We start from the raw sequence: 144,179 nt of genomic DNA, 5'->3' as shown, positions 1-144,179 counted from the left end.
ATGTCTCTAATATGGTGAGTGCTGATTGCCCCATCCTCGCTGTCAAAATCGACCTGGGCTTTCAATCCAAGTCTGTTGAAGTCTGGGCTTTGCTGGACTCTGGTTGTTCCAGATGCTTGATCCATCCTGATGTGGTCAGGGAACTGGATTTGCCATGCTTTCCCCTCCCTAAGCCGCTGGTTTTCCAGCAGCTCGATGGCTCCACTGCGGGGGGAGGGCCGGCTACCCATTTTACGGGTGAAGTGGCTTTGCGAATGGGATCCCATTATGAACTCATTCAGTTCGTTGTTTCCCCAGTTGGTAACCCTTTGGTGGTTTTGGGTGTTCCCTGGTTTGCCGCTCATAATCCCTATATCAACTGGCACTCCTGCTCCGTTACTTTCGAGGATGGCTTCTATCAAGCGCCTCTTCTGAGTCGTGCAGGGCCTCCAACCGCTGGAAGGGCTGAGCTTGTGCCCGCTTTGACGCCCTCACCCATCTTGGAGGGTCTTCCGGCTGTATATTCTGAGTTTGTGGATGTGTTTGGGGAGGAGGAGGCCGACCAGTTACCCCCCCATCGTAAGACTGATTGTTCCATTGAACTCCTCCCAGACGTCCCCTTACCCAAACCAAAGATTTATCCCATGACTAAGAGTGAACTTTCTACCTTACGAGACTTCATTGACAAAAACTTGGCTCGGGGCTTCATTGAGCCGGCTAATTCACCGGTTGGGGCTCCCATGCTGTTTCGTGAAAAGAAGGATGGCACCCTGAGACTTTGTACGGATTACCGCGGGTTGAATTCCGCGTCCCTTTCCAACAAATACCCTCTGCCCCTCGTCAAGGACATGCTTGCTCATCTGTCCACAGGCAGAGTATTTTCCAAATTGGATCTTCGCGAAGCCTACTACCGGATTCGTATTAGGGAGGGGGATGAGTGGAAAACGGCTTTTAATTGCCCTTTGGGTTCTTTCCAATATAAGGTTCTCCCATTTGGTCTGGCAGGGGCTCCGGGTGTTTTCATGCAACTGATTAGTGAGGTTTTACATGAACATTTATTTAAGGGGGTCTTGGTTTATTTGGATGACGTTCTCATTTATACTGACTCCTTGGAGCAACATGAGCACCTTCTTAAGCAGGTTCTCACAAAGCTTCGGCACGCCAAACTGTATGCAAAGCTTTCTAAGTGTGAGTTCCACAGATCTTCCTTGGATTATCTCGGCTATCGGATCTCCGATAAAGGTGTTGAGATGGATCCTGTTAAGGTTCAGGCAGTGCGTAATTGGGAGCGCCCCAGGACCAGGCGGCAACTTCAGAGTTTCCTCGGTTTCGGCAATTTTTACCGCTCCTTTGTCTGGGGGTTCACGGAGATTGCCCTCCCCCTCACTGATTTGTTGAAAACTAGAGGCTCAGGGGAGACCTGTAAAGTAAAAAACCCAGGGGCTGTGCTCAACTGGACTCCTGATTGTCAGGCTGCCTTTGATCGGCTCAAGGCTCTTTTTACTGAGGAGCCGGTCCTTGCTCACCCTGACCCGGACCTTCCGTTCGTGGTGCAGGTGGATGCTTCGGATTTTTCAATTGGAGCTATTTTGTTTCAAAAGGATCCCTCTGGGATTCTCAAGCCTTGTGCCTATCTCTCTCGCAAGTTCTCTGAATCGGAGAGACACTGGCACGTTTGGGAGAAGGAGGCTTTTGCTGTCAAAGCAGCCTTAGAGGCTTGGAGGCATTTATTGGAGGGGGCTTCTTCCCCTTTTGAAGTTTGGACTGATCACCGCAACCTCGAAGCGCTCCGTACTCCTAGGCGCCTCACTCCAAAGCAAATTCGCTGGGCTCAGTTTTTCAGTCGCTTTAATTTCCAGCTTAAATTCATCCCGGGAAAAAAGAATTTTTTGGCTGATGCCCTGTCTAGATTGCCACAAGACGAGGGTCCGGTGCCTGACGTGGTTGGCACCGTCTTGTCCAGACCTCAATTAGGACAGGTGGCTGTTACGCGTAGCCGCGCTCGGAGCCGCCAATCACCTCCCTCCCCGCCAGTTCACAAACAGCCGCCGCTGCCGTCAGCGCTCCGCTCAGCTTTTGTGGCTTTGCTTGAGTCCGATCCCTGGCTTCTGGCTAATCCCGACAAAGTGTCCCTTGAGCATGGTCTTGCTTGGGTCAAGGGCCATCTTTATGTCCCAGACTCTCAACATTCTGCTATACTGGCACGTTCCCATGACAGTAAGCAGGCGGGGCATTTTGGGTTCCTGAAGTCCCTCCATTTGGTTCGTCGACAATTCTGGTGGCCCACCCTCCGTAAGGATGTCAAAGCATATGTAGCTTCTTGTCCTGTTTGTGCTATGTCTAAGAGGGTGGTGGGTAAGCCGCAAGGGCTCCTACAACCAGTGGCTGACCCTGCACACCCATGGGATGTGATTTCCATGGATTTCATTGTTGACCTGCCTCCGAGTCAGAATAAAACTGTCATTTGGGTGGTCAAGGACTACTTCTCTAAACAAGCTCACTTTGTGCCTTGTACTTCCATACCTTCGGCGCAGCAGCTGGCCAAACTTTTCCTGGTACACGTGTACAGACCCCATGGATGCCCCTCTCGTTTGGTGACCGATAGGGGCACACAATTTACCTCTAAGTTTTGGCGGGCTTTTTTAAAGCTCATTGGCATGGAGCAAGCGCTGTCTACTGCTTGGCATCCCCAGACTGACGGATCCACGGAGGTCCTTAATGCCACTTTGGAGCAGTTTCTTCAATCTTACATAAATTATCATCAAGATGACTGGGTTGACTTGCTGCCATTCGCTGAGGTGGCTTACAATAATGCGGTTCACCAAAGCACTGGCCAGACCCCATTTCGGATTGTTTCTGGTCGAGATTTTGTTCCTATTCCAGAATTCCCTCAACCACCCACACCCGCTGTCGATGCCTCCGATTGGGGCTCTAGGCTTTCTGCTTCATGGCCAGTTATTCGAACCGCTCTTCATGACGCTCAAACTGCCTATAAAAAACACGCTGACCGCCACCGGCGTCAGCAGCCGGCTTTTCAAGTTGGAGATCTAGTCTACCTCTCCACAAAGTTTCTGAAGTCACCCCAGCCTTCAAAAAAGTTGGCTTCTAAGTTTATTGGACCCTTTCCTGTCACTGCCGTAATTAATCCTGTGACTGTTTGCTTGGATTTGCCTCATAATTTGAAGCGTTTACACCCTGTCTTTCACTGCAGCTTATTGAAACCTGCCCAGGATTCATCCCGTTGGCATCCTTGCGCACTGCCCCCGCCACCGATCATGCTTGATGGGCAACAGCATTTCGAGGTTAAAGAAGTGCTCGACTCCCGACGGCTGCGGGGGTCTCTTCAATACCTCGTCTGGTGGAAGCATTTTCCTCATCTGGAATGGGTTGCTGCTCGCGATGTTCTTGCTCCCGATTTGCTTAGAGCTTTTCATCATGCTTATCCTTCCAAGCCCGCTGCTTAAAATTTGTTTTTGGGGGGGCGGTATGTCATGTTCACCGTTCAGATGAGGTTACATCGTAACGGTTCGCTTGCCATGGTGCTGACACGTGTACTGGCTGGGAGGGTGCTGCTGGGAACCTTGTACAATAAACAGGCTGGATGGTGCCAGGCAGGAATGTGTTTCGGCTAGCTCTTAAATGTCAAGGTCGTTTAGCCCGTTGATCAGCGGTGCTCATTAGGAGCACCTGGGAATGTGGGGAGGGCTGCTTGTGAGGGAGGGGGCGGGGTGATGTTTGCAAAGATGCTATTTAGTTTGAGTTTGGGCGTGCTTTCCTCATTCTCAGCTTTTTACATGTTTGCACTCTTTTCTAAATAAATCAAGAACCTGAATCAAGATTCTGAGTCTGCAAGTTTTATTTAGATTAAGGCATTCGTCACACTAGTCTTCTATAAAGGGTAATAAATATTAAATTGCAGGGCATAAATCCACTCAGTCAAGCATTTAAATAGTCATATTCTGGATCCTCAAAATATCCAATACATATGGAATAGCTATTAAGTCCTACAAAACCTCATTATGTATAAACCAAGTGCCTTAAATATAAGTAGGTTATAGATGTGATCCTACTCATAAAATACGCAATATTCATAAGAAACATATATTTATCGTTTTTATTGTTGTAAGCCATCCAGAGTCACTTGCTGAGATGGGTGGCTATAGAAATTGAATGAATGAATGAATAAATAAATAAATTTATAACATATTTTGATGAAGGTGTGTTTAGTATGGTACCTTGTTCAACTTCATTTTCAACTGAAGCAAGTGATGCATCATAGTAGCTGCAGATTTTTTGAGCAGAATACCAACTTTTCAAATGGTCTGGATCCTTTGGAATCTGCACCAGGAAACACTGTTTAGAAAAATAGATTAAATTGGAAATTTTAGGATAGCCATGAGTCACCCAGACAAATTTTTATTTGCAAGACTGGATAGGGGTAAGATTGGAAAGAATGAAGAAGTTAAGTTAAAAGAAGCAATGGATCACACAGTTTTGCACATTAACTGGAAAAGAGAAAAGGAGAACTTAAAACAAACTACAATTTATAAATATAATAGACAATTGAGAACACTCAGGAAAAGTACACAGTAACATTACATTGTCACTTTAGAATGAAGCAGATATGTATTTTTTAAAGAGGTAGTTTTTTGGACTGGTAGTCAACTTTGGCTCACAGACTGCAGTTGGGTTAGAAGATCTAGAAGGTTTTTCTTTAAATCAGCAAGTACCTTAAATCCAAAGTATAGCCATCCCTTAGGACAAGTTCCTTGATGTTCTTCTTTCAGGATTTCTCTCTCAGTAATCTGTATATTTTTACGTTTGCAGATACAAGGTAGAGAAATGGTACAATTTGCAAAGCCCCATTGTCCTAAGGGATGCAACAACATAATTAATAAAACTAAAATTACCCTGTAAATATGGACATAACACTGACCAATTAAGTATATTTCCTATATAATTAAATATGTTATAATTTATGGGCAACAATTTTTGAGAAGTATATTCCTCTCAGGACAACCTCCAATGTAATAACCCATACTCCCGTAAGTGTCATGGCCAGCTCAGACTTGAAGTTGAACAGGAGTTACAGGAGGGTCATCAGCCTGAGGTGATTCAGTTGGAAGAGTCACAGGCAGGGAAAGCAGCATTGCCTACCAACCAGGAGAGGCAGCTATCACTGGCCTTAGAAGACGAAGAGGCAGAACTAACACCTCCCCCCAACGCAAGGGCCCTCCGTGAAGAGAGGAGGGCCGAACAAAGGCATTCAGCAAGACTATTGGCCAGAAAGACCCCTGCCCTGCCAAAGGAACAAATCCAAGTCATGTCGCCCCTACATAAGGGGAGTCGCGGACCTCACAAATCTTGGCAACAATTCTTCGTTAGGCTAAGGAGTTTCTTGGCACAGGCCACAAAACTCCTTAGCCTGCCTTCTCAAGTAGTGACCCTGGACCCCCATACCATGCATGTTTGACCCTCTAGTATCTTGTTTACGAATTGAATTTTCTCTTGCCTCTAATTTAAGCTGGTTTTCTGTGGTCTGAGTATTTTGGGCATGAGGGACTACGATTGTTTGTTCAAGCCTTTTTGCCATTAGAGTTCTGTTTGAAAACCATTTTAGTAAAGATATAAGATTTACCTGTGTGTCTGTGATTTCCGTGGGCCAGGACAGGACAATAACAGTCAGTGAAAATGTAAGACAACTCTTTTATTACATATATATATATATATATATATATATATATATATATATATATATATATATATATTAATTCATTAATTCATTCTTCAAATTTAGGCACCACCCATCTCACTCAAGGAGCAACTCTGGGCACTTTACAATTAAAAAAAATGTTTTAATTTAAATTAACATACAGGTATTCCTCAGATTATGATGGTAATTGGGACCGGGATTGCTGTCGCTAAGCAATGTGCTTGTAAAGCAGGATATCATGTGACTGCATTGCTAAGTGATGGCAATCCCAGGTAGTCTTGATTGCTGCCATAACCCCAAGATGCGTGGGTTGTTAAGCAGGAAGCAGAGGGAGTCCCAGGTAAAGAGCAGGGGGTGCTGCAGGGGGGTGAAGGAGGCCCTGGGAGGCTTGGCGCAGGCCATGTGCAAGTTGGAGGAGGTGCTATGGCTCGGCATGAGCACAGGGAGGCTGGGGGAAGGAGAATGTGGGTGGCATGAGTGCAGGGAGGCGGGGGGGACTTACCACAGCAACTTGTGATCTTCCCTGCTGGCTTCCCCACTGATTTTGCTTGTGGGAAGCCAGCAGGGAAGGTTGCAAATGGCAATCACATGACTGCGGAGGTGCTGCAATGGCTGGAACTTCGAGGACCAGTTGTAAGTACCACTTGTTCAGCACTGTCACAACTTCGAACAGTCGCAGAACGAGTGGTCAGTAAGCAAGGACTACCTGTATTGCATTTCCTGACCATCTTTCAAGATGCACACTTCCTAGTGTCTGAGTGTTTTGTATCTGCTAACCTTCAGCATATTTGAATTTATTCCAGGATGCACTTTCTTACAGCCAATTCATTACAACGGTATAAACATAACTCCTCCAAGTGTGAGGATGGCACTATAAGAATTGGAGTTTCATAAAATGACTTGCCAATAACTAATTGTGCTCTCACATCAGAAAAGTAGAGAAGAACAAAGTAAAGACAATGCATGTCACATAAAACTTTTTGCAACATTATACCATAGAAAGTCCTAACTTAAAAAAAAAGATTATATTGCACAAAAAGAGCTGAACATGAGGACGGCACACTACGCAGCAAAGCGGAAGCCTCCAGCATCACATCTATTTTAAGTAATGTCCTTGGGCCACCCAAAGCTTCCACAGGGATGTTAGAGAGAGCATCTGGAGGACTAGTTGGCTGACAGCCATTGGATGATGCACCCACAATATATTCTTAAAAGTTCAAACATGCTTCCAGCAAACAACGGTTTGTTCCATATGGACAATGCTACTTGTATTACTCCTGGGTTCCTCCTGCTGTACAGTATGAAATAAAGATAATCAATGTTTTAATCAAATCATTTCCAATATAATCTGTGGAAACTGAGTGCTGAGCTCCCTTTACCCCTTGGCTAATAGGATTGGAATGTCCTTAAAGTTACTTTGCAGGGATCTTCCAAGGCAGATTTGGATGAAGCACAAGAAAAGCACAAGAGAAAGGGGATGTGTACTATTCCATGTGCAGACAATATTATTGCAGGAAAATAATTTCTCATGCCATACTCAGTACTATAAAAGGCAGTAAGACATTCTTGTTGGAATTAAGTATTTGGAGCACAATATTTGCATAGTATTTAAAGACTCCAAGCAGCCATTATGCAAGTATTTACTGTAGTACAAACACACACACACACACAAACATGATACACAAGCTAATAAGTTTTGTTAACAGATGGAGATCTGGATGATAAATGAAGTTCTTGTGTTAAGAACAACCAAATAAAAAACTCCCCAATATAGAAGAACAGGCCACTGATCAAAATGCATATATTATAACGCTATTTCTGTATATTAGAAAAAAAAATCCACTAATAAATGTTCTTCATAAAAAAAATTGCACGATCTAGAAATACTTTAAATGATAATTTCAATTACATTTTTATTTAAACCAACAGTCAAAAGGAACAATTTAAATTTTTTAAAATAGCATACCAATCTTGGAGTAACTCAAAAACATGCAATACAACACCATGACTGGCTCATTCAACAGCCTGGGCCAACGTCTGGTGGAAAAACCAGGTTTTCAGTGCCTTTTAAACACTGCAATATTGTTAGAAGATTCTTATCTAGGCCAACAGGCAAAGATGATTCAGAATAAAATAACATAATAAATTTATGGGACTTTACCAAATGTTTCATTAAAAAATTTGAAATAATAAGGACCACATACAACATGTACCTGTCTGGGAAGAAATAAAAGCACATTTTGGCCCTTGAGCTGGTTTTGATCTCTCTTTATCTCCTGCCCAGTTCTGGTACAATAATGGTGATCCATCTGTCCATCTGTAAACAAAATTTAGTATTTAGTTATTACAAATGGGTTTTGGAATTGTTTAATGGAGGCACCTTAGCTAAAGCTAAACAAATATCTCTCTGGTAGTGATAGAAATGTGGTTCTCATTTTATTTATTTATTTGTCTAATTTATTTGTCTAATTTATGTGGCTGCCCATCTCACACTAAGTGATTCTGGGTGGTGTACAATAAAACCTACTGTTAAAACCTACCACAAAACCAATTAAAACCAATTAAAACAGTAAACAGAGATAACACAAAACCACAAGTGGGAGAATATCACACATAATACAGCCAACACACAGGCTCCCTATTACCAGGAGCTCCCCAGGCATGTTGAAAAAAACACATTTTAAGGGCTTTCCAGAGGGCAATAATGGTTGGGACTAACCTTACCTTGGGAGGGATGATGTTCCAGAGGACGGGTGCCTCCTAGGTCCCGTCACATTTGCAGACGGGACCCGCAGCATGCCTCTCCTGCTGGACATGATGGGATGGGTAGATGTAATTGGGAAGAGGTGGTCCCTCAGATAACCTGGCCCCATGCCATGTAGGGCTTTAAAGGTCAAAATCAGCACCTTGATTGGACCTGGAAGCAAACTGGCAACCAATGCAGTTCACAAAGCAGAGAAGTAATGTGTTTCCTCTTGGGGGCATACATAACTGCCCATGCCGCTGAATTTTGCACCAGTTGAAGCTTCAGGATACTCTTCAAGGGCAGTCCCATGTAAAGAGCATTACAACAGTCCATACAGGCGGTGTCTAGGGCATGAGTAACTGTGAACAGAGCCTCATGATCCAGGAACGGGCACAACTGGCATACAACACAAAGTTGTGCAAAGGCCCTCCTAGCCATGACTGCCAGAAGGACCACCAGATTGCAAGCCAGGTCTGTCTGGGGTAGTGCTACCCCATCCAGTACTAAAGATGGTAAAGTGCCAAATCCAGAAGGCCCCAAAACCCAAAGCCACTCAGTCTTGCTAGGGTTCAGTTGAAGCCTGTTGTTCCCCATCCAGACCCCTACAGCCTCCAAGCACCAGGACAGGACATCCACAGCATCGCTTAATTTGCCTGGGGCACAAACTTAATTTGCCTGGGGCACAGACTCTGGGTGGCATATCATCAGCATACTGATGATACCTCACCCCATGGTGACGGATTATCTCCCCCAGAGGTTTTATGTAAAACAGGAGAGGAGAGAGCACCAAACCCTGTGGCACCCCACATAGTAGAGGCCGAGGGCAAGATCTTTCCCTCCTGATCAACACTGATTGGTATCGTCCCCTGAGGAAGGAAGAGAACCAGCACAACACAGTGCCACCCACTCCCAATCCTTGGAGCCAATCCGGAAGGATACCATAGTTGATGATATCGCAAGCCACTGAGAGGCCAAGTAGAGCCAGGATGGATGCACTACCCTCATCCCACTCCCACCAGAGATCATTCAAAAGCATGACCAATGCCACTTCTGTCCCATGTTCCAGGCCTGAATCCTGACTGAAAGGGGTCCAGATAATCTGATTCATCCATGGTCCACTGAAGCTACTGCATGACCACCATTCTCCACAACCTTCCCCCCAAAAGGGAGGTTGGACACTGGACGAAAACTGTCCAGTAAGGTGGAACCCAGCGATGGCTTTTTAAAAATTAAAGCTTTATTAATTGTTTTTTCAACAAACATATAAAAACTAAAAGAAATGAAATAAACTACAAGAAAAAAAAGAACTAAAAAGTGTGAAAATACAAAAAAACCTACTACATACTACATACATACTGACTTCCAACTTTCTACAACAAAGATATAGATAACTCAATATCAGTCTCTTACTCTAATTTAAACTGGAATAAACATTACTTCTATAAAACATTTCCATTCTCAATATAACATTTCCTCTAAAACAAACTATTTTTCCTTTGAGATGGGTATATAAAAGAAACATTTTTATAGCATAATTTCTCCCCCAAAAGACAGATAATCAAATATTATCCTTCATTACAATTTTACTCTTAACCGAAGCGTTTTTATAGCTAAACATTGTATCTCCACCATTACATATTTGAACAATAACCTTATTAATATCCTTTTACCCAAAATAAATTCATTGTCCCCAGAACAAAAACATCTGTCTAAATCTTTAAAAGACTGTCCTAATAAACACAATAAAACAGTTAACCCACTTCTAAATAAACTAAGGAATTTACGTATCTCAATGTTACACCTTCTCCTTGCAAACCTCAACCTGCCTTTAAAGTCCAACTCAACTTCAAGGGCCTTCCATCCCTTGAGACTTAAACCTTGTCTTCGGTCTCGATATTCCAAAAGGGCAGCCATTTCTGTTCCCTTTACGCCCAAAGCTTTCCCTTCTCCAAAATTGACATTCCAGAGGTGAATCTTCTTCCCTTCACCTTTTTTCTGGTTTTGGGATGTTACTGCTCATTTCCTTTGAAACAGTAACATTTTCCTTGAAATAACTTTCACCGCTGATCCAGCAATGGCTTCTTGAGAAGGGGGCGAACAAACGCCTCCTTAAGAGACGAAGGAATCACCCCATCTCCCAAGGATGAATTAACCACCTCCAGAACCCGACCACATGTCCCCTCCCTGGCAGCCTTAGCCAGCCAGGAGGGGCACGGATCTAAGGAGCAGGTGGCCGAGCTCAAAGTCATAAGGACCCTGTCTACTTCCTCAGGCCCCACAGGTTCAAACCGTTCCCAGGTAATAGGGAAAGACTGCCCTAGGCATCTGCACTGGACCTGTACCATAGCTGGCGTCTAATGGGAACGAATTTGAGCAATTTTGTCCAACAGATGCTGTGAAAATTTTTCTCCTCAGCCTTGCAGATGAATCCTTTCACCAAAAGGAAATCTGTTTTACAACCCTTACTTTTGCCAGGAAGAAAAGGTAAGAGAAACATGCTATCTTCTATATTATAAATACAACTGTATAGGAAATAGTTTCAGTTGAGTTCAGGTCTCGTTGTTTTTATATTAAAATGAAAGGTACTTTCTAAGATTGAGTTAGAGAAAACAAAATGTATATGACAATCTTACCGAAACTCTTCACTGGGTAATTCTGAACGCAATGAAATCCACCAATTGCTACTTTTTTTCGAAATCTGTAAAATATATACAGTTTAAAAGTATTATGTGGATTTCCTACTTGGCATGCATCTGTAATTGGCTTATGTGTTATGTATGCCAACTAATGTGTTTAGACAAGAATGATAAAAAATAATTGAAATACATCCCACTGAGTTCAGTGTGGCTTATTCCCACGTAAATCTGAATAACTGAAGTCTAAATGTGAAGTTAGGTCATAAAATATATGAAATCATAATATCTCATATATTTGTATGTTATTCATCATTCATTTCATATTATATTAAACAATTACATATTGATATGACATCTGTGGATGGTAATTCAGGAATATTATGGCTTGTGTGGGTATTGGTTTTTTTATTGATGTTTATGGATAATTCCTATTAACTTGGTTTTAACTTTTTGTTAGCTGCACAGAGTCCTTGAGGAATGGGATGGATTATAAATACCATTAAATAAATAAACAGAAGAAATAAAATATTCAATAGTTCTTATTGCTTAATGATTACATAAAGGTAATTTATAAGTACACAATAGTACCCCAAATTGCAAAAATTTCTACATGTTGCTGAGCAAAAACACAGAAAATTGAAACTAAGGTGAAATCCTTCCTAAAAACACAATGGGGCAGTTATCTTCAGATAAACATGGCCTATTGCAAGAAATAGTATTTAATACATTATTCAATTCATTTTGAAAGGTATATCCTGCCAAACATTCTTTGAAAGGCATTATTGCCATAATGATTTGCTGATCTGAATAAAAACAAAATACAAAATACAACACAATAGTAAAATGATGGATAAACAGAACAACAACCTCATTTAACAATTAAGGAATCATCCTCCTTTCCTAAAGCTCTGATGAAACAAAAGAATATCACTAACTTTCAGGAGGTTAAAATATAAAAATAGATGAACATACAATATTAGAAGGGAAGAAGGCTTCTACACCTTTAATACTTTTGCAAAAGACAAAAATTGGACCAGGTGTACTTAATTTCCACACATAAAAATGCTACAACCGCTGAAATTCCCTTTTCTGCAGATTTATTCAAGATGTAGGAGGTCCTGCCTTCGTCTACATTTGCCACTCCAACTAAAAGGAGGGACATTTTCACGGTCACAATAGTGCAGTGGCAGAAAAGGTTCAGATTCTTACCGATAGTTGTCTCATCTCTGATAAGGATAGAAATCAATGTTTTAAAAGGATGCTTAAAATAGTAAAGTCAAAAAGAACTATCAAAGTAGCCTAAGCTGATGATTCAAAAGCTATAAATAGCAATATCTAGATAAGTGCAAGAATGAAAATGCTGCAACATTCACATGAATGGCCAGGCTTAAGGTATTTTTAACTGCAGTGGCAATTTAACTTTTTAAAAAATAGGGTGTAATCCAGAAACACCACAGATACGTTATGTCTGTATAGAAAAAGAAGAACATGTTGCATGTACAAAATGCCAAAAACTGACATCATTTCTCCATGGCCATCATCTCTGCTTTTGCTTTATCTAGATTGTACTGAGGGCTTTAACTTGGCTCAGTCTGAAGGAGCCACAAAACAGTATTTCACTGATCTGATGCTACTGTTAAATAGAAAAGATATTTGAAATGGTGTCTTTAAATTTCTTGTATAATTATCTATCTATCTATCTATCTATCTATCTATCTATCTATCTATCTATTTCTATCTATCAAAAGGAAAAAAAACCTGATGTATTGTGAAAACCTAGGAAATAATTGTATAGGTATTACCTTTTTTATTCTGTTTTGAATAAATTCTTGTTCTTGAGAGGAGTGTATGGTTGCTATATCCCCATGGAGCCAACCACACACAAACTGAAAACTGTCCCAGTTTGAGGGGCTGTCATATAAAAGGTATTCTGCTCCTTGATAATAAAACCATGGTAACTCTAAAAATTAAGTTAGATATAATAAATTTGAATATGAGAAAATTTCTATGGGTTACATATTTTTATTGCTACTGAACTGAACATCGCAGACCTAATGCTCTACATGATCTAACACTATGAAATCTAATACTGTAGATGGATGGATACTAAACTACATTTGACATCCTTGAAATTTAAAGATTTAAATTTTAGAGAACTAGACATGTTCAATAGATCATTATCATTCCATTAATGCCTTATACACTATATGTTTTCCTTAGAATAGAAGGGAAACTGGCTCTCCAGATAAAACTAAGATTCAATTCCCATAATTTCTAATCCATGATAAACAGGGCTGATGGATATTGAAGCCCAACAACATGTGGAGTGCCATACATTTCCCATTCCTTTCTTATAACTATTACCCATAACTGACTCCAACAGATTCATTTTTTTTTATTATAAAGAGCAATAAGAATCACAATGACATGCTAACTGTGCTTGTATTCCATAAATACGAATATGGACGTTATTCACATGCTTAATTTTTTCCCACTGAAATCTATGGGATTTAAATATGGTTGGTTTAGCCCTAACTATATTTTACAATGAAATCAGAGTAATTATGTCTTTGAGTGGAGCCTAACATGCAGAAACAATTGCAGATTCTCCGTTACATGTCCAGATTATGACACTGACAAATTACTTAGCTAGCTACTTTTAGATGAATTGCTCAATGATGCATTGTGAAAATATATACAATTAAATATTATCTTTCTCACAGTGAAAGATTTCAGTGGGAAAAAAAATTAAACATATGAACAACTTCCGCTTTAATACCAATGGAATACAAGCACAGTTAATATGTCACTGTGATTCTTCTTGCTCTTTATAATGAAATATATTGAGCTACAATTTCTCGTATTAATCTTGTGATGGCCTGTCTCCCGTTCTTTGCCCTCATTTGTTTCCTTTTTCCATGACTTACTGCAAGTTTTGTTCGTATGTGTTGCCCTGTAAAGTACCAGGCACATAAACAAGTTCATCATGCCCTCTGTGCTAAAATACATCAAGGATTATCATGTTCTCAACCATTTATTATACTTTCCTTGACATTGCCAATCAAACATAGGAACCCAAAGGAGAGTATCTTCGGTGACTAGAAGAGACAGTAGGTGAAAGGAAATTACTTTCAGACGCTAGCTTGGCACCACACACACCAACAGTGCACATTTGGGCTTGATAAAGAGAAACAACCTGTGACCCAAGCACTACAAGATCACACTGCAGAAATTTAGCAACCAAATGGCCAAATATTCAACAGTGCTATTTTTGCATCTTTTTGGGGGTTGTGGTAGTAGGGTGGAGAGGGGTTAAGGAATTTTAATGAGAGTAGGAAGCTTCTGGCAGGCAGAGTTCTCATTCTTATTCTTAAAATCCAGCAAAAGCACCTAAAACAACAGAAAAGTTAGGAGAATCACCTCTGTCCATTTGGGTCATAGAACTGATTTACTAGAAAGCTTCCAATCATGCTATAGCATCAGAGGAAGCTGCCCCCTAATTAGGGTGAAATGGCCATTATCATTTTGAAATCATGGTTTATAGTTTAGCTACTAGACCTACTTAACGCACCCTTCCTTCTTCCCTCTCTCCTTTCCTTTTCATTTTTATATAATTTGACCAAAACAATTGCAATTTACTGAAAACATGATACAAATCAATCCAGGCACTGTTTACTGCTTTTTTCAACAAACTTTGGAGGATATACAGGTAAGAAGGGAAGAAGAATAGCCAAAAGTCACTTCTTCCCTTCCCCTATAAGTAAAACTATTATCATTGGAAATCTGAATCAATTGCATAATTTAATGGTAAGATGCAGGTAAAAAAGCTAAGAACAAAAACAAACTACCACGAAAGAAAAAGTAGTTAAAAGAAGCCTTTAATATGTTTCTGTTCAATGCATTTTTCCTAGCATTACTGCTTGCCCAGAAGATCTGTCTGTAAGTGCACCTGTATGCCACCAACGGTATTTTGGGTTGAATCAAGTTTCACGTGCAGTTAAGGATGCACTTCTGGTAGAAATGCTGTTCTGTTTGCTGGGATTACTAGGTCCTTTCTATAAAATATGAATATATTTTTTTTGGTTTTGAAATGAAATCTAATGAGTAATCTACAGGAAATCTTCCTGTCTGATGAAAAAAACAGAAGATACTTATTGTACATAATTATATATGCATTTAATAATACTATTTCAGTAGGTGAAAAAAACAAGTGTTTTCCCCCATACCATCAATATACCATTGTGGAGTCTTGGGTTTCACACCTGAAACAGAAATAATGTTTTGGTTTGAAGAATATCATGCAGTTTTTTGTTTTTCTTTTTGCCACTATAAAAGTAGATTTCACTATATTCTGGTTTGGGGTCTTTTTTTCCCACTACTGAATTTTCATTAGCACAGGACATTCTAAAGTAATAAATAAAATATATAGACACTAATTTCATAAAAGCTAATAGTCTATGGTTATTAAGAGTTGATAGCTTTCCTTCAACCTGGATTACCTGTGAACAGATGGAACTGTCCTATACTGGATCAAGCCATGGGCCCTGTAGCAGGTTCCTTCTAGATATGCTGGACTACAATACTCCTTTTGCCCAACCCAGAGGGCTGGTAAGATAAGACTGGTCTATTCTGACCACAGCTTTCAAAGGAATCCAAGATTAGTCTCAACCTCCAGTTCCTAAATCTTTTTTTTAACTTGAGATACAGGTAGTCCTTGCTTATCCACCACTTGTTCAAGTTCAGGTTTGAAGTTATAACAGTGCTGAAAAAGGAGATTTGCAACGGGTCCTTAAAAGTTGCAGCCATCACAGTGTCCCTGCAGTCATGTGATTGCGATTTGGGCCCTTTGGGTGGGTGTTTACGACCACTGCGGTGTCCTGCAGTCACATGTTTGCCATTTGCAACTTTCACAGCTGGCTTCTGATAAGCACAGTCAATGGGGAAGCTGGCAGGAAGTTGCAAGTCAGGGTCATGTGATGCTGCACTTAATGATTCTGCATTCGCTTAACAACTGCAGCTGGAACTGACGTCAGAAGTTGGTGGTCATGTGACATCACGCTTAATGACCACGCCGCTTAGCGATGGAGTTGCCAGTCCCAATTGCAGTTGGTAAGTGAGGACTACCTGTATTGATAACTGAATCTGAGACTTTCTTCATGCAAGGACTGACCTCTGCTACTGAGTGCTGCTTTTCATCTTAAAGAAACAGTAACTATCAGTTTAGGAACCACACGTTGCAAAATATTGTTCAAATGCTTCCTTACCTTTTGGTATTTTGCATATCCACTCATGTTCGGTATTGCAGTGCAGTGGCAAAATGGTTCCATTAGCTTTATATGCTGCACAGTTTCTCACATTATCTTCAGTAGAAGCTTTCTCTAAAAAGGCAGATGAAACCTGCCACAGAAGTACACATTAAACCTGAAGCATGATTCAGAGACTAACTTTAATATATTAGAAAAGGCTTTGATTTAATGTATGTTTCCCCTTTAGGGAGTTGATTATTTATGGCAAAGGAAGTTCCTATTTTTTTTATCAGCTTCATTCTGACTAGGACAATTCCACATCATTTGGTTTATTCTAAATAAATAAGAAAGATATTGTCATGCACTGCCTACCGCTGAGTAAAACACAGACGCTGATTCAGAGGAGAGCAGGTTCTGGTTTATTCATACGTAGTGCCAGTTGCGAAAAAAGCTGAGAGTGAGGGGAGCGCGCCGGTGCGGGGTTTAAATACCCCGCGCCGGTCAGCGCCCCCTCACCCTGGGTTACGTCATCCCCCCTTTGTCCTGCATACTGTCGTGCCGGTAGGTGAAGGGTTGCGGGGCCCCAGCTGGTGCCCCGGGATCGCCCATCATCGGTTTCCTCCTTCAGCCGGTGATTGCTGTCAGCTGGGCAATCTCTGTTGCGCTTTTGCTAACAGCTTGGGTGTGCCTCGTGATCCGCCTAGTCTTTGTCTTTCCTTCTTTCTCTTTTGTGTCCTGATGGCTGAATCATCCGGCCGGGGTCTGTGTCTGTTGTTGTGCGTGCTATGCTTATCTTGAGTCCCTTCCTCTGCTTCCTCGTTATTGTCATGTGTGCCGTTGTGCTGATGTCTTCAGCTCAACGGCACTCATGACAGATATGCTGAGGAAAGTATTTGTCAACATTTAAAACATCTTTGAAGATGCTGACCAGGAACATCTATTAGACATAATATATCTGTTTCATTGTGGCTTGGTAAGTTATGTGAACCCTGAGAAATGTGAGTGTATGTGTCTGGGGGGGGAGGGGTGTTCATGCATTCAGGAGAGATCAACACAAGTTCCTCTATTCTGTTGTAACAAAGGAAGTGACACTTGAGCAGTTTAATTTGAGGGAAAAGTTTAGTGATCTACCAATCAATTAAATATAGAAAATCTCCATGGAAAAGTACACAGGCCAATGAAATAACTTCTGAAACTCATAAGCTAATCTGATAGAGAGCAATTTATCCTAATTCTGACCCTGATATCTGATGCCATCTTATTAGTGGAACTCAGAGAAAGACAACTATAAAATAAGAATTGTTACAGTCAGAAATTTCTTGTTTGATTCTTAGACAGGAAGACCTCTGGAAGTGACTGAAAAAATTTAAAAAGGACCTGTTCCAGATAGTGGGAGTGTTATCTACCTTATGTAACTTTGCTTTAGGAACGTATCATCCTGAGGTGAATTTACATAGGTAAAATAAAACTGTTTGACACCATTATATTTTACAAGTTGGGAGAGATTATTGCCCATAAATATCTGTCAAACCTGAAAAAGAACTATTAAACAAACATTAGATTAGGTAGGGAATAAAAGGGGCAGCCATACTGAAGTCATTTAAGCTATCTGAAATGGACAATTCAGTTCCTTTTTATTTATCATTCAGGTAGACCCATTAAGCAATTGCTTTATAAGCCTTGAAGCAGAAACGTGTTAATGCATTAGGAATCTGATCGTGTGAATGCTGTGTCATGCTAAAACTTTGGTATCTTTTGCACTATTTTTTTTTCCTGTTAAAACTGTAATAGATTTTGCAGGGTCTTTTTTAAAAAAGGGATAGACACTTTTTCAGGGAGTTATTTCAAGATAAAATACTGCACATTTAAGATTCCCAAAACACATTATGTCTATAAGGAAGTTTGACAATATACTTCAAAAACACTATGTTTTTCTGTAGTTCTTAAACTAGTAAGTTAACTGAAACAAGACACGCAAAGGCATTTTTACAGATTATAGAGCAATCATCACACTAGTTACAATGAGAGAAAGCCACTAAGACAAATTGGACACAACCCAGTTTCTTGTGTACATTGCTAACTGTAAGATAATGAGTTAAAAAAAAAAAAGAATATTTACAGGAGTTCCATCAGACCATTCCCAAGATTCTCCAGATAATGAATGCCTTTTGTTAAATCCAATCCAGAATTGTCTTTCATCATCCCTGTGGTTAAAAAGAGACAAAATCCATTACATTAATGCAAACTATATTTTAACTTGATTTATCTTCCACCCTTCCAGTACTTATGCACACATTTTAATCTTTGCTTAAACTGGGACTGGTTGTATGCTAGGAGCTGTGCTGAAATATTTGAATCACCTCTTTCTGGGTTTTTGAAAAAAATATGGCGAATACTGTAAGCAGCAAACCAGGATATGCATAAATGTGTGCAAGAAAACACACCTAGTGTTAGGAAAGCAAGCTTCAGAAGGCTACAGTTGAGACAGAAATCTTGAACATCTTACTCTCCAGATATTTTTACACACCAAATCTTTCTTGCATATTCAAGTTGCTTTTGCAGACTTGTCTTTTCAAAGTAAGAATGCATGCAGCTTATATCTTAAAAGTTTCATATGTGAATAAAATGAATTCTAAAAGAATCCTAACACAACAAAATTCTTGAGGATCATAAAGGTGTAAGAAATACATTGTGGCATAATTATGTCAATTTTCTCACATGAGTAAAGGAAAAAGAGAAAAACCAACATCCTCTTTATAAAGACTATAAAGCCAAGACATGCTTTATGCAGAAAGCACCGACAGTTTGATGCAAGTGCTAAGTACACATTTACAGTGGAAATATCCTATTTGTGTTAAATACTAAGGTATATAAAGAAACTATAATTTATTTTTATGTTATTTATTTTCTATCCTGCCTTTATTATTTTTATGGATAACTCAAGACAGCGAACATACCTCATACTCCTTCCTCCTCCTCTTTTCCCCACAACAACCACCCTGTGAGGTGGGTTGGGCTGAGAGAGGGTGACCGGCCCAAGGTCACCCGGCCGGCCTTCATGCCTAAGGCGGGACTAGAACTCTCAGGCGCCTGGTTTCTAGCCTGTTGCCTTAACCCATCCTTTTATTTTCTCAGTTGTGAAAAAACCCCACATCCAATACTAAACACAATGACTTACGTATGAAACATTGTGTTCAAAAGTTTGTTTAAAAAATCCTCTTCAAGGACTTGTGTAAAACTGACAAGATGTGCTCCAAAATCTTGACACAGGGTTTCTGCTTCCTCCCAAGTTCTTTTCATTAATACTTTTTCACTATGAAATATCTGTGAAATAAGTTGAGCACTGTAAGTATCAGTCTGAAAACACATTGCCATGGCAAAATAATATTGGCGCGTAACACATCAGATTTAACTGTGGTTGAAAAGAAGAAAGTGTGGCTAATTGATGTGGCAATAGCAGGGGATAGTAGAATAGAAGACAAAGAATTGGAGAAGGTCACAAAATATCAAGATCTGACAATCCAAGTTGAAAGATTATGGCATAAACCGGCAGTGGTGGTCCCAGTGGTTATCAGCACACTGTGTGCCATTCCAAAAAACCTTGGACGGCACTTAGAAAATCTGCACATTGACAAAACTTCCATCTGTCAATTACAAAAGGCCACTCTGCACATATACTACATCAATACATTATGACATCCTAGGTTCTTGGGAAGAACTTGAGGCGAATGAAGGCTAACACCAGCTAAAGAACTGGCAGCTGTGATTTCATGCTGTTGTGAATAACAACAATAACAATAATAATAATAATCTCTTTCTCCCTCTCAAAAAGGACAAGTTTCCCTCTATGAGAAATATATTTTTCTATTTTTGTTTGCTGTATCTATTGCAATCCAAGATTTAACAGCTGAAAATATAAAACCCTATAGCAAAGGTACATGCAGCCAGTTATGTTAAGTTACCCAAATCTGTCCTCCACTTTTGACCATATAATATTCTTATGTTTTCTCTGCATTAGTTTTATTCAAAGGCCTAGATGTTTATACTTCAGATTAAATATACATTATAATTAAATATTTTTTTTTCATCACTTGAAATATATTTCAACATCTAAAGTGGGTGAAATGGCAGATGGTGCACTACATGGTACCTTATTTATTCATATATATAGTGAATATTCACAAAACTGGACTTTGAAGTAACAGTATAGAAAAGAACGTGGACACTTTTGAACTTTGGTGTTGGAAAAAAATCGACAGCTGAGAAAAAAAACAAATGGGTCATCTAGCAAATAAACACAGGGTTCTCACTTGAGGCATAAATAACTAGGGTCAAATTATCTTACTTTGGACACATGTGAAGACCTAGCTCTCTGGAGAAGACATTGCTGGAAGACCTGAAGGACCAGGTTAGGGACAGATGTTTATGGAGAAAATCTATCTACTGTATGTCGTTACTAAGAGTTGATACCGACTTGCGGCACATAATCAATAAATTCGCAATACACAAGGAGCATCTACCATCAACGAAGAAATCAGACTTTCTAGGAAGGCAGCTTAATCCTGAAGAATCACTATACCGTAATAAAAATTTAATACTGTATCCCCTAAATTAAAAAATAGAAACAAATTAGGGACATCAATCAGAACTGTTTCTAATAAATAAGATCAGTGGCACATTTATCTTTTATTATTACCCCATGTTTCAATATTTTTATTTATTATTTTATTTTCTATCCCGCCTTTATTATTTTTATAAATAACTCAAGGCAGCGAACATACCTAATACTCCTTCCTCCTCCTATTTTCCCCACAACAACAATATAGTGGCAATGGATCTCTAGATTAATTTCAATTGGGTTTTCCATGAAATTGTTCTGTTTTTCACCTTGTAGCAGTTCAGCAGATTGTGGTCTGATTCCCATCCATGCATGCAAGAATTAAAATGTTTGTCATAAATTGGTTGTTTATTGGTATCACTTTTTTCATGGAAATTAGCATCTTGTTTACACAGTGACTTAGCCATGAAGGTTGTACAATTTTTCACCTCCCACATGCTGATGGGTTCTTCCTGTCGCATAACAACACATCCTCCAGGATGTCCTAAAATGGGGTAGAAGAGAAGATATTTATCAACAAGTACCATTATTACTTTTCCCAGTATAAAACATGCATAAAATGTACCAAATCTTTAATGCTAAAAATTGTTTATATTATAGACTAGAATTATGTTTTGTTGTCTAGTAACTAAAATTGGAAAGGAAAAAGATTTTAGCTTCTTACTTTAAATAGCATGGTTTTACAAATGAAACATAGCTCTTTTTTGGCTCATTGGGGATTTTTTTCTCATTTGGCTGAGAAAATAATTTTAGCCATTGTTTTAGGGGTGAGTGGATGAAACTAAATCTGATCTGTGACAGTATTGTATGCCTTTAAGTATAATCCATTCTGTTAAACTTTCAACAAGTTAAGTTGCCTCATTTTTTTTGCAGTTCATTGTTTAAGTTGTTTAAGTTATAAATAACACCTTATAGAATACAGATATTAGCTGGTACAGTGGTATTTGTGCAATATAAACTAAAAATTGCTGACAATATAATAATTTAGATAACTTAAACCTTTAAAGATAAGAAGAAAAAAGTTTATATCAGTCTTAACTGTAATTCTGAAATGTTAATGAACATAAAATTGCTTAAATTGTACAATTAAAGCTAACTATGGTATTGACAGACTATTGCAAAATACATTGAATTATTTATTTATTTATTCATTCATTCAATTTGTATGGCTACCCATCTCAGCAAATGACTCTGGGTGGTGAACGATCTCAAAATAAATTGTACTCCATCTTGAGTACAAAAATTAAACTACACAGCAGCCGAAGAGAATGTTACAATCCATGGTTGTTAACACAACCAGGAGATGGGACTCTTCACATGCCCCAGGCCTGGGCACATAACGAGGTCTTTAAGGCCTTATGAAAAGCCAGCAGGGTCAGGGCCATCCTAATCTGTAGAGGGAGGATGTTCCATAGGCAGATGCTATGGCAGAAAAGGCATGCCTCCTGGGCCCAACCAACTGGCTTTCCCTATCCAATAGGACCTGAAGCATGTTCCTGCTGGACTGGTAGAAACAACTGGGAAAAGATAACCCAGTTCCAAGCCATGAAGGGCTTTAAAGATGACAACCAGCACCTTGAATTGCACCTGGAAGCACACTGGCAACCAATGCAGCTCACGGAGTAGTGGTGTTACACGTGCTGAGAAACCAATACCATTTAGTACCCCCACGTAGCAGCATTCTGCACCAGCTCCTGCTCTTTAAGGGCAGCCCCATATTGCAGTAATCCAGATGGGACGTCACAATAGGCTGACCATACGTCCCGTTTTGAACGGGACAGTCCTGTTTTTTTAACATTTCTAGACCATCCTGTCATTCTAATATAAATGTCCATTTTGTCCCATTTTCTTAAAAACCTTACTTAAAAATTTGAAAGTTCCCGCGAACCTGTCAGAATGCAGTCTGACTTTGAATGGAAGGAGGGAGAGCTCAGCAGAAATGGCAGGAAAAAAGTCACAGAGCTCTACCCGGCTGGAAACCTAAAAAGAAAAAAACAGGATCAGCTGATAGGCGGTAATCAAAGGGCGAGCCGATTGGCTCCTGCCTTGAAACGGGAAGAATGTAAAAGCACAGCCAGAGGAGGAACGGCTTGTCGGGGACAACTGTTCACTAGACTCTCCAGCCCAGCCTTGCCTCTCACAAATGAAGGAATCTGAAGATTCCCAACCCGAGAAAACTGGAGAAGTTCCTGCCTGCCTATCCAGCCCGTTGCCCAGCCCTGCCCTGTTTTGCCATCCCAATGTCCCGTTTTTGTCTCAAGGAAATATGGTCAGCCTACGTCACAAGGGCATGAGTGATAGTGAGCAGGGCCTCCCAGTCCAGGAATTGGCACAACTGGCATACAACCCAAAGGTGTGCAAAGGTCCTCCTAGCCATGGCTGCCACCTTCTCTTCCAGCAGAAGTCATGAGTCCAAGAGGATCCCCAGGTCTTGCACACCATGTCTGTCTGAGGCAGTGCCACCCCATCCAAGATCAAAGATGGAAAATCTTTGGTACCAGAAGGTCCAAAGCTACTCAGTCTTCCCTTGGGTTGAGCCAAAGCCTGTTGAGCCCCATCCAGGCCCTCAGAGCCCCCAGACACTGGGACAGGACTTCCATGGCATAACTCAGGTGCCCTGGGGTAGAGATGTAAAGCTGGGTATCATCAGCATACTGGTGATACCTCACCCCAAACCATTGGATCACCTTACCCAGCAGCCTCATGTAAATGTTAAACAGGAGGGGAGACAGAACGAAGTAGGGGCCACGGGCTGGACCTCTCCCCTCCTATCAACACTGAATGGAATTGGCCCTGGAGGAAGGAGGAGAACCAGCACAACACAGTGCCGCCCATCCCCAAGTATTCTGTAATATAATGAGGATTTCTGACCCAAGCTTGATACTTAATACTGAGATCTCCACTGTATTATTTATTGTCGTTTGCCAAATTTCTTAACTATGATATTACATTACTTTCAAAATGTATGCCACTTTTTCTAATGTATATGTTGTACATATAATCTTTCAACTTAGAAATATTTCAATATATATGGTAGCTATTTGTACTGCCGTGGGTTAGGTTTTAGCTGAATATGCCATTTCACTTTTAAAAAATCTTTTACATTCTTAATGAAGATGTATTTCATTACACTTATATTCTAAGGCTGAAATACTATACAAGCATAATTAGAAGTGAGTCCTACTGAATTCCATGGCCTTAACTTCTGTATAAAGAATTGCACTGTTCCATGAGATGTGAATACTGATTAACTCTTCCTTGGAGATTCATTCCCAGTGTCAGCACTGAAAAATATCTGGGAACTGTTGCAATCATCATTGGAAATGTACATTTTTAAGGTTTACAGTGCTCCAAAATAATTCTATATTTGGCCATTACCAAACTGACAAACTCTTGAAACTACCTTGCCATTCTCTCTGTCGTTTCTTTTGCTACAACTTGATCGTAGTTGCCACTACTTCAGTTGAGTGTCTGAATCTGTACTATAAAAATATTGTTTATAGTACTGCCAAGAAACATGGAATTTTGCCATGAAACAACTTACTGAAACATTCTGCAATTTTTTTTAAAAAATGTCTCCTCTCAGTTCACCTTAACTCCTGGAGACTACCTGAACACATCTGGATTGTTTTCTTGGCAACAATATGGAAATGGTTTGCTACGCATTTGTTTGTTGTTTGTTTGTTTGTTTATTTATTACTTTTCAACTCCCCAGTTTAGCTTAATTTCATGGTCTCCTCATCAAAGTACTAATCAGGTTTGATTCTGCATAGGTTTTGAGATCAGTCAAATTTGGCTAGGACCCTAAGACCTTAATTATCTAGGATAAAAATATAATCCCACATAACAATGCCTCTGAAAGCAATTTATATTTTCACTTTACTTAACCAGTAGAGGTCACTCTTGAAAGACAAGAATCATTCTCTTCATAAACTAGGAATGCTGTCTGAAGTACTGTATACATGAAATTAACAAGTGCCTTACGTTACCAAGCAATATAACTTTAAAATTATTTTTTATTATTATGGAGATAGTCACAGTGTTATCCTAAGGTATTAGCGTTCAGGGTCAAAGTTTGATATGTGTTGTGTTGTGTTGACCATGCAATGTCCAGCTAATCTTCATAGTTGTTCTCCTGTTTGCCCACTTCCTTTATTTCAGGATCCAATTGGAAACATTTTTTTTTAAAAAAGAACCTCCACTGACACCAATAGAGATTGTTTTTCTTTTTAAAATGAATATGGGGAAAGGCAACAGTGAGAGCTGAAGAGACTAGAGAGGTGTTAAACCCTCAAATGCGTGCATGACACTTCCTCTGGTAAAAATAAAATTAGCAGGATCAGTTTCATGTTATACAGATAGTGCTACATATGCTCTGATTGTCAAACAAGTGGCCCCTATGCTCAACACAACACCACTGAATGCTCTAGGTAAACACTCATACAACTGAACTGTAAAAAATACAGTGCTGTGTAACTGTATTGATAAAATACAGACGTTTCTACTCAAAATTTAGCACATGTTGTTGTTACTCAGTTGTTCAGTTGCTTCCAATTCTTTGGAACCTAATGGACATTCTGATATTAGGATTGTGTCTCTCTGAGTTCTTAAAAGTTCACACTTGTGTCACCACTGATTGTATCTTGTCCTCTTTTCTTCTCTCAGCCTCTTTTTCTATTGCCTTCAATTTTTTCAAGCATCATGGTCTTCTCCAATGTCTCCTGCTTTCACATTATGAATTCCAAATATTTAAGCTTTATTGTGAATACTTGCAGTAAGTAGTCTAGTTTACTTCATCTACTTAATAATTTGTTATTCTCACCAATTTCTCCAGCACCACAATTCAATTTTTTTCTTCAGCATTTTGGATGATCCAGCTTTCAGTCATATGTTACAACTGGGAAAACTAGCCTTGATAATACATAACTTTGTTGCCAATGTGATGTTTCTGCACTTTAATATTTTGTCTAGATATGTTGGCCTTCCTTCCAAGTAGCAGAGGTCTCTTTCTATCATGACTACAATCACCATGCCTGTGAATTTTTGAGCCTAGTAGGAAGATTGTCCGTTACTACCTTCAACTTATTTTCTATTTGCATTGGGTTGACACTGTGTATTGACATAATCCTAGGGGTGTTGGTAATAATGCAGATAGCTCTTTATACTTCCTTCTTCCATCTTCCCTAAAATTCCCTAAGTGGTCCTTGCTTCCAGGCATCAAAATGATGTCAATAAATTACTGAGGTTCTTGATTTTAATTTCAATTTCTTCTAGTTCAACATTTCTCATGACATATTCTGCATGTAAGGTAAATACATAAGAAAGGTGACAGGATACAACACTCTCACACTCTTTTCCTGTCATGTTCACTGATTCAATGTAGTTTATACATCATAACGTTTCACATGCCATGGCGCTGACGCGTGTTTCTGTTTGGGAGGGAGCTGCTGCGAGACCTTGTACCAAGCTCTGTATATGAAATCAATACAATGGAATGTGTTTGGGTTATATTATCTGTTCAAGGACTTTTCCCGCAGACCATCAGAAACCATTAGGAGCACCTGGGATTGTGAACTTGAGAAGATTCTACGGGGGGAGGGATTTCATTTGCACTGAGGGTTTTTAGTTTGAATTTGGCGCACTTTCATCATTCTCAGCTTTCTCTGTGATCCTGCATACTATTCTTTAATAAATCAGATATCTTTGAATTCACACTCATGAGTCTGACGGTGTTTTAGAATAGGCAACCATTACATAAAGCTGAGAATCCCCAAAGTTGTACTGTTAGCTCCTACCAAGATCAGTCTCTTGTGAGGGAAAATAGTTAACGATGGCTGAGTCAAAATCCACGACCAGGGGATTCGAGGAGATGGCTAGCTTGATGCCCGAGTCAATGGTCAAGAGCGGAGAACTGAATCTCACCCCAGAACCTTCAGAATCCTGAGACCTGTCAAGGGAGGAATCGAGTTCCAATTCTGATGCAGAGGAATCTGACAATGGGGAAGAGCCAAAGCAACCGGCACCCAGCGAATTGCTCACAGAGTTGATCACCTTGGATGAAGTGGGGGAACCCCAACCAGGGATGTCGGGGACGTCCTGGAAGTATCAGTTCCCGCTAACCCCAGACAAAGAATCTACTACGGTGTCAACCGAGAGGAAACCGGGCACACGAAGGAGAGGGGACTCTCGAACCCCTGAGAGACTTAGAGTGGTGGAAGCCAAAATAGAATCGATGGAGTACATGTTGAAAAACCTGTCTTTGTCACTGGAGGGGCAGGGGAGGCGTGGAGGAGATCCCAGCTTCCCACAACCACCCCCCATCCTCCCATCCAGACTGCCGGCGGAGCGGGGCTGGAGATGGCTCCAGGATGAATCTCCACCCCGCAGAGCCCAGCCATCAGTATCCCCACCCCGAAAAGGGAAAGCTACTGTAACCTGGGGCCCAACCACTGAAGCGCCGGCTGGTTCCACTCCAACCGGAGGCAGAGTGAGAGACTTTTCTGTCAAATTCGATGGGGATCCAACAAAGTTATCTTAATTTTTAACTAATGCTAAGAGTTACATGAGGCAGTTTGGGGCATGCTTCCCTTCCAAAGAGGCTAAAGTAACTGCCATTGCCACCAAGTTGAAGGGTCGAGCGGCTGACTGGTATGTTCAATTAAGTGATGCTGACTCCCCTGCACTTGATTATTTCGATGATTTCATGTGGGCGTTAAAGCTGCATTTTGAAGATCCTCTGGCCAAGACAAGAGCTAAGAAGGCACTGAAGGATCTTACACAGGGCCAAATGTCAGTAGTTGATTACGCCCTGGAGTTTAAAGCTCTGGCTGGGAAAATCACTGACTGGTCTGACTCAACTCTAATAGAGCGTTTTAAAGAGGGATTCAACTGGGACGTCCTGCGTTGGGCGTTGTGTAGAGACAACCCCGAGTCATTGTATGACTGGATCTGTCTGGCAGGAAAGGCTGAGCACCCTCAGCATACCTTCATGCAACTAGAAAACCTGAAAAACCACCCGCCACCATGAGAGGACCCCGAAGTGCTGCAACTGCTGCCCGGCCAAGCTATAGAGCCTGGGATGAGGAGAGAGATCGGCGCTACGCGAGGGGTCAGTGTCTCTGATGCAGAAAGGAGAGCCATCAAGCAGCTGATTGCCCGAAAGCCAAGGCTGGAGGTCGAGCAGGGAAGCCGCCGGCCAAATCGCCCCCTCCCTCGTGGCGGATGACAGCAGCCAAAGGGACAGCTGACGCTGAAGAAGTAATCTACTTCTCAGGAGAGGCTGAAGACGACTCTAAGGAGCCGGCGGGAAACGCCAGCCACCTGCCATGAAGGGCGCCAGTGGGCAGGTGGAAGAGGATGGGTGTGAAGATGCTATGGTGAGTGCTGACTGTCCCACTTTAGCAGTAAAAGTGAAATAGGGTTCCTGCACAAAAACTACAGAGGTATGGGCTTTAGTTGACTCTGGGTGTTCCAGGTGTTTAATTCACCCTGATCTGGTTGCTGCTTTGGAACTGCCTAGTTTCCCCCTCTAGCATCCTTTGATCTTCACACAGTTGGATGGTTCAACAGCGGGGGGGGGGGGCTGGCAACCCATTTCACTGGAACTGTGGCAATGCAAATGGGCAGCCACCATGAGACTTTGAAATTCGTTGTAGCACCTGTTGGCAATCCCTTGGTAATCCTGGGGATCCCCTGGTTGACCTATCAAAGCCCCTATATAAACTGGGAGAACAGAACTGTGACTTTTAAAGATGGGTTTTACCAAGCTCCTACAGCGGAGAGAGTTGCACGTGCAGGGGTTGGAAGGGCAGCGATTGCCACGCCACACCCTGACTTGCCACATTTAGAAGGCTTGCCTGCTCAATACCAAGAATTTGCAGATGTATTTGGGGAGATGGAAGCAGATCAGTTACCCCCCCCCCCCACCGGAAAACTGACTGTGCAATAGAGTTGGTCCCCAATGCTCAATTGCCCAAGCCAAAAATTTATCCGATGACTCAGAAGGAGCTCGAGGTATTACGGGACTTCATTGACAAAAATCTGTCAAGGGGGTTTATCAAACCTAATTCCCCAGTTGGGGTTCCTGTGTTATTCTGGGAAAAGAAAGATGGCACGCTTCGACTCTGTATGGACTATTGAGGGTTAAATTCCATCTCTATTGTCAACAAGTACCCTCTGCCCCTCATGAAGGACATGTTAGCTCATTTGTCAAAGGGCAAGATTTTCTCCAAGCTCGATCTTCGCGAAGCCTATTTCTGCATTCGCATAAAAGCTGGGGATGAGTGGAAAACTGCTTTTAATTGCCCATTAGGATCGTTTCAGTACAAAGTCCTCCCTTTTGGGTTAGTAGGGGCACCCGGGGTCTTCATGCAGTTGATTAATGAAGTATTACAAGATCATTTGTTTAAAGGGGTCCTGGTTTATTTAGATGATGTTCTCATTTACACTGAAACTGAGGAGGAACACAAACGCCTCCTCAGACAGGTGTTACGCAAACTTAGAGATGCCAACCTCTATGCCAAACTTTCCAAATGTGAGTTTCACAAAACCCAACTTGACTATCTGGGCTATCGAGTGTCTGACCGGGGTATAGAAATGGACCCTGCAAAAATTCAGGCGATTCTAAGTTGGGAACGTCCCCGCGCCTGGAGGCAATTACAAAGTTTCCTAGGGTTCAGTAATTACTATCGGCAATTTATCCAGGGGTTTGCTGAGATTGCTCTGCCCCTCACTGATTTACTCCATACCAAGGGCTTGGGGGAGACACGCAAAGTAAAAAACCACGCGTTCAGGCAGTGCTGAATTGGACGCCTGAATGCCAGGCAGCATTTGAGAAATTAAAAACCCTTTTCACTGCTGAGCCTATTCTATTCTACAGCACCCTGATCCTGAACGCCCCTTTGTGGTCCAAGTTGATGCTTCTGACTCCTCTGTTGGGGCTATTTTGTTACAAAGGGATTCAGAAAATCGCTTAAAACCCTGCGCTTATCTATCCAGGAAATTTTCTGAAACAGAACGCCGTTGGCATGTTTGGGAAAAGGAGCCGTTTGCTGTAAAAGCAGTTTTAGAAACCTGGCGCCATCTCCTTGAAAGCGCTAAATGCCCTTTCGAGGTTTGGACCAATCACAGGAATTTGGAAGCCCTCCACACCCCACGATGTCTCAGCCCTAAACAGATTTGCTGGGCTCAGTTTTTCAGTTGCTTTAACTTCCAGTTAAAATTTATTCCAGGAAAGAAAAACTTTCTGGCCAATGATTTGTCATGGTTGCCTCAGGACCTTGACCAGGTGGCAGATGCGGTTGGGACTGTTCTCACTGAACCACAACTGGGCTTGGTTGCTGTCACTCAGAGCCAGACCCGTGCACAGGCAACCCCGCCCCCTGCCCAGTCTGGGAAGCGGAAAGTGCAAGTTCCTTGTCAGTTACAGAAGGACTTTCTCCAGGCACTGAAATCTGACACTTGGTTGCTAGCTAATAGAGACAATGTTTCTTTTGAAAACGGTCTGGCGTGGGTGGAACACCGCCTTTATGTGCCTGAAACTTTAAGAGCAGATGTTTTACAGCGTTCCCATGATGATAAACTTGCTGGACACTTTGGTTTTGTCAAAACCTTGCATTTGGTTCACCATCAATTTTGGTGGCCAACCTTAAGACGTGATGTAAAAGACTATGTTGCTTCCTGTCCTGTCTGTGCCATGTCAAAACGAAAAGGGGGGAAACCACAGGGGCTTCTACAGCCAGTGGCCAGCCCATCCCACCCCTGGGACGAGATTTCTATGGATTTCATTGTGGACCTACCTCCCAGTCAGAAGAAAACTGTCATTTGGGTTGTAAAGGATTTTTTCTCTAAACAAGCTCATTTCATTCCATGTGCATCCATCCCGTCAGCCCCACAATTAGCGCACCTATTTCTCCACCACATCTACCGCCTCCACAGTAGCCCCTCCCATTTAATTTCTGACCGCGGCACAGAGTTTACTTCCCAATTTTGGAAATCATTTCTTAAATTGATTGGCACTAAACAAGCACTGTCCACATCATCCCATCCCCAGACTGACGGTTCTACTGAGATTTTAAATGCCACTCTTGAACAGTTTCTTAGAGCATACATTAACTACCATCAGGACGATTGGGTGGACTTGTTGCCTTTGGCTGAAGTTGCTTACAACAATGCTGTGCATCAAAGTACCGGACAAACCCCATTTCGCGTGGTTTCTGGTCACGACTTTGTTCCTATCCCTGAACTGCCACAGCCCCCTTCCCAAACATGTTCGGCGTCTGACTGGGCTGTTAAATTGTCTGATTCCTGGCCAGTCATTCAACAAGCTTTGGCTGATGCCCAGGCTGCTTACAAGTCTCAAGCTGATAAGCATCGTTCTTTACAACATGACTTCAAAGTTGGGGATCATGTGTATCTATCTACTAAATTTATCAAATCACCTCAACCCTCTAAAAAACTTGCTCCCAAATTCATTGGCCCTTTTCCTGTTGTTCATCGTGTCAATCCAGTTACTATTAAATTAGAACTGCCTCACAATTTGAAATGCTTGCACTGTTTTCCATTGCAGCTTGCTTAAGCCTGTGCACCACTCACCGCGTTGGCACCCTCAACCTCCTCCTCCTGCTCCAATTATGATTGACGGCCAGCAACACTTTGAAGTCAAGGACATCGTTGATTCTCGCAAGCTTCGAGGCACCCTGCAGTATCTGGTCCGATGGAAACACTTTCCTCATCCTGAATGGGTGTCTGCCCTCCATGTTTCCGCTCCTGATTTAATTAACTGTTTCCACCTTGCTTATCCTTTGAAGCCTGCTGCTTAATGTATTCTTCATTTTGGGGGGGCAGTATGTCATGTTCACTGATTCAATGTAGTTTATACATCGTAACATTTCACATGCCATGGCGCTGATGCACGTTTCTGTTTGAGAGGGAGCTGCTGTGAGACCTTGTACCAAGCTCTGTATGTGAAATCAATACAATGGAATGTGTTTGGGTTATTTTCTCTGTTCAAGGACTTTTCCCGCAGACCATCAGAAGCCGTTAGGAGCACCTGGGATTGTGAACTTGAGAAGATTCTACGGGGGGAGGGATTTCATTTGCACTGAGGGTTTTTAGTTTGAATTTGGCGCGCTTTCATTATTCTCAGCTTTCTCTGTGATCCTCCATACTATTCTTTAATAAATCAGATATCTTTGAATTCACACTCATGAGTCTGATGGTGTTTTAGAATAGGCAACCATTACATTTCCCAATTTTGAGCAATTTAGTTGTTCCATATTCTGTTCTCACTGTTGCTTCCTTATCTTTATACAATTTCTTGAATAGACAGAAAAGGTGGCCAAGTACATCCATGTTTTTAAGTGCTTTTCATAAATAAAATAGTGGTGGGAAGGTAAAGTACCACCCTTCTGACTAATTTGGTTAGAAAACAGTTGCTGATTCTCTTAGCTAATGTTTTTCTTAAGTCACAGCTGGGTTGCAAACCTCTCACTGTCCAGTTATTGCTAGACTAAAACTCCTCTCAGCCATCACTAGTAAGGGTAATAATCAGTAATGACAGGCACTTTATTTTCCACCTCTGAAGTAAAATATAAAATAAGGCTGTCAAATACTTAAATCTGTTGTATATACACAATGCCATTTTCTTTTAACACTAGGATTGAAACACTAGGATGTTTTTCTGAACACTTGAATACACATTTGAATGTTATTTAAAAAAAACCTTCAAGTCTTGTTTAAATGAAGACAAACCAGTTAAAAATATGGAAAATTAGAAAGGGCAGAAAATTGGTAAGTATATTCCTAAAACAAAATATTAACAATATTTGTCAATGGATAAAAGTTTGGTTCAACTCACTGGGTTGATACTTTCTCCAGTTTGTATAGATCTCAAGATGATGTTTTCCATCTTCAGTGAGCCAAGTATATTCCCCTGTATTGTTTAGATCTTGAAGTGCTATCCAAAAATAAGGGCTATCAGTTTTCCCTTGGTTGTGAATCATACTGTTCAGGAAACCTTGTTCAAACCTTAAAGGATTCAATATTTATGAAAAGTTATTAAATCCCCTGTATCATAATTTAAGAAGTAGCTCTTGTTCATCGTTTTCAGCAATAGAAAAGAACAGCACTTGTGTAATAGTCTACTGAAAAGGACTGAATTCCATAGCACAAAACATCTGGCATGCAAAAATGGCATTAAGTACTCAATAGGCTATGCTGCTGAAATAAAACATGTTTCTAGTTACGCCAAGCAAGATACAAAAAGACCTATCCAGTCTGCTGCTACAGGGAAAGTCAGTTACCACACGACACAGGCTTTTAAATGTATTTTGGAATATAACCTCAAATGGCAACTAGCCTACTATGGCTTCTCTTGCTTATTCTAATTGATACTATGTAATATGATGCTTTGAGTCTTAAAGCCCTAAATGACATACTTATTACTCACTAAGAGACTATTTATTTCTATATATCCAGTAGTAATCTCTGACAGCTCTAAATAGCCTGATTAGAATAAGTTTTATTCTTTCACTTTAAAAGATGCAGCTAGCAATTATGTCTTTGCACCCAGTTCTACTCCTGATAAATGCAAAGGAATTGGAGGGTAGCATTGGGGGCATTGGGGTGTATAGCAGCTTTAACACTTTGTCCAGCCCTACAATTCTGATCCAGATTAAGCCTCTAATGCCTGCCACTCACAAAAGCAAAAAATGACTAAAGTCACAAAAAGATGACTGATCCTTAAGATTTCACTTAAATAATATCTGCTGATAGACATGCTATCTGTAACATTATGTAATCCCAAAATTGCTAACCACAGATAAAGGCAAGCAACTCAATTTTCAGTACAATACAAAATTAATCCAGTTAGGAGACTCCTTTTTAGTTCAGATGTTTAACTGATCAAATGGATTCTTTCCTGGATAAATGAATAAATAATTTTGTTCCCCCCACCCCAAGAGAAGTCATATAACTGAATTACATCTACAGTAAGAGATTTTCTCCTGTTAAACACATTAAAACAAAGATGAATATTTATTCTTTCTTACCACTTGAAACTAGTTGCTAATGCAAAATTTAACAGTGTTAACTACTTGCATGAAATAGCTGCAACTGGAGAGAATAAGGATATATTTGTCAGGATTGTTAGCAAACGCTGAGCTATTTCATGTAATGGAGATTTTGAAAATCAGCACTCCAAGAAGTAAAATGTCAGAATTCTTTCATGGATGAATAGTTGCATGTCACTGAACATTCCAATCCAGGTGGTAGGTGACTTGTGAATTCTAGCCAATTCCATCTTGATTCAAATAATAGCAAATTGAATATTTGTCTTCAGTTACACTTAGCCTGTAAGATAAGTAACTATTTCACCTCTGTTTCAATGCCACAGGAGTTAAAATAGCTTTCTATTGTCCAGTAGTTTTAGCTACCTGCTCATTACTGTTGCAAGTGAAGGACAATAATAGCCACTAGATGCATGTCCAAAGCTTCGAGGGATTGTATCAATTTTGTAGCAATATCCACCATGTCTTTCCCATCCCTTCAAAAATAAACATGAATTACTGTTATGTATAGTGTATTACTTCTCCATCTCTCTCCATCTGTAAATAAGACTTAGATATCATGTAGAGATGAAATCAGGGAGCTTCTGCCAGAGAGAATGTGAAGGGAAGGAGCATAGCTCAGTTCTAGTGCCTATGCTCAGCATGCAGTAGGTCCCTAGTTGCCAGCCCTTTGAGGTAGGCCTGGTCAGGAAACAGACACCGTAAGAAATACTACAAGTACACTTCACTGATATGCTCTAATAACAGTCTTGAAAGCCTGGCACCATTTCCCCTTCCCTCCTCTTATACTAAAGAGTGTCAAGGCAGGAAATGTTAAGCTTATTTCTCACACTTTCTTGTTTTCCTGGCCTGAGCTCATGTTTTGCTAATGGTCCCTGCGTATCTTCTCCAAGGTCATCTCTATACCAGTTCAGTTGCTGGTGGAACAGGCAACAGCAGGACAATTGGACAAACACTTTGGTCTGATGTAAGCAGCTTTTGTTTACATTATGCGCATCCACTTAATCACTGCTCATGCAACTGTAATTCATATATCCAAAGAGAACATGCGTACATATTTACAGCAACTATATTGTATTCTCTCCGGATAAGAATTATAGTTGCAGGACCATGTTTAGGTTGCAAAAATTTCAAAGTGAGAACAGTACAACAAACTGCAGCGCAGTACACGGGGGGAACAACTTCTGATGAGCTAGAAGGTGCAACTCAACCTCCTGATCATATGAAGAACCATAGCAGGCCATCTAGTGATACAGTGACATCAGTGGAAGAGAGACAGCCAAAACATTTTGGCTTATTTTATGGATAGCTTAGTGGGTAGGAATGGGAGGCCTCTATAATTCCTACCCTTAAATTTAAATCTGAAAACAGCCTATGTTCAGCTTGGTTTTTGTATCATTCTCAAACCTAAGCCCCACAATCCAAAGATTAGTTCCAAATTGGGCTACCAGTATTTGGTCATTTTACTGTTGAATTGCAATGGTACAGTATCAGGCTCCAGATTGCCACACGTGCTATAAATGTTCACTCAGAAGATTAGGCAGTTTTAAAGCTTCCATGCACTTTCATCAGTGAGGCACATTTTCAATGCTCTGCTCACACCTATAAAATAATAAATCAATACATATGATCAGAGTGTTCAGACCCACTGAACTGTACATATTTTATTCTACTATCTGACTGATTTAATTTGTATGCTGCCAAACCCTTTCAGAGATTCCATACAATGAAAAAATTAAACCATCCATGATAAATTTTAATTCCAAAAGAAAACAATTACCCCCAAATAGAATAATGCAGAAATATTACAAAATAATAATAAATTAATGCAAATAGCACTTATATAGAAGTAGCTGATCTGATCATGGTTGGAGGATCCTGTGAAAAACAAAATTCATGACAATTCATTAACCATGAAAATTTGGTCTCTATTTTTTGCTTTGGTAATATGGTTTCTTTCTCAACTCAGCTATTTTTTCTCAATAAAGCTTATTTATTGAACATCCAGGGAAATGTTTGGATGAATCTAAAATTTAATCTGTAAATTTACTGAATCAATCCACCACAATCATGGTTTTTAAAGTTTCTTTAATTAAGTATGGAGATACATGCTAGCTTAACACTCTGGAAAGTATATCGATCTTTACACACGTCAGTCAAAATATTGTTATAAGGCATAGATGGCAACTGAAAGCAGATGCTGGCCACTGCCCCTGCTCTAAGGGGTCACTCCTGGCTTTGACCCTCCTTCAGCCTGTTAACTGGGGTTCTGGAGGGAGATTTCTGAGGGTCTCCAGCTCCTGTATCTGATGGGCCGGTAGTGGACGGAGCCCCCCCAGACGGAGCAGCAGAGTGTGGTGGGTTTGGGCAGGCCCCTGTGGTGCAGCAAGCTCTGAGGGTTTGGCGCCGCAGCGAGCCCTGTGGCTTTGGCGGCATACCAGTAGTGCAGCAGATCCCAGGGGACCTCGATGGTGCAGGAAGCTTTGGCGGCACAACCCCCAGAGCAGTGGGCCTGGAGCAATGTGGCTGCTTGGTGGTTTGGAGGCCTGGAAGTATGGCTGCTTGGCAGCATGGAGGTGCTTGGAGGCTCAGTGGTTTGGTGACGCAGCAGGCCAATGGCGGGGTAAGCCAGTGGACTGGCCTCAGAGGGCCAGCCAGGTAGAACAGCTTGGCAGTGCAGCAGACCAGCAGAGCGGCAGACTGGCTTCGAAGGACCAGCCTGGAAGTGCGGGGAGCAGTTTGGCAGTGCTGTGGACCAGTGGTGCGGTGGGCTGGCAGACTGGCCTTGGAAGGCTGGCCTAGTAGAGCGGTTTGGTGGGGCAGTGGATCAGTGGCTGTGGCGAACCGGCGGACTGGCCTGGGAGGGCCAGCCAGGTGAACGCAACAGACCCGGGGTTGCCCAGTGTGACGGTCTTGGGTGGAGAGGTGATGAGCCAGAGCCCTTGGGCAAAGTGGTGGGGACAAGTAATTTTAGCAGTGCCATGGACTGCAACAACACAGGGAACCTAGGTGGTACAGTGGACCTCAGTGTGACAGGCCTTGGTGGTGAGGAGCGGTGGGCCGGGAATTGAGAACTTGGTCATCCCCTCCCAACCTGCCTAGAGATGGTGGAGAGCTGTTGGGGCCCCTTCAGTGTGAATGAGGGACTTGCTGTCCTGTTCAGATTATGAGGTGGCCAGGCAGAATTATCATCAAAAGCTCTTTATTTAAAACAACTATTTACAGTAATAGAGTCCTGAAGAAATAAAGCAAGGTAGTTCTAATCAGGACCACCAGGCAATGATGGATGATCAGGCACAGCTGTGGGGTCAGACTGTGGCAGAACAACAAGGCAGAACTCAGCTAACTCTGAAGCTGTCATACTTGGTGAAGCTAGAGTGCGTGGCAAGGCAGAAGCTGGAGGCGAGGATCTGTGAGCTGGCACACAGGTAAGGCTGAACTAACATGTGGAGGCTAGGCAAGATGGAACTGGAACCACTGGACAAAGCTCGACTCTGGAGACTAGGCTGGGCTTGGCAGGATCTTCTAGGCAAGGCTGAGAACTGGAAGCAAGGCAACACTGGGCTGAAGATCCCAGGCAAGGCTGATAGCTGGAACCCAGGTTGGACCGGACTGGAGACTCGAGGCAAGGCTGTGGGCTTGAAGCAAGACTGGACTGGACTGGAATTCCTAGGCAAGGCTGAGAGCTTGAAGCAAGACTGGGTGGACTGGAGACCCTAGGCAAGGCTGAGGACTTGAAGCACAACTGGGCTGGACTGGAGATTCGAGACGAGGCTGTGGGCTTGAAGTGAGACTGGCCTGGACTGGAGATCCTAGGCAAGGCTGGGGCTTGGAAACAAGGCTGGACTGGAATGGAGATTCTAGGCAAGACTGAGAGCTAGGAGCAAGGCTGGATGCAAACCTGGATTGCGCTGGAATGTGGCGACAAGGTCCGGAGCTAGACGCAAGACTGTGCTCAGCAGGGACGGCAAGAGGAGTTGGGGGAGGGCAGCACAGTTTTGTGCTGGTTCACCTCCTTCCTCCAGGGCCAGTCCCAATCAGTGGTGATAGGAAGCAAGAGGTCCAACCCACAGCCCCTCCATTGTGGGGTGCTGCAGGGTTCAGTTCTCTCTCTGCTCCTTTTTAATATCTAGATGAAACCACTGGGTGAGATGATCTGTCACCAAGGGATGAGGTATCATCAATATGCTGATGATACTCCATTGTATATCTCCATCCCGGTTAAGTGATGCTGTGACTGCCCTCTCTCAGTGCCTGGGGGCTGTAGGGGTCTGGATGGGGAACAAAAGGCTTCAGCTGAACCCGGGTAAGACGGAGTGGCTGAGAGTTAATGGCTCTTCCGTATCCAGGACTTTGTCATCTTTGGTTCTGGATAGGGTTGCACTGCCCCAGACAGACCTGGCGCATAATCTGGGGGTCCTCCTGGACTCATGGCTCCTGCTCAAAGAGCAGGTGGCAGCAGTGGCCAGGAGGGCCTTTGCGCAACGTGTTGCGCACCAGTTACGCCCCTTCCTGGATTGGGAAGCCCTTCAGTCACTCGTGCCCTTGTTATCTCCCATATAGACTACTGCAATGTGCTCTTCATGGGGCCACCCTTGAAGAGTATCGGGAAGCTACAGCTGGTCCAAAATGCAGCTGCATGGGCTATCTTTGGTGCCCCCAGAAGGGCACATGTAACACCTTTGCTGCACAAGCTGCATTGGGTACCAGTTTGCTTCCGGGTCCAATTCAAGGTGATGGTTATCACCTTTAAAGCCCTATATGGCATGGGGCCAGGCTACCTGAGGGACTGCCTCTTCCCAGTTACATCAACTCGTCCCACCTGATCATGCAGAGAGGGCATGTTGTGGACCCGTCGGTAAGAGAATTCCATCTGGTGGGGTCCGGGAGGCGGACCTTCTCTGCTGTAGTTCCTGCCCTCTGGCAAATCTTGCTCCCAGAGATGAGGCTAGCCCCATCACTCCTGGCCTTCCGGAATAATCTGAAGACCTGGCTCTGCCACCTGGCTTGGGGCAGGGAGGGGAGTCATCATGTTTGGGGATGGCTAGTGCCTTAGAGTGCTCATCACATACAAGGACTGAGTTATTATCTGCCATTTGGATTCTATTTTTATCTATAATGTTTACTTGTAATTGTATTTTTAGATACTGTATTTTTACATATTGTCATTTCATTGTATATTTATTGTTTTATTATTGTTGTAAACCGCCCAGAGTCCTTCTGGTGGGAGGAGATGGGCAGTGACAAATCTGATAAATAAATAAAAAATAAAATAAATGATTAGTAAATATGTTACTAAAAAGCAATTTAACCATATTGATCTATGAAAAAATATTCATAGTTGCATAATATTTGGGACTAACAAAGGAGTATGCAAATTTTTAAGCTCTCCAGAATTCTTCACCAGGGAATATATAATTAGTACCCATGGGTTTTATATTTTCAACACAGTATTTGGACAAGAAAAAATAAACATATATTTTTGTTATGTTAAAGTTATAACAACATCTGGATATTGTAAAGCAGGCAGTTTGACCTGCTTCTGGAGTGAATCCAATTCTGTTCCTGCCCCCACACTGGTAGATTGATGCTTTGGCCTCTCTGATATTTCAAATTCTTTCAGTGTCTTTAATGCCATATACACGATACGGTGTAAAAGTTTCTAGGCATCTGAAGAGTGAGAATTGGGGGCACTTTCTTATAGTTTAAGATTTGGAAAGACTCATTCAGCTGAGCCAGCAAAAATGCTCTATGATTACTTCCTCATTCACTTTGAGCTGAGTTTAGAAAAGTGTATGTCTGTTTATACTGGCAGCTGTATAAACCTTAATTCTAAATATAAACATTAAACATGATGCAGCATTCTATTGTAAATTCCTGTCCAGAAGTATTTTATGTTCACCTGAGTTTGCATATGCTCATTCATCATGAGTTAACAACATTTATATTCATGATACTACACTGTTACAAAATGAACTATACTTAGTCATGCCTTTCTTGGATACTTTATTCAACTGATGTTTTAGTATTTTGAATTAAAATATTTGTGCAAAAATAAATCTAATAAATGGAAAGGCAGCCCCAAAACTTCAGCAAAGGATCGTTAACTTGTCATGGTGCTGGAGCTTGAGCACCTCAATGACGCCATGAGCTAAACCATGAAGGGTCACCCAAGACAGGAAGGTCATGACAGAGAGGTCAGACTAAATGTGATCCCTGGAAAAGGTAATGGCAACCCACCTCAGTATTCTTGCCATGAAAACTAAATGGATCAGTACAACCAGATATATGTCGGTATACCATCGGAAGATGAGACCCCCAGGTCGGAAGATGGTCAAAATGCTACTGGGGAGGAACAGAGGATGAGTTCAACTAGCCCCAGACGTGATGACGCAGCTAGCTCAAAGCCGAAAGGACGGCTAGCGGCCGACGGTGCTGGTGGTGAATGGCGAATCCGATGTTCTAAGGATCAACACACCATTGGAACCGGAATGTAAGATCTATGAGCCAGGGCAAATTGGATGTGGTTATTGGTGAGATGTCAAGATTAAAGATAGACATTTTGGGCATCAGTGAACTGAAATGGACTGGAACGGGCCACTTCACATCAGATGACCACCAGATCTACTACTGTGGACAAGGGAACCACAGAAGAAATGGAGTAGCCTTCATAATTAATAGTAAAGTGGCGAAAGCAGTGCTTGGATACAATCCAAAAAAATGATAGAATGATCTCAGTTTGAATACAGGGCAAGCCATCTAACATCACAGTGATCCAAATATATGCCCCAACCACAGATGCTGAAGAAGCTTTAGTAGATCAGTTCTATGAGGATCTGCAGCACCTATCGGACAATACACCTAAAAGAGATGTTATTTTCATCACTGGAGACTGGAATGCTAAGGTGGGCAGTCAAATGACACCTGGAATTACAGGTAAGCATGGCCTGGGAGAACAAAACAAAGCAGGACATAGGCTGATAGAATTTTGCCAAGACAACTCACTCTGCATAACAAACACTCTCTTCCAACAACCTAAGAGATGACTTTATACATGTACTTCACCAGATGGACAACACCGAAATCAGATTGACTACATCCTTTGCAGCCAAAGGTGGCGGACATCCATACAGTCAGTAAAAACAAGACCTGGAGCTGACTGTAGTTCAGATCACAAACTTCTTATTGCACAATTTAGGATCAGACTAAAGAGATTAGGGAAGACCCACAGATCAGCTAGATATGAGCTCACTAATATTCCTAAGGAATACGCAGTGGAAGTGAAGAATAGATTTAAGGGACTGGATTTATTAGATAGGGTCCCGGAAGAACTATGGACAGAAGTTCGCAACATTGTTCAGGAGGCGGGAACAAAATACATCCCAAAGAAAGAAAAAACCAAGAAGGCAAAATGGCTGTCTGCTCTGACACTAGAAGTAGCCCAAGAAAGAAGGAAAGCAAAAGGCAACAGTGATAGGGGGAGATATGCCCAATTAAACGCAAAATTCCAGAGATTAGCCAGAAGAGATAAGGAATTATTTTTAAACAAGCAATGAGCGGAAGTGGAAGAAGACAATAGAATAGGATGGACAAGAGACCTCCTCCAGAAAATTAGAAACATCGGAGGTAAATTCCAGGCAAAAATGGGTATGATTAAACACAAAGATGGCAAGGATCTAACAGAAGAAAAAGAGATCAAGAAAAGGTGGCATATGGAAGACCTGTATAGGAAGGATAATAATATTGGGGATAGCTTTGACGGTGTGGTCAGTGAGCTAGAGCCAGACATCCTGAAGAGTGAGGTTGAATGGGTCTTAAGAAGCATTGCTAATAACAAGGCAGCAGGAGACAACAGTATCCCAGCTGAACTGTTTAAAATCTTGCAAGATGATGCTGTCAAGGTAATGCATGCCATATGCCAGCAAATTTGGAAAACACAAGAATGGCCATCAGATTGGAAAAAATCAACTTATATCCCCATACCAAAAAAGGGGAACACTAAAGAATGTTCAAACTATCGAACAGTGGCACTCATTTCACATGCCAGTAAGGTAATGCTCAAGATCCTGCAAGGTAGACTTCAGCAATTCATGGAGCGAGAATTGCCAGATGTACAAGCTGGGTTTAGAAAAGGCAGAGGAACTAGGGACCAAATTGCCAATATCCGATGGAAAAGGCCAGGGAGTTTCAGAAAAACATCTATTTCTGTTTTATTGACTATTCTAAAGCCTTTGACTGTGTGGACCACAACAAACTGTGGCAAGTTCTTAGCGGTATGGGGATACCAAGTCATCTTGTCTGCCTCCTGAGGAATCTGTATAACGACCAAGTAGCAACAGTAAGAACAGACCACGGAACAACGGACTGGTTTAAGATTGGGAAAGGAGTACGGCAGGGTTGTATACTCTCACCCTACCTATTCAACTTTTACGCAGAACACATCATGCGATGTGCTGGGCTTGAGGAATCCAAGGCTGCGGTCAAAATCGCTGGAAGAAACATTAACAATCTCAGATATGCAGATGATACCACTTTGATGGTTGAAAGCGAAGAGGAACTGAGGAGCCTTATGATGAAGGTGAAAGAAGAAAGTGCAAAAGCCGGCTTGCAGCTAAACCTCAAAAAAACCAAGATTATGGCAACCAGCTTGATTGATAACTGGCAAATAGAGGGAGAAAACGTAGAGGCAGTGAAAGACTTTGTATTTCTAGGTGCAAAGATTACTGCAGATGCTGAATGCAGTCAGGAAATCAGAAGACGTTTAGTCCTTGGGAGAAGAGCAATGACAAATCTCAATAAAATAGTTAAGAGCAGAGACATCACACAGACAACAAAGGTCCGCATAGTTAAAGCAATGGTGTTCCCAGTAGTAACATATGGCTGTGAGAGCTGGACCATAAGGAAGGCTGAGAGAAGGAAGATAGATGCTTTTGAACTGTGGTGTTGGAGGAGAATTCTGAGAGTGCCTTGGACTGCAAGAAGATCAAACCAGTCCATCCTCCAGGAAATAAAGCCAGACTGCTCACTTGAGGGAATGATATTAAAGACAAAACTGAAATACTTTGGCCACATAATGAGAAGACAGGACACCCTGGAGAAGATGATGCTAGGGAGAGTGGAAGGCAAAAGGAAGAGGGGCTGACCAAGGGCAAGATGGATGGATGATATTGTAGAGGTGACAGACTCGTCCCTGGGGGAGCTGGGGGTGTTGACGACCGACAGGAAGCTCCAGTGTGGGCTGGTCCATGAAGTCACGAAGAGTCAGAAGTGACTGAACAACAACAAGCCCCAGAAAAATATCTACTTAAAAGTTTTAGTTTTGTTTTTAAAAATTACATGGGATTAGTTGCTGGTAGGCCATCAAAAAAAGATTAAGCTTGTTCACCCCTTTCTCTGAAAGTTGAATATGGTTTTCTATTACCCATCTAGTATCTTATTATCCAAACCTGAATTTTATGTTGCATCCAGTATCACATTGGAAGGCTGGGATTCATATACTGTTTAGGAACAGAAGGGTTTTTTAATGTTACATTTAACTTTGGAAAAAAAAGACAAATAATTTTATGCTTGTAATATTGACATCCTAAATTGTAATTAATATTGATGGAATTTTTTCTTTCCTTTCTCTATTTTCAATACTTTAAGCTATCTAAATAATAGGATGTTATCTCTAATTGTATCAGGGTATTGAAATACAATGTATTAAGATTTATAACAATATAATAAAAATGAAAATAAAATTTAAAACAAGGAATAGAAGGTTGTGGTTTTTTTTGTAGCTTTGAGGATACAGTGTTTCTGGGTTATACTGTGCCAGAATCTGCATTGTTGGTTTGTATGTTCACATGTGTTGGCTATTGGCTTTTCTATGTTTTAAGTAATGTTTTTGTTAGGCTATTTCTATAAACCAGCTAAACAATTTCTTAATTGGTACTGATGATCAAGAATGAATCTTCTGTTGCCCAAAATATCAGGCCAGATGTGGTCAGCAGAAGAAAAGCTTTAGTGGAGACATAAAGACAGTATCAATAAAGAACAGAAAGAAGACACTAGGATGGAGGACATGTACTTGACTAATGAAGTTTAAATTAGCATTTAACTTCTAATAAAACAGTTATGTCGCTTTGGGGATCAACAACATGTTAAAATAAGATTTGGAATGATTTAAATGGAACATGCCATATTGAAGGATGATTTTTAAAGAGGTTGAGCATATGTCTTTCCTAACAGATACAATGTCCACAGCAGCCCTCAAAGTGACAGTTTTAAAAAAAGCAGGACTTTTAAAAGCATCACTGAGTGGGAAACTGTTGAATTCACATACTTCAAAAGGTCTTAGGCACTCTCAAAAGGTCTCAACGAACACAATATATAATACACTAGAGTATATAACACATAATTGTTGCTTGATCAGGCATTTGTAATCTGTCTCATACAGTATGTAACGTGCATCTGCATAACCATCCTGTTTTCCCTTTCCTTCCCCCCACTCCAAGCCCCCGCTACCAGATTCCTGATTTTTGCCAGCAGAGATTAACACAGCTCTCTTCCAATGATACCCCATTCAGGGGATGGCTGACCAGCCAGCTTTGCACACAGTTAAGGTGATCTTGAGGTGATCTTTGGCATACTGATAGCCACTTGCCACATCCAAAGATGAATGAACTTCTGAATATAGGAGGAGGTCTCACTTATCCAAAATTGTTTTTCAGTCTTCTCCCATTTGTTTCTGCTTGCCTCACCAGATCCAGCAGAGAGGGCATGCCCTGGGTCCCCCTCTATTAAACGAAGTCATCTTGTTGGATTCAGGAATCATGCTCTCTCTGTGCCAGCAACTTCCTCCCAGAGATCCAGATGGCCCCAACTCTGTCAGCCTTTGTAGGGCTCTAAAGGCCTGGCTGACTCCCCAGGTGCTCAGGCCAGGAGACTAGGCAAGCTCTGTTGTTGATGTGATTTTATGCTTGGATAGTATTATTTACTTCAGGAGTTATGAGTCATTACATTGTTTGTAACTGTTGGGTTTTTAATCTTTTGTGTATCACCGAGTCACTGATGCAACATGGGTGTCCTTATACATTTTTTTTATATGTATGTATGTATGTATGTATATAAATAAATGGATGGATGGATATGTGGCAGGACAGACTGTACTAAAATTGTAGGTACCCTTTAAGTGCTTTCCTTCCCCTTTAAGCCTAACACACCTTAACGTAAGGAAGGCTGGGAGATGGTTAAAAGCTCTGGGTTTTGAACAGCTGGGTGTGGTGTGGGTGTGTAGGAGAAGCAGAAGACAGAAGGAAGCAAGGGTGAGAGCAGCAGTCAAGGCTTGTAGAAAAGGTAGAGAAGGAGCAAGTGAGACTTTGTCCACTTAAAGGAGAACTGGGTTCTAAAGATAGTAGTAGAATTGTTAGTAGTGTCAGAAATAGAAACAGTATAGTGATAGAATAGCTTAGTGACCTACATGTATTAGTTAGAATAGACATAGTTTAGAGTAGTGATAGAAATATAGGCTAGTTGGTGTCATGAGTACTGATGGCGAGCAGGAGGGGGCCTCTATCCAGGGGGGAAAACGCATGATGTCCTAACAGTCAGAAATCACGCTGAGATGAGGAGTAGGTCTCTAGAGTTTATTACTGCTACATAAGACAGAAAATCCTAACAAACTGAAGAAGTGTGGGAAAAGCCCAGACAGATAAACCCCGAAAGTTAAGGCGGGTCTGATCTGTGTCTCTTTGAATGGCTGCTTAATTCCTCAGTACTACGCATGCGTTTTCCCCCATGGATAGAGGCCTCCTCCTGCTCGCCATCAGTACTCATGACAGTTGGGAAGAATTGTATTAGTTGGTCACCTAGGTAGAGAAAAAGCCCTTTTATACTGTAACTAGTGATTTTATAAGTAAAAGAACCCCCCCCCCTACATAAAAGGGGTGAACAAAAGGTCTTCGTGTGCAGTGTCTCATTTGGGAACGTCTTAGTGAGTCTGAGTAAACAACCTTGCGTATCAAATGAACCTGTGATAGGATGTCAGCCCTGAACAACTAACATTTAAGGACAAATTGTAACTTCTAAGGACAGGTGTTAACCCTCAGCCAGGCTTCTGAGCTTACAGTTGAGACATGCTGATATTAGTTTGTGGAGATAAAAAGCCAGATCTTGCTTTGTGAGACAGTAAGCCCTTTTGAGAATATGGTATGAATAAGAGATGGAAAGGTGAGAATAGGTGTTCAAAACTACAATTCCATTTAATATAAAACAAAAGTAAATGAGGAAAAATAACAATAAACAATTAATAGAAATGTTTCCTCACTGTTATAGGTGTAATCTACCATGTGGCCATAATGCTTGTGTAGAAACTTTTGTTCAAGTTGCTTTACATTTCAGATTACATGGCAGCAACACATATATCCTTCAAACAATGAAGCATGTAAATCATAACTAAGTTGTTTCATTATTAGTTCAGTTTAATTAACTAAGTTCTTTGGATGTTGGTGGACTTAGCTGCCTAGAGGCTGCACCACTTGCATGAAATACTAGCGTTTCAAATGATATATAAATACTGTGACCCCCCATTTAACCCAATTTTGTTAGCTTTGTAAGCAACATTTCTTCCTTTCTTCTTTGTCAGGCAAATGACAGCTTCATGATATAATTCCAAGATAAGGCTTGAGGAAATGGGTTGATCATCACTGCTGTAGTGTTTAGACAGCTAGCTTAAGGAATTTGACCTCAGTAACAAAACATTTGCTCTCTGTTAGCAGTTTATAGATTAGAAGGGCCAAAAAAAAAAGGAGTTGTTGAATTAGTAATAAAATCACATGGCACATGGCCAGCTGAGCAATGAGCACTTTGCTGCAATATCAAAGAAAGATATGGCATCATCAATTCATCAGAAATGTTGTAAAGACAAATAAAACAGGACAATTCTCTGAATCCAAGAGCAAATGAAAACCACCACATATTATGAAGGAGGGATTGACCTCTCATGATCAGCAATGAATGTAAGGAGTATCTAAACCTGAAATCAAAATTAAACTAACTTTCAGCCAGTTTGTTGACATTAAAGTAGAAGGAACCCTTGCAATTTGGTACAGGAATATCCATCTCATTTTATGAACTAGAAATGACATAGCCCATTCTGCCTCTTTTATAATACAACTTTGGTTGACATGCAGTTCACCCTTTCTGTACAATCCAGACCTATCCCAAAATCACCCAGGAAAAGCTAAAAGGAATTAGGAGTAGTTGGTTTGAAAATCCTCCTCCATACATGAGTATCAAAACACACCATTGTGCTGCAAAACAACACAAAATTGGCATATTTTGGAGCAGGTAATATAAAAGAGCTGCTTTTGGAATGTTCAGTAGGGCCCACTCTGGTATGCTGGTTACAGATTTTTCTCTGGTAGAGCATAACATTTAATAAGGGTTTTGAGCTAATAAGACAATGTTGGTCAGGCAGTATTGACTGAAAATATGGTGAGAAATATCTGTGGTGATATAATTATTGTCAATTGTCATAGATATTATTTAAATTTATTCTACAGTGGCTGCTTGGACTGTTAGGTATTGTACCAGGCACTCTGAAGGACATTATTGCTCATGATTTTAGCAGAATGTGCATGACTAAAACCAAGATGTAGGAGAAGGCATAAGGTTTGCAGAAAAGAAAATTCCTTGATGGAATCCTTTGTGAAATCAAAGAGCATTCCATCAATGGGGAGAGAGAGGGAAAGAGACCAACCTTATTACTGTCCATGACCAGAAAAATTGACTGAAGTATTGCCCTGCTGCTGTATGCAGACGATGCGGTCATACTCTCTAGGACTCCTATAGGTCTCAAGAGAGCTTTGACATCCTTGGCCCAATATTGTATTAATAATCAGTTAGAAATAAATTATCAGAAAACAAAGATAATGACCTTCGCTAAAAGGCCAAAACTTCGCTCCTGGCATCTAAATGGGCACAGAATAGAGCAAGTGATGAGCTTCAAATACCTAGGGGTAGTTGTGCATGCCACTGGATCTAGGAAACCTCACTTTGAGTATGCAGCTGATTCTGGACAAAAATCAGCCAATGCCATTCTAAAGTTTTTCCGAAGCAAAGGCAGGCACTATATTCCAGCAGCTCTTAAACTCTTCCAGGCGAAGTCATTAGCCCAGCTCCTTTACGGGTCCTGCGTTGGTGCTCCAATTTCAAGCATTACACCTCTGGAAACAGCACCGTCCAAATTTATTAGAGCAGTACTCCAAATGCCCAAATGTGTGACAAATGCTCAACTTCGATTGGAAGTCAGCATGATAAAAGTCGAGGCAAGAGTGCGTCTAGCCTCCCTGAACCTTTGGCTAAAACTCAAGCATTATCCCCAAGGTTTAGCACCACTCATTTTTCAAGATTACTTCCAATCCTCTTGGTTAAAGGACATCGAATTTAGCCTCGCAAAGCTAAAATTTTCTACAGATTCAATTCTTAGGATGGATTACGAACAGGCAAAATTGACCCTGAAGCAAAGGATAAAGGATATAGAGAGACAAATGGACTTACAGAAGGCTCCTCATTTCCTATCTTCAGAGCATAATAAATATATTGTCAATACTGCTAACTACCTTTCTCAACTTGAAATTCCTAGCCAGCGGAAAGCTTTCTCCCTAGCTCCAAGCCATGCACTCCCTTCTGCAGTCTTGGAAGGCAGATACAAAAAAATCCCAATAGCTGCAAGGCAGTGCCCTTGTAACAATGGAGAGATAGAAACTACAGACCACGTGCTTCTCCGTTGTCCTTTTTATAAAGAGCTCAGGAGTAAACTAACATTACCTTTGATTAGTAAATGCCCTAGATGGAAAGATACAGATTGTATGCAAATGTTACTTATAGATGAATACCCAACTGTCATGGTGCAAGTAGCCAGATTCTGTGCAGCTGCTATGAAGATACATCAGATTATGATTGGAAAAATGTAGTAATGTATCCCTTGTAATAACTTTGTGGTCTATATAACACATTTTACATATGATATTTTACTCTTTTTATCACTTCTTTCAATATTTTACATATATTTTTATAGACACTTATACCTGATAGAATATTAGTCATGATAATGCAAATTAATAAGATCGTTTTTAAACTTGATTAAGGGGCTCACTTACATTGTGATCCAAATGTATTTTAACACTTAATTGGAACTCATAAACTCAAATTTAAAATTATTTTAATTTAGATGGCTCATATTTTACGGCTAATGGCTAATGTGCATATTTTTATAGAATTGTATCTTGTACTGATCAGTGACCGTAATAAAATCAATTGATTGATTGATTGACCAGAAAAATAAAAGTAACCAACAAATAACTGAATAAACTAAAAATATTTGTATAATCTTATGATACCAATGAACATCTCTTGTGGGTAAGTTGCAGAATAAAATAAAATAGTTACCAGTTTCATCATTCGTTTTCTAGTAGCACAAGTTCTAAAGAAGAAATTCTCAATTATAAAAGGAACATCGTTAGAATTAGTGAGAACTGAGATATACAATATACTTAATGTACAAAGGAACATTCTTAGAATCAGGGCTATATAAAAGTGGTGAATATAAAATTGACAGTGTAACTGGATATGACCAAAAGTTTCAATCATTCCCAAATGACCTTTCTTCAAAGGGAATTTGTCAGTACCTTCTTTCCAATGAGGCTAAAGTTAGAGCATTGAAATGAGCTAAGGTGAAAGCACTAAAGAGATATTTAGGTGGGTTAAAAGCTTTGGTTAGATTTTCTTTCTCAAAGCAAGGTGAGGTTTAACACTGTCTGCCTGTACATCCAATATCCATTATTTGCTCTCTTATAACCTCTTTATTTTGGGGAAAATCCAAGGATTGCAAGACTAAGGCAGACAGACTACTTGCGTAGTTTTGTCTGCAAAGTCATTTTCCAACTTGGATAAAAGTTATCCAATAGAATCAAAGAGGCCAAGTCCACAGGGCAGACATTTTAAGCCAGCAACTGATTTTGTTGATCCGCATTTGTGCTTCTGCTGCAATAGATCCTGCCTCCAAATGTCAGACAGCACTGGGTACATAATAAGGGACCACAAAGATAGCTTTGCTTCCAGGATGGAGAAATCCTTGTAAGGCAAGTCTGTCTTCCATAAAGCAGCTTTATGACTGCCTTACCCTGGAAGACTCAAATTGTAGAAGTAATATGTAAATCCCCATCTGAGAAAAAACCACCACCTAAAAATCGCAGCCACACATCTCTGAGCAGAATCTCTAATATATGCAATCAGGGCTAAACTCCTGGAAAACAACACCAACACAGCTGTACCTTTAACTTGCTCTGTCTTGTATCTATCAATCTGCCAGCTACGTTTTGTCAAGCATTTAAAGAATACTATGACTTTTGATCTTAGAATAGCTGATGGTAAGTTTTTCTTCAAAGTAGTCAGAGGCAAAGGCCTGAAGGACTCTTCTCAGACCTACAGCTCTACAGTAAATGAACATATAGACCCACCATCAGCAAATAACAAAGACGTAACCTTTTTGTAAGCCACAGTTGGAGGACAAAAACTGGGGTCAGAGACTGCTTCGATCAACAAATTAATAGAAATTAAAGAGGAGGAGCCCTGCTTCAGCCTTGTTTCGGGAAAAACTATGTATTTAAGATGGCCCTGAAGGTACAGTGATCCCTCTTAGGGTCATTTTCATAGATTCAGAATGAGCACAAGAAGCCAGCAATCTATTGTGGAAGTTTCAAAGTTCCGACATAATACATTCCTTGGAATTGAGTTGAACACTAATATAAAATTAATTAATCCACTTCTCAGTGGAGGTTGTGACATTAGACAATGGTTAACCATAGATCAGCCCACCCTAAAAGCTGGCCTGCACTTCCACTAAGATGGTTTCATTGTATAGCTAAGCCCACAACTTCCAATTAAGATGCCTTGCACAAAGATTGCTGATTATATTAAGCAGGCTAATTCATGCCAACGGATAGACATTCTTAGTTCGGTATAATTTTTACCTTGGGAATACATCCTATTGATCCCAGTACAATTTACTTCTGAAAGTAATATGCGTACATTATAAATGCAAAGGAAGCATGACATTTTCAAAAGGTGCTTTAACTCTTACCAAACTATAGTTGAATACTTCCCATATTTAAATGTTACCTCTGGACAGCCTGATTCCACTTCAGAAATGTGATTCCCCACATTTCCTCTTCTTTTACAAATATAAAAATATCTGCTTTTACAAGCTTTGACTTTCCAGCGTCCCTCCTGGTTAAAAAAAGTAACAGAATAGAATTACAACAGAAAAACAATTGAAGTAGCTCAAGTATCTCATTTTTTCAGAAAGGCCTACTTATTTCAGTGGCCAATACATTTCAATAAATAAATAAATTTCAGGTGCTTTACTCATATGCATTAGGCTACGGAAAGTACTACTATTTTTTGATCATCTGCAGTCTCATTTAGTGCACGAATAGCCCTGTTTCACAGCTAGATAGACCTTTTAGACATATTTTAAATATATTAAAAGTTTGTGTAATAAAAACCCTAAATACTAAAATATAAATATATCATCCTTCTGTATTTTATCTAATATTGTTGACTGCTCTGCACATCTGGTTTGAAACTATCTCAATAATTCAAAGAGCTATTGTGTGGTATCATAGAATATTTATCAACATTTCTTCCAGGTCAGGAAAAACTACTTTGGAAAAATTCAAATGTGTGAGCAAATGAAAGGCTGTGAAGCAAACTTCCCTGAAATAATGAATCTGAAAAATAATAAATCTGAAAAAGAACAGATAAGAGAAACATGCAAAGACCTTAGATAATATTGTATGGAAGAAGCAGAGAAATGAGAAATTGATGGCCGTGCATGGAAAAAAAATGACAATACTAATAGTTATGGATCAGATAGGCAAGATGCCTCTGCGGGGATATAGTTATGTCATTAATTGCTGTATGCACAAGAGTAATCATTTTATATTGAATACCATCAAATATGGAAGGCTCACAATATTCTGTAATATTCATAACACACAAACATACATGTAATACATAGATAACATACAAACTCATTCACCAACTTAATTATTTTAAAAAGGAAAAAAATCATACATGTTGCTGAGCTGAAACACAAATTTGTCCTTTCTGCTGAAGAATATTTGGTTCTTGTTTATTCCAGTAGGTAAAGATTATGGCAGATCCATCAGACCATTCAAACTCAACAGGGGTCTTATTACTGCTTAGTCCAATCCATGTGTCTGTCACATTTTCTATAGAAGATAATTAACTGCATCTTAAGATGACTTGAAAAACTAGGTAATGTTTGACTAACAGCACATTTTAAAAAAAGGTCTGCAAATTTTAATTAGCCTTGCCGTTGCAGGCAATAGCACCTAGCTGACCTTGGCTGATCCTGAAAAAACTAAAACTGCAAAAAGAATTTGAGATTGACTCTGAGGACACATTTGCCCATTCCTCCTGTCCTATACATCCATAATATTGTACTATTCCTTTTCTTGACTGCTCAGCATAACATGAGCTCTCCTGTATCTTATCAAGGCCTATCTAATATAGTATTATGTTGGTCAAAGTGGTCAAACAGATGCCCCAAAAGCCTACTGCAAGACATGTACTTTATTGCATATTCTGTTGTTTTCTAGTAACAGCTATTCACAGAAAGAAATATTCTGAATAGCATAAAAGCACCGTGGCTTGTAATTATTTTATAAACTACCATGCACACCATGTTTTTGAGTCTATCAAGACTGTTGAGACATTAAACTCACCAGAGGTAACCTCAAATTATTTTCTCTTACTCTTGCTTCAAAAGATGACTGTGCAATTAAAACTCAGGGCTGGAGAAACTGTGATTCACCAGATGTTGATCTACAGCTTCCAGTATCCCTCATCACTGGTCATGTCAGCTGGTCCTTATGAAAGCTATGATTCTGCAACATCTGGGGGGCCACAGTCTCCTCACCCACAAAAATGATTCAAGCCGAGATATAAATGTGATACATAAAAAGCAAACAAATATCCGAGATGCTGGTTGTAATAATATGTAAACTAAAAATAAATGAAATGTTAAAAATAATTATGCATCAATTTTCCTAGGGTTTTTCAATGACAGCTCTAATTTCTGGCACTAACATTGGATAAGACTTTACACAACCCTGTTACTCCAAGTTAACAGCATCATGTTCTCAAGTGGTTATCATCCCAATGTATCCCTAAATTCTCCATTCTGACCATTTTCCATGCTGGCTGGGAATCTGGGGAATTCATAACAGCTTGGCAAATACTAGTTTAGTTTTACACATGAACTCAGCCAATAAGTTTATATAAACAGGAATCAGAGTAATTGGGTCTTCACTGAAAGTTCTTATACAAATCATATAAGATGGTGCAGAGCAGCTGGGAATTTCCCAGTGTGACTCCATCAACTTGCAAGACTGCTGTTCCTGAACTTTACAAAGCTGTCTAATAATACTAACCTCTGAGCCTTGAGGAAAGGTTCCAAAAGAGCTTGGGCTAGATTCTAGTACTGTACTTCAAGTAAAAAAAACAACACCCTTAACAGCTGCTTTAAAAATGGAAACTTCCTATATCTTAAGACAATGTTCAATATCAACTAATTATAAAAATTTACCGTATTCAAGGAGGTTAATAAGCATCTCTGTATCAGCCAAAGAGGTTATGCTAATGAGTGTGCTATTATCATCCTGGCAGGAGAAAAATGCTTCGTTCCAGGTCTTTTCTTCTTTATGAAGTTTATAGCAGTAATTATTATATGGATACCAATTACTGTCACAGTCAGTAGGATAAAATTTCCATGAATCTTTTAATTAAAATATATAAAAAATAGCTATATTAACAAATTGAATAGTCTCCCACTTTTATATAATTGCATTCCACATGTAGTGTGTGAGAACATTAGCTTTTTCACATTATTTTCTATTTTTTTACAAGAATAAAAACGCATTAATCTATAAAAGTACAAGTACAAAACATTATAAAAACAGATTAAGAATGTACGATTACACAAATAAAAACTGCTCTAGTGATACTTCAGCAATTTGATCTTTATGAAGTTTCATCAAACTGATTTGATCCACATATCGTACGTAATGAACAGATTGAAACTTGGCTATCGACTGACTCCCAGACCTTCCAAATCTTCTAGTGTAGTTCTCACCCAGTCACAATTTTAAAAACATATTTTTAGTGAAAATTTGTTTAGATATGTGCATTATAAGCGATAGTGAAAAAATTCACATTTAAATGCAAATTAAAAGCCAAAACAAACAATAGTCTTGTGGCATTTGAGGAATAATTTACTATGGCATTAGCCTGCCTGATAATATGAAGTTCACAAAGGGATACACCACAGTAAATTTATCTAGTCTTTAAGATGCTTTTGCTGAGAGAGATATAGTTAAACCTATGGGCTTTTTTTAAAAGAATAAGTCATACTCTGGTCTGTGACTGGAAAAGTAAGTCCAAATCCCATGTTTGGGCAATACTTTTGTTAGAGTTAAGTGGTTATTATAATAATCATATATTAAAATGGACATATATATTTCACTTCATATGAAACCAGGATGGACTGTAAATTTTATTTATTTTATTTTATTTTTATGCTGCCTTTATTATTTTTATAATATACAGTATGCCAAAAAGACAGGACCAAATACAGCTCTAAATTTATTTTAGGGCAATTATCTACATATCTATTTATATATGTAAAAACCAACTTCCACGACTCTCACTGAGAAAACAATAGAACAAAATCTGGTATGATCGTGAAGAGGCGATGATATTTCTTAATTTAAATCTTATTTTTGGAATGGTTGTCATTAACTGCTATAGACCCAGGGAAGACAGACTCAGGAGTCTACTTTAAAAACCAAAACTAATGTCTGCCAAAGAGTCTAATGCAAAACAATGGTTTAAGGATAGAACTAATTGTATAACCTGCACACAACAAACATAAATGTGCATCAGACCTAGCCATTTAAGCAGTTTTTTTTAGAGGTAAACAACAACAAAGACCATAACAATGAACTGGAGATCATTTTTGCAGTGTTTGGTGATGCAATACCATTTAGCTCCTCAAAAACAAAATAATTTACTCAACAAAAATACTCAACGTTTTTGAGATTAAGCTTCACAAGATTTGACAATCTTACATCAGATCTTACGAGAGTCTGATGATCTTCGCTTGTAAGTGTTCAGCTTTTTTTCCCCCTGGATACTAGTTCATCACAAGAAATTGTGCATTGATACCCAAAATTTAAAAAAAGGTTGCCAAACCCAACATTATGGCCTATTTTTTCATGGGCTCCACTGTAGTATTAGGCAATATCTAAATTACAATCACTTGGTTAAAAAAATTGAGGGCATTCAATATCAAACTGTCTAAAGCCCATCATGCACTGAGATGCATAATAGGTATGTCCTTTTATTGCAAACTGAATCAGAGAGTAAAATACAGTACATTGGTGATGGTGACTTACCAATTCCTTCATGGTCAGTAGCATTTAAATATTTTTTGCATACATATGGTAGTCCAGATTCACATGAATAACTCTGCCAATCATTTTGTATTTTTAAGTTAAATGCTTTACAACGAGGTGGCCCAAGAGAACTTTCAATGGGATCTGCAAACACAGTGTTATAATAATTTATATCCTTATGAAAAGAAGCAAAATACTCAGAGAAAATATTGCAGTAGGAAAAAATCTGTAACTTTTAGCCTCCACTGACAGGGATCTATCAAGCAGCAACCTGCCTTACTGTGCAGAGAGTACACAGTCATCATACCATCCCTCAGGTGTCCTTACAATATACCACTAGATTTGTGTGATGACATATGGATGGGTGATTCAAGAGTTCTGGCATTACTAGTTATTACCAAATCATATTGCCTGCAAGAAAAAATTATGCCTGAAGTACCTGGAACAACTTCCAAGTCACTTATGGGTTCAAATCTTGGCAACAGATTGATATCAAAACTGAATTACTGATTTCAAAGTAGTCAATTCTTAGCTTATTTCTCTTCTGTAGTCTATGGATGCTGAGGGTTAAATGCACAACACCTATGGTATGAGCTTGTTTGTCTAGAAAATGTGTGAACCCATCTTCTGCATATTAGCATGCATTTTAAAATCATGCTCATGGAATAATCATGCAAGTTTGCTGTAAAGATAGAGAAAATGACAAAAGTTTCAGATAGAAATGGGAGTATGAATTTCATGAAATCTACTGTCCAGCCCTCTCACAGCTCATGTTTATTTTGTAGAATGTAATTCAAAGACTGCATATGGCCTTAATTATTCAATAATACTGAATAATTCATAACATATAATTTTACTGAATATATATACCACATCTAATTTTTCAAGACCAGCAAACAAGTCCCCTTTTAGCATGTTAATATATGCAAATATTCTAACATGCCATTTCACATGTTCAAAGAATGTCCAGTATGGAAAGAAGTTTTCAAACTTAAGACTATGCAGTGCACAAATCATGCATTGCTCTCATTGGCACTTTATGCCATAAAATGTGGCAGGGAGGCACTGGCAAGATATTTTGAGATAGATCTTCAAAAAAAGAGAAAGAAAAAATTATTAGACACATTGTCTAAACTAAAGAATATCAACCTATCCCATGGAATTTCTGAGAAATTTTCCTATCTTCAGAAAGCAGCCAATTTTTTTCCCCTACAATGGACAGAACTAATTGGTTCTGTGTTGATTTGCTCAATTCACAGGACTGAAATTATGGTTTTCTTATGCCCACTCTAGCTAGTTCATTGCCAGCTGATTACTGTTTTTGCTGCAAAAGTCATAAACAACAGTGCTGTAATAAATCCAAGTGGTACCCATTTGCCAGTTCACCAAAGCTAGAGGTGCACCATCTGACCACTGCCAGCCAGCAGTTTCATCCAGTTGATTTAAGCCTGTCCATAGCATGGCTTCTTTTGTGTTCAGTTGCTCTGTAAAATATATCAAACACTCATAAACAGGTTGCCATTCAGATACCATTAGATTTCACTCCCAATAATGCAAGCCTTGGATGCTTAAACCAATGAAATGCATGTATCTTTCTGCCCTCTTTAAGCAGAGTGAGATTTCTGCAGCAGATGCAATTGCAATTTACTGTTTTCAGGAAACAGTTGGATTGCTTCTTCTTTTCTCCTACTCTCTTTACCATGTCAATTTTGCAATAAGGACATAGGAATGAGCCAATGCAGGGGACTTTAGATATAGAATTCAAAGGAACTGTTTATTTCATGCCCTTCAAGAGCTGACAAACAGTCATTCAAACAGAGCTTCTCCAGCCTACCAAAAAAGGGCAAGCCTTTTTCTTCAGTTGAGTATGCACAACTAACCCATCCCAGCCAACTGTACCTAACCTTTTCTTCTAAATCAGTGTTTTTCAAACTTGGATACTTTAAGCATGCTGTCTGGGGAATTCTGGGAGTTGAAGTCCATACATCTTAAATTTGCCAAGTTTGAAAAACACTGTTCTAAATTGTTTCCAAGATGGAATCCATGTGTCAGTATAGTAACAAAGGAATCACAGAAGGCCAAAAGAGTGGAGCTGACAAAGTAAAGGGAAATGGGTAAATTCCTAATAAAAATCCACTGTCTTTACCTCCAAATAAGCTGCTGTTGAGGAAGATGTCTGGACAATGGAAAAAGGATGGGGAATCAGTTGAGAAAATTAAGAAAATACAATGTGTCCTTTTGAATCAACTAGCAATTAAGAGTACTGCCCCTAGTGGACCACAGAAACTAGCTAGCTAAATATATGTGCCTCCTCTACCACAAAGTTCCTTGCCCCTAATTTAGCACTAAATATATAAATAAATAACAAATAAACACAGTAAATAACAACATGGGGCGGCTTGAGTATTTCTCACTGCTTCTCTGGTATGGCTAGAGGATTGATTATGTGCCATCAAGTCATTTTTGACACCTAGCAGCCACATAGAAGCTTCTGCTTTATGTTTAACTTAACTGTACCATTGCTTCCAAAAGGGACCAACTGAAAGTTTAAATCATGATAATTAAAAGAAACTAAGAGATGGTTTATGTTCATAATGTTACACCTGGTCTGTTTGAACAAATCATAGTTCTAGCTAATTAGAATTCCCAGTTTGGACATATTGATAAAATTTATTTATCTTAAAATAGGAAATGGATATTTCTAATCTGTTTTTCATTGCCACACCAAAGGATTGCAGGAAAAAAGAACCTGCAAATCTAAAAGTCTCTGTTGCTCATTCATGTAGCGTTAAATTTCGTTTTTTTTCCAACCTGATGCCAATCCCGTCTCTTGGGACAATGTATCCCTAAATTCTCCATTCGGACCATTTTCCATGCTGGCTGGGAATCTGGGGAATCCATAACAGGTTGGCAAATACTAGTTTAGTTTTACACATGAACTCAGCCAATTAAGTTTATATAAACAGGAATCAGTAATTGGGGCTTCACTGAAAGTTCTTACACAAATTGTTCTTCAACAAATCAAGGTTTCACTTAACAACATGTCTTTTAAACTTACCAATCAGACCACCAATATACTTCTGTTCTCTCATATCTGTGATACTTAGCAAATCTCCTCCTTGTCCCTGACATGCAACACGTGCCTCATTCCAGGAGAGAACAGAAAGGAGGTTGATCTGGTAACAAATCTTAGTACCTGCATTTATCTTCCAAAAAATGTCACAGCCAGTCCCTGTGTAGAAAAAAACAGCATGATATTACAAAGTAATTAAGAAACATAACACTCCTAATGTAACAATCTAGATTAACACCTAGTGAAAAAGTGGAAATGCTAAGATATTACTATGAGTGTACCTTCCATATTCTGTCAAAACTAAGTAGGATGTACTCTGAAATTTAAAATTACCTTCATACTAAATAACTCTTGATAATATAAGTGAATAATACAATTCAACAATTAACAAACAGCAAACAGTAATCAGGATCCACCCATATACTATCTCTCCACCCCATGACTATCATTCCAGTTATTAGTCTAATGTCCACAGGCCAATGTATGTGTCATTGCTATAAATAGATAAAGGAGTGTATTGATTACTACATACCAGAATTTGGGCACAATCCCCATTTTTCATCTTGTTCATAATGGCTTGTTGTGGCACACCAAGGATATCCATCTTCTCTGAAATCTCTGATACATTCATAGTGCCATTTATTGTTGTATTTAAATGGAAAAACACAAGGCAAACCAAGGGAATTTCCCAACAGGGTATACATTTCTGAATGGAATAAAATACTGCTGATACATCTTTTGGAAAAAAAACTGAAAGAGTATAAAAACCTTTAATGGATATTTCCCTCCCTCCAAAAATAAATCTGGTATCATAATAGTTTTGTGATTTGCAACAGTAAATGTACTTTCACTAGAAGGGAGTGCTCTCCTACCACCAATGTTTAATACAGCTTACGTCATGATAGGAACAACTTGATTTGCAGTTGATAATTTTTATAATATAATAATTTCCCATCAATCACTTAATAAAGCTGTCCAAAAGAGTATCCATACAAGCCTGCTGCAGTAGTAACACCTTAAACTCTAACAAATGTATTACAGTACAAGCCCACTGACATGTGATTCAAATATTTGCTGTTCGTATTTTTGCAAGATCAGGACATGTGATGTTCATGGATTTGTAAGTACCAGTTGCCTTTACTTAGTTCTCAGAGTCAAGCACCAGAATCTGAATATTTCTGTGAAGTCAAAAATTGAGCAAGAGTGGTTTATTATTTTCAAGCCAGATATAAAGTTTAAAAATCATTCCTGTGTTATCATTTTCATACCTTGGAATTTTCCTACACCTACGTCTTGAGAACATGCAAAATATTTGTAAATGTGTCTTCTGGTACCATTATGCTGAACTAGTCCTAAGATGGCTCTTTATTTTGTAACTCATTAGGTTTGTTGACAACTTAACGAAGGTGAAAGATTAAGCTGATCCATAAAGGCATGTGAACTTGTAGAATTGATCCAAAAAAAGCCCCACATTACACCAACATGACTTGTTCCTCCTCCCCATACACGTCAACACTGCATAACTGCAGAAAACCCAAGCAGCTAGGTAATGTTGCTGTGGGCTAACTACTGCCCCTTCCATATTACTAATTATGGAAGTTATAAATCCAACCAATTCCCATGTTAACTCTACACCCCATTATACATCCCTGTATGAAATGAGCCTACCTAAACCACTGGGTTCACAGTGTAACCGAGAGGAATAAGCCAGAATTCATGTCTGCTTTATCCCATGGCTTGTTTGTGGCCTCTTGAGCAACTAAATAGACTTCATTTTAAACCATGGATGCTGGTTCACATGGAAGAAATTTCACAAAATTTCTAAAGATAAAGTGTGTCAGGCCCTGGATATCTATATGGATGATCATCATGTAAAGGAGAAGTATTATGCCAGCAATGTGCATACCATTTGAAGTTTTTACATGTTCATATGCTATGCAGTATAAATTGCTGACAGATCTATACATGTCCAGCTGATAGCAAGTAGATGCAATTATCTTAATCATATTGGAAGATGCTTTTCTTATAACCCTTATGAGTAACAAGAACCACCTGTATTATTAATATTTAATTTATTTTACCTTCAAATGCATGTTCACAAAGGTCATCATGTGACATGAACTGTTTCCATCCATAGCTGGAAGTTCTTTTAACTACAATAAATTTGCTATTTTCAACTGCTAATTTGTATTGTGATGCCCCAATAAGTGCCTTTCCATGACACTGCCACCACAGTAAATACTGATGGGAGTCACATTCTGTCATTACTAGTGATGGCTCTGGGTTACTGAAGTTAAGTCCTAGGCAAGCGCTTCTGCCTATGTTGAAAAGCTGCTGTTTAGAACCCCATTTCCATAACATGTATTTGGAAACTTGATTGCAGTTTTCAAGGATGAGGTTGGACGTTTCAGCTGTAATACATGTGTTGAAATTCTCACTTTGGATAATAAAGATTCCTTTTCCTAGAACAAAAAAAAAGTTTTGTTTCATGTTATACATATAGTAGGGCAGGGGTGTTATCTAGCTGGTCTGGTCTGTTTTGCGAGAAACAACTTTTAAATTTTTGCCCACATTATAGCTGACCAAAATCTTATATTTTTTCCTGCTGTCTCAGTTATGTTGGCTTATCTAGAAGGAAAACCCAAAGTACATCTAACAGGAATTGGGGTTGCAAAGCTAGAACATTGACAGGATTGTTTTCTGGGCTCTCTAGACAACCAGCTGCTCTGGGGGGGGGGAATATTAACTTTGTGCTTAGCTCCAATTACATTGAAAATTCTGGGACTCAAGCACACAATGAACTTCTATGAGTTCTTTTCTTAATAGGACTAGATGTATATTCTATGTATACATATACCTATAGCACTCTGAACTTCAATCCAGTTTGAAGCAAAAGTGAGTTTAGGATTGCAACTGATAAAGCCTTTATATTTGTTTTAATTATTAAACTGAATACAGTATCTGCAATATTAAAAAGAGGTTAAATAATTTTTAAAAATCTGAGCACTCATATATTAATCATTCACACTTAAGAGAGATATCAAGATATTTCCCTCTACATCTCTAGTTGTCTGAGTAAAGCAAATTGTATAACCTATTATGAAGAAATGCTATCCAGCTCAAACGCTTTATATGGAAGATTTTTTTTTCTGTCAAGTCTTCCCAAACTTTTGCATTTCTTAAGGTTTCAATTTAGCTGTATTTGAACTATACTGTTTAGAACCGATATATCTGTGCCAGCAAGATGATGAGCATCTGAAATGTTAGGAGGTCACAGCACTACAAAGTTTGAAAAACCCTTTCTAACTGGCATTGTTGTGACTCATGGTGTTTTTTAACTTCACTGAAACAATACATCTTTTTAAAAGATGCACAGGTACTTCCCGATTATAACTAAAACGAGAAATATGAAATTATTGCCAGAATCAGTTGTTGCCCAATTTAGAAAACACCCCTGAAACAAGGGTAGTCAAGTTGTTAGGCCTTGGACACATTTGGAATTTTGAGAATATGTTGTGGGTACACTCACAAAAAGATTGCTATGGCTATTCATGAAATTCTCATTTATCTGAAGGAAAATTGGGGAGATTGCTTCTTACTCCCTTTCTAACCCGCAAACTAGATCCTACTACCACCCAGTAAAGCCACTTTTTTTTCTGGAAATTTGAACAAGATATTGGGCTTTAGTCTCTCACCGTTTTATTTTCTAAGCCTATGTGAGTCTCACAGGCACTCTTGGAAATAGAGATCATGCTAGAAGCTAGTACCTTGCTTTGCAGCATGCAGCTTCCAATTAAAAATAACAATTAATAGTATCTTAAACACAATTAAAATCAGGTTGGTGACAAGGGAGATGTCAACAGGCATGCTGTCTACCCCAAACAAGCAACCTGATCTCATTCAAAATCACAACAAAGGTGTTTTGTGCACCATGGCTTTTCCACAGCCATCCATACTTAGCTTTCAACTGGAACTACCTACACGCAGTCAGACTTTGGATTATTTATTTATTTATTAAATTTATATCACCGCCCATCTCCCCCAATGGGGGACTCTGGGCGGTTTACAATAAAATGGCTCTAAAAACGTAACCACCCAAATTACCATTAAAATATAAATAAAAATGAATGTAAAATCCAAGTGGAGATGGAACACAATCACTAAGAGGTGCTATCCCCAGGTGGAGCTATTGCTCTCCCCCTCCCAAGCAAGGCGGCAGAACCAGGTCTTCAGTTTCTTCTGGAAGTCCGAGAGCGAGGAAACCTGTCTCAACTCCGGGGGCAAGATATTCCAAAGGGCGGGCGGGCGCTACTGCAGAGAAGGCTTGCCTCCTGGACCCCGCTAGATGAAATTCCTTTACTGATGGGGTCCGTAGCATGCCCTCCCTGCCTGACTGGATTACACTTCTTCAGGCATCAAAAAATTTCAGGTAGGAAGGAAGATGGGGATACATGCTCCACCTTCAACCCTTCTATCTCCAAAGTACCCACATTGTCAGGGAAGTACTGAAAATGGTCTAAAAATCATTTCAGCAATATGGGTGGACTATGCATAATCAGAAACCCAATGTAATCACTCTCACTGTCTGAAGACAGCTGCAGCCTACAGCTTCCCTTCTCCAAAGTATGCCTGCCTCCCCTCCATATTTGGAATTTCATAGCACGTAGAAAAAAGTTGAGAATCAGCTGACTGGTCCTCATCCAGTTTAATACATGCCCAGATATTGTTTCAGCTAAGAAGTAAAAGAGTCAAATGTCATTTGTTCATGGCTATGGATGCCCTTTCTCTGAGGAAAAACTCACCAGCTTCATCTTTTGATACTATCAAAATAAGAACTGAACGATTCCTACATGCCTACCTATTCAACTTGTACACAGAATACATCATGCAACATGCTGGGCTTGAGGAATCCAAGGCTGGGGTTAAAATCGCTGGAAGAAACATTAATAATCTCAGATATGCAGATGATACCACTTTGATGGATGAAAGTGAGGAGGAACTGAGGAGTCTTATGACGAAGGTGAAAAAAGAAAGTGCAAAAGCTGGCTTGCAGCTAAACCTCAAAAAAACCAAGATTATGGTAACCAGCTTGATTGATAACTGGCAAATAGAGGGAGAAAATGTAGAGGCAGTGAAAGACTTTGTATTTCTAGGCGCAAAGACGCTGACTGCAGCCAGGAAATCAGAAGATGTTTAATTCTTGGAAGGAGAGCAATGACAAATCTAGATAAAATAGTTAAGAGCAGAGACATCACACTGACAACAAAGGTCCGCATAGTTAAAGCAATGGTGTTCCCCGTAGTAACATATGACTGCGAGAGCTGGACCATAAGGAAGGCTGAGCGAAGGAAGATCGATGCTTTTGAACTGTGGTGTTGGAGGAAAATTCTGAGTGCGCCTTGGACTGCAAGAAGATCAAACCAGTCCATCCTCTAGGAAATAAAGCCAGACTGCTCACTTGAGGGAATGATATTAAAGGCAAAACGGAAATACTTTGGCCACATAATGAGAAGACAGGACACCCTGGAGAAGATGCTGATGCTGGGGAGAGTGGAGGGCAAAAGGAAGAGGGGCCGACCAAGGGCAAGATGGATAGATGATATTCTAGAGGTGATGGATTTGTCCCTGGGGGAGCTGGGGGTGTTGACGACCGACAGGAAGCTCTGGCGTGGGCTGGTCCATGAAGTCACGAAGAGTCGGAAGCGACTGAACGAATAAACAACAAACACATGCCTGCAGCATTACATGGTTTGCTTTTTCTATTCTAGCAGACATAAATGAATGGATGGCAGGAGTCACTGGAGGAGGGAAGCAAATCTTATTACATAGGCAGTCAGAAATTCAGAAACTAAAGTATTCAAGGCTTTATACCTCAGTACTGGAAGTAGTAAGGCCCTGACACAAATACTCATAGAACATTCAACAACAAGAAAAATACATTTTAAAAGATTTGAAAAGCATTTATATTAATAATATGTTCTGGAGCAATGATACTTATCACAAATAATACAGTTAAGTGCATAGTAAACACAAGTGACGGCTCTTTCAGTGTAAAAACACTGCAGCTTAATGCAAACAAAATGATATTCCCCCACAACAGACTCAATTTGGAAAATGTCAGGATGCCCAGCTGCACATACCGGCTACATGCATAAAACAGACTTCCGCTGGGAATTGAAAACTCATTTTGTGGGTTTAGACAACAGACTGAAGCACGAACAAACTGAAAGAGCTGCGCAGCACATTGACTGCTGAAAAAAACTAACTGAAGCTTAAAATGGGTGTTACTAGTCAACCCTAGCATAGGGCAAGGACTGACTGATTAGGTCTCTGATCAACGTTCCAATCCGGAGCAGCAGGAAATAAATTCCTCTGGCTTTAGTGGGCTTTATTTCCTAACGAACTATTCCGTTCAAGCTTTTTTTCCTCTCCCTAGAGTGAGAGTTCTAATAAGATAAAGCATCACTCCGACCGGGGAAACTCTAACAGCGGTATAATCAGTTAATAACAGGAAGGGAATGAAATAGGGAAAGAGAACTGCCCAGCGAGAGAGCGCGAGCGGATGAGCGCGGGAGAAAGCGAGCAGCGACGGCGCCCCCAAGGCAGCCGCCCAAACGACTTACTCAAGAAGTAGGGCAATTGGTCCTGCATCAATGCTGCAAGTTCCCTTTCGGCCAAGCAGGAGCAAACTATCAGCATGGAGCAAGCGAGGAGGAACTCCACCCCAAACATTTCCATGCGACTTAAAGGCTGTCGACCAGCGAGCCTTCGTAGCGCAGTGGCAGGGGAATTACAGCAGCAGTCCTGAGCCGCGGAGACCCAGGGGAGAGAGAGAGGGACGGCGGAGGGAGCCGCAGCAGCTCCTATTGCTCTGGGGCCGAGCCGAGAAGGAAATAGGCTGGCCGACCTTCCCCCGTCGCCGCCTGAGGAAGGAGAGAGGCGTTTCCCAACCCCCCGTCCCTGTGGTGGGTGGCGAGAAAAGGCAGACCAGCTCTGCTCTCATGAGGGGGAGGCAGAGAATGGCGGAATAGGAGGGCCCGCCAGGTACCGGTTGGTACTCAGCTCAAAAGTAGGCTCCCCACGTACGCTCCAGGCTGGCTTTGTTAATTCTGTGCAAGCCATAAAGAAAAGCGCCCCTCGGGCTAATGTTCCGTTTTGCTTACACGGACCCTTCGTTTTCAGGATCGGGACGGTAGAGTGCCACTTAAGGTGAACAGCAGACGCGGAGCTTCTAAGGAGGGCCGACAGTATTAGGCCAGAGCCCTGCGGGGTCGTAGTCATGATTGGTAAGACACACAGAAGCCACGATGTTTGTCGTATTACAGAGCCACGCAGTTCTAGGACAGGTAGCAAGTGGTTGAACGATGGCTTATCGTTTTTCATTTCACTTCAGGAGGGATATTCTCATGCTGTTGCAAGCCCCACACCTAATGCAATTCTAGAAGTTTACACAGGCCATTTTCATTTTTTAAAAGTTCCTGTAAATATATGTCTACAGAACTACCTTTACCAATAGATAAATAAATAGGAATGCTGCAGGTGTGACTTAAGGCAGGTTTTATACTAAAAAGCGTTACATGAAAACCTTGATTGACCTAATCCATGATCAGTGGCAGAGATTAGTATCTACAGGCCCATCTGGTGACAATCTCAGGATACGGAAGATCAGATACGAAATGTTTGAGTAGTGAATGGTAAACAGCATGAATTAATAAATAGGATGGAAGAAAAGTTGATGGAGTTTTTAAAGGTTAATAAAAGAACTCCAAGCAGCTAATAGCAATCTTGCAAAGTAGAAGTGTGAACCAAAACTTGCACATTATGCTTAATTATATTCAGAAATAAAATTCAGTCTTCACACAGTAGTTAGATGAAGAGGGGAAAAAAATGGGTAGCTTACATTTATTCAGTAGATCTGGATACAAGTAGCTTCATAATAGCACTTATTCATCACTGGTTCTTTGTAGACACATTTAAACGTGGAATAGAAATGTCTGCGTGCAAGCAAGGTGAAAGGGACCAGAGCTGCATTCTGCAGCACCTCCTGCTTGCAGGTGTGCCCAAGAGGTAATAGAGATTGTTAATCCCCAAACCCAAGGAGGAGGAGGACGTGGAAATCAGGTGACCCATGTGACACCCCACAAACATAATAGAGATGCGTTTACTAGAAAGACCCCCTTATGCTTATGAGTCAGTGCTGAGTTGACCCCTGATCATTCCAACAGGTGTGTCTGTGAGACTAAGAGAAATGACTAATAAATAGGTCGTAATGAAAATGGTCTGATCTTATGGAGTTGGCATGCAAGGAAGTGGAAGGTCTAGGTTTAATTACGAGCAAAAGGGCTAAAGTGTTGTTAAAAAGAAGAAATTGGTGTCATCTATGGCTGATCTATAGGAAAGTAGGACTCTATAGGCTGGTGATAGGTGCATGTTATGCTCCAGGGAGTAGTGATGATGGAAGAACCAGAGATTACTTGGAGGAAAATGGTGCAGGATTTGAATGAATACAAATTATTTTGTAGTGGTTAAAGGCATCAATCTAAAAACTGGGAGACCGTGAGTTTCAGTCCTGCCTTAGGCATGAAACCAGCTTGGTAACTTTGGGCCAGCCACTCTCTTTCAACCCTAGGAAGAAGGCAATGGCAAACCACTTTTGAAAAGCCTTGACAAGAAAATTGAGGGACATGTCCAGGAAGTTGCCAGGAGTCAACACTGACTCAAAGACAGAAAAACAAAACAACCCCCCCCCCAAAAAAAAACATGAATGTGTGGATGGAGCAAGACAAGTGAATACAGAAAATGTGATTGGGCCATTCAGAGAAACAAGAATGATTTAATGGTGACTGGTGAGAATCTTAGAAAAGGCATGTTGGGTTTGAATGCTGTATGTGATTTAAGCATGCATATGTTCATACATACACACAGAAAAGGAATGAATCAAAAGGGATCTTTGATTTGGCTGTTTTTGATGAAAGATTGAGAGAATTAGTGAAGTATACGACGGTGATGAGATGTTCTGAAAAGGGGAGTTGATCCCAACCCATCTTTAGAATAGCAGTTGGTAAAAGTCATCCTGGAGCTGAGGTGACTTCCGCAATTCTTCAAAGTGCTGGTATACCAATTCTGAAATCCAGGAGAAAGTGATGGACAGCATCAAGTAGGATAAAATTATGAGATTGGGGTCTTTGCCTGATTTGTTATTTAAGCTGGCCAAAAAGCACAAATAATAATATGGGTAGTTCCTTTTTCTGCTAAGTTACTGTAATGCTGCATTTTTAAAATTCTGCTTCGTGATATAATTAAATGTAGGCTTTTGATCAACTTGCTTTTCTGGGTTATTACGCAATTATGTTTCATTCTTGGAGAAGAATGGACTATTATTACCTTTTCTATAGTATAAAATATTGCAGAAATTATGGCTTTTCTATGTTGTTTTTCATTTTTCTTCTGTAATTTATATATATTACCTTGCTTGCTAATATCTTGTTGCGGTGAACAGCTTGTTCCTTCTCTGTCTTTGACAGCGGCTATATTGCCACTCGATCATACTTTTCAAACATACCATGAGGATCTCTGCTTATATTTCACAATGAGATGTGAATTCAGACTGAAATTGATTTGGCTCTATAGAGGATATCTGTGGTGTGTAATTTATAGCAGATCTTGCCTACAATCCACCTGTCTGTAAATCTTCATTTGCTCCTTTTCCAGAAGAAGGTCCATATTTCAGAAACATTTTGCTTTCTGTATTTTGTCAACATTTGGCAAAGATGGATAGATATCTACAGAAGAACTATGATTATTCATGTCACTATGATAATAGAGTATTACATTTGCCAGAGCGTTTCACAAAAATTTGAATTTCTAAGTTCCCAAGCATTCCCCAATACAAATCTTTATCTGTATATATAAAATATAACCCACATGTACTCTGCATTGCATAGAGAAGAATGTTCTATACTATACTGTATGTTGTCTTGCTTTTACAGTAATCACAATTTTAACAAGACTGAACACTAAGAGTAGAAGACCTTAGGATCAAAGTGCACCTGAGAAACAAATGCATGTAAATTCTTTTAAAATGGAAAGTGTCTTAGAAAGCTGTGAAGGGCCAGAACGATGAATACCTCCATCAGAGATGGTGAGGTTCCTGCAGTTTTGGGGAAAAAAAGCAGTAGCAGTGAGGCCTCTGCTGAAGAAAATGTTGAGATGCTGTGATTTCAGATAACTACTCAAATTTGCCATTTGGAAGCAGATAGTTGGAATATGTGACAGCCTCTCAGCTCCAGGCATTTCTTGATGATATAATTTAGTTAATTCCAGTAGGCTTCTGGATGGGTTATAATAGGATGGAAACAGCTCTGATAGATGACTTTCACCGGGGAATGGATGAGGTAGGAGCAGCAACTCTGTTCTGTTCTTCTCAGCATCTTTTAGTATAATCAGGAATAATACTCTTCTGGACTACCTGTCTGGACCAGGTTTAGATCCTCCCAATTTTACAGTCCCCAGGAATGGTCTGAGAAGATATTGCTGGGGAGATTTTTGTTCCATATCATAGTTATAAGTTTGCTTTTTAACATCCTAGTAAAATAATTGGGAAAAATTACCATGCTATTTGTTCTGAAGTGTCATCAATATTCAGATAATATTCTGCTCTACCATTTCTCATGTCTGTCTGTCTACTCAACAGAAACTGCAGAACTTGTTTCTATATATGGTTTATGATGAATGAGAGAGAACAAGCTGAAACTTATTCCAGATGACAGAAATACTCTTAAGATGAAGACTTAAGATTTATAAACAGGTAAAGCAGCATGTGATCAATACTATTAAAATATATAGTTATTAATATGGGAAATTATGAGGAATTGCCCAGCACTTCTTTGGACTTCACTGTTAACAATGAAATGAAACTGCAGTTTGTTGTGTCTAGCAACCTTATGTTCAATGCTTTATGGTAAATGAGCAAGGAAAATACTAGATATTGATTAGATATCAGGTTGAAAATATGAAGAAATATGTTTCTGTCTAAATCATTAATAAAACTAGTTCTTCTCTGATGCTCTTAAGTAGATATAATCTACTAAAAATCAACGTAATAGGATTTGTTGAGAAATGCAGATAAGGGTGAGGAAGAGAAAAGCATAAAATACATCTTTTGAGAGACTGCCCCCACCCCAAATCAAAACATTTCAAATAGGAAATGACTGTATAACTATATAATAAAGAATATATTTGGAAATACAGATTGTAGAAAGTTTATATGTAATTATATCAACCTATAAAATAAAATAAAATCAGGTTGAATCTCATACTAGAAGTCTCCATTTACATTAGCATACAGGTAGTCCTCAAGTTACGACCACTCATTTAGCAACTGTTCAAAAATTACAACGGTACTGAATGAGGGGGACTTACGACTGGTCTGCGAAGTTGCAGCCATCACTGTCCCCTTGGTCATGTGATCACGATCTGGGCGCTCGGGTGCCTGGCTTGCAGTTACGACATTGCAGCAAGCTGCGGTCATGTGATCGCCATTCGCAACCTTCCATGCTGGCTTCCCACAAGCAAAGTCAATGGGGAAGCTGGCCAGGAAGGTCACAAGTCGCTCCTGTAAGTCACTCCCACTGCTTTTCTTCTGAGGAGCCCCACTATGGAGTATGAGATCTCAGGGATTTCATACTCTGAACCCCGCCCCCAGCCTGCCCGCACTCCATAGCATGCGCCCACCCACAGCACCCTCCGCCTGCACTCCTTAGCACCTGCCTGTGGCATCCCTCCACTCCCTGCAGCACCTCTGCACAAACCCATGGTCTGCTCCCATGTAATGACCCATGCGGCCCTGGGGCTATGACAGCAACTGGGACTGCTGGGATTGCCGTTGCTAAGCAATGCTTTATGACCACATCACTTTCTGACGGCAGTTCTGGTCCCAATTGCTATTGTATGTTGAATGATCACTCATTCAGCAACCATTTGAAGTTACAGTGGCGCTGAATGTTGTGGCCTTCGCAGCCTCCCTGCAATCATGTGATATTTGGCCCTCTTCACCCACTTCGAAAACATTTTTAAAATTTCTGGCAAAACTTTTGTTTACTTTGTCCTCAACATACGCACTGCAGTTTACAGGGGTTTGTGTTCATCCCATCTATAAAGGTGACTTAAATAGCACAATTTTTTTGGGGGGGGAGCATTTCATTAACAATTTTTAAAAGTAAAGTTTCCTTTGAGTCAAGCTTGACTGCTGGTGGCTTTATGGACTTGTCTACGCTTTGGCAACCTCATGAAACTGCTTGGCCATTGCTTTTTTCTAGGATATTCAGTTACTTCCCAATCTAGCCTATGATCCTGGTATTTCTTAGGGGTCTCCCATCCATCCAAGTACTAGCTGTTATGACTGCCTATTCAAATCAATAACCAGACTCACATAGAGCTCTATGGAAATCTAATTTAATGATGAATAGTATGCAGAAACACAGGCAAAGCTGAGAATACCAAAAGCACTGGATTTCTCCCAATTAAACCACAAGTGATCCCAGACCCCTCTCCCCATTGTCAGTGCAACTCCATTCCTCTGCAGGTGTTGAAACGGTTCCTGGCAATCTCCAGGTAACAACCTTGGCCAGGCAAGATAGCCCAAACATGAATTCCTTTGCACTCGCATCATCTATCTCTCTGCCTGGTATGAACTAATAGCAGCCCCTTCCTGTTCAGCAACATGTGTCAGGACCAACATGGCCTGGAGACTTGTTACAATGTTTCAGGAACATTGAAACAGGAACCATGATACTAGCCAGGTCAAACCCTGCTTAGGTTTTTCAGAGCAGCCAAGGACTCACCCAGGTTCATTCTGTTTGGACATTTTGTTCATACATAGAAATAATTATGCAGAACAGCATTTCTCAGAACTGGGAATTTGAGCACATCTGGAGGGCCCAGACTGGGGAGGCTGACATAGTACTAAATCCTTGCATATTTGATGTATGTCACCTTGAGCTTCATTCTTTGATGGAAGATGTAGCACAGGAAATGGTGGAAGGAAGCTGAGGGGGACCTATCATCAACATCCACACCAGCCAGCTAAAATCCCCTGGCATCTCCACCCTCATACTCTCTGAGTGCTGGGATGTTTAATTGTAACTATTCCCCAGGTGAAGGAGTTCTACCCTGGGTAAGTTATGCTGCTACTACTTGTTCTTGAATGGGGAAATGTCCCTTGCACCTAGATTCTAGATAGGGCAGGACAGGAAATCTCCCTTCTCCAGGAATAAACTTTTAAGTAGATGGCTCCAGTTTTACTGAAGTTACCAGGTCCAAGGGCATTGGGGGAACATGATGGTAGATTAGAAACCCAACACTGAAGTAAAGGGAAAGGAAGGATTTTTGGTTGAATAAAAGCTGCAGACTATAGATTTCAGCTAATAGTTTAACTGCAACAAAATACATGAGAGCAGACTGAGATCTGCTTTCCAAAACCAGCACTTAATAATCTGTAAACAATCTGAACAATCAAGGTAGGAAAGAAAGGAATTGAACAGGTACATTATCATCCAAATTTAACCATGCGGTATGAAGATATTTTTAAAGCCCTCGTGCAATTGAATTAAATGTTTCCTTCCAACTTTACTCATACATTTTTATTTCTACAGAGCGTTCTAGGCTTTGGACCTGCATCCTTGGGCCCAGTCACATAAAATTGCTTTTCTTTGTGTTCCAGCTTCCATAGGGACCCTAAGCCAAATATCTGACAGCAAAGAAACTTCTAGTTTCCTTTTCCCCAAATTCTGACTCCTCCTTGTCATTAGAGAAGACAGTAGCTATGATTTGAGAATATTTAAGAGTCTATGGCCTCTCAGAATTTGCTGGGTGTCAGCATATAAATTTAATAAATAATTTAAATTAAGAATCCCTTTCATCCACTACAGAACTACAAAAAACAAATCTAAAATTTTTAGATTTTTAAAAGTGTTGAAGACCCTCTTCCAACTTTCCAGAAGTATAAAATAAGTGCGTAATCTGGAGTCACAGGTCCATATGTAGCCTGCCAAAGTGTTGTATATAGTTCCCAGGGTCATTCCAAAAGTTACAGTTAAACTGTAATTTTTAATACAATGGACTGGGAAATTATTAAACGTATAAGAATAATATTTTATTGTATCTAATTGCATGTTAATTACAATTAAATACCCATAATATGTTCAGATTTTTAGAATATGGTCTTTGGCATGCAACTTGGTATTTATTTGAAAGTAGAGCCCTTTGTTAAAAAATGGTTTCATACTTATAAAACATAAAAAGACCCTTGCTGGATCTATGAATATAACACAGGTTTCTTTTTCACATTAACTGGCTCACACAACATACTAACTAGTGAACCACAATGGGTTGACATAAAGTCAAAATTGAACTACATTGTGGCTTAGCAAAACATACAAAATAGCCATAGTTGAACATCAATTGCCTTCAAAAAAAATCCTTGAAGGTAATGGGATGTTTCTGTCATTATGGTCTTATTGGAGCTTCTGGCATACTATTTTATATAATTTGGCATTCCATATAAGAATCATGAATAACATCCATAGATAATTTGCTGTGAGTTGTCTAATCATCCTGTTGAATCATCCAAACAAATAGAAATCTTGAACTTCCAACCCAAGAGTACATTTGTGGGAGATATGATGATTTTCCACCCTCGCTGTTTCTTCAATTCTAGATTTGGGTGTTGGTGGTACCAACTCTTCATATGCATATGCATATGCATATGCAAATGTGCCTGTGTACACCTGTTCAGAGACGTGTTAGAACTGTAGAAATATGGACTCCTGGTGGAGGCATGGCAAACTAACCATGTCTCCATGGACAGTGGAGATGACGAGTGTGGCAAAGACTGAAGAACCAGTGACTAGACTGGTTCTTTGGAACCTTTCCAGACAAGGAGAGAACAGGAGATCACCCACATCTGCTCAGGATAGCTGCTCCTTGTGAGGAAAGTGTAGGATAGTTGTCTCCCATGGGTTTGAGTGCTGGAGATGAAGGGATTAATCATCAAGCTCACAACTGCAGCAGAGCCTTTTAAAGGATGTTCACCAACCTCACTTCTAATCACTTTTGGAATTTGCTTGTCTAACCATTTTAAAGCTATTAGAGATCTTCAGCATGACAAGTTTGAAAAGCCACCTGGTGAGTATATCTTCACTTCTGAACAAAAGAAAAATTATAAGTTTAAAAACCTAAGAATTCAAAATAAACAGCAAAAGCTAAATAAGATTTTGAACCATTTGAAATATTAAGGGAGATCTTTGAAGAATGGGGCCAGAAATTGGTAGCCACAATATCAACAATATTAGTAACAATGTCTACTTCTATGGATAGACTATGTCTAAAGGATGTTGATGAAGGAATGACAGATGAGAAAAAAATCGATCATATCTGGATAATGTCTTTTTATTAAACAAGCCTCTTTTGTAAATCCAATAAAAAGACATTATCCAGGTCATTCTTTGCCTATGCAATGGGACAAAGAAGAATTGGAGATAAAATCCTATGACAATATTTGAATGAATTAAAGATTAAGATTTTCATAAGTAAAAGGAAGGAATATAAAGTTAGTTTATTTGATCAAGGTTAAAATAAGACATTTTAAAATGAAGTTCAGGCAATTCTTTACAGGTTTTTTGTTGATACCAGGATTGAAAAGTTGATGCCTTGTGGATTTGCTTATACTGTAGATAAGGGGTGGGTTATGGGAAGAAGAGATACCTGTTTGTAACCTTATAGGGGGTGAGGAGCTACCAAACTTGTTTATACTTGTTGTGATGAAGATCTTTATATATTTATTTTTCTTTATTTTCACTATTTCCTTTTTCTTTTCTTTTACTTTTTCTTACACTTTTTACTCTCTTTTTACTTTCCTTTCTCTCTCTGAGTTTAGTTTGTATTGGGTTTTATTACTGTACTGTAATTAAAATCTTCAATAAAAATTATATAAGATTACATACATACATACATACATAAAATTAGAAATATGGTGTAAACACCAGGTATATTACATGTTTCACAAAAGTGGGGAATAATTAGCTCATACAGTAGTAAGTTTTTAAACATATGGGTTTATTTTTTATCATATGCACACATAATAGTCCTGTTACAGAAAACAACTTGGGTACTGTATCCCTCTCATAGCATGAGGAAAGGCAGTCTGATATACAACCCTGCTTTCTTCTTCCTCATCATTGTTACTCATCTGCTTTATTTCACAAAATGTCTCTGAGTCAGTAAATTTGAAAGAGAGCTCTGGGCTGCTAAGAAAAGTAACGAAGGTACCAACTCTGGGAAGTTTAGAATGACCCACTGAAGTGGGAGCAAGTAAATAGATTAGATCTTAGGTTACCAGTGGGTTCATCTATGTAGGAACAGTAAGTTGCCCAGAGGAGGATTTGAAAATCACTGTCAAGGTGGCCAAATAGTTGTAGTCGACATTTACCCTTTGTGAACTAAACCATGGTTTAGTAAATTAGCCCTGTGTTACCCAACACATTGAACTATAATTTAATCACACAGGCTGGTTCATATAATATGCAAGGTTAAAATGTAGATTAGTCTTTAGATAGTAGGGTTTGTAAAAATTGAACTCAGTCAAGATATTTGACTGTTTCTTTTACCCTTCGATTTTATATCTGAGAATCTATGTGAAAACAATTAAAGCAATTCAGTTTACACATCAATGTATTAAAAACGCAAAATACTTAACATTCCATTAATAAAAGTGTGCCATTTGCAAACTAGAAAAAAATGCCCAAGGGGCTCCAATGAGTAATAATACATATACTGTACTGATAACGTTTTGGCCTTATTTTAGGTCTGGCCTTATTTTAGGTCCAGCCTTGGGTCAAAACTATCTCAATAAAAATAACAAAGAAGCTTCCAGTGTCTTAAATGCACAGTACATTCATAGTAAAAACTCCCATCACCATTACCAAAAATATTCTTCAGAATACAACACACTCTTTTAAAAATATCTTAGAAAATTTGCATTACTGAGAACCATTTGTGCAGCGTAGCATGTTTAAAGTCCCACTGTATTAAATGTATTTATATACTTGGAAAAAAGCTATCATAGGCCCCGTTAGATACGCTGGAACTTTGAAAGTAAATAGTATGCGTTCTGGCCACCCTGAAGCGGGATGGCTGTTCACAAAAGAGACGTCGTTGGGCTATAGTCGGGCACAATACAAAAAACATGGATGAGGAATCTGGAAGGCGCCAAGGAAAAGGTCTGGTGGCCATGCATATCATACTGAGGATCTTAGTCAGCAACATAGTCCCCCCACCCCCCAGCTCATCTGTAGTCAGCATGGCCAACTTCAGTCCAGCAACTTCTGGAGGGCTACACATTTCATAGGAAATTGTCTCGGCTTACTTCATGGGACTTCTAAACAAAATACCTAATATTGCGCCATGGTTAAGAATACAGCTTTAGTTGCTGGATATTGTATTAATGAGTCATGAATGCTTTTCTCTCCCAAGTTTTCTTTCTTTTAAAAATGAAATCTGTTTCTTTCTCTGGGTGATATTTAAGGTGCAAATGCTATGGGGGCATATCTTAGCCTTGCAGTAAAATGCTGAGCTGGGACTGGCAAGGCTGGCTGAACCATGTTCCTTAGCAGAGATTGAAAAGGTGGTTTGCTCTAACGTCTTGAATCACTGTGAGATCAGAAGGGAACGCTTGAAAGGGGCTCTCTGAAAGGTCACTCAGCCCAATTCCCAAAACTCAGTGCAGCAGAATTGCGCCAGATACTATTTTCATGTCGTCCTCAATTGGTGCATCCCTGAACGCCCAGACGGTTCTTTGTTGTTTAATCTCCAATGCTGCTCAGCTCCATCCATGGTTCCAAAGCATCCCAACTTTTAAAAGCACATATGCTCTCACTGTAAAACTTGCATGCCACCATAGTAGTTTGACAAAGTCCATCCAAAGAAATAGAGAACAAAACAGAGTAAACTTCCTTTATTTATATTTCCAGGACCGTTTTCTTCGTAATTTTGAAATATTAGTATGTATCGGCAGCATTACCAGGTTGCCTCTCCTTTTGTTTGTATGTTATGTTCCTAAAAGTTGTTGTGGAGCCTCTGTAGAGGGGGTTTGTTCCCTGGAAAAGAAGAAAAAGACTGTATGTAGCACAACATGTCACATCTGATTTTGTGGCCTAATTAAACCTAACCTACGGACTTCAATACTTCTGATTTTTGTGGTATGATTCATTTATAATCTGCTGAATAAGTGTAGCTATAAGAAAAACAGTCTTTCACAGTCTTCACAAACACACAGTATTGATTTTAAAATTATTAAAAGCAAACAATAATATGGATACAGCTAGACCTTAACTTTTCAAGCGATCCTGTGAATCAGCCACAATAATTAAACAGCAACATCTAAATCTGAGCCCTGAAAGCTGTTCCCAGTGAAGAGCAAAACCAGTGCTGATCTTCCTTCTCACTCCCACGGTTGCAGCTTGCAGACCACTGCCTGGGAAGCAACGTGCATGGGGTGGGGGGAATCAGCCAGTCAGGCTACCAATAAAAAAGCAAAGAAGAGGAAGATATACTGGTGCAGGCTTTTATGGCCGGCAATCTATTAGGCAGTGTTCAACTTCAGAGTTCAGTGACCATGGTCTAGACAACAGATTTCCTGACGTTTTGCCTGGAATCAGCTCTCACCAACCTGCACTAATTGGAAACCAGCTCAGCTGAAGACCAATCAGAAGTCAGGTCACCTGACTACAAAGACAGGAGCCCAGGCAATCCCTGCTCAGTTGCCTGTGGTCTGCCTGCCTGTGCATAGCAGGCCACCTTGCCTCTGAAGATGCCAGGCACAGTTGTGGGCAAAATGTCAGGAAACCTGTTTCCTAGACCACAGTCACTAAACTGTGAAGCCCAGCACTGCCCCAAAGAACAGGAAACATAGGCTGCAGTTGGAGCAGCTTCCAATGGAGCAGCACATAAAGAGGGGGGAAAATGGTGTTGGGGGCTCTTTAATCTGAGCCCCTTCAGCTTTGCAGCTGGAGGTGTGGGAAATGGCTCATACTGGTAGTATTCTTGTGTGTGGTTGGAGCCTTTGTGGGCAAAGACAACATAAATTTACACTAAAACCAAAATAAACTTTTAAAAATTGTATATCCAAAATAAATAGAATCTACTTCATGCTTGGGTTCCTGTAATGTTACCAACTTTTGCCATGTGTGGGACAGTTTTATCACTCACAATATTGCAAGCCATCTTGCATGGTTGTGAAGCATGAGGCAGACATAACAGAGATGTATTGGGAGTTCAGTTTGGGGGGAATTCAGTTTCCTGGGAATGATTACAGTGCATTCTCACATTTGTCCAGCTGGAGGCAGCTGGTGAAAACATTGATTCACCTGTGACTCCCAGACTTGGAAAAAAGGTGACTGAGCGAGGGAGAAAAGGTGACTGAGTGAGGGAGATCAGGATCAAGGTGTATAAAATCATGCATGGTGTAGAGAAAGTGGACAGGGATGTTTTTCTCCCTTTGTCATAACAATAGGACCAGCAGCCAATGATTACAGTGGATAGGGAAGAGATTTAAACTAGACAAAGGAAGTCTTTGCACAGTACAGAATCAAACTTTCAAACTTAATACCAAAAAACATGGTGATGGCCATTATCTTGGATGACTTTAAAAGAAGATTATATAAATTCTTGGAGGACAGGTCCTATCAATGGCTACTGGCTACTAAGGGCTTTTCTTCATGGCAGCATTAAAATGCTGCTGTTCAGCAAGGGAGCTGGCAAAAGACTCTGCTGGCTTAAAGAAGAGTGAATTGTGCTTCCAACCCCTGGTCACCCCTTGTCAGCCACAAAGCACAGCAGAGGTTCTGCCACACAAAGAACCCAGGGGGAAGAGGGCGGTGGGGCAGGAAACGCTTCCTTTGGTGCCAGCCCCATTGCAACAAAGGAGCCATTCTCCCCTGCTTCTCTTCCCCCTTTCTCTTATCCTGCTCTTTTGGCAAGAGAGGTGGGCAGAGAAAAGAGATCCGTTCCCCCTTCTCACTGAGAGGAGAGGAAGTGGGGTGAAAGTGCCAGCAGCCCCACAATGAATCTCCCCAAGGCTTCCTGGCAGTGTTGAACCCCTCAGACGAAGCTTCAACCAATCTGTGCAGGGGAGGAGGAGGAGGAGGACCCAATCTCCCTGCTGGACAAGCCCCCTCCTAGGGGAAATTGAAATGGCTCTCTCTCTCTGAGGTTTTGGGGAGCAGAGAGACAGGTTGAACAGTTCACTGGTAAACTGGTTAAAAATACACACCTATTCAGAGGGCTGCTTTTTCCCCCTCCCAGGCATTTTTAATAAAAGAACTTTGAATTCCTTAAGATGAAACCTCCCTCAAGTTGAGCTTGACTCTTGGTGGTTACACAGAGACACCCATGCAGTTTTCTTGGCATTGGTTTGGAAGTGGTTTGCCATTTCCTTTTTTCATGATGTTTTCTGAGTTTCCCAGTCTAGCCTATAGGCCTGAGATTACTTGGTAATCTCCCATTCAAGTACTAACTAGGTCAACTCTGCTTAAGGGTTTTTTTTCTTTCTGAGATCCACATGTTCAACAGTAACTTCTTTCTCTTAAATTGTAATCATAAAGCTCAACCATGGCTTAATAAATATGTCACTTACTGTGGAGAATATTCAACATTTTTGGCACTATTATTATTAGATTTTTATCCTTCCTTTCATACATTTTTGGTCAACTCAAGGCAGTGAACATACTGTACTTTATTTAATTTTTATCCCACCTTTATTATTTTTATAAATAACTCAAGATGGTGAGCATACCTAATACACCTTCCTCCTCCTACTGTATTTTCCCCACAGCAACAACCCTGTGAGGTGGGTTGGGTTGAAAGGGAGTCACCCAGCCTTCACCACTACACCAAACTGGCTCTACTATGGTAGCAGTTTCCATCTTGCAGCTGTTTACAATAATGTTCCCCTATTTTTTTTTCTTCATACCATTTGCCATTTGGCCTTTGATCTCTCTGCTTCAAATTTAGCAACTTCTTTACGGTCTTCAAATGAAATAAACAATTTCCACATGCAAAGTAAGACAATCCCAGTGAGGACTGTTGCAATAGAAACACCCAACACAATCATTGTAATATTTGGAGGTTGTGGACAATCTGTAGAAATAAAGGATAAACAGTGAAATTAATATTTTAGTCAAATTAATATTTCTGTACCTTATTTCTGTAAGGTACAGAAATATTAATCTGGAAAAACAGAAAGGAACATGTAGTACTATATAGGCTACTGTTATTTTCACCTATAATTATTAGAATTCTGGAAATATTGGAAGGCAAAATTTGGAAGGCATCAGATTAGAAAAGTTCATTGCTGTGAACTATTCAGTTTTGTACAGGTTTTATTTAAAGATGGCTCAAATACCAATGTGTTCTTTTGTACACACTCAGCGTTGGCATGTATGATAGCTGCCTCATTCATGGAGGGATGAGTTACATGTGAACCACTCACACATATAAAATAAGTGGGTCAGCCTTTGGGAGATCTAGAATAAATGAAAGATTGAATGAGCAATAGTTCAGCATTGGCTACCATGTTCATAATCTTCACTTTTTCCATATTCATGAATGGCCACATGGAAATAATGCTTTAGGAGGCAAGCTGCCTCTTGCACTTCATTTCATTAAAATATTTAGCTTAGAACTTGGGAGCCATAAGCAGAAAAATGCTTGTAGAAAGGAATTTGCTGATCATTCTTGAACTTTATGCACCAAAACCCTCTTAACAGTATGAAATGAAACATTGGGACAGACTTGCAATGGAAAGGGGAGGCTGCCCACTGCACTCTTGCCTGATTGGGGCCAGTTCCTTCTCCCTCAGGCATTCCTCCATGTCAATTCCTCTCATGCTTCCCAGGAGAGTCCCTTAATTTTCTGTAGAAAAACTTTCAGGAAACAAGTAGGTGGGAAAATCCTTTTCTATAAGTGCCATTTTACTGGCATTTCTGATACTCTTAAAGCAGTACTTCCAGACAGCCCTCTTTAGACATGGATGTACGTTAGCAGATATAGATTCATGTACACCAAAAGTCCTTAGCTTACCATGACCAAATGTCTTACCTTTCTGCTTTATGTTGTGAATGATGGCTTTTCCCTGTTCATCAGCTGCCATCAGAAATGTGACAACACATTCATTTTTCCCTTGTAGCATGCAGGGAACCCATTTATCTTCCATAATATCTGAGGATGGGGAAAAACCCATTTTACAGGTCAGAGACAAATGCATCAAGCAGTTATTATGAAGATTAAATGATTTCTAACATCAGGCTATTTTTAACAGGCACTAAGGAACAAAGCTGGAAATACACCAAAGGACTTACAAATAATTGTTCTACTACAGAAAGGGGCTTCCTTGTTTTTTGTTACTCTTTGCACTGAGGTTTCAGATGAGAAGGTCCAGGTGTTGTCAATCTGTGTTGACCACCAACTGCACCCATCAGGTTTGCCAGAATGGGAAATTCACTGAATTAGAAATACTTCTAAGACAGCTGCAATAGCTATCAGGAAAATATAGCAGTCTTGATTAGAGTTAACATGTTCTCTTTGTCTTTTTGCTACTAGTAGAATGTCTAGATGGTGTTTCAATGTGTAGGATAATTCCATATCATAAAGATTCTAATCTTTTTCAAGAGGACTGCCATTTATTGCTGACAGAATGCTGCTATAAAAAAAATAGTATCATCTACACATGCCTAATAACTAAACAGAAAACATGATAGGATACAAGAATGCAGTTCAAGGTAATACAGATAAAAGAACTGTAAGGTATTCCCAGTTCAGCAAACAATGCTTTCACCTAAATTTCCTCAGGCAGAGTCCTTTTGATGTTTATTCAAAAGGCTTAAAAGAGGTGGAATATACATGAGGGAACAGACAATATGAAGAAATAAGAATGGAATCTGAAAATGTAGACCCCTAAGCCAGTAATACCAGAGGCTCCATGTCTTATCAACAAATAGTAATTGTTACCAAAGTTCCTCTGAAATCTATAGCTACCGTAGAAAAAGGATTCTATTGGGAGCCATTCTAAATAAGGTGGTTTGTAAGTTGCACATTATACAATAGCTTATCTGTATTTTTATGACATATAGCATTGTTTCCATTGTCTGTCTGCATTATACGTTTTGTCTGAATAACCTTTATCAACCCTACAGACATTTTCTCAAAGTTTAAAAGCAGCAGGATGTGCTTTTGGAGAAGTGAATAGGAAATATATGCTTGCCCAATATTCTTTTTCTTGAAAATAGTATTTCTCTAGGGAAAAGTGACTTCTTCTAACCCATTCTAAAAGCCCTCCCCCCCGCCCGGCTTTCTAGAGAGGTAGCTATGTTAGTCTTGTGAAACAAAAAGCCCACAGATGTTTTCTAACATCAGAAGGAAAACGAGAGCCAGTTTGGTCTAGTGGTTAACGTTTTGGGCTAGAAACCAGGAGTCTGTGAGTTCTAGTCCAGCCTTAGGCATGAAAGCCAGCTGGGTGACCTTGGGCCAGTCACTCTCCCTCACCCCAACTCCGTGCAATGTAGACTAGCCTCCTCATGGTGCACCCTGGGCAACGTGACTTGGTCATGGCTAAATAGTCTACACATCTGGCTGCTGGACCTCACAAGGATTTCCCAGCAAGAAAAAGCAGCATGAACACTGAACTGCTATGCCATATGATTTAAAAAAAAAGGGGGAAACCATTTTTAAAAAAGGATACTTTTCAAAAAAACCACGAGACTTTCCGTCATTGCTTTAGCAACGTCATACTATCTTGTATCTGTTTATTTTTTTTAATTTATTTTCTATCCTGCCTTTATTATTTTTATAAATAACTCAAGGTGGCAAACATACCTCATACTCCTTCCTCCTCCTCTTTTCTCCACAACAACAACCCTGTGAGGTGAGCTGGGCTGAGAGAGAGGGACTGGCCCAAGGTCACCCAGCCGGCTTTCCTGCCTCAGGTGGGACTGGAACTCTCGGTCTCCTGGTTTCTAGCCTGTTGCCTTAACCACTAGACCAAACTGGTTCTCTTTCTACTAGTTCTTTTTGTTTATAAATTAGGCTGATCCAATTAAATTGTTTTGTATAATATCCTTTAAAAGGTATATAAGAAGAAATGCAGGTCATGTAAACACAAGTACAGGGTTATTTTACACCGAGCAGTTTTCCTTTCCCCAAATATTCTCAGGCATTAAAAATAGTATTTTTTGTCACATCCAACATACTTACACATCTACATACCAGCACATTCACTTATACATAATGGTTTAAACAGAATGTACAGATTTCTCAGTTGTTTCCATTTGTGAAATTATATTTTCCTATGGTTTTAGCAATTTGTGGCAATCAGTTTCAAGGTGCAGGTAGTCTAATAGCTGATTTGGGTGTTTCACAGTATTATATCCATTGGACTTAAAAGTGAGCTCATGTCTGTAGAGTGTTGATAGCAACTTTGATTGCCTTGCTTGAGCTCAACTAGTACAGCTACCTCTAGTATTCATTCTGGTTACAGATGACCTTATGCAGCAGATTAAAAGTTCTCCTTTTTTCTCACGATTTAGATAATTTAGAGAACTAAATTTCTTGATCAGCAGCTTAAGGTCATATTTCTCAGTGGGAATCTCTACTGACATCATTGATACTAGTACACTGGTAAATTTAGCTTGCATAATTTGAAATGGCCCCTAAATTGTGAGAGATTAATTCTCAAGAGAGTAGACAAACATCTAATTTGGAGGTCACATATTATAAAACACATCTTTGAATATCCAACTATTTCAGGTGCCATGCAACATTATTTTTAAGGCTATCACTGGATAACTTAAGCGAAACCAGTGCTGAACAGAATACTGGAATCTTTTTTCACACAATAAAACACTTCAGGATATTAAAGCAGATCAGTGTGTTTGGATTAAAATTTACCAAACGGCTGACTGCTATGGCTACTGGTACCAGAGTAGATTGCATTTTTTAAAAAAAGCATCTGTCATGTAGATTGAACCAGAAGATATTTCAATCTGTGTGGTCAGAGATATAGCGTGCCTTACCTGTTCCTATACAAGGCCTCAATGTCCAGCTCCCCAAAGAGGGAGACAGACTTTATCTATCTATCTATCTATCTATCTATCTATCTATCTATCTATCTATCTATCTATATCTATCTATCTATCTATCTATCTATCTATCTATCTATCTATCTATCTATCTATCTATGTCATGAGTAAGGATGGCGAGCAGGGGGCTCCCATCCAGACTGTCAAGCGCATGCGTAGCACTGATGAATTGTTCAGCCATTCAAAGAGACACAGATCGGGACCGCCTTAACCCTTGGGGGTTATATGTCTGGGTTTTTCCCACGCTTCTTCAGTTTGTTAGGATTCCTGTTAAGTACTAGCAATAAATATTAGAGACCAGTTCATTGTCTCAGTGTGTTTCCTGGTTGTTAGGACTAACTATCTATCTATCTATCTATCTATCTATCTATCTATCAAACTTATATTACCACCCATCTCCTCCAAGAAAGGGGGACTCTGGGCAGTTTACAATAAAACCAGAATTAAAATAATAAAATATAAATTACAATAAATAAACTAATAAATAAGAATAAGATAAATACCAAACCAATACCAAATACCACATGGCTGGACTGGATCTTTTATTTTCACCCAAGAATGGTAGCAAGTGGAAGCAGCTGACAGTCTCAGACTCTTAAGGCTGATACCCATACTTATATCTTCCCTGAATTCAGAATCTATGCCCTCTCTTCCCACATTTTTCCCTGTGTAACAACAAGCTGACTTTTCTTTTCCCATGCTCACTAGTAAATGTCCATTTCCGGTTTACATCCTCTGCATTCCTGCCTGGAACGTCTTGCTACAAATATAACACTGATACCAAAGATAACATCTAAGACCTCCTCTTGGTGCCTCCTATTAAATAATCCAAGTGGGGTAGCTAGCCCTGAGAGGTTGACTTGGTATTCTGTTTTTTGGGCATCAGATGCAGATTCCTTTATTCCTCTAAGTTCTTAAAATCTTTTAAAAAGACAAGTACTGCTTCGTAAAATCTTTCAACTGCTGTTGTCCTGTATTCTGATTTCATTCTGTGGATCTTTTAATTTGTATTACTTATTTTCTTATTCTTACATTTAGCAGTCTTCACTTTTATTTTGTGGGTAAGTTTCAGCTATTTGGATGGTTTAAAAATATACTTCAATAAACAAACCCACAAAAGAACAAATAATGAAAATTTGCTGTGTTCCCTTTTTCTTTCTCACTAATACCCAGCTGAGCTCTGGTTGGTCTGAGACACTGAGAGGAAATATTTAGTGTTTGAAATGTGAAAATAAAATCCTGAAGATTTGCAGGTCAAGAGGGAGTGAGACTGAAACAAGACAAGTAAGAGTAGATGTAAAAGCTTCTTTAACATCTTCCATGATGAACTGAGTTTTCTGTGTACTTCTGCCTTTAATAGTAGTCCAGCTTCACAGCCAAGGGTGTTTATGGCACAGAGATAGGACAGAAACAGGACCAGACTGATCATTGGGAAGAGTGAGGCAACTACTTCATGCAGCTGTGTTCTGGAAGACTGTGGCTGATTCTTATTACCTTTTCAGCTATTCAGCTGAACTTGGTATGCAGTCCATCCTGGAATACCTGTTCCTACCCTGTTGCCTGAGGTGTGGAGGACACTATCTTACCCTATCAACACAGTTAATTAAAAAAAAAACTCAACTGTCAGGCCTGTCAGCTTCTGTACACAGACTGAAGAGAAGATGGCATTATGGCCATCACATCCTTGCTTTCATTGTGACAAATTGCAGTTAAATCACAAAAGAACATCAGCAAACAAACAAGCAAATGCAAAATTGAAGCCCTGAACCTGAGTAGCTTTAGCTTAATTCTAAAAAAAAAAGTGCCAAGAGGGACAATTAAAAACATGATTCTACACACACACACACACAGACCATGCAAGCAGCCAGGCCTAGTAAACCTATTGCCACAACTAATAATGGCCAAGCAATGCATTTTTAAAAAGTACAGACCTTTCTCATGACTGATCACCGCATCGACCAATTTACATGTTTCAGTGCAGTCTTCCTGATGCAGCTGACCAGCAGAAGCCAGATAACATTCCACACAGCTCCTGAGAAAGATGGTGCAATGGTTTATCAATCTCTATGGCATGAAGAATCAAAAGAGAATACACATGCAGTCATCATTTTTTAAGTACCTTACAAAAGATCTGTGGTAATCAATATGTAATTCTCAGTAATTTCGAATGTAGCGCACAGAAAAGGAAAGAAGGAAAAAATCTGGTGGTAAGAATACCCCCTGCCCCTTTTCTCTCTTTGGATTCTCACCAGATAGAAAACTAAACAGGCAGTACAATTCAGTTAAAACACACATCTTAATTTCTATTATCTATTTTGTGATAGATGATTCCTTATAGATAAAGGCTGCAGCTGTCATTGGGCCAGCAGAAACGTATGCCAGTATGAATTGTGCTGCCCCCATTGCTGATCCCTATTTTGCCACTGGAAAGAGGCTGGTGAACGCTTACACATTTATTGTGGGGCAAGTTAAGGAAAGCTGATGGATTCCCACAGCTTCATTTCCCCTCCCACCATACATTACCTGCTTCTGGGAAACATAGCCACCATTCACTTTCCTTAATGCAGGGTGGGGAGGGTTGTACAAGTCCAACTGCCTGACTAGTAGAGGACAGATGCTAAGGGAAGCATGGGCTGAAGCAGGAGGAAGCTCTCTTGATGCTCCTCACAACCCTATCTGTGTACCTATAACCTTCCAGTTGGGCTATTTCTGAATACAGCTATCATGTTCACAAATAGCAGCTAACAGATAAAAAGCATCGAGGGAAGAGCAGGGTAAAATAGGAAAGAGTGATCCAGTAATCCATCCTTTACTAGTGCTGCCATGGAACTGCAATGCTGGCAAGAAGAGACCAAGAAATCCACTCCAATCCTTGTTGCCAGTGGCATCTGGAGATAGCTGGTTGACAGCCATAGAGAACATACCAATAGGATTGGCCCATGCATAATAACAACATCACCGCAGTGCCTAGTGTTCCCGAAGCCCGAAAGGAGTAGGCAAATAGTGTCCCTATTTTGGGTCATCTTTTTCAGGCTGCAAAACCTGCTAGTTCAATCAGTCAATCAATCAATCTATCAATCTCAGAACCTCTGATCAAGAGACAAAGCTCTAACAACAGAAAATTGGCTTCCTTCAAGTGACCTTTTGTTGTTGTTTTGCCTTTAGTCTCTTACAGAACACTGTCAAATTCTAGAGGATACCTAGGATTCAACAGAATGCAGTCTGAGAAGGCCCTGACATAAGTAACCATGATTCACTGCCTAAATAGCCACAGGAATGCAGCTGCAGGATCCTGCCTCTGGGAGCACTGACAGTTGTAGCACTTCTAGACAAATCTTCAGAAAAAATACAATGAATAAAAACAGTCAAAAATACCACCACACAAAACCCCTTGTTGTCAAAAGCAGGGGAAAACATAAAATGATTATTCTAGAGCTTTTGGGAACAGGTGGCATATAAATAAAGTAAATTCATATATACACTCCTCTAAGAACATGCAGCTGACAGAACTGAGCTCTCTTTCCCTGTTTAAATCAATATTTTGTAAAGCAAGGATTAGTGTTTTTAGAAAGGAGAACTAAATCCATGTTTAATAAATGATCTAGCACTCTTTAAAAATCATGCTAAACTCATCTTTAAAAACAGGTCTTGTACTCTTCCTGTAGAACCTATAAACCTGTATTTATAAGATCTGGCAGGTATTATGGAAAGATCAGACATTATGCAGGAAGATGCCCTTTGGAAGCCACAGATCTGATCTCTCTTGCAGCTGCAGTGAGTAGACCAGTTCTTCAGAACCTCTCCAGATAAGGAGAGGACAGGAAATCGCTCACATGTGCTCTGGACAAGGAGACCACAGGACAGTGATCTTCCGCAGGTTTGAGCACTGGGAGATGAAGGGATCAGCCTTCTCGCTCACAACCGCGGCAGAGTCTTTTAAAGGACACTAAGTTCTCAGGCCTCACTTTCTAATCACTTTAGAAAATTGCCTATTAACGATCTTAAAGCTATTAGAAACCTTTAGAACAAGTTGGAAAAGTTGCCGGGTGAGTTTAGCTTCAACTCTGAACAAAAGAAAAATTAATTACAAGCTTAAGAACTTAAAGAATTTGAAATAAACAGCAAAAAGGTAAATAAGATTTTGATCTAAGAAAGTTACAAATGGATTAAGGGTCAGTTAAATTTGGAATATTGACTTTTACTATAAGATTTTGGATTTATAACCATAAAAATAAATAGCTTCTCATGGGAACCAGAATTATTTTGGCTATCTTGGCTCATAACAAAGATAAGTGATTTTATGATTTTAGAAACTGGACACTAGAGGGGACTAAAGATTCTAAGCAGAAGGGAAAAAAAAATACAAGCTTACTTTTGGTGTTGGCTAACTGGGATTTACAAAATGACACAAAACGTCATAACATTGGAAATATTATAGGAGATCTTGGATGAATGGAGCCAGAAATTAGTAGCTACAATATCAACAGTGTCAGTAATGATGTCTGATTCTATGGATAGATTATGTCCAAAAGATATCAAGGAGGGAATAACAGATGTGAAGCAAATTTTGTCTGACAAGACAAAGAAAGTACTGAAAGTGGAAATGACAGACCAAGGGAATGATTTGGAAAAGGTCACTTTATTGGATATACAAAAGAAACTGGCTGAAGTTTTAAAAATCAAAGGGGAAATACAAATGACAAACCAAAAGAATGACCTGGAAAATGTTTTCTTATTGGATCTACAAAAGAGGCTTTTTAAACCCTTGAAGAAGTTTGTGTGATGGGATAAAAAATAATTGAAGAGAAATCTAATCTTATGACAATATTTGAATGAACTAAAGATTAAGACTGTTAGAAGTAAAAGGAAGGAATATAACTGTGGTTTATTTGATCAAGGTTAAAATAAGACCTTTTTTTTCCTGCAAAGTTCTGGCAACCCTTTACAGACTTTTTACTGACACCAGGACTGAAAAGTTGATGCTTATGGATTTGCTTATAGATGCTGCCTCTTATCTATTTACCAACAGATAAGAGGTGGCATATGAGATGAAGAGATATCTATTGGTAACCTTATAGGGGGTGAAGAGTTACTAAATGTGTCTCTATTTGTTATAATGAAGGTTGGAAGTCACTTCTTTATATATTTTTCTTTTTCTTCATCATATTCTTTTTCTTTTTTCTTGCACTTTTTATTCTCTCTTACTATTCTTTTTCTCTTTAAGTTTATTAGTTTTTACTATTGAAATCAAAATCCTTACTAAAAAAATTATATGCAAAAGCCAAGTCACAGCTGTGTCAAGAAGTTACTGGTCAAGGAAGCATGCCAGATTGTATTCAGATTCAGGAGAAGAGGAAAAACACTATTTTAAGCATGGAACAGCTTAGGATGATTTAACCTTCTTCAGTAGGAGTAGGGAATGAGAAGAAGGCAATCTCATGAGAACATGGCAGAAAAAAAGCAGTGATCGTGGCATGTTTGTGCTATGGTGCAGAGTAAACGAGGAAGCTTGATATCTTAGGAGTTAAAATTAATACATTCATTTTTAAAAATGGATTTATACACTACATGATTTTCAAATATGTAAGTCAGCTGAATTATTTGAGCAGCATTTGAAATCCCTGAATTGATCCAACACCCAAGTTTAGTTTAGTTAATGAGCTAACTGGGGTTGGAGCCAGGCCTGAGCTTCCTGGTTGGGAAAAAAAATTAAGAACATAAAGTGGGACAAAGTTATTCTCCCACAGCCAACCACAAAAATGACTAACAGTAATGTCAGCTGGAGGTCAAAGGAGCCAGCGCAATCCTATCAGCAGCCTCACCAGCAAATGTGCATCACAAACAGGGCTCACTGTAACATGCCTGGAAAACATCCTGATTTCTGGCATTACCATGATTTTGCAAATCAAGCCACCACACTGCAGCAGCACTGGCTGATTTTGAGCAATTAGGTTAAGAGGTAAAATGAGTAATTTATATTTGCCTGCGTTTTTTATTTAACAACTGCATTTATTTATAAACAGCTGCCAGCCAACTTCCTCTCAGCTTGAATGGAAATAAATATCTGTAATTATATCAGGAAATTTTCCCAATGCTTCAGGATGTTTGGGGGGAAAAACAGTTTAGATATACAGGGAGAAGGTAAAGTTCAGACAGGTTTAAGAGGGCCAGGTTTTTTATTATTTCGATTTTGGCAAACTGCAAATACACACTTTCCTAGGAATGTACACAGTGATCAAGAAAGCTAATGATGAATCAAGGGGGCCCTAAGTTCAGCTCCTCACACTTCATTGAAGAAAAAGATCAAAGAAATCTGCAATAACATCATACATGTATCTAGCAATCAAATTGCTAACATAGAGAAAATGAAATTACCAACCCCTTTCCTGGATCACAACAACAGTAGAATGAGGCTTTTAAAGAGCTTCTGAAGAAAGCAGATACTGTAGGCCTGCTTAAAGGAGCAGGGTAAAACACCCTATAGCATTGTTTCTCAACCTTGGCTGGCTGGGGAGTTCTGGGAGTTGAAATCCACACATCTTAAAGTGGCCAGGGTTGAGAAACACTGCCCTACACTGATGTGGTCAATATAAGACAGCTTTCCTCTGGTGACGAGGGACAATACAGCAACAGAACGAGCCTTTCTGAAGGCTGCTTTGGGCAACAGACAGCGGTAGATTGGCCCAAACCCTATTCATGTCACTGCTGCTAGTCTTTCAGAGCAATGGCTTCATTGGGTCTAAGATCTGGAGTTCTTGTGCAGTCATTTGTCACCCCAACTGCTCTATACGCATCACTCTGAAGGGTCCTCAGAATTAAGTGGCTGGGCACCTGCCTATTGCCGGAAAAAGAGCAGGTGGGGAGGATCTCATGGATGAAGTCAGCAGGAGCGGGTGGATCCTCTTCTGATCTCAAGCAGCAGGTCTTCTTGGGTAGGACTTGCTCTTTTTGGAAAGTCTGCAAAGGGAGAGGGAGCCAATTCCAGTATGAGAAAGAAGTGAAACATCCTCTTCCTGAATTGGGAAATAGCAGATGGCAGGATATTCTCCCTTAGAAATCATACTCCAGCTGTATTTTTTAGTCTGAGAATCATACTTTTGACTTACTCAGCATGTCAAAAGCTGAAGCTCAAAATGTGGGTAGACAGGATAAAGATAGAAGTTAACTTTAATATGATTTTAATTAATTGTATTTACATTAATTTTTTAAAAAATAAAGCGATTGATTGATGATGATGTACCATCAAGTATGTGTTGACTCTTAGCTATCACCTAGATAGATTTTCTCCAGAATGATCCGTCCCAGCCTGGCCCTTCAGTTCTTCCAACAGTGCATCCATTGCCTCTGTAATTAAGTCCATCCATCTTGCTGCTGGTCATCCTCTTTTTTTCTTTCCTTCAACCTTTCCAAGCATTATAGACTTCTCAAGAGAGCTAGGTCTTCACATGATGTGTCCAAAATACAATAATTTGAGACTGGTCGTTTGTGTTTCAAGTGAAAACTATGGATTGATTGGTTCTATGGTTGATTTTTTTTTTTTTTGGTTATCCATAGTATTCTTAGGGGTCTTTTTCTGGTGTTCTCAGGAGTCTTTTCCAACACCAAAGTTCAAAAGCATCAATAGTTTTTCTATCCTTTCTATCCTATCAAAGTCCAACTTTCACTTCAATAGAACGTCACAGGAAAACCATTGCCTACATAGTTCTGGTCTTGGTGGTATAGACACACCATAATACATCTAAACATCTTTTTCCAAGGCCTTCATTACTACCCTACCAAGTGCTAGTCTGTAGTATATTTCTTGATTGCTGGTTCATTTACTGTTGATAGTCACTTCTAAAAGGCAGAAGCTATCCACCATTTCAGTAACTTCATTCTTAATTCTAAGGCTGGTTGTTGTACCTGTTGTCATTAGTTTGGTCTTTATATTTAACTTTAGTCCCTTTTTTTTTTTACTGTGCTCCTTCATTACTAGAGTTTGCAGTTCATTTACATTTTCAGCTATCAGAGCAGTGTAGTCAGCATAGTGGAAGTTACTGCTGCTGCTTCCTCCAATTTTAAAAACATGTTCATTTTCTTCCAATCCAGCATCTCTCAATATATATTCTGCATATAGGTTGAATAAATAGAGAGAGAGGAGGGAGACATCTTTGTCTCCCTCCTTTGCTAATCGGTTTCATCATGTGCCATCTGTCCTGTGGCTTCCTGTCCTGTGTATAAATTTCACATGAGGACAATGAGATGTTCTGGGATTTCCATTTTCCTAAGCAAATTCAAAGGTCTTTGTGTAACCAGTGAAGTACATATTGTCTTCTCTTTTGGGATCCTTTGGCTTTCTCAGTTACCCAGCAATGTATCTTGTTCCTTGGACTCTTCTAAACCTAGCTTGAATATCTGGCATCTCCCTTTCCATTTCCTAACCATTATTTTGCTAGCATGTAAAATTAAGGATACTGTACAATAGTTTGCACACTATCTTATGTATCCTTTCCTTGGTACTGACATGTAGACTGATCTCTTCTACTCTGTTGTCCATTGTGTCATTCTCTAAATTTGCTGACAGTTTGGTTAGAAACTTTACAGATTCTTCTTCTTTGTGTGTTATATTTCTTTAGGTATTCCATCAGTTCCTGTAGCCTTCTGACTTGGTAATGATCTAACTCTAGATCTAACTTCTAGTACTAGAGATTCTTTTAAGTGGGGAATATCTTCTAAGTAATTATGACTTCTCTACTGTACAGAATTTCACTATTTTCCTTCCATCTTTGTTTGATCTTCTTTGAATCAATTACTATCTAGCTACTGACATCCTTAGGCTTACCACTTGGAGGTGGAACCTCCTTCTGAGTTTGGAAATCTTTTGGAAGACTTCCTTTGTTTTTCCATGTCTCTTTCCATCCCCAGTGTCTTTATAGATGTTATAATACAGCTTCTTCTCTCTGCTAACAGCTCCCTGAAATTCTTTAAATTCCTTCCTGTGATCCTTTCTTGGCTTTGGCTTATCTTCTCCTCTTGGCAATTTCCACTGTTTGTTTTGCTACCCAGTTTCCTTTCTTCTGTCTGTCATACCCAGAGTTGTGTCCTCGGGCAGTCATTCATCTTTTTTCAAGCCAGCTAGATATCTAAGCCAAGTAACAGTTCCCAAATTCAGAAAAGCCCTAACTCTGGCAAGATTTAATGCCCTTCCAACAGCATTCCTCAAGGGGAAATTATAAGGCATTCCATTTGAAGAAGGACTTTGCCCCTGTGGTGAAGGAGTTCATGAAACACTCACCCACATTCTTTGATATTGCTCCCATTACAAAGATACTTGGTTGCAGTTAATAACATCCCATCTAATCAGATTTCCAGGCCTCCTAGATCAATTTTATTTACAGTTGCTACCATTTAATCAATGTGATTTGATTTCTCTTAATGTGTCTAAGTTTGGTTTTACCATTTGTGGAATGTCATTTCCCCGTCTTGTCATGTTAAAAATTACAGTTTGGAAGGGTTCTGGTAGTTACAACCAAGGCTTTGGAGGGTATATATGGGCCTGGGGAGGTAGGTTGTACACTGCTGTAGTGCTTTATGCCACTTCTCATTCTCTGACACAGTACTTCATGCATTCTTGGACATTTACACTACTGACAAACAACCTCATTGGAATTCCTCAGATTTCAGTAGGAACTCAGGGTCAAACTACCCTAACTGAGGAAAGAAATGGTCATCTTTAACATAAACCTCAGCATGAAATGATTGCAAATAAACAAAAATATATTAAATATACAGATAATACCAACAGAATGTAGCATACTGAGAGGAATACAAAATGTGTTAGAATTTAATGGAATAGGAAATACACAATTGCCAACAGAAACAGTGAAGAAAATTCAGTCCACCTGAAAACCTATTGTACACTCAGACATGTGACAGAAATAGACTTTTCTAACCATACTCAAAGATACAGCTTACCATTTAGAGCTGCAAGGATCATCATAGGTAGAGTATTTTTCACAGATGTTGCCTGAAACCCCAGGATTTGTGCACACACATTTTCCACACACGCATTTGCCTTTCCCACTGCAGATGATGCCATCATTAGACATACAACTCTCAGTGTCCGTGGTGCAGTTGCAGAATTCGCCTGTCCAGCCACTGTGGCAAATGCACTGACTGCAGTCACAGTCACCATTACCTAAGAAAAACCATGTAAGTTAGTAGGTGGTGATGATTTCAATCCTATTCCATTCCAGGTTTCCAATGTTGAGAATAACTCAACCAACCCTATTTCAAATGCTTCCATCATTATGTTTCCTTCCTAATCCTTGCAAGTCACCAGCAATCATCTGTAGAGGGTTTTCAAATTATTTATTCAAGACATTACTGTATCTGTATAATCTGTATAATCTGTACAATCCTGGGGGTAGTTAGTGCCCCAAAGAGGCTCCATGATTTTATGAATTTACAAATTTAAATTAAGAACCGTTAATACTGCCATCTTGGATTTTATATTTTATACTTATATTTATATCTGTATTTGTATTTAAGAAATACTGTTTTTAGTGTATTTTAAATTGTATTTATTTTCAGTTCTATTGTAAATCTCCCAGAGTCACTTTGTGCAAGATGGGTGGTGATGAAATTTGAAATATAAATAAATATAATTGGAAAATAAACTTTCCAACTAGGTACCACATTAAAGTTCTTTTATTAGGACCAAGCAAAATTGCAAAGTAGGGAGCCAACTCTTGAGTTTCAAATCCTACTTTGTTAGTAGAAAGCAGGACAGACACCTCATCTGAGATATATATCACTCCTAAGATGGTGAGTCACAAAATGAAAATATAAAGGAACTGTTTATTCAAAAGAGAGAACTCACTGTGCCTCACTAAAATAGCCTTTCACAATCTTTTGCCTTCCAAACATGTTTGGCTGTTCTAGCAGTACTAACAGGAGGGAAGGAATTATATTTCAACCCATCTACCAACATCAGGTACACCTGTCTTTGGTTCTAGCTAAGATCTTTTCCACAGCTCCACAGACTAACCCCTATGACTGCTTATTTAGAATAATGACATTCAGCACTGCAGCCTTCAGAGAACTTCAGATCTTCCAAAATAAATCTGCAGAAATGCTTCTGCTTCTTGTGGAACAGCTCTACTAGTTAAGTAACTCTACCAGCAAAGTGCTATTTGCTGATCCTCCAAAACACAATAGAGTAGTGTGTGCATGGGTGATGTGAGAAAAGAGGACATTAAGGTTCAATCCTTAACCCCCAATTCAGCCAACATATCCAAAGGTTTATAGCAAATTCTTCAGCAGTATACAAATTCATTTAATATTCTCTTCCCAATGACTTTTGTACCACTCCTGCATTTCTAGCCCTTCCCATGGAAAAGATTTGAATACAATGGATGTTCTATCACTGTAACAATGGCATATTCTCATCAATTCCACTGAAATGTGATTTTTTATTATTATTATTATTATTATTATTATTATTATTATTATTATTATTATGTTACAATGTGAGATCCTATATCTGTTTACCCAGAAAGAAATTCCATTAGATTCTATACAGTTTATTTGCAGGTAGGTGAAGAGAGCCTAAATTTAGAAAAGCTTCCTTAGGAATATAAATGGAATAATACCGATTTATGAGGAAACCATGCTTCATGATTTCCAAAAGAAAAAAACATTGACATATTGTGGATTAGAAGGTTTAGATCTTTGAATGTTACCCCTTATACACAATAAAACAAGAAATGCTGATCCACCTGGAAATGTTTAAAAGCAAGATGAAGAATTGTACTGTATTTCTTGGGGTTTTTAAAATTATAATTCCACATAAATTCACTGAGGAATTTCATAGTGGTCCTTCCACACATACACACATTAACACCATTATTCAATGGATCGCTATTTAGTGGACTTCAGATATAAGAGTCCAAGTTTCCATCTGTACATCATCCCAAAATGACAGAAAAGTCTGTTGTATATGGAGCAGTCCAGATGAGGTACTTAAATTTATGTTAAATTACACTTACATCAAATTAGGTCATTAAATCAAAATAATTTCCATGACGTTATTACACAAATTATGTAAGTTGGTGTGAATGATATACTTTCTGATTTAACAGACATTTCAGAATCATGAACTCCTGTCCCCTGAAAGAATCTATTAAATCAAGGCTGTCCTCTGTGTGTCCATGTACATTTATACACCATACACACAATTACATAATATATGCACACCCTCACTATTTTCAATACCTTACTGCATCTTTATTATGTGGTTAGAAAGAAAGTACATATTAGGGCAGACTTACCTCCACAGACCAGCCCTTTAAATCTCCCACAAGAGAAATCATCACATTCACAGTATGGCCCATAAATATTTCCATATGCTGAAAGGTGGCAAATACATTGTCCACAATAGCAGTCACCTCTTCCGCTGCACAAGATCTGTTCTGGAAATCTTTTACAGGGCTCTGTACTCAGTGCATCTTTTTCGCTACATTTACAGTCTGGACCCACATAGCTGGGGTTACAGATGCATACCCCACACTCGAAAGAGCCGTTCCCGGAGTTGCACTTGGAGCTATTCACCTCTGCTTCCTTCTGACACTGACAGCTGCATTCGGGCTGGATCTCGATTTCCAATGCTTCATTTAGACCAGTGGGTTTGATTAGGACTTTCCTTCTCCTTTTACCACAAGCTGAAGGGCTTAACGTTAAAGTCACATTGAAAGTGACCTACAGAATGGACAGGAAAAACCACCCATGTGAATGACACCCTTCATCACTTTAGCATACAATATACAAAGTAAATATTCAAGCATAAACTAACATGGGAATATTAGCTGCATCATTTTGTGAAATGTAGGGTTTAGTAATAGGTGGATATGTTTGACATATTAATTGTATAGCATAAAATCCCAGAGCTGGGAAGTTGAAGTGGAAGAAGGCAACCCTTTCCATATTGCTGCCAAGAAGACAACATAGATGTGTCTCCAGGAGTTAAAATCAATTCAGGGACCTCTTTATCATCATTGGAATCTTTCTGGATAAAGTATGAAGTATAAGTGCTTTGAATATGTGATCATAAACTATAGGTTTCCCTGGAATCATCTGACACAGGAGACTTGTATCAGAAGCGTATGATGAAGTGCAGCTCATGAAAACGTATGCCTTTTAATAAAATTTGTTAGTCATAACAAATAGTGCTACCAGAGTCCTTCTGATTTTAGGTGACCATATGTAGGCAACACTGAATTCCTGCTTTGTCTCAATGAGGCAAGTGAAGCAGTCTATAAAGCAAAACTGGAAGCAAAGAAGCCTCCCTGCCCCATTTCTAAGCAGTGGGGAATTTCCACTTTGCTCAAGAAAAGTGGATTTTGCATGTGCAGAGAAGCCACATTTCTTGAAGAGATGAATCTGGTCAAGGTAGAATGGTCCCACCACAAGGCTTTGGGTGGTACACTGCATCCATCAGCCCCACCAAGTGAAGCAAAACATTGAGGCAGTGATTACCTGCATACTCCACCCCCTAAATCCTACAGTGCAGGAGGAGACTTAAAACTCAATATGGGTAAACAGAGGCACTTGCTACCTACCCCACTGAAACCAACATTTGAAAGGTTTGCTGCATCTTTGGGACACAAATCCCCTCCTTTATCTAAACCTTCCTAACACTACTGCCTGAAGCTGAGTTGTACTTCTGTGGCAGTAAACACAGAGCAAGATTCAGTTCTTGCAATTGCCAATGCCTTTCAGTCCTATAAATTAGTTAATGAGAAGAGGAAACAGAAGGAAAATAGGGAGCAGGCTGAGCAAAAGTCCCATCCTCTTACCCATGCTGTTCAACTGTTCCCTGTTGAGAAAGCAGCATGGTGAGAGGTTTTCATCAAGTTAATTTGGAAGAGATGCTTTAAACCCATGGTTTCTGCCTGTTGGGTGAGGGCTGGCAGAATTGATGTGCTGCTGGCCCCCTCGATTAAACAATACTGTGTATTGAGACCCAAGAACCATGCCTTCTCTGTTGCAGCACCTGCCCTCTGAAATGAGGTCCACCAATGACTTGTGAGGCTCCCACTCTGACGGTGTTTCAGAAGGGCTTGAAAATCTGGCTGTTCTCCTCCCAGGCCTTGGGGTGGGGTGGGTGTGGCCCCCTTGTTAAATGTGTTTCAGTGTATATAGGGTATTATTCAGAAAGATGCTACCCTGTTTGTTTATACTGTGTTGTGTATTTTCTGTATTATTGTTTGTTTTAAATTGTGAGCTGCTCAGAGTCATCCTGGAGTCAAGCGATGCCTAAATCTAATCAATCAGGAAACCAGGCTAGGAACCACGCTGAGCTGGTAACTCAACTCTAGTTCTTTATTGTTCTCACCTTATAGACAAAATCTTGCCAGACTAAAGCTAATCACCAGCCTAAGGGAAAATTACCCAGAAGGGCTCTAGGGCAGAGCCACCTTGAATCTCTTAACCTTCCCACCAACAGAGCCCGGGCTGCGAAGTCTCTTATCAATCTGGAATGTGTTCTCTCCCTGGGAACCAGCGGCAGTGCTGGAATCCACCACAATCAATCAATCAATCAATCAATCAATCAATCAATCAATCAATCAAATAAAACTTCCATCCTAATGAAAATGGCTCCTCTCCACCATAATGCTCAGCTAATTTGCAGGGAGCAGCTGACTAGCAGGTAACCCACAGCCCTGCTCCCTTTTCTTTGCAGTTCATATGAGCAATAGAGAGGCAGGGGATCTGTGTGGTTAAGGTATTGGATTAGGACTGGGGAGACCCAGGCTCTAGCCTATCCGAAGCCATGGAAGCCCAAGATGACTAACCTCCCAGAGTCCCCCGTTGGGGGGAGATGGGCAGTGATATAAATTTAAATAACAAACAAACAAACAAATGACTATGGACTAGCCACTACCTCCTAGCCTGACCTCCCTTATAGGGATGATGTTCTTAGGGGAAAAAGAAGCACTATGCATGCCGACTTGAGTTCCAGGAGGAAATAAGAGATAGAAGAAGCACTCAGCCTGCCAGCCAACGCCTTGCTTTACTGACCGTGCATTTCAGTATCTCAATATCTGCCCTGCCTCTTTAATGTACACATATTGGGAGTCCACATTAAGATTGGGATGGGGGGGCAATCTGTGGTTCTCCAGAAGCTGTCGAACTTTGGTGCCTAGCAATCCTGTTCAAGATAGCCACTGAGGAGGAATCCTGGGAGTTGCAGTTTGCCATTACTCAGCAGGTCACAGGTTTATGCCAAATCCCATTTGGGGGACCTAACTGTAATTGGTTTTGCAATGAGAAATCACACTGAGGAAATCATCATCTACTTACCACTTCTCCAACTTTAATATGAGAGCATTTCTTCTGGCGTGGAAAGGCAGAGCCCTGGCTACAGATGGCAGTAAAAGCAAGTTTTAGTCCATCTGTGTCTCCCAACACCTCCAGCTCTATCTCAGACTTGAGCGACTTAAAGACACAATAGTTGACACCATATCATTGGAAAAGTAATGCCTTATAAGGGTATCACTGATAACATCCCTTCCAAGTTTGTCTTTGCAGGATCTTCTCCAAGAAAGGAAGCCCAGAGTTGCTGGGAGTTGGCCAGCATACATATGTAATAAATTGAAATTATTATTATTAAAGATGGAGCAGCAGGTGCTTATAGGACAGAGGGCCTTTTCAGAAGGGGCACCCTGGGATATTTTGGGAGATTCTGCCCAGAGAAGCTCAACTGCACATAACTTGGAATTACTTGAACACCAGCCAATTTAAAAACATGTCCCAGGTATATAAATTTTATCAGTTTTCAACTGTTTCTGAATTCAGTGACTTGTGTTTCTAGGTCATATTTTTGTTTATTGTTATTGTTTTTTCCTTTCAAACAGTTTAATTTATAGTGGTCAGTTGCCATTTGTTATAGTCTGGTCTATACATTCTGATAAAATAAATACACAGCTATGGTGAAAATGAAATTATTCTCCAGTATTCATCCTAGAATGCTGTATAAACATCAGAAAAATTCAGTACTTAAAACAGTCTTCTTGGTGCCCTCCAGATGTCTTGGACTACAATTTCTATTACCCACCACTCGCATTACCCTATGGAGGGCAAAAGGCTGAGAAAGGCTATTTAGGCATGCAGATATGTGAGAAAGTGGATGGTTTCACACACTGTATTAAGCCTAAATGTGGCTTATTTAGCAAAGCACAATGTGAGAACATAGCCATTGTGTTTTGTAAACCATAGTTTATGGCTTACAAGCAAGCCATGATTTAGCATGTGTGAACCCAGCCTGTATGTGTAAGGGTGTTTGCATGTGACATCAGTAGGCTATTTTTTGTGGGTTTCCCCCCCCCCCAGATATCTCAGGCAGATCTCCACAGAAATTTGAATAGCTACATATTTAGGCTTAGGAAGATTTTAGATTAGACTTTTCCTCCCTCTTTTTTATTATATAGATTTAAAAGAATATAGGAAATAGATAATACAAGTAAAAATAGAAATTTAAAAGAATATAGGAAATAGAAAATACAAAGAATAAAATATATACAGTGAATTATGGGCAAATAGCCAACAAATCTGAAATCTAATATAACTGATATATTCTAATACATCATCAAAAACTAGTATTTTTTTTCCTAGTGTTTTTCCTGCAAGTGCAGGGTCCACTTTTTTGGGATCAACCAAATGACAGGAATTGACCAACCAGCTTGTCACCCAAGCCTGACGTTGTGGGCTGAGAGAGAGAGGGACTGGCCCAAAGTCACCCAGCCGGCTTTCATGCCTGAGGCAGGACTAGAACTCTCAGGCGCCTGGTTTCTAACCTGCAGTCGTCACCACTAGACCAAACTGGCTCTCATCATCTAAGACTTCTAATACTGTAAGATATTTCATATCCATTTTTAAATCAAAGCATGTCCCTATTAAAATTTAAACTAAAAGTAATTGGTAAACACAAGTGAGATCATTAGGGGGAAAAAAAGAAAGAAAAAAGAAACTAGCCCTGATCACATTGCTAATGCTCCAAGTGGGCCAAATTAACCGGTGAAAGTAATTCCGTTATCCTTATGGTGGGGAAAGCCAGAAAACAAATACTAGCTTGAACTGAAGTATGTGGTTCTTGTGTGACCTTAGTGACCCGCAAGGAAAAGTGCTAGAAATCCTCAATGTATAAAGTTAGCCAATAGAATGGTGGAGGTTGAGGTCATAAATGAAAGCGTTCGGGAATAAAATGATGCACAAAATCTGCACTGGCCTTCTTTCGTACATGAACTGCTCAGGAAAGGAACGTGTTGGGGAAGCAGACTTGCCCTTTTTAATAACTTGGTTTTCTGCCAGTCTGGATTTCGTATAGAGTAAACTTTGAACATTTTGAAGACATCAAACATTTGATTAGTGCTTTTTACAGTTGTTGACCTCTCAAGGCACATACCTACATGCTTGCTAAAATCTATGACTCAGATTGGAAGGGAATATGAGAAGATCTTACAACAAATATTTTGACAATTCAGACTTCCCTCTTATGCTTACTTTCTCTGAAATATTTAAAAGTCAACACATCTGTGAATAATAACCTCTTGGATTTCAGCCACAGTTTTAAAATGCTTCTATCACAGGAACAATTTTAAAATGGAAACCCCTAACCACTTAAGCAACTTTAAGTGGATTATCCTTTTGAGTGCAAATGACAATTATGATTGCATATACAAATGAGACACAGTATATTACTGTTATATTACTGGGGAGTGTCACAATGTTTTTGCAATAGCTTTAAAATATGGAATGTTCTGAAGTGGATGGGAATTACTTGGTACATTAAGAATGGTTGACTGCCTGATGCATTAACCATGATTAGCCAATCAGGGCTATGACTTCATGTGTCATTCCCTCTCCCTCCCTTTGACATGGTAATGGACAACTCTCTCCAACCGATGACAATTTTTGCTAATCACAGAGTATATGAATTGGAAGGTACTTTATAGGTCATCTAGCTGAACTCCCAGCTCGGTGCAGAAAAGAATCCAGTCTATATGAAAGCCTCCAGTGAGGAAGAGTCTACCTTTGTTCTATGCAGTCTGTTCTACTACTTAATGGTAGGGATGTGCAAAATGTATCATTTTGGGAATAAACATTCTAAGAAATACGAGATTCCATTTTTCTTCCAGAGTACGGTGATCTGTTTGTTCTAGGGATAGTCCAATAATTTTCTGGAAGCAAATCTTCTAGAATATGAAGTGGTTGATGGTGTTTCATCCAGACCACTAAGAACAACTCCCAAATCCAAAAAAAAAAAAAAATATTCAAAAACCTGCCAGACTACCCTCAGATCTGCATACTCCAAAGAAAAGTAGAAAATCCAGCCATTCCCTAAAAGTGTACATTTTTGCACACCCCTATTTAACAGGTCATACCATCAGGAAATTCTTCCTAATATTCAGCCTGGATCTGTTTTCTTATGATTTCTAACCAACCGGCCTAAAAAGATCTAGGCTGAAGCAGTCATAAGACAAATGTGTAATGTAGAATAGCATTATAAACATATTTTTATGTAAATAAACTGTACTAGTAGAGCCTCTGGCTGAAATCACATATCATGCTGAGACAGGACTTTTTTTTCAACCATGATCCCTTCAACAAGCCATAGTGATTTGATTAATAAGTAATGCCAAGTCAGATTGGGTTGAGATTCACACATTACTCTGTGCTATGAAGAATAATAGCTTTGTGTGATTTGTGAACCAGGCTTGTGTGTTGTATCATGTTTGCTATTACTCATTTCTTGTCTGCAACACTCTTATGTTAAGGATGGAGGATAGTTAAAATTTGCATAAACAAAGAACTCCAAAATGTAGTTCCTGCAGTCTGAATTTCTTCACAGAAAGAAAATATTTCTGAAACCCTAAATCTGGCTGAGATTTCTGAGTGTTCCTAGTTTCAAGTTGTTGAAAGTGTGTTTTAATACCTATTTTGTTTGCTGTGCATCTATTTCTATATTTGCTCTGTTTGGGTTTACATCTACAAATAATAAGTATTACAACACAACCACACATATACTGTAGATTGGTATGGATAGTGGTTAAAGAGTTGGATTAGAACTGGTTCAAATCCATACTCAGCCATTAATTTCATGAATGACTTTGGACCAGCCACTATCTGATAACCCAACTGATCTCATAGATTTGCTGTGAAGATAAACTCGGAGGATGTATGTCACCTTGAGATCCTGAAGATAAGGTATAAATGAACCAAATTTATAGAAACAGGTTCTCATATTGATCCTTTAAAGTTGCTGTGTAGTTTTCCATTTCTCAGAGAAATAGGATGTGTAAAATGGAAGAGAATAAAGTTAGAAACAACAAGCACAACAACAACAGAAAAAAGGAGGCATAACAGAAAGTGTTTATTTGTAAGTTGCCTTATAATTCTAAGAAAAGGCATTTGATTCTTTGGTAGAAGAAATATGTTTTTTTGTATTTTATCTTTCCTGACAGGCAGTTCCTCAGAACCAACATTCAACTGGCCTGATCATTGCTTTGTTACAACTCACTGGACCCAGTGGGGTTTACTATTGAAAAAATAAACCTATAGAGGATTTCCCCACACTCTTTAGGTCATAATTACCATGTAACAGGGAAAACTGTTATAATCTATACTTCTTTATATTTTCTATGACTTCTTTGTCTGAGTTTTTATTTGCTATCTGGGCATAATGACAGAGAATGAGAGAGAGAGAGAGAGGGAGGGAGAGAGAGAGAGAAGAATGCTATGACAAAAGTAATTTTTTACATCAAATTACAAAAGTATGAAACATTACTATTAGTATTATTATTAATTTTAATACCTTATATGCATCTATAATCAACTGGAGGATATTTCCAGAATTATCGTGCAATCTTCCAACAGTAGCTCCAGGAATAAGTTCAGCATATTTCTGCAAAATAGAATTATAAACCCCTCTCAAGAAAAAAAATAATCAAATATATAAGGTCACCTAACAGATGGTAAAAAATAAACATATTTCTTGGCTTCCAGTAAAAGTAACAATGTTGATCCCCTCATTTTAAGCACTTGTATTTCAAATTTTTCATCTACTCCGTACAGCAATGCTGAGGATTCTATATGATTTATAATCCTAAGAAACAACTTAGAGATGCACATGCAAGAAGCAGCAGCTATGAATTTTGAGCTTGTGGTCCCACCCGCTCCCCACATGAAAACATCACTCCAATGTAGTTTCATTCTCCATGAAAGCCATTGCATTTATTTACTAACATGCTCTACACCCCACAATTCTGCCACAGAGTTTAAAGCAAAACTATCCAGCTTCATTAACCCATGCTTTGCAATGATTGCACAGGAACTAAATTCTGGTCAAGCCTCCTCACAGCTGCATTAAAGAGTAGAGGGAAGGGGAGCACGCAGGCCCTCATAAGTGAAATGTAGTGCCATTTGTATGTGAGTGTTTACTCATTAGAATCAATAGAAACACAAAAGTCAATATTCTCTGGACAAATTCTCCTTGGCCTGTAATAGTTTTTCACATCTTAATTTTTTTCATGGGGTTCAAGCCTCCTAACCAGCATGACTATGATCCTTGCTGAGCTTTATTAACTATAAAGCTATAGCTTTATTTATTAACTATAATAATTGATTATTAATAAAATAAGACCCAGCTTAATCTATTCACTGTAGCGCTGTATGACTTGGAAGGATCACCCTGAGGCATGAGGAAATCCTGTTTCTTCTCCCTCCCCCAGGCCTCTCTGTGAGCCTGACTTCAGGCCATTAAAAGGGAGGGGTAAAGTGATAATGCACTTTTGATATGTTTGATCGGATCTCTAATCCTTTCCAAGGATGGGAGGTGAAATCTGGTCTACCTGAAGGCACTATCCTGGACAAGATGGTGGTTAACTTGGAACTTGATCAAAACACAGAGATAAGTTTGGTCTAGTGGTTAAGGCAACAGGCTAGAAACCAGGAGACTGTGAATTCTAGTCCTGCCTGAGGCATGAGAGCTGGCTGGGTGAGCTTGGGCCAGTCCCTCTCACTCAGCCCAACTCACCTCAAAGGGTGGTGGTTGTGGGGAAAAGAGGAGCAGGAAGGAGTATTAGGTTTGTTCACAGCCTTGAGTTATTTATAAAAATAATAAAGGAGGGATATAAAATAAAATAAAATAAAATAAAAAAAATAATAAGCACCAGCCTTAAACTATAGTGGGAACATTTGCTAAAGAACAAGGAACAAAACAATAAAAGAGACTAAAGTGAACCTATCAATTAATGCATAACAGAGAACATAGTATCTAAAGGAAGCTAAACACTGTGTTGGAAAGTAAATGGATGCAGTCTAAATCTGGCCTTGAGAATTGAATGCCCTCCAGATTTCTCAGAGTACAGTTGACACAATGATTTGTTGTTGACCGTTCTAGCTAAGGCTGATGGGAACTGAAGTCCAAGACATCTGGAAAACATCATGTTGCTTCCCTTGATTTAAATGACTAGCCTACATAAAGAAGCAAGCAAGCAAGCAAGCACACTTCTTAGACTGTACCATTCACAGCTCAAGAGACAAACTGGTCAACAGTTATTTTGTGCGCAAAGTGTAGCAGGCAAGGAAAACTGTAATTAGTACCTTTTCAGCTTTGCTTGGAAACCTCAAAGAAGCATAGCTTAATTAAGTGTATAAAGGCAAAGAGCTGACTGGAAGAAATCAGCTGTACATGAGGGTCCAGAAAATTATACTTTGGATTTAAACAGTAGAAAATAAAATGCAGCTTGAATTACAGACAGACTCAGACTCCAGTTTGATTTGGACTGGAGGATATTACGCCGAAGACAGCCCAAACATCAAGAACAATGAAAACCCCGTGCCAGTTCAAAATTTAACTATGAAAACTGCTAATTAGGACTGGACGGTGTAACAAAATCAAATGTGTTAAAGTTCTGGATGTTTAGGTCATTTCTAAACATGGCTCAAAGCACTAGACTGATATTTAATTAAGACCATTCATGGTTTGTGATCAGGAAATTTATCTTCAAACCTAGATCTTCCTGTTTTTCTCTGAAACCTTTCCATGGATGGTTGTGCCCAGTGAGGTGCTGTTTGACAAAAGGTCTTTTTGGTGCTGGCACTACAGTTGGATGACCTCTTCTTAGAGAGGCTTGCCAGTTACTCACCAAGATAACACTTTGGCATCAAGCAAAAACCAATTTAATTTTCCAACAAAGGTTTTTTTTTTAACCTATTCTTACTTTAAAATCCTATTACCTTAGTTTAGTTTATATGCTGTTCTTTTAGGTTTTCTGGGTGGTGTGTTTGCATCACAATTTTATTTTTCTTCTCTCAGTATAAGTCTCTATGACAGCATAGTTAGAGATGTTTTGATATATGTTTAAATAAATAGATAGGGGAAGAATTAAATACAGATATATTTTAAATAGAAAATATTTTACAAGTGAATTAAGAGAAAAAAACCCTGCACCTACTGAAATATCACATCATTTTCAATCATTCCACAAAATAATCCTCTTAGTATTGCCAATAACAATTTCCAGATACAGTGTTCAAGTTGTACAGTTTTCAAGGTGATAAATGCAATCTTGGGAAATCTATTTTTATTCCAATTCATTTTCATGGGAACTTTGTATGAGAAACAATGCAGCTTATATCAACATTCTCTATAAAAATATGTTTCTTTTTGTATGGAAACATGCCCTTTGAGCAATAGTAATTAATAGACAGTTATAAGAGATTGAGTTTACAATGCTTTTGTATCTATGCATAAATCCTTTGTCAACTTGGGTTAATAACTCTGAAGGTCACAGCTTTGGCTTCTATTCTTTCTGAGCTGACATTGAGTTGGATCTAGACTTCATCACTCTTTGCCTATACCTCTGAAATCATAGAGATGCAGCCAATGCTTAAAACATTGGTTTCGCTTTAGTGTATGAATTACTAAGTCATACTAAACTTTTCTAATTCATTAGAACTTTCTGTGGCTGAGCCCAATTAGGGGGCAGCACCTAGCTGACGGGCTGATCCTAATAACTAATAGGGCTGGACCTGGTTAGAACTTCAACAGAAGATCACCAAGAAACTTCAAGGGTATAGTCTAAACTGGGAAGTTGGCAAAATATCCTAGAAAAACAAATGGTAAAAGAGACTGCCATGTTGTTGCCAAGAAAGCTACACAGTCATACCTATTTAGCTATTTGTAATGACTGTTTTTCTCACTGTATGTTTTCATATTAAAGCAAAATGTCATCAACAATGGTCTTAAAGGGTGACTGCATCTATGTCTACTCAGAGGTAAGCTTCCCTGAGTTTAGTGGCATTAGAATACATGACTAGAATCCAATATTATGCTTTTGTAGTAGTAGTTCCCATTGGATACATGGGCAGGAGGGATTCTACATCCTCTCTTCAGCTTTCACTAAGTCTGTTCTACAGATTCCCCAGCTGTGGAGCAGATCCTAGAATGTCTGAGAAACTTCAGGGAGAGGAGAAAGTTCTGTGGTGCTAACGTGATTGGCATTTCACTCCAAGGATTTGCAGGCCAGGTGCTGTGTGTGATGGAGAAAGATACTTTTGTAAGAAGAGAATTTGCTTTTCTTTCTCAAAAATTCAAAAATACTTTGCCTCCATTATATCTCTACAACAAACCAAAAAGGAAGTTTGCAGCAATATTATATTATCCATACTATCAAACATAACAGCAAAGATGGAAGTTGGGCACTGTGTCTTAAGCACCCCCTCAGCCCACTTTTTTGGAAGAAGAGAACTTTAAAGCTGTAATTAGTATGTATTGCCTATTATTTATTCCATGCTCAGTTTTTCTCTTGTTCAAGTTCAGACACTGATAATGAAGTATCTTATTTTCAGTGTTGAGCTTCAGGGTTTAAGTGACCATGCTTCAGACAGCAGATTTCCTGACATTTCACTGGCAACTGTGGATGGCACCTTCAGAGGCAAGGTAGCCTGCCATGCAGACCACAGGCAACTGACCAGGGACTGATTGGGCTCCTGTCTTTGTAGCCAGGTGACCTGACTTTTGATTGGTCTTTATTGGAGCTGGTTTCCAATTGATGCAGGTTGGAGAGGGCTGGTCTCTGATTGGTCCTTTGTTCATGCCAGCTTCTGTTTGGTCATTTTTGGAGTGCTGAATCAGGATCAGGGACAAACAAAGAACCAGTCAGAGACCAGCCCTCAAAAACTGACCGGCTCCTTCCTTGTTGATCTTCCAGAAGCTCTTGAACACTTGATTCTGAGAGCTTTCCCCTGATGTGAATGGTGGCATCTTTATTTTTATTTTGTTTGTAATTTTTGCTGCATAGTTTTTATCTTTATTGTTTTCGTGTTGTTTTATTCTTTCAATGAAGGTTTTAATTTGTATCTGTTGTACGTAAGCCACTAAGAATCTCTTTTGATTGTGGCAGCACAGAAATATGCTTAATGAACAAACAAAATATGTGCTGGTTGCAAGGAAACAAAATATGCCCATGAACTGCATAAGAGAGACATTTACAGTTTTCTAAAACAAGTATTGTTTACTATTTTCTTTAAACAACTTATTCTTCAATGTCCTTAAATTATGGTTTATTATTATTAAAATAAGCCTATTTAGACATTTCTATCTGTTCTTATAAAGAGGTTGAAAGTATTTGCTGTCTAGTTTAATCATAGGCTGTTACATTCATTTTTAAAAAAAATAAATCTGGATGAGAACATCACTACCAATCTTGGCTTGTTTCAATAAACCACTGAATCTTGAGTTGGATATAAGAAGCAGTGGTTAGTTTCAATCTAGAAGACACATACAGTCTCCTGTCTCTAATTGTTTTTAATTCTTTCTGGCTGTCAGGTTGTTTTAGACTTGGTCACTCCCAAGTTGTTTATAGCCTGATTTAGAATATCATTTTAGAAACAAGGAAGAATGATGAGAAATATCCTTTTAAAAATAAAAATACAAATTTAAGAAGCCACTAGATAAACGTACAATACATCCCCTGTAGCTATGTTAAATCTGCAATAGAAGCCACATTTGCTTGTTTATTTTCATTTGAAGGTGTCTTATTCAGTGCTGTGAGGCTGGGGACATTTAACTAAGGCTGTAAGTTTATACCTCCTTTTCTTGAAGTCTCACTGAACTCAACAGGAACTCCTCCTTCAACGTAGATGTAGATAGAAGTCTACTGTAAGCCACACATGGCATTATTAATGGGGAAAATGTGGTTTGACAGCTTTCTTTGAAAGGCATTCAAGGCTTGACTAAACATTATATCTAAGGGAAACTCAGTCCATTCAAGAAATGAAAAGGGGGTGAAATGGATGGACAGGTTCTTAGATAAGGAGTTTCTGGCTTTCCCTGTATATTATTTAACCTTGAGATAGTCACCACTCATTAACCACAAAATCACATTTTCCTTGGAATTCTACACCCTTCGCTATCTCTCTGTACTTCCACTCTTATATGGAAAGCTTCACATTTCATTATTTTTATTCTCATGTCAGAGTTCCCAGGTGGCTTCGTTTGTTCTCCAGGAACATTAAATCACATTTTGTAAAGTTCAAAACTCCCATTATGTTGTTTTCTTTCTATAGCATTTTTGTTTCTCTTTTTAAAATAAAACCCCTGTTTCTGCTAGATCACTTTGTTTCCTCCTATTGGGTGTGGAATTACATTTAGTACCTGTATGCGTGCTAAATTTATCCTAATTCAATGAGATTAGGATTCTAATTCATTTCTAATTAGAATGTTGGATCTTTTTTTTATCATCCATCCCTTTCATTTTGGTCTCTCATCTTAAAGTTTTTTTATTTGACTTAGAAAGCCACTCAACTCTTTAAGCCTCCGTGTGTTGTATAACATTAAAAAAGGAGGAAGAGCTTGGGTTGAACTACACAGTTCCTGAGCTAATGCTGCCTCTGCTTCTCCAGCAACCTCCTGCTACAACTTGGCCCATGGCTCTGAACCGCTCCTCTTTGCAAGTCGCTTGAGAACAGAGCTGTGCTGCAATCCCTAGTATATCAACCAACTGCTCTGCCACTAGCAGCGCAGCCCAGTGGCAGCAATGGAACTGGCAGAGCTGCTTCTTAAACAGTTACCAGCACACCACTGACCTCTGGATGCACACAGAGCAAAGGTCATCAGGAGACAGGCACTAAATGATCCACCACCAGAGCCAGGCATGCAAGAGTTGCAACCAAGCACCTACACCAAGGGCCGTTGCAGAAACCTCTGCAGTGTCCAGGCTGTGCTGGGCCACAAGCTGAGATGGAAACTACGCTGTGCTGAGGTGCAGCAGCCTCAGCTTTGGGTCCTCAGTCTTGATAGGATTGGTGGCCTTTCCTGCAGCTCAGCTGGGACAGGGCTGTGGCCAGCACTGCTGAGGCATTTAGAGTTTCCAGGGGTTCAGCTCAGCACCAACAATTCTTGAACTTCTGGCAACAAAGAGTACGGCCCAACTTCAGACAACCTCAGTCCTCTCACCCCAGAGCATTCTTCAGATACCATCTTGAATGGGCAATCCAAACAGAATGTGAAAACAAGAAAGATTTAGAGATCTCACCTGATACAAATGAACCTGCTCCTTGGTGACTGCAAAAATTAACAGAATATTGTTTTGCACAATCTTCTCTATCAATTGTCCTAAAGTTGGATATTCCTGAGGAAAACAAAAAGGAAAATCCATCTTAACATAGATACATCAACTTCGAATTCAAAAAGAACTTACATGGGAAGGCATGGTTAGCACCTGGAGAGTGCCAGATGAACATATTGGGTGCAGATGAGGCAAAGCAGGTTAATCAAAGCATAATATAATCTTCTTCCTTAATGCCTTCTTTCACCTTGGTAGGAGGAAGATGATATTAGCCCTGAAATTAAACAAAGACTAGTGTACCTTTATGGAAAATGTAGCTCATGTTTAAGAGAAGCAGAATCTAATCCCTTTGGTAAGCACACTGAGATTTATATTGATGAAGAAAGAGTTGCTCTTTCACCTTCATAAGTCTCAAAGCTTCCTACAGGGTCTTATTCTGAGGGAGTGTTGACACCAGGGCTCCTGGGAGCCAGCCCTCTTGGTGATAGCCTCTAGAGTAGCCAGCCTCCAGAGATAAGCATGGCCCTCATCCCTGTCAGGGTGCTGGAGAGCAATGAAGACTTGGATTGTTGTGGGGATGGGGGTGGGGAAATATAGGAATGGAATAGAACCATGATTATTGCTCCTGTGGAAGTAGCACCTTGTGGCAGGATAAGGCTGAATGAGTTGGTGATTATTTGGTGATGTTTTTGTTCTGTTACATTTTGTATATTTTAACTTTCATACTGTATGGAATTAAAAGGCTCTTTGATGGGAGTGACATGGAAGCTTAACAAATAAATAAATACAGCTGTGTAGCTAGAAGAGCAGTGAACAAGACCTCATTTGGAGTTCATCTACTTCAGCCACACAAAATCATGAAGGTGAGGGGATGGAATTGGGGAAAGGTTCCATTCAGCACTTTCACACTGCCTTGAATAGTTTAAAAGCTAAGCATTGGCCAGGAATTTGGGGTGCTCATCCAAAAAAACTGTGAAGGGAAGTTCCTCCATCACACTCTGATAAGCATCCATCCTGGAGCAAGAAATGACTTACGTTAAGGAATCTTCAACAAGCAAATAACTTGTGTATTAAAAACATACTTATTCGTTAAAACCCTGAGAAACTCATTGACTAGTGGATCTTGAATGCAATGGATATGTGTTGAAGAATCACAAAAGTAGAGCAAGAAATATAGTATAGGGCATCCCTAACCTTAAGAATTCATGATACAGGAATGGAGCTACAAGTTTCTCAGTTTGGAATATCAAGGTATCTATTCTGAAATAGATTTGGGATTCCTCATATTTAGAAGGTTAATGTCCCTGTGGTGGTAAAAGACTTGATTGCTTTCCATTCCCCTGAAGCAGAGTACGATAGTTTTCAAATAGGAGATCTCCCTAACCCTGAATGAAATAAAGTGCTCTGGTAAAATGGTAATTTTATTCTAATTCAGCTGAAAATTGCCTCGTACAAATTATACTTTCTATGTTCATTTTAGAATACTTTAAAAAGCAATAATGCAAAATATATATATTGGAGAATGGGAGAGGGTTGAATAAAACAAACCATTACCAAAACAGTTGACATGGAATATTCATTCTGTTTATCCAAGTGGCATTTTCCATCATTTGGAATAACTATTCCTGCTAATTTACTATCCATCCCAAAATGAGAATCAGCATCGCTCACAAACACTAAAAGATGTAATGAATCATTCCTCCAGCCAATTTTTTCCTGGAATAAAAATATTAATAGATGATGACAGGGAATGTGACACAAAGAAATATAAACAATGTTTCAGTATCATATGTAGAAATATGATTTATCTTGTGTCTGTGATTAAAAACGTGCCGAGATCTACCACATAAAGGGATGAAAATTAGTATTGGATAGAACTACCAGAGGCAAGCCATAAGATTTTGCTGCCTGAGGTGAGCTAATAAATACCACTCCTCAGTGAAAATGCAGAGCAATTAAGGTCAACCATATTACCTGAGTACCTGAGGTAGAATATAATAAATTAGATACATAACCAGCAATTTAGAATATTATTTATTGGCTTTAGAAGGCTGCCCAACTCTGGGTAGTGTACAGCATTAAGAGAAAACAGTAAAAACACAATTCACATAATCTGGAAAAGGCAATTCCTCAAACAGATGAAATCCTAACCCAAGGTCTGGGGGAACAGCCAGGTTTTTAAAGACTTCTTGAACATCGTCAGGTATTTTCATATGGGATGTTCTGATCTAAGGTGAAGCCAGCAGTAACATAGCTTTGATTTATCCCAAATAAACATGACACACAGATACAGTTTCTTTACCTGACAAACAGCTGCCTGCATAATTGCATCAAATCCTCCTTCTGGAGTATCTAAATTTGCACTGATTTTCTGTTTTTTCACAATTTCATTGAATCTTTCCGCATCGTTTGTCAACGACAGAACATGCTTGTATCCAAATGTTGGCAAACAATCATATGGGATTTTTCTGTAAAGTAAAATGCTTATGTGCTTATAAATAATGATGGAGGTCACAATAAGAAGCTTTAGGGTTGGGGTGCATTCAGTATCTCTCTTTACCTATTCAATATTCAACTGTATGATCTTCAGGTGGATTATAGTGGATGGTGGATATCTCCCTGGAGATGTGTGTGTAGTACGTAGCAGTGGATTGATGGAGTTTTGAACCCACTATTCCTAGGAACAACTGACTATTTATCAAAGCTCCCAAATAAAGCAGTTTACAGAACATACTGTATATAGATGGGTGAGGAGCATTAGTTGCAGAGAAGCCACTACTTCTTAAGATATGCCAGTTCATCCTGGCCAGATCAGAAACTGGAAGGTAGTTTCCTGTATACTGAGTTCAGTGTGAAGATAAGTAACCAGGGTACTTCTACAGTTGGTGCAATTCCTGTTGTAGCTTTGAGTATGTTGAGGAATTAAGGAAATCTTGTTAGTTAGTGCATGAACGTTGTCACTTTCTGTAATGCCCTGTCACATGTTCCACCAGTGGAGTTTTCCAGTGTCTCATGCAGTAGCCTTCTGCTATATCTGATAAATTTTCAGTTGCCCTCTCAGGGAGCATAGCATCCTTAGCTTAACTGCCAGAGCTCCGGATAACTACAGGTAGTCCTTGACTTACAATCGTTTGTTTAACAATGGTCTGAAGTTATGACAGCCTTGGAATGGGTGCTTTACAGCCTGTAAAGCACTTCCGAGCATTGCAAAATCTCACACCCCTCTGCAGTCACATGACTGCGTTTTGGGTGCTTGGCAACCAGCTTGCATTTACGACTGGTTACAGCATTCTGTGGTCACGTGATCACATTTTGTGACATTTTTTGTTTTCTGGCAAAAAATGCCCATTGGGAAAGCTGGATTCACTTACCGACTGCCATAAAAGTGGTTGTAAAATTGGGTTCGGTCACATGATGACCCAACTTACAACCGCAACAACTTACGATGGAAATTCTGGTCCCAATTGTGATCGTAAGTCAAGGACTACCTGTATCTCCACCCCACAAAAATGAATAGCATGGGCAAGCAGAAATAATTAATATCCAAACCAGTTTCTCTGAAATCTAGGCTAGAAAACATCCTAAGCAGAAAGAAAGGAAGGACCAAAGATTAAAGCAGGACTGGAGAGCCCATAAGGCCTCCAAAGTTGACATACCAAAACTTCCTGCAATCTTGAAGTTTGGAACAGGATAATGAAGAGTGTTTTTTCAAAGGCTGTGAATCATGCAAAATCAGAAGCTGCTGCTGTTGGTACTTGTGCCTTGAAGTGGTAGTTGCTTAAGACTTTCCTCCCTCCCTCCCTCAGTCATTTCAAGTTCTCAGTGGCTCATAAGCAGCAGAAAATAAAGTAATACCATATCCGTAATGGAATAATCATACCATAAAAACATAAACCAAAATCATCAAAATATATTAAACCATAATAAATCAACCCTAACTATACATAATCAGTGCACAATCCTATGAGTGCTAGAAGAACAACTAAGACAGTTGAGTTAATGTGCATTGTTTGTGTGCATGAGAATGAATGATTGGGGAGGGGGTCTGAGTGCATGTGTGTGAATAAAAAGGCTGCTGGGGGTGACTTCTCACTTTCAGCAGTCCCTGACCTGTTTCTGGGGTGGGGGGAATATCCCCTGTTTCTGTATTAAAGCAATGAATTCATCAAACCACATTTAAGGAGAAACATCCCACTTAGATTCCATGAAAATATGTCTAGGAAGATAGAAGAAATGTTTGAACTTTGCTACCAACCGGCAAGGATTCTGTAGATCTTCTGTCAGAGTATTGATGAATGGTAAAACTGGTTTTTCAACAAAAGACCCAAAGCCCATCCGAAAGTTACTTGTGAGCTTAGACATCTCTTTTGACAGGGTAGACCCCAGTTCCTTTATGGTATTCAGGTCATCACTCATAGAAGCTGAAAGGTCCATGAGGTAGTAGAGGTCAACCGGATAATCTTCAGTCTGATGAACATTGATCTGTATAGTTTCTTCATTTCCTTGTGGAGCCGCAGGGAAAACAGAAAACAAATCAAACAGCTGTGGTTAAAAAAGGGGAAGAGGTAATACAAGTATTGACTGGACCTCTTTATTCTCCGTGCTATATGGTATTACTCTGTGACAAAGTATATTTCAGCAGTAGCATTAGCTCTTTTAATAATTCATTGTCTGATATGGATAGAGAAAAATATACACAAAGAATAATTGCAAAATATGCTTTATAGACAGACTACTACAAGAAACAACAAAGTAAAAGTTGGAATGGCTAGTTCAATGTAAAAAAAAATGTTTTCCCCATCCTGTTGACCAGGAAAACTTTCTTAGCTGAAAAGACAGTCACTGCCATCCTTCCTGTAGGATCACCAGAAGCCTTGTTTTGTTACTGATATTTTTTCTCTGGCTCTGAGAAGGGGTGGAGCCACCTTTCAAGCAAACCGAAGATGGACAGCGTAAGATGCTTTGAAGCTTTGCATCCTCACATGCTATTCTCTCTCTCTCTTTCTCTCTCTCTCTCTCTCTCTCTCTGTGTATTCATTCATTCATTCATTCATTCATTCATTCATTCATTCATTCTGGAGGTTCCCATACCTCCAGAAAGTGAGATGCCAGAGAATTCCGTCCAGCCTAATGCTGTTTGGCCAAAATAGCTCTGTCAAGCATGGCATCAACCCTGTGGCAGTCAATGCACATAAAATAAAAAAGGAAATTGGGAGCACATATTTCAGTAAGGCTTGGGCTACCTGAGATCATATATCCACTCCTTCAAAAATGTTTACACTTCAAGATGGCACACCTAATGCTTTATGTTTTTGGTAATGTCCGTTGTTGCTAACAGCTAATATATATTAACATAAATAAGGAATCGGGGTTGTGCCTTCCACAATAATCTTTGTGCCACTTCATATCTGTCATCCACATCCTGGATGACAGAAGTGTATACATTCTTTTAGGCTTGAGGGCCCCACGTGAACTTTGAACATAGCAGCAACTGTGGTGAACTGTGATGACCCAAGAATGTCAATGCACAGATGATATCATCATGCAGCACCACTATTACATATCTGTATCCTGATCTTGATGCAAGAACCTAAGTTGCCAAATTTGCACAATGTCATCATGCACTTGTCAACATTTGCCCTCATGCCTCCTTCCCCAGTGGATGCCCATGTCTGAATGACTTGCTAAGGGGCCACATTTGAAAAAGTAGTGGGTGAGGCCAGAACAAAAATCTATATTTAATTTCAAACTATTTAGTGTATTTCATTTAAATATTAATGTACATGTGATTCATTAATATTACATTAAATATTTAATGTTACACTACTTAAATATTAGCTTTGAACTCCTTAAATTAATATTCTAATATGAATCATACTTAAAACAAATGTTTTCCAGTCATGTAGTTAATAATTTCCTCCGTGTAGCACATTAAAAAAAATTACACAGTGGTAACAAGTTCTAAATGTTGCTGGAATGGAGCCAGTAGGGAACTCAAGCCTTTGATGGCCTCAGCGGCCATCTTTGCTTTACAAAATCCAGACTTTGTTCTATGTTCCTTTCTACCCCCACTGGCTCTCTGTGCTCTGGGGCTTCCATACTCAGTTGTGCCTTACAGTCAGACTTCTCGAACAACAATCAGGACTGGAAATGATTAATCCAAGGAATAAGCATCCCTGAGCTCAGATCTGCAAGATTTCTTAGGGGTTAGAGAAGCAACACAAGGATTCCAGTGTGTCATGTTCACCGTTCCAATGTTGCTGGTACATCGTAACGTTTCGCATGTCATTTGGCTGATGCGTGTTTCGTCTGGGAGGGGAGGTGGATTCCATCTCGTGGGATCGTTATATGTTAGCTGCTGGATTGGAATGTGTTTGGGTTATCTTGTGTGTTCAAGGTTCCTTTCCCAGGACATCAGCAGAAACGGTTACCAGCACCTGGGGGGGGGGGGGGGAGTTTGCAACGGCAGGGCGAGGGGAGGGATTACGTTTGAGCCGAGGGTTTTTAGTTTGTATTTGGCGCACTTTTACTCATTCTCAGCTTTCTCTGTATTTGCATACTATTCTTTAATAAAACAGATATCATTAAGTTCCTGCTTGTGAGTCTGAGTCTATTAGAGTAGGCAATCATTACATAAAGCTGAGAATCCAAAAAATTTTTCCGTTAGCCCCTTTCCAGATTTATTTTGTGAGGGAGAAGTGCTAGCCATGAGCAAACCAAATCCCCAAACCACGGAAAGCGAGGAATTGAGTGAGGGGGAACCCGACTCCACAGTGATAAGAATGGAGAGAGTCCCTCCTCGAGAGCCCTCGGAAGTTCGAGAGAGGTCGAGCTCCAGCCTAGGAGAAGAGGAGGTTGGAGGTAAAAGAGCCCCTGAACTGACTGGTGAGTCACCAGGCGAGCTGCTCACCTGGGATGAAACACAGGGATCCCTACCAGGGACGTCCAAAACGTCTTGGAAGCAGCGATACCCAATGTCCCCAACCATGGTGAGGCAGGAGGGAAAGGAGGATTCCCAAATCCCTGATCGTATAAAACTGGTGGAGGCCAAATTGGAGTCACTAGAATTTATGTTCCGTAAAATGTCCATGGACTGGGGTCCCTGGGAGAGGAGGAGAGAGGAGTCCAGTAATAGGTATTCCACCCCTTCTTTGCCCCCACCTTCCCCAGGGGAAAGGAGTAGGACCCGGCACAGAGAGGAAGTAAGAGCTCCGAGGGTGAGAATTTCAAGGTCCCCTCCTCGTGAGCGGAGCTCCCTGGGAGCTAAGAGGAAGCCCGACCGACCAGCTGTGGCGAAGGGACCGCCCGGAGTGGGGGTTAAGGACTTTACCGTTAAATTTGATGGAGATCCAACTAAGCTATCGTTCTTCCTTACCAATGCAAGGAGTTATATGGACGAATGGGAACAGTGTTTTTGCTCAGAAAGAGCCAAGATTAATGCCATTGCCACTAAGCTCAAGGGGCGAGCTGCTGATTGGTATGTGCAGTTATGTCAATTGGATGCCCCTGAGCTGGAGGAGTTCGAAGAAACTACACTTTGAAGACCCGTTAGCTAAAGAAAGGGCAAAATGGGCATTGAGGGAGCTGTGCCAGGGGCCACGATCGGTGGCAGATTATGCTCTGGAATTTAAGGCTCTGGCTGGGAAGGTTGAGGATTGGTCCCAATCCACATTAATAGAACTTTTTAAGGACGGTCTGAATACTGAGGTCCTGAGATGGTCGCTTGGCAGAGACGACCCAGATACCCTGTATGAATGGATACAGCTGGCAGGGAAGGCTGAGCATGCCCATGAGACGTTTGCTCACTGGAAGGTGATGAGATATGCTGGGCTCAGCAAGAGTTCCCACACTGCTGCACCCCCTGGAAAGACCGGTCAATGTTCCTGGGAAGAGGAGAGAGGGCGCCGCTATGCGAAAGGACAATGCCTCCGATGTGGGAAGGAAGGTCACCGAGCGGCAGCGTGCCCGAAGGGAAAGACCGATGATTGTCCGGGAAAGTCCTCAGGGAAATCTCCCTCTTTACCCAGGAAAATGAAGGCAGCCATGGCTGAAACTGAAGTGGAGGAGATTCCTTACTTCGGGGACGAGGGGGAGCCCGATCTACTCCAGCCGGCGGGAAACGCCAGCCACCTGCTTTAAAGAGCACCTCTGGGCAGGTGGTGGAGGAGGGGCGCGACCATATTTCGGTGAGTGGCAACTATCCCACACTGACAGTGAAAGTGAAGCTAGGCTCCCGCACAAGAACCGCTGAAGTTTGGGCATTGATCGATTCAGGGTGTTCGCGTTGCTTGATGCACCCTGACGTGGTGGCTGCTTTGGAGTTACCCAGCTTTCCACTAAAACGTCCCATGATTTTTACCCAACTGGATGGTTCTACGGTGGGGGGGAAGCCAGTCACCCATTCCACAGGCATGGTGGCGTTGCAAATGGGCAGCCACCGTGAGGGGCTGCCGTTTGTAGTGGCGCCTGTGGGGGGTCCCTTAGTCATTCTGGGAATTCCTTGGTTGGTCCAACAAAACCCATATATAAATTGGGTGCACAGGACTTTGACTTTTGGGGATGGTTTCTATCAAGCCCCTAGGGAGGACGATGCTCTGCAGGCTGCAGTGGGGAGGGCGGCAGCAGCAACCCCGCATTTCGCTGTCACCCTACTGGAGGGCTTGCCGGAGCAATACCAAAGCTTTGCGGACGTGTTTAGTGAGAATGAAGCGGACCAACTTCCACCTCATCGAAAAACTGACTGTGCGATAGAGTTGGTCCCTGACGCGCAACTGCCCAAACCAAAAATCTATGCCATGACGCAAAAGGAACTGGCGGCGTTGTGGGAGTTTGTGGACAAAAACTTGGCCAGGGGTTTTATTGAACCAGCAAATTCGCCAGTGGGCGCCCCCGTCTTGTTTCTAGCGAAGAAGGATGGGACATTGAGACTTTGTACAGATTACCACGGATTAAATGCGGTCTCGATATTAAACAAATATCCTCTGCTGTTAATAAAAGACATGTTAGCACATCTGGCTAAGGGGAAAATCTTCTCTAAGCTGGATTTGAGGGAAGCCTATTTCCGTATCCACATACGGGAGGGGGATGAGTGGAAGACTGCTTTCAATTGTCCTCTGGGTTCTTTTCAGTACAAGGTTTTGCCTTTTGGGTTGGCGGGGGCACCAGGAGTGTTCATGCAATTGATCAATGAAGTGTTACATGAACATTTGTTCAAGGGTGTACTGGTCTATTTGGATGATGTTTTAATTTATACTGAAACAGAGGAGGAACATGAGCACTTGGTGAAACAGGTGCTCAGCAAATTGAGAAAGGCTGAGCTTTATGCTAAACTTTCTAAGTGTGAATTTCATCAGACTCAGCTTGACTACCTGGGGTACAGGATCTCTGACAAGGGCATTGAAATGGATCCTGCGAAGATACAAGCTATTTTGGGGTGGGAGCGCCCGCATACCCGCAGGCAGCTCCAAAGTTTTCTTGGCTTTTCCAACTATTACCACCAATTCATCCAGGGGTTCGCAGAAATTGCATTGCCTCTCACTGATTTGTTACGTACGAAGGGGTTGGGGGACACACGCAAGGTGAAGAACCCGGGGGCATTGCTCAATTGGACACCTAAATGCCAGTTGGCTTTTGACAAACTCAAAAGCCTGTTCACTGCTGAACCCATTTTGCAACACCCTGATCCCACTAGACCCTTTGTAGTTCAAGTGGATGCTTCCGATTTCTCAATTGGAGCGCTCTTGCTGCAAGCGGATGCTGCTGGCCGCCTGAAGCCCTGTGCGTATCTGTCCCGGAAATTTTCCGAGACAGAAAGGCGATGGCATGTTTGGGAAAAAGAAGCTTTTGCAGTCAAGGCTGCTTTGGAGGCTTGGCGCCACCTCTTAGAGGGGCTAAATGTCCTTTTGAGGTTTGGACTGACCATAAAAATTTGGAAGCACTCAGCACGCCCATAAGCTCAGCCCTAAGCAGATCCGCTGGGCTCAATTTTTCAGTCGCTTTGACTTTAAGTTAAAGTTCATTCCGGGCAAGAAAAACTTCTTGGCTCATGCGCTTTCTCGCCTGCCCCAGGATTTGGTCCAGGCACCTGACGTTGTGGGTACGGTGTGGACAGCACCCCAATTGGGGTTGCAAGCTGTCACACGCAGTCAGACTTGTGCACAGCTGCCCCCAGCGTCAGTTTCACCGGCTGGGGGAAGAACGCCAATCCCCTTGCAATCGCAACAACAGTTTCTGCTAGAGCTGAAATCTGACACTTGGTTGCAAGCGAATAGAGACAATGTTACATTTGACAGAGGCTTCGCTTGGAAGCAGAACCGCCTCTATGTCCCTGACAGTTTGCGAAGGGAAATTCTCATTAGGTCTCATGATGATAAAGTGGCTGGTCATTTTGGGTTTGTCAAAACCTTACACCTCGTGCGCCAATTCTGGTGGCCCACATTGAGACGTGATTTAAAAAGTTATGTTGCTTCTTGTCCTGTCTGTGCCATGTCTAAACGGAAGGGGGGCAAGCCGCAAGGCCTGCTTCAGCTGGTGGCCAGCCCCTCCCGTCCTTGGGAGGAGGTTTCCATGGATTTCATTGTGGATTTGCCTCCTAGTCAGAGAAAGACTGTGATTTGGGTGGTGAAGGACTACTTTTCTAAGCAAGCCCATTTTATTCCATGTGCTTCCATTCCGTCTGCGCAGCAATTGGCCCGCCTTTTTCTAGTCCACATCTACCGGATTCACGGGAGCCCCTCCCACTTGATCACGGACCGCGGGACACAGTTTACTTCCCAATTTTGGAGGGCATTTTTGAAGCTGGTGGGCACCAAGCAGGCGTTGTCCACTGCGTCGCATCCGGAGACTGACAGATCTACGGAGGCTCTTAATTTGACCCTGGAGCAATTTTTGCGGGCATTTGTCAACTATCAGCAGGACAATTGGGTTGATCTGCTGCCTTTTGCTGAGGTGGCTTATAATAACGCTGTCCATCAGAGCACGGGGCACACCCCTTTCCGTACTGTGTTTGGCCGGGACTTTGTGCCCATTCCTGACTTGCCTCAGCCCTCCACACAGCCCTCCTCCGTTTCTGATTGGGTTGCTCACCTGGCTGATTCATGGCCGGTAATTCAACAGGTGTTGGCTGATGCCCAATCTACCTATAAACTGCACGCTGATAAGCGGCGAGCCCTTCAACCTGCTTTTAAGGTTGGTGATAAGGTCTACCTTTCCACAAAGTTCATTAAATCCTCTCAGCCCTCAAAGAAGTTGGCTCCTAAGTTTGTTGGTCCTTTTCCCATTGTGGGAGTTGTGAACCCTGTCACGTTTAAACTCGATCTGCCACACAATCTAAAGCGTTTACATCCTGTTTTTCATTGCAGCTTGCTCAAGCCTGTCAACCACTCCGATCATTGGCATCCGCAGCCCCCACCTCCTGCTCCGATCATGATTGACGGACAGCAACATTTTGAGGTGAAGGAGGTCCTTGATTCTTGCCGACTTCGTGGCACCCTGCAGTACCTCATTTGGTGGAAACACTTTCCCCACCCTGAGTGGGTGTCTGCCCATGATGTTCAATCTCCTGTTTTAGTTAGACGTTTTCATCTAGCTTATCCTATGAAACCTGCTCCTTAATTTTTTTTGGGGGGGGGCGGTATGTCATGTTCACCGTTCCAATGTTGCTGGTACATCGTAACATTTCGCATGTCATTTGGCTGATGCGTGTTTCGTCTGGGAGGGGAGGAGGATTCCATCTCGTGGGATCGTTATATGTTAGTAGCTGGATTGGAATGTGTTTGGGTTATCTCGTGTGTTCAAGGTTCCTTTCCCAGGACATCAGCAGAAACGGTTACCAGCACCTGGGGGGGGGGGGGGGAGTTTGCAACGGCAGGGCGAGGGGAGGGATTACATTTGAGCCGAGGGTTTTTAGTTTGTATTTGGCACGCTTTTGCTCATTCTCAGCTTTCTCTGTATTTGCATACTATTCTTTAATAAAACAGATATCATTAAGTTCCTGCTTGTGAGTCTGAGTCTATTAGAGTGGGCAATCATTACACAGTGAGTACCTTTACTTTCATATAAGAAATCCATATATCTTGTTCAAGAGAGCCAGTCTGGTCTAGTGGTTGAAGGCATCAGGCTAGAAACTGGGAGACCAAGAGTTCTAGTCTCACCTCAGGCACAAAGCCAGCTGGGTGACCCTGCGCGAGTCACTCTCTCTCTCAGCTCTAGGAAGCAGGCAAGAGCAAACCACTTCTGAAATCTTGCCAAGAAAACTGCAGGACTTGCCGAGAATTCAAAATTGACTTGAAGGCGCAGGTGCGCGCCAACCCACCCACACACACACACATACAAATCCTGTTCATGTATGGTAGGATTGTAAACCACTCAATCAGTCAATGATTGGAGCAGCCAACATGCCTTGTAAAACAAATAATAAGTAATAATATAGAAAATTCAAATCAGCTAGCATCTCATTTTCTTTTCTGACACTTTTGGCACAAGGGAGAGGTTGATTGCCTCTTTTGAGAAGGAGCCTGTATCTGCAAATAGTTTTGGAAATGGCTGCTAGTCTCCTCCTCATTGTGTGAACCAGCTGTCATGCTAACAAAGAAGTCATGTGGTTTTAAACCTGAAGGTTTCAGCAGTAACAAATAAAATCCACAAAGGAAATTTGAGCTAAATACACAACCTTCACTTTTGAAGTGTTTGAGCAGCCTCTTACAGCTTGGGGTCTTTTAGAGTAAAAGGGGAAGTTGTCTCCAAATTGAATGCAACTTTTGGCGATTAAACAGATGCAATCATGCACTTTTCTTGGACTATATTCCCAAATGTTGAGCTGGCTGGATTATAAGAAATGTCCAGCATGACTGACTCCTCTGAAGGATATCAGTTTAGAAACTAGTATTTTAAGACTTTTAATTTTAATTTAGAAATGGTAAATAAAAAAATGTGATATTGGTTAATTCGTTCCCATTACAGTGGCACAGGTAATTTAAAGGCACACTTGACTGTGTTATATGTTTGAATGTTTAAATGTTTGAAAGGAGAATTCACAACATTGGAGAAGAAAAGCAAATTGGAACAAAGGGAACAATAATAATCCCTACGGAAGCAGATATATCACAAACCTGAAGGTTTTTAAGCATTTACAGTAACCATCAGGGGACATAACCTATTTTGTAAGAAGGCAGACATTGCAAGTTTTAGTAAGTTGTTTCTCAAGATAGCCTGAGTATTATACCAAAAATTATTTATTTGATGCAACACATTTGGATCACCCAAACTGAACTGAAGTTACCTGGGTAGATATACAAGTAAATTAAAATGTTAAAACACAAAGTAGTAATAAACAGAATAAAACTCAGATAAAACCAATGCAGCAGATCAAAGGGAAAGCAGCAGCAAAATAAAACGTGTTAAGATCCAAAAGTATGTCTTCTAAATGTCTGGGACAAGAAAATCGTATTTATCTAGCACTAAAAAGACCCTAGCATAAAGGCCAGATGAGCAATTATTTTAAACTTGTTTTTAAGTGGATCCTTTTATTGTATTAGACATTCTGCTTCACATGTTAGGTTGATTCCTGGGCCTGGATAAAATAATTCCAGACTGCAGGGGATTAGTAGCCATGCCTTTAGAATAACATCCAAAGGGACCCCATTTTTAAAAAAAATAAATATAGGAATTAGATTACCAATTAACTGGATATGTAGAGAAAAATTGGGAAACAGTTTTGATCATTTGTGACAGCATTTGGATAACATGTTCACCCCAGTTTAATTATGATCTTCTCCCTAAGTCTAAATCATTCATGGATTAGAGATTGTCATAATATCCAAGTGCCATACTGTGGTTTTGACCAGCCAGCAGAAAAAAACCAGAGAGGGAGACTTACACAAAGCACAGGTTTCTTTTTGGACTTGTTCTGGCTAAAAGAAACCATCCTGCCATATTCAGATGGCATAGTCACCTCAAACGATGCCACTTGGGGGAGGGTAGAAATGCCCATGTGTGTTTGTCAGTAAGCTATAGGTCAAGGTTGCCACATCATATGAACACACACTATGTCCCCATGTGCTCCTGTTACCAATCTTTTTAATATGGCCAATAATGTAAAATAATAAGATATATCAACAATGATTTAGAAAAGTATTTCTATATTCTTGTTGTTATTACTATTACTATTATTACTATTATTATTATTATTATTATTATTAAAATGATTGTCTTTCTTACTTCTCTGACATAACCTCTTCCATAAAGGAAGCATTTACTTTTTCCTGTTAGCCAAAGCACCTGGGATACTTCTCTGGACTTTGTCTTATGCAGGATGACCTAATCATTAGCTCTGCTATCACTGGAAACTCTCAGTGGTGAAGTCTAAATGGATGAAATCCATCCGCGTGAGACAACAGGTACTAGTTAGATGCCTCACTTAGGGAAGTGTTAATTACTGGACATAGACATGGAGTTCCAAGACAGTAGCTCATCTTCCTTAGTCTTTTGGGGGAAAAACTCTGGTTGTGGTAGGAGGGAATTCTGGGACTTAAAATCCAATCCATCTGGGAAAGGCTGAATTAGGTCAACTACCCAGTAATATATGTGGCTCCTGGCTTCTTTTCATGCAGAGATATCTTGTCTTCTTGCCCCATGCATGTAGGCCTAAGGAACCATAGCATATCCCAAAGTAATAGGTAGACTTATATTTTAGGGGTTTAAAGTTATTACTGAAAAATGATATTTAGCCTCTAAATAGAAAATTAGATATTAAAAAAGTGCAAGAGCAAGAGCAAGATTGGTTTTCATGGATATAGGAGGAGTTTTGCTCTACTTCTCTTTGAAGGCACATTTGTCCATTTTACCATTTTGTCTTGTTCCTACCGTAAAAATAAAGGTAAAAATTCTCTCAAGTCAAGCTCAACTCCCAGGAAAGTCATCCTTCCAGCTTTCCTGGCAGAGTTTGCAAAAATGGTTTGTCTCTGCCTTCTTCTAGGATGCTTTCTCAACTTCCCAATCTAGTCTACTGCCCCGATTGGGATTCCCAGGCAGTTCCCTATCTAAGAACTAACCAGGACCTATTTTAGAGATAAGCTGAGGCTTCTCATTCCTTAACAATCCATTTAATCTCTTGTTCTTGGCTGGTTCACTTCCTTTATCTGAGGCCAGTTCCAATTGGTGTTGATTGGGAGCAAGAGGTCTGGCACTCAGCCCCTACGATTTGGGTGCCACAGGGCTTGGTATTCTGTCTGCTCCTATTTAACATCTACATGAAACTGCTGGGGGAGATCATCCATCACCATGGGGTGTTGTCATGACCTCGTTGCAAGGCACAAAGAGCCTCACAACGTGGATCATGATCATTAAGGAAAAGGGGGAAGAAGATAATCAAACCAGGGATTAACACAAGCACCCAAAGACACCCACACCCATGATCCCATAAACAACTGAAAGGAGAGACGTCAGAGGAGTGAAGATAAGGAGCACATGGTGCCCCGGAGGACACAACCGTTGCAGGGAGACAAAGAGGACACCGGGGAAAACGCCCAAGCAGCCATCAAGGGTCCCATCAAGAGGGATCGGGGCATCGAGGGGTGGGGAAGCCCGGGGCAATACAGGAGGGTATAAAAGGGGCACCCCCACACTACCTACCCCGTTCCCGTTTTTCGTTCTGTCAGCTATCATTCCAATAAACCAGAAATCCTTAATATCCATTAAGTGAGTCTGTGTCTTATTGCGAAGCGAGGCTGGCCCTGACATAAAAACGGGAACCCCAAAAAATTTTTTTCCACCTGGTACCTATCCAACGAGTTTGTGAGGGACCCCGCCAGGCATGGAGAACCAGGAACCGAGGAGGCGCAACCTTTCGGCGCCCGGCGACGAAGCCCCGCTCTCGCAGGGCGGGATGCAGCTGAGGTCCGGGCGATGCAACGCCCCGGTAAGTATGGGACCCAGCTGGGGGGAAGCAGCGGGGGAGGGACCCAACTCGGCGCCCAGGAGCCCGCGAGGCACCGGGGGCGAGACGAGGGGACCCTCTCCAAGCCCGCAGGCAACCCCGGAGGAAGCGCGAGACGAACCGCCACCTTGGGCGCTCGAAGGCGAGGGCGCGCCTGGCACCGCGGCGGGAACGAGGGACGATCTGCCCTCTACCACGGCCAACGGCGAGGGCGAGCGGAGCGGCGAAAACCTCGGCGGGAAGCCAGGGACGGCGGAGAGGCTCGACGCGTTGGAGGAAGGGATGCAGGCGGTACGGCAGATGCTCCAACAGCTGACGGCGGCGCAGGGACTCTGCGACGGAGGCGGCGCAGAGGCACCCCCGGACGAAAGGCGGCAGGGCGAGCGGGGCGGCGGTGATGGCGGAACCCGACCCAAGGAGCCCAACCGATGACCGGAGGCGCACCGGGAGGCGAGACGGGGTGGAGACCCAGCGGATGGCGGCGACCACGGCGGGACCCGACCCCAGGAGGCCACCCAACGAGCGGAGGCGCGCCCGGACGTGAGACGGCGGGACAACCTCGGCGGCGGCGGCGTCCGGCCCCAGGAGCCCACCCCACGACGGGAGATGCGCCAGGCTGAGAGGCGGAGGGACGACCCGGCGGGCGGCGACGGCGACGGCGGAGCCTGGATCCAGGAGCCCGACCGAGGGAGAACACCCCGCCCTCCCCCCCGAGCGACGGGACGACAACCTTGCGAGGAGACCCAGAGAGAGGCACCAATGCCGCAAGAGAACCGGAGACACCCCGACCCGCAGCAGCTCCCGCAGAGCCCGAGGCACGACGCAGAGGGGGCCAGGAGCCAGACCAGGACACCCGCCAAAGACTTTGGCATAAAGTTCGATGGGGACCCCTCGAAACTTTCCTTTTTTTTGACTAACGCGAGGTACTACCTCGAAGAATGGGGTCCCTGCTTCAGAACTGAGCGGGGAAAAATCAATGCCCTGGCCATAAAATTAAAAGGGCGGGCCGCCGATTGGTACATCCAATTGTGCCAATCAGGCGCCCGGGCGCTGCAGGACAGCACTGAATTCCTGCAGGCACTAGAAAGGCACTTCAGGGACCCCCTGGAGCAAGAAAAGGCAAAAAGGGCGCTAGAGACACTTAGACAAAGCCCGCGCTCCGTGGCTGAGTATGCCATGGAGTTCCAAGCCCTAGCCGGAAAAGTGGACACCTGGTCTCAATCGACACTGATTGAGAAGTTCAAACACGGACTCAACTTAAACGTCCTCCGGTGGGCACTTGGCCGCAACAACCCCAGCTCCCTCACGGGGTGGATCCAGCTGGCAGCGGAAGCGGAGAACGTTCACGACACGTTCCTCCACGCAAGGAGGGAAACGCAACAGATGGAGACAGCGAGACCCCCACGCACCAGCGCAAGGCAGGTGAGGGCGAGACCCCAACCCTGGAAGGAGGAACGGGACAGACGCTTCGCTAAAGGGCAATGTTTCACGTGCGGCAGGGAAGATCACAAAGCAGCCGCATGCCCCAAAATGACGCCCAGAGAGAGCCCAAGGAGGGCACAAACAGCACCAACCCCAGCGCCAAGAAAGCGACCAGCAGCAAAGGGGGAGTACCGACGCAGACACGGCCCCTACAGTTCAGAGGAGGAGGAAAGCAACCCCGATGAGGCGGCGGGAAACGACAACCACCTGGCCTAAGGGGCGCCGAAGGACAGGTGGAGGACACTGACAGGCGCTTCGACAAAGGGGTGAGTGAGGAATGCCCCACCCTCTACGTCCGTGTCACCCTCACCCATCGAAATAAAACCGAAAAGGTCTGGGCACTCATTGATTCGGGTTGCTCCAAAAGCCTCATGCACCCTGACCTGGCAGCCGCACTCGACCTCCGCTGCTATCCACTTCAGCACCACCTGGTGTTCTCGCAGCTCGATGGATCTGCAGCGGGAGGGGGCCCGGTCACCCAATACACCGGAGAAACCGCGCTACGGCTCGGCAGCCACGAGGAAAAATTGGCTTTCATCGTGGCACCGGTGGGGCAACCCCGACTCATACTGGGGATCCCATGGCTCGTGCAGCAAAACCCAGTCATCAACTGGAGAACCAGAGAGATTAAGTTTGCTGATGGGCGTTACCAAGCACCTTCAGGGAACAGGGTTCCCCGAGCAGCCATGGGGGGGGCGACGACGACTGCGGAACACAGAGAGACAGCACTGCCAGAGGGACTGCCAACCAAATACGGGGATTTCGCCGACGTTTTCGGTGAGAAAGAGGCGGACAAACTCCCCCCCCACAGAAAGACGGACTGCACCATTGAACTGGTCCCGGGGGTACCCCTACCCAAACCAAAAATATATGCTATGACCCAGCGAGAGCTAGCTGCATTAAGGGACTTCATAGACAAAAATCTGGCGAGAGGTTTTATTGAGCCAGCAAACTCTCCAGTGGGAGCGCCAGTCCTCTTTCGCGAGAAAAAGGACGGGTCATTGCGGCTCTGTACAGACTACCGCGGATTAAACGCAGCAAGCATTTCAAATAAATACCCCTTACCCTTAATAAAGGACATTTTGTCCCACCTGGTAAAGGGTAAGGTATTCTCCAAACTGGACATAAGGGAAGCCTACTACCGCATACGGATACGGGAGGGGGATGAGTGGAAGACTGCTTTCAATTGCCCATTGGGGGCATTTCAATATAAAGTACTCCCATTCGGATTGGCAGGAGCACCGGGGGTATTCATGCAGTTAATTAATGAGGTCCTGCGTGACCACCTTTTTAAGGGGGTTTTGGTTTACCTGGATGATGTATTGATCTACACAGAAACAGAACGTGAGCACGAACGCTTGGTAAAGGACGTGCTCAAGAAACTTCGCAAGGCAGAGCTGTTTGTAAAGCTCTCCAAGTGCGAGTTTCACAAAAAACAAATTGACTACCTAGGGTATAGGATTTCTGCTAAAGGGATAGAAATGGACCCCAGCAAGGTCCAAGCCATCCTGGCGTGGGAACGCCCACACACGAGGAGACAGCTGCAAAGCCTCCTGGGATTCACTAATTTCTACAGGGGGTTCACGCCCAGGCTGGCAGAGACTATTTTGCCCCTAACTAACCTGCTAAAGACTAAGGGCTTGGGGGACACGCGCAAATCGAGGAACCCAGGGGCGCTACTGAATTGGACAGCTGACTGTCAAACGGCTTTCGAGAGACTGAAAACCCTCTTCACAGCTGAGCCAGTGTTACAACACCCCGACCCCACCAAGCCTTTTGTGGTGCAGGCAGATGCCTCCGACTTTTCCATCGGAGCCATCCTGCTCCAAAAGGACTCCGACAACCACCTAAAGCCCTGCGCCTACCTTTCCCGCAAATTCTCCGAAACGGAGCGGAGATGGCACGTATGGGAAAAGGAGGCGTTTGCAGTGAAGACAGCCTTGGAAACGTGGCGACACCTGCTGGAGGGGGCCTCCTGCCCCTTCGAGGTTTGGACGGACCACAAGAACCTGGAGGCACTCAGCACACCAAAACGACTCAGCCCGAAGCAGGTGCGATGGGCTCAGTTTTTCAGCCGGTTCAATTTCACGCTGAAATTCATACCGGGCAAGAAAAACTTCTTGGCAGACGCCCTTTCCCGACGGCCACAGGACGACACGCAAGCCTCCGACATCGTAGGAACAGTATGGACCGAGAAACAGCTCGGCTGCCCAGCTGTCACGCGGAGCCAGACAAGGAATCAGCGCACGCCAGCACGAATGGCGGGGAGCGATCGGAGCCGACGCTCAATTTCACCGAACTGGCAACAAAGACTCACACAAGCACTACAGCAAGATACATGGTTGCAGAATAACCAACAACATGTATCTTTCAAAGACAACATCGCCTGGAAAGAGAAAGCCTTGTACGTGCCCGAATCACTGCGGGGGGAAATCTTACACAGAGCGCACGATGACAAATCTGCAGGGCATTTTGGGTTTGTAAAAACCCTCCACCTAACGAGGAGGCAATTTTGGTGGTGAAACCTCAGAAAGGACGTAAAAGACTACGTAGGCAACTGCCCCATATGTGCCACCACCAAACGTAAAGGAGGGAAACCCCACAGGCTGCTACAGGCGGTAGCCAGCCCCTCCCGGCCATGGGAAGAAATTTCCATGGATTTCATTGTGGACCTCCCACCCAGCCAAAGAAAAACTGTGATATGGGTGGTAAAAGACTATTTCTCGAAACAAGCACACTTCATCCCGTGCGCGACTATCCCCTCCGCACAACAGCTGGCACGTTTATTCCTAACACACATATACAGGATCCACGGCGCCCCCTACAGGTTGGTGACCGACAGAGGCACACAATTCACGTCAAAGTTTTGGCGGGAATTTTTAAAACTAATCGGAACCAAGCAAGCACTGTCCACTGCGTGGCATCCAAACACGGACGGATCCACAGAGATCCTAAACTCAACACTTGAACAGTTCCTGAGGGCATTCATAAATTATCAACAGGACAACTGGGTAGACCTACTACCTTTTGCAGAGGTGGCCTATAATAACGCGGTACACCAGAGCACTGGCCACACCCCTTTTAAGGTGGTCTACGGAAGGGACTTTGTACCGATACCAGAATTGCCGCAACCTGAAACCCTGCCCTGCTCACCAGACAATTGGGCGGCACAGCTGGCAACAACCTGGCCAATCATCCAAACGGCCCTAGCAGACGCACAAACAACGTACAAAAAATATGCGGACAACCACAGGGCGGAGGCACCGAACTACAAAGTGGGAGATAGGGTCTACCTCTCCACTAAGTTCATAAAGACCTCGCAACCCTCAAAGAAATTGGCACCGAAATTCATTGGACCTTTTAAAATCATACAGGTAATCAACCCAGTTACTTTCAAACTGGAACTGCCTTACAATTTGAGACGGGTCCACCCAGTGTTTCATTGTGCACTACTGAAGCCAACGAGCACATCCAAATGGCATACGGAAGAACCTCCACCCCCACCCATAATGATAGACAACCAACAACATTTTGAAGTAAAAGAAATACTGGACTCAAGAAAGCAAAGAGGAACACTACAATACCTCGTGAGATGGAAACATTTCTCACACCCAGAGTGGGTCCAGGCACGACACGTCATGGCTAGACAACTAACAAGACAGTTCCATGAGGCATACCCGGAGAAACCAGCACCATAGAACATCTTTGGGGGGGCAGCATGTCATGACCTCGTTGCAAGGCACAAAGAGCCTCACAACGTGGATCATGATCATTAAGGAAAAGGGGGAAGAAGATAATCAAACCAGGGATTAACACAAGCACCCAAAGACACCCACACCCATGATCCCATAAACAACTGAAAGGAGAGACGTCAGAGGAGTGAAGATAAGGAGCACATGGTGCCCCGGAGGACACAACCGTTGCAGGGAGACAAAGAGGACACCGGGGAAAACGCCCAAGCAGCCATCAAGGGTCCCATCAAGAGGGATCGGGGCATCGAGGGGTGGGGAAGCCCGGGGCAATACAGGAGGGTATAAAAGGGGCACCCCCACACTACCTACCCCGTTCCCGTTTTTCGTTCTGTCAGCTATCATTCCAATAAACCAGAAATCCTTAATATCCATTAAGTGAGTCTGTGTCTTATTGCGAAGCGAGGCTGGCCCTGACAGGTGTGGTATCATCAGTATGCTGATGATAGCCGGCTGTACATTCTCACCCCTGTTGAGCTAAGCAATGCTGTTGATGTCATTTCTCATTGTGTGGAGGCTGTGAGGGTCTGGATGGGGAACAACAGGCCTCAACTAAATCCTGGCACGACTGAGTGGCTCTGGGTTTTGGGGCCTTTGGTATCCGGGATTTACCATCTTTGGTGCTAGATGGGGTTGCACTGCTCCAAACAGACCCTGTGTGCAATCTGGGGTTCCTTCTGGACTCACAGCTCCTGCTTGAAGAGCAGCTGGCAGTTGTGGCCTGGAGGACCCTTGTACAGCTTCTGTTGTGTGACAGTCGCGCCCATTCTGGGATCGGGAGGCTCTATTCTAGTCACCACCCAAATGGATTACTGTAATGCGCTACCCTTGAAGAGTATCCGGAAGCTTCAACTGACGCAAATGCAGCAGCACAGGCAGTTATGTGTGCTCCAAGAACTGCACATGTTACATCTCTGCTCCATGAGCTGCATTGGTTGACAATTTGCTTCTGGGTCCAATTCAAGCACTACATGGCATGGGATCAGGTTATCTGAGGGACTACCTTTCAGGTTACATCTACATGTCCTACCAGGTCTGGTAGAAGAAGCATTTTATGGGTCCTGGTGGCCAGCGAGTTTTGTCTGGTGGGAACTAGGAGGAAAACCTTTTCTGCCATGCCCCTGCCCTGTGGAACACTCTATCTATCTATCTATCTATCTATCTGTCTGTCTGTCTGTCTGTCTATCTATCATCTATCTATCATATTTTTATCACCACCCATCTCCCCCACAAGTGGGGACCCTGGGTGGTTCACAATAAAAACAATTTAAAATTCAATAAAAATCATAAATAATACCAGTAATCAATAAATACATAAAATACAGTAAAATCCAAGTACTGGCAGATCTAACTCAGCCATAAGCTGGTAAGACTGGTCCTGGGCAGGACTAGGGAACCAACCAGCCCCAAGAATGGCTCTTTCTCTCCCCACTCCAAGCATGGTGGCAAAACCAGGTCTTCAATTTTTTTCTGAAGGCCAGGAGAGAGGGGGCTAGCCTCACTTCTGGGGGAAGAATGTTCCAAAGGGTGGGAGCTACTGCAGAGAAGGCCCACCTCCTGGACCCCCCCAGATGGAATTCTCTTATAGATGGGGTCCGTAGCATGTCTCCTCTGTATGACCAGGTGGGATGGGTTGATGTAACGGGGATGAGATGGTCCCTCAGATAACCTGGACCCATGCCATCTAGGACTTTAAAGGTGATAACCAACACCTTTAAAGCCCTACATCCTTGCCTCTAAGGTGAGGCTAGCTCCAACCTTATTGATCTTCTGGAAGGCCCTCAAAACATGGTTTTGTCAACTGGCCTGAGGATTCCATGATAGAGTGGAGCCTGTTAGATGGTTACATGATGGTTAACTGGAATGCACTCTCTGTATGTTTTTTTCACCATTTTGTTTTTTGTCTTTTAAATGTCTTTTATTTATTTTGGTTGTGTTTTTAATTGGTTTTTATCTATTTGGATTGTTTTATTGTGTACGCCACCCAGGGTCACTACATGAAATAGGCAGCTAAATAAATGAGATAGATAGATAGATAGATAGATAGATAGATAGATAGATAGATAGATAGATAGGTAGGTAGGTAGGTAGGTAGGTAGGTAGGTAGGTAGGTAGGTAGGTAGATAGATAGATAGATAGATAGATAAAATGATATTTCATTTTAGTAGAATGTGATTTAAACCAACAGTAACACAAAAATTCTTATATTTGGGAGTGTAAAATATACAATGTTATATTCATTATTCTACTCCAAAAAGTGCTACATGTGCTGAGGATGCTATTATCAACCTTCTCTGATCAGATGTCCTCCAGCTGTCCCATAATTTCCAGTTATCATTGCTTTTGGTCACTGTGGTTTGGGATTGTAGTCATCTAATATATCTAAGAGAGCCCATCTGGTCTAGAGTTAAGGCAACAGGCTAGAAACCAGGAGACTGAGAGTTCTAGTCCCACCTTAGCCATGAAAGCCGGCTGGGTGACCTTGGGCCAGTCACTCTCTCTCAGCCCTAGGAAGGAGGCAGTGGCAAACCACTTCTAAAATCTTGCCAAGAAAACTACAGGGACTAGTCCAGGTAGTTGCCAAGAATCGGACACGATTGAACAGCAGAAAAAAAAAAAGGGCACAGACAGTAAATATGTGCCAAATGAATAAATAAATTAGATACAGGTTGGGCCCCAACTCCTTTTCTGAAAATGATTTAATGAGATTTAGTAATATCAGCAAAGTACAAGAAAATCACTTATAGAGGAATTATTTGAAAAGGCAGAGTCTGTTTTAGAGAAGAACATTAGTAAATTGTTGCAGCTTTCACCAATTACTATTTCCCCCGCTACCAACCTTTATAGAATATATTTCTCAAATCTATTTACCAAATGTGCTGCAATCATAGCTAAGCAAATACACTTATCTGGACTGAAGTAGCATTATAGTATGTTCAAAGATAGATCCCTGCTTATAAGTTATGATGGGTTCTATTGCTTTTGTGCCATATTAATATTGCAGTAGGAAAAAAAGGAAATTGCTAAAGCAATTGTGAGCAAAATATTAACTTTACAGAAATGGTTCTGTGTCTCACACAGCCTCAGGTGTCCTTTTATCACTTGATTAAAAAAATATCCCAAGTCTGTTTACACAGGAATAGGTTTCCTAAGTTGAACAAAGCTTACTCTCTAGTAAATGAATTCAGATACCTCCTTTCAAATCTTACCGTATTTTTATACACAAATTGTGCATTGGCTTTATTATCATAGCTTTTTGCAAACTCCTTACAATTCTTCAAGACTGAAGCAGTTTATAAATGCCACAAATAAATAACCAGATTATTTTAAAAAATTTTATAGTTATGATGATGTAGCTTACCTGGCCGCAGGAAAACAGTAATCTTTTGAGGAGAAATCTGAGTAACTTCTGAACTGTTTATCCATGGCCCGTCACTCAGGCGCTTGTTTTTATGGATCACTACTCTGGAAATGGGAAATTCAATTAAATTCAGCTGGCATCCTTTTGAAATAAGCTTTTCAGGAGTGTCACACCTTTTAAGAATTTCAGATGGATCGGTGAAATTCTACAAGAGAGTGGAAGAACAGAAAGCAAACCAAGTAAAATGCAAAGTGGGTTAATTAAATAGATGACTCTAATTATAAGGAGAATACAATAATGCTTTTCCACGAGAAGTGTCAAAACAGATGTGTATGTACTTGAGAGCATGGGGTCAAACAATGTGAATATGCACCATACTGAAATTATCTAAATCTATAAAATGGTATATAAATTGCCTTTTCCTATTAATAATGAGAATGTGTGCTTACTGAACAAAGAAATCATTGTGATTTGCATACATTGGATGACTTTCAGTCATTGTGTGTTGGAACTTCCTTTGGGTTTCCTCCCTCTATAGATGTAATGGTATGTGGGAATGACCTTGGGAGACAGGGGAAAGAGCCACAGCCAGGGCAACAGTACGATAAGAGGCAGCTTAGCCTGCAAAAGGAAATGGGCCCTCCCTAGTTTCTTGGGCTGTAAAGGTGACAGGGGAGAAATGTACTTTCAGACTTGCAAAATTCCGTTAATGTAACCTTAGAATAAAGTAGAATTAGTTTGAAAAAAGAAAAAAATGGTGATCTATGGATTTGATGTTAAGAAAGGGTAGATTATAGAAAGAAGGAACTTATGATGTAATCTTAGAGAGAGAGGGTAAAATGTAAATGTACTTATAACTGCTGTTAAGAAGATTGGAAGCCACTTCTTTATTATATATTTTGTTTCTTCTTTCTTTTCTATTTCTTTTGTTCTTTCTTCTATTTCTTCTTTATTACCTTTCCCTATTCTTTTTCTCTTCAACTCAAATTTTTTTTATATATTTTGTTGAAAACTTGTTTTATAAAAAATATAAAAACGAACAAAAATAAAGTAGAACTAATCCATCTGGTCATGCTTCCTGTCTGGACTAGCTTGCTAGGCTGACAACAGGCCAGGTAAGGCATCTTCTTGGCTGTTGAGGGGCTTCTAATGATACTAAGCTTCATTCCAGGGTGCCTGGAAAGTTCCTGAGTCTCTTGGATATAATTTCTTTTCCTTATTCTACCAATAATATAATGGAGTTGGCCTAATTTAAAACCATTTTGGAAAAGTATATGTTATGTTGCAGAATACAAGTTCACTTTGGATCCAAGAGCAATTCCTTGGATGATACAGAGGGGAAATCCAAGATACTGCTGGTGAGATATCTTTCATTAGTAAAGAGGACTTTGGTCAGACAAAAATGATAAATACTCCATTTATTTTAGAACGGCTAAATAGAATTAAGCTATTCTAGAAATAATATTCTCAATTTAACATTTTGCATCAAAGCACATAAGACACGTAGGTTTCTGGAGTCCTTTTGTGCAATACTGGCTAGCATGCCCATATTTAAATAATTTAGGTCTATATTTGAAATATCTGTGAAATAGAATGCCCAAGTTATTCATCTGTGTAGGTTTTTTGAAAAGATGCAAGAAAGATGCTGGAGAAATCTAGTGTCCCACTCACTTGTCATTTTCTGAAAAGCCAGTGGAATCAACTTTATAATGTATTTTTTCCTTATTAAAAAACAAACAAACAAACACCTTTCCACAGGTATCTTTCTAAAAACTTGTGGATCGTGATGATGATTTTACAAAAAAACAAAATTCTGGCTTCTTAATTAACAGTTCCACTTGATTTTAAGTCTGAGGGCTGTTACTTTCAGCTGCTCTAATGCGCTCACCCATGCTTTGTACTGCCCTCACTGCTGTACCCTGTTCTGCCCCAGAAACAAGTGTGAAAGAAACAAGGTGCTGCCCTTACAGTCTGAATGCAGGACAAGTGAAGGAAAGTGATTGGTGGATTCCCCTGGCTCCATTTACCATCCTATCCAATGTCTCCTGGAGGCGGGAAAATATCTGCCAATTGCTTGCTTAATCTGAATGGAGCTGGGACGAGGGAGGAAACAAGTTTTGACAGAAGAGGGGCCAACCAAGGGCAAGATGGATGGACGATATTCTAGAGGTGACGGACTCGTCCCTGGGGGAGCTGGGGGTGTTGACGACCGACAGGAAGCTCTGGCGTGGGCTGGTCCATGAAGTCATGAAGAGTTGGAAGCGACTAAACAAATAAACAACAAAGGGCAGCTGGCTCTTTGCCCAGGACTTTGGAGAGGATGACTAATGCCCCTCTCTTCCTTTCTGTTACCCTCTGGGTTTATTCTCCTTGCCATCATTGTTTTTTTGTCTTGTGCTATTTGGGTGTTTTGGGTTTTTTATTGTTCTTTGTTTTTAAATGTCTTAACAATTGTAAACCACCCAGAGTCGCTGGGAGTAGGGTGGCATATAAATTTAATTCATCATCATCATCATCATCATCATCATCATCATCATCATCATCATCATCATCATCTACACCACGTGAAATCACAACTGCCAGTTCTTTAGCTGGTGTTGGCCTTCATTCGCACTGAGTTCTTCCCAAGAACCTAGGATGTCGTAACACATCGGCCTAGTATATGTGCGGATCCAAGCAGTGTGGCCTTTTGTAATTGACAGATGGAAATTTTGTCAATGCGCAGATGATGATGATGATGATGATTGTGCTGGTTTTGCACAAGTTTTTTGCACAAGCAAAAAATCATAGTATTCTGGAAGAGCACTAAACCTGTCCTGACAGGCAGGAACCATGCTGAGACAAGGAATAGGTCTCTAGTGTTTTATTACTGCTACAGTAGACAGAAAATCCTACCAAACTGAAGAAACGTGAGAAAACCCATACAGGTAAACCCCAAAACTCAAGGCGGGTCTGTTCTGTGTCTCTCTAAATGACTGCTCAACTCCTCGCTACTACGCATGCGTTTTCCCCCCTGGATAGGGGCCCCCTCCTGCTCACCATCAGTGCTCATGACAAAACCCATGTCCAAAAGCAGTCAGACTATCAGTTGTTATCAGTTGATAATCAGGTTCCCTTTGAAAGCCTGCACACAATACATGTTAACACTAACCTTGATGTTTTGTTTGCATGTCCTTTTGGGGACAGGTGAAGGTCATCTCCCCCCTCTCCCGGATTCTCCTACTAGGGCTGACATCCATATACGAGCTTTCTTGGAAATAAGCTGTTTTAAAATCCATGGAGCACAGGTTTCAGCAGTAGAAACTTGCCTCAGGCTACACAGTCACAACATGGGCAGGCAAACTGTTTTTCCTGCACAAACCGTACAAGCCTTTGCATGCCTGCCCAGGAATGAACTAAGACAAGGATACAAGAGCTACACAGACTTCAGTCAAGTATTTTTTAATGCTGTCCTGGAGAAGGCTATCTATGCAGTTTCTAGGAGTGAACACCAACTTGATGGCACATAATCAACATTTTTAATGATAATGATAGTCTAGGGTAAATACAGAACCTTGGAAACCATAAGAGGAATTTCCCAACCTCATTTATAGTGAGTTAATTAAGGAAGAGTCTCTTGGAATGATTTGAAATGCTTCTTCCTAGTATTTTTTGCAACCTGGGTTAAACTGCTGATTATGAGATAAGCTATCCTCTGGCTTCCCTGCACCTTCTTTGTGTCTAAGTCACCCCTCTGTTCCATTCCTTTTCCAGCCTCCCCACAATCTCTCAGACTGAGAGTGCTTCTCCCCTTCTCCTCACTTGCCTCTGGGGAAGCCAAGAGGCAAGTGAGGCTCTCTCTGGCTGCTCCCATCAAAATGGTCAAGGTAGGCAATGCTGAGCTACCAGAGGGGAGGAAGCATGCCTGCAGCAGCTTCAGGTGCCATCCCCATCATCCCCAGCCCTGTCAAGGAGCCATCTCAGATCATTCACACAAGACTTGTGTTTGAAGAAGAGGGAAAACACCGCTTCCAAACTGGAACAGCTCCCTTTGAATGTACATTACCTTCACAGTGGGTTGGGGATGAGACAAAGGCAATGTCCGGAGGACATGCCATGTCCTTTAAAAATGGTTAATGAAGCATCTTTTACCCGCATTTAGTAAGATGTGAGGATATGCCTCGAGAAAATCGCATTAATCCCACTGTGAGGTATTATTTCCCAGTTCACTTGAAATAAGCCCACTGATCAACTGGATAATTTGAAAGATCTAACTTGACAGTTCTTTGTGACCAGTTGTGCAATTCATTAATCTTAGACTCTGGACATAATAGTTTTATAATCCCCCTCCTATTTTAAATGGCGATGCACTTTAATTACTATTCTGATTTCAAACTGTGGGAAGCCAGATGCATTGTTTCTGGGACTCATAAACTGCTGGCTGGTTTTTTTAAAAAAGTACATGACCATGTAAGCTTGTATTTTAAGGAAGCTTGGGTTAAAGTTTATAAGGCAACAAACTGTAGCTCTGGTAGAAAAGAAATAAATAAAACTCCTCAACGTATTAAAGGGGGAAAAGCCAAAATAAATAAAAGTAATAAAGTACTTTTACCGATACCAGGTTGTAGACACAAAGGGTCACAGCAGAACCTTTCCTCAGGCTGTGAAGTTCTGTGAAGGGCTGGACTAGGAGGAGGGGGATATCCTGGTTCTAGGATACTCTCAGCCAGGGAAGTTCACCGGGTATCTTTGGGCCACTTTGTTGCGGGGGGTGGGGGGGCAATATGAGGAGTGCACTACTGTACTGTATGCATATTGTGGAGCTCCTGAACTATAAGGCAGGATATAAATCTAATAAATAAATATGAAGAAAATAAAATCAGGGTTGGGAGAAAAAGATGCTGCTGTTTATTAGCCTGGTGGAAGCTCCGCATGAAATATAGCGTAATCTAAAGGTGGTGATTTGCAGACTGACTAAAACTGCAGTCCTATGCACGTTTACTTTGAGCTAAGGCTTTTTCACTGGGATTTATTTCTGAATAACCAGACAGATTCAGCTGTCCATGTTCTTGCTTAGAACAAAACTTCTAAGTTGTTGGCTGAACCCAACTACAACATGACAAAGCTCCTTGTTGTTTCTGGGCAACCAACAGTATTTAACATATTCCTTGGCATGGCTCTTCCCCTTTACTTCAGAAAGGCAAATTGAAACAAAGGAGCCAACAAGGAGCATTTTCCAGAGAAATAACATAAAACATGGTATGGTTCAGAGGTGGAGTTCTGGAGACAAGGGGTATCAAAGCTGCAGTGGGACCTCTACTGATCTGAATATGCAGTCAAGTGCTTTTGTTGGCAAAGCCATAGTAAACAGGTCTCCATTGAGCCCAGCAAGGCATCAGGACATAATTATGCTCAACCTTTTTTCAAAACAAATGGGCAAATGTTTCCATTTTTATGCTTATATTGTTCCATTAGATGGCCTACAATGTCGTTTCTAACTATGATTCACTTGGACTTGATAGATTTCAGTGCCCCTTTAATTCTATGGTTCTATGAACGCACAAATAAACTGACCACCATTTGGACAATATATAAGCTGATTTTTTTCTTGTGCTGAAGATGACTGAAAACAGAGGGATGCTCAGGAAGCTAAGCTAAGCTATACTATTCATGTATATTCCCTTCTCACCCCTATGGATGAGAGATTCCTCTGGTCCTCTGCCAGAGGCCTGGAAGTTTGAGGTATCTTCTGTTCCTAGCATTGCACTGTTCTGGACAGAGAGCTCTGATGTTGCTCCTGGGATCTGTTGGAGTCATAGCCCTGAGTGCTCCTACCACCACGGGGACCACTTTGGCCTTCACTTTCCTCATCCCCTGTAAGTCCCTCTTTCAGGTCCTGGTACTTCTCCAGCTTCTCATACTCCTTCTTCCTGATGTTGCTGTCACTTGGCACCACTACATCTATCACACTGCTGTCTTCTGCTCCTTGTCTACTACCATGATGTCTGGTTGGTTGGCCAGTACCTGCCTCTCTGTCTGGATCTGGAAGTCCCACAGGATCTTAGCCCTGTTCTTTTCCACCCTCTTCGGTGGAATCTCCCATCAGGGTCTAGCCCATACACTGTGCACTTATTCCTGTACACAATGCCAGCTACTTGTCAGTGTATGCTGTTTCTGCCTGCATCTTACACCCTGAAAATACGTCTTGGATTGTCTCTGAATGTGTTGGATTGTCTCTGAGGCCTCTCTGCACAGTCTGCACCTTTGGACCTGTCTCTACACACACACACACACACGTGCCACCATAAATCCCTGGATGTCAAACATGCAGAGATTTTTATATGTAAAACAAATACTTCATTTACTCATACACACAAATACAAGCCCCCCAAGGGTCATATATTAATTCCAGCACAATATTTTAAAAAAGAAACAAAAATTCTAAGAAGTATGTCTATAGGAATGTAGTTTTAAAGTATTCTGCATGGGTTTGTTTTGTTCTGCTAGCGTGCCTTATTAACCATTCTGAGGTAAATTACTTAAAATGCCGCCCAGCACTGATTAAGGGCTTGAATTATGATTTTTCCTCCAGTTTATTTCCTTGACATTGAGGTTCCTGATTCTTTCTCAGAAGGCCATTCAAGACAAAGGCAAACTGTATAAGCACAGTTTTCTATAAGCAAACTGTGAAGTTCCCTTCACAGGTCAGACAAATCAGTCAAGGTTTGGGATTTACCAAACCAACAACAAACAACAAACACCAAATAATGGAATGTGGAAACAGGACCAATATAGCATGATTTCTTCATTAGAAAACTTCCGAATACAAGAAATAGTTTTTATTGTCTCCTGTAAGTGCAATCAAGGATGTGTAAACAATAACTCATACGGTTACTTAGAAACAGTGAAACCAAAGGTACTAATTTTCTGCAGCTCTGAGCATGCACAATTACACACAGAAGCCAGTATCTGGCACCATTTTATATATTTCATGAGTTCTGTTTTCACTTGCCATAGTCTCTCCATGGTAAGCATATTCAGCTCCCTATGATTTTGGTACAGGAGAAACCAGCACATGCTTGAATCTCCAGGTCAGCTGAACCGAGCCAGAAGTTTGCAGTTTCTTTACTTTGAAAATATTAAAACAATTTCTAGGCTCCAGTTAATAAATCCTTAAATGATACAACTGTTTCAGTGAGCACCCCACTGCTTACGTACTGGATTCATTTCTTCTCATTCCTTGTGGCATGTTTTAATAGATGCAAGATCAGATTCAAAGAGTTATCTACGAAAGATAGTCCTTGCCCAAATATTCTTTTTTGGCTGTTATGTATCCTCTCTGTAGGATAGTTTTTGTCCTATTTCTTCCATAATATTCCTCTTTGCCCCAAACCTGTCAAATATACATGTTGAACAGTCCTTTGGAAAGTGTATTTGAATGGGATTAATGAACCTGGTTAATAATAATATTAATCTTTAAAGCACATCAGTGAGGAATTTGGGGTTGCTTTTCTTAAACAGCTGCTAGGTCACAAACTAAACTTTTTGTTAAATGGAAAGATGTATAAAAAGCCTTTAAAATGACTTAGAAAATATAGTTAGGGCCCAAAGATTCAAGAAGAAGAAGGAGAAGGAGAAAGAAAAGAAAGTAACTAGATATGTTAATTTCCATTGATCCTAAAGTATATATTTTGACCCACCCTTTCAATTACTTTTCTCCTGTAGAATGTGGATTGGAGCAGAGAGTTTATAATATGAATAGTACATTATTTAACAAACATAACTTGTAATTACATCAAGTCATTATTTTTGTGTGTTTGAAATAATTCACCTCTTGAAAACACCAGCCACAGCCTGGTCCAGAGAGCAAACAATCTTCACAATTCATGGCACTCCCTGAATCACAATTTCCTACATTACAGATCAAGGAAATATAATAGATTAGCTCATACTTCAATTATTCCAGGTACATAATGTTCTGGGCAATGTTCTGACTTCCTAGAATATAGCCTGTCAGAGAATCCAGTTTTACTTGTTTGTTCAAAAGCCTTTAGGTATTAAAGAAGAGATGAAAACCATCACTAAAATTGCAGTGATTAAGAAATAAACTTTGTTGAACTATAGTTTTAACTAGAATCAATGTCATGTTTTATCCAAGATAATAATTAGCATAAAGCAGCATTTAATAATAGTTTATATTAATCATTGACCTAGTCCATCTACCTGACATTGAATCATTCTTCATAAAGTAAGACCCAAGTCCTTGTAAAAAAAATAAAACATTTTTTCTACTATATTTCTTCAAGATATTTACCATAATTGCAGGGATCAGATATCAAATCACAAAATCATACATAGTCTCACATGAGCAGTTAAACACACTTAGTTTGTATTCCATATATAAACTGAGCCTTACCTTGTACATTTTTATTCCTTTGTAGAAATAGGAAAAAGAGGCAAAGCAATTCAAACCCCATTCGCTTTCAGTTCTGGCTGCAGACATAAAATGTATGAAACATTAATTAGGCTCAGTAAAAAGAAAGTTTCAGAAGCCATCAAAGTACAGTTGAAGGTCTTCAGCCGATGGAGGTTTTCAAAGAAATCTCCTGTTAACAGAATGCTACATTGGTGTAAACAAAGCAACAGAAAAAAGTGGTACCTAGGCAGGTAGCTGATAGACTGGCAGGCAACGTGGTTATGGAATTTAGCAGTCTTTTATCTTACTTCCTGGTTTGCCTTATAAGGAAGAGAGGTATCCAGTGAAAAGAAGGTGGAGCAATTCTCACAGGTAAAGTCCTGATTTTTTTTTTTTTAAAGATTAGAGATTCATTTTACAGAGCTCTGAAAGGTACATATCAGCTGCACATAAATACTGGAACATACTATACTTGGTATTCTTACATAGGCCTACTGTTTTTTAAAGCTTAATATCTTAGCTGAATTATCTAATTTCTTAGCTGAACTTCATTCTAGGGATTTCATTCTGAAAAGGAATCTAACTATATGCAATCCTAATCTGCAATACGGTTATTTTAAAATTTAAGTTATAGAATCCATTTGATAGCCCTCTTTTCCATCTCATTGTCGAAGTCATTAACAAAAATGTGGAAAAATACTAAACCTAGGACCAAACACTCTTAAAACAAAAACTATGGAGTAGTAAAAACACAAAGCACATCTGAAAAAAACCAAATCTTTAATCAAGTGGAACTGAACAGGGGCTTGGCACCCACCATGACCAAGGCCTGGGGGAGCAGCCAGGTTTCTAGAGGC

General features: G+C 40.7%; 2 protein-coding genes across 2 annotated transcripts in view; both read right to left on the bottom strand.

The window, feature by feature from the left end:
- PLA2R1 (phospholipase A2 receptor 1) overlaps positions 1-65,373 on the bottom strand; it is a 79,585-nt gene extending 14,212 nt beyond the window's left edge. Inside the window, exons 1-21 of the mRNA XM_063318313.1 lie at positions 65,226-65,373; positions 60,684-61,064; positions 59,135-59,308; positions 58,588-58,761; positions 56,900-57,013; positions 55,530-55,673; positions 53,663-53,851; positions 52,126-52,283; positions 51,169-51,276; positions 34,372-34,481; positions 32,796-32,965; positions 21,208-21,422; positions 19,499-19,644; positions 18,440-18,524; positions 16,339-16,471; positions 15,301-15,336; positions 12,877-13,034; positions 11,072-11,136; positions 7,906-8,009; positions 4,710-4,849; positions 4,215-4,332 (exon numbers count right to left, since the gene is read on the bottom strand). Of these exons, the coding sequence (XP_063174383.1) occupies positions 4,215-4,332; positions 4,710-4,849; positions 7,906-8,009; positions 11,072-11,136; positions 12,877-13,034; positions 15,301-15,336; positions 16,339-16,471; positions 18,440-18,524; positions 19,499-19,644; positions 21,208-21,422; positions 32,796-32,965; positions 34,372-34,481; positions 51,169-51,276; positions 52,126-52,283; positions 53,663-53,851; positions 55,530-55,673; positions 56,900-57,013; positions 58,588-58,761; positions 59,135-59,308; positions 60,684-61,064; positions 65,226-65,340 (3,037 nt within the window). The 5' untranslated portion in view covers positions 65,341-65,373. The remainder of the gene's footprint in view (positions 1-4,214; positions 4,333-4,709; positions 4,850-7,905; positions 8,010-11,071; positions 11,137-12,876; positions 13,035-15,300; positions 15,337-16,338; positions 16,472-18,439; positions 18,525-19,498; positions 19,645-21,207; positions 21,423-32,795; positions 32,966-34,371; positions 34,482-51,168; positions 51,277-52,125; positions 52,284-53,662; positions 53,852-55,529; positions 55,674-56,899; positions 57,014-58,587; positions 58,762-59,134; positions 59,309-60,683; positions 61,065-65,225) is intronic.
- A 10,616-nt stretch (positions 65,374-75,989) lies between these two features.
- Positions 75,990-143,609, bottom strand: ITGB6 (integrin subunit beta 6). Its single transcript, XM_063318312.1, has 15 exons — positions 143,323-143,609; positions 142,738-142,817; positions 134,928-135,132; positions 114,657-114,903; positions 112,704-112,869; positions 111,956-112,117; positions 110,369-110,464; positions 103,642-103,731; positions 99,132-99,266; positions 96,101-96,527; positions 93,744-93,966; positions 85,721-85,821; positions 80,755-80,874; positions 79,628-79,794; positions 75,990-76,754 (listed from the first exon to the last, which is right to left on the bottom strand). Exons 1-15 carry the CDS (start codon positions 143,381-143,383, stop codon positions 76,656-76,658), a joined length of 2,379 nt encoding a protein of 792 aa, XP_063174382.1. The 5' UTR covers positions 143,384-143,609; the 3' UTR covers positions 75,990-76,655.
- Positions 143,610-144,179: the final 570 nt, after the last annotated feature.

This window comes from Candoia aspera, chromosome 1, assembly GCF_035149785.1.
Source record: "Candoia aspera isolate rCanAsp1 chromosome 1, rCanAsp1.hap2, whole genome shotgun sequence".
Classification (NCBI taxonomy): domain Eukaryota; kingdom Metazoa; phylum Chordata; class Lepidosauria; order Squamata; family Boidae; genus Candoia; species Candoia aspera.
This window is presented reverse-complemented; position numbering and strand designations above follow the sequence as displayed.

Coding starts and splice junctions, on each gene's coding strand:
- ITGB6 (XM_063318312.1), bottom strand. CDS start 143,383: ATGGGGTTTGAATTGCTTTGCCTCTTTTTCCTATTTCTACAAAGGAAT. Junction 114,904..134,927: donor TACTGTTTTCCTGCGGCCAG/GTAAGCTACATC, acceptor CGGCTCCACAAG/GAAATGAAGAAACTATACAG. Junction 112,118..112,703: donor TGCAGGCAGCTGTTTGTCAG/GTAAAGAAACTG, acceptor TTTTTATTCCAG/GAAAAAATTGGCTGGAGGAA.